Below are 144,179 nucleotides of genomic sequence, written 5' to 3'. Positions count from 1 at the left end.
GCCATATGCTGCTTAGAGCTGAGTAAGGAAGCTTCAAAAACCAGTCTTTCTCTCATCGCAGGACTCATCCCTGTCGTTGTCGGGCTTGGTCCCATGTACCGCTGCAGCGTGCACTTTGCTGGCAGTGTCAGCAGCTGGGATGTCCGAGCGTGATCGTACCCCTTAGGCGAAAGAAAGCGCCACACGACACACTCTCTGATTATCTCCTCTGGGTAGCACGGTCGCTTCTGCCCATAACTGTCTAGTTGATGAAGGAGAAAGATGGCCTTCTTTTCACCCTTTGCAGAATCAGCAACAACTTCTTTGACAGAAGCATGCCTCTTATTTTCCCGATAGAAAGCGTTTGCTTTCCTTGCAGCGTCCAGCTGCTGTTGGAGTTTGCTACACTTCGAACGGTGGTACGCAGCTTGTTTACGAAGCCTGCCGATAAGCGAAACATACGCACTTACTCGCTGGGCGTCTTTATTTGCCGTTTGAGTGCAGACACTATGTTTCTTGTCAGCGAAGTCGTCCTGCGATTCAGGAAGGTCGACCGCACCTTCTGGCTCCGCTTTTCGCTTACTTGGTTTTGGAGCAGGGACAGAACATCTAGATGCGGGCTCCTTACGAGGCTTCTTGGCACTCGGCACGAGGTAACTTGGGTACTCGTCGAACACTGTTGGCACAACACCAGGTAGAAGTTTCCTGATTCGGCACCCAGGCACGTAGTCAGTGGAGAGGAAATGCCTGCTACAAACGGCAGTTGACGCCGACTTGTCGTTGACAACCAAATTTTCCCTTGAAATGTTTTTCAGCCACTTAGCCACCAGTTCTGCATCACTCGGGAATTGATGAAAGGAAACGCCTTTAGTCCTACTTGACTGCGACTTACAGTGCGGTACGCAACAGTACACCATGGTCTCGCTGGCCGGTCCACAGCAACCGATTCACTGCTTCGCATTGCAAGGCATATCTCTTAGAATGCAAAAGCTACGAGTCAAAGGTGCTCAAATCACGACGTATCTGGCTAGCAGCATCCACTCTGTCGAACGATGCAGCACATGACATAAAAAAAGAATGTCAGGACGGCAGTAGCAAGAAGCTCCCAAAACTACAACTACAGCAGGGTCACTGCGCCCTCACGCGGCGAGCCGTGACGTTACCCGCGGAGACGCGCTCCCATTGTGCCCGAAGCGATAGCGAAGGCCGTAAGGAAAGCGCGCGCGCCTCTCCAGTCCGGCCGTGGTGTGGCCTACGTCTCTCGTGGCTGACCTAGCTGGGCGCGCTGCACCACGTGGAGCGCCTCCAGCGGGCGCTGGCACTTTGCTGTCGGTCCTGCGCGCACTCAAAAGCCCTCGTGTGGGGTGCCTCACTGAGCTGTACGACGGCACTGTGGTCGATGACGCGGTTCTGTGCGCACCCCGGCCGCTCCCTACAGATGCACCCCATTCGGGGCCACGGCAAAACTCTACGTGGACCTTGAGGGCAGAATATAGCGTCAACATTTTTACTGTTATCATGATTGTAAATATCGGAACGATCAGAGCGAGAACAATCAAAAGGGCTTGCGGGTAAGGGCAACCAAGACGGGCACAATGACTGCTGGCTCGATAAGGAAAAATACAAATAAAGAACACCACACTTTTGCCAGAAAGGCCAAGCATAGATAGCGGTAGCCATGTATGAGACAACTACATGTACAAAGTAAGCTTCGTTGTTTTATCGGCCGTAAAAAATATAGCAAACATTTGCTCACGAATTAAAAATCAAGCACGGTCTTATGCACAAGCAGGTAAACATGAAAAGATATCACTCGATTACCGCGAACACTCGTCTGCGCAGCGCTGGCGGGGTGGAGAACGCCGGCAGTGGAGAGCTCTTCATGCTGCCTCTCGCATCCCCGCGTCTCCTAAACTTGAACTTACGCAACCTCCAAAACCAAGTGTAATTGTGGGCTCAAGTGTACTTTATTATTCTATTACAGCACCAGCGTTTCTTCTTTTTGAATAAAATAAATGTTTGCTGTCAAGCAACTATTAGGGTGTTAAAAAAAGTTTTTCGTCGTGGCGTTCCTTTAATGTCTCTTCATTTACGTGGCTGCTCTGGAAAAACGAATAAAGATGTACAGCAGTCGCGGCTTCTACCACACCTACCTTTCTCTCATATGTTCCACGTAAATTTTTAAAACCCATATACTGTACATCGCGTACACGTTACCGAATCCAAGGTGGTCGAAATTATTCCGCAGTCATGAAGTACGGCGGGCTTCATAATCAAATCATTGTTTTGGCATGTAAAACCACAGAACGTAGTTTTTTTTTTCATTTTTACTCATATAAGAGACTTGCTAAAACCCCCTGCCGTCTCTCGTAAGTTTCTGGAAAGGCCGTCGCGCCGCAAACCAGCCATAGACCCTTACTTCAACTTTGTTTATGCTTTCTTTTCCTTTCGTGATCTCTCCGCAACCAGGGTTTGCTACGTTTGTTATAATGTAATAATACTGTCCTGTAGTTTCTGATCCTTTCGCTATCTTAATTCGTGTTTGTCATTTTTTTCTCCGGTGTTGTTATTCATCACACAGCCAAATTAATGGCATGCTTCCTCAGATGAGGATACTTTGACGTGCCTGTTTTCGTATTCACAGCGCCGGAGGCTGATGAGAAAAGTTCGCTCGTTGCGTTGGTTGTTTCGTTACTGCCGCAGCTCTCCAGTTACTATAAATATCGCGTCGTTTACAGAAACTTTCATTCTCGCGAGAACACAGCAATTTGTGTTGCTGCCTTCGTGCACGCCATGAAAACAGAGTGCTTCGCTTTCGTTGAATTCATATGGAGAGGCAGTGCGAAAAGCTGTAGCTAAATAGAGCGAAAGGATGCAATCTTGTCTTATCTAGTGAAATTAGAAGCTTCAAGTATCTTTAATACAAAATATTGGACGAAGTGAGCAGTGCCAGGCATAGTTTGGCGAGAAAGGTTTAAACGAGATGTCTATGCTCTAAACAACCTTACACTGATAATATCGGCCATTGTTATCGCTTCTAAGACATAGCCAAACACATCAAGCGCACAGAATATGACATCCTGAATTAATACCTTATTAGTTCTTTTTTTTTTTCAAGCCCGTGGATCTATAAAATGCAGCTGCAATGCGAAAGTCAATACTGTTTCCACTGTTGTGCTAACTGCGTACTATTGCTGACGAAGTTCAGAACGCGGAAGATCGTAGAAATTGTCTTAATCGCGGAAGCATGTAGGCAAGACGCAGTTGCATGTGACACTCGCGAAAGACGACATCAGAGGAGCAACGTCGGTTCCAGTGTCTCATGCGAAAGGCCTGTCGCAAGACTTGGCCCGCAACTGACACCGTGTATTAAGGCGTCAACGCAAGCTGCCGTTGTTTTCCACCTCTGCACTCGCGTCCTACTAGCTACCCTTTTCTTTGTCTTGTGATACTGCCTTGTTTGTGTAGTGCTTGTTTGTTCCAACAGTTGGCGTTTTCTGACAAAACGGGAACCAAGCGGGTCGGATAATGCCGCTGCACTAAGAACCCAAGGCACCGTTGCACCGGTGTGACGTACAGTACGACATGCTGCCGCCTCATAGATTCCGGGTGTCCTTTGAAGTTGTTTTTCTTCTTTTTTTATTTCTATAGGCAGCTTGATTACTCGCTGTTTATTCCTTGGTGTTGTGTGCACTCCGGTGTGCCATGAGCGTCTGTTTTCTTCAGTCCCTTCGAATCTCCAGTTTCCTGATTTTGTTGTTGTTGTACTCACTTAGCTGAATACGGGGCGGCGTCGGATGAGGTGGATCGATGTTTAGGGCACTTGGGACAAGTTCTGGAGTTCACGTCGAGTGCCTGCTTGAAAGACACGAGACGAAAGCAAGTAAGCCATAACACGTCAAAGTGTTACGCAGTAAAGGGAGAAGCAAATAAGGGGGGAAGGGGACGGGTGGGGAGTTCCTCCTCTAATTTAGCTTTGATTTAAATTTCCCAGCGGAAGAAACTTTAGTTTATTAAAAGTTTAATAGAATAAAAAGAGCAGGCGCTATAGTGACAAGGGCGTTGTCTGGAATCGCTGTTTCCTTGAAATGTCCTCTGATTTCGAAGGAAAACACGCGAGTGTTCATTTGTTGTTATCTTATACTCATATTACTTTACCAATACTGCGACCGAAATCACCTGTGGAATACGGGAGAACAGATTAAGCGCAAGCCAATCACCAGTGTCAATTTAATGGCGAAACGGTGGTGTAAATGTCAAGAGCCGCCATTCTTTGGAGCGCTCAAGTACACTCCGCCGACATGGTAGATCCTATTGGGGAGGGTAAGGCCTTGTTCTTGTGGGGCACTGGAAATAAGTTAACTTAGTTTGGTTGCTGGTGCTACTTCAGCTGTTGCTGCTCTCACAACTACCCGACGACAGGAAGTTTAATAGTATCATTGTTATTCCAAAGACTTAAAATATAATAAAGACTTGTAAATATGTTATATGAAGAGGTTTATATTGTGTATCATAAAAATTGTAACGCAAACAGACAAGCTGATTTAAAGGCCGTACTAGCGATCATGGAAACTTGGTGCACAAAGTGCCAAATTACAATTAATGAAAAGAAGAGTGTAGCGATGACTATAACATACAAAAAAATTTAAAAGGCATATTCAGTCAATAGTTATGCTTCGTCTTCGGTTAGTAAGTGTAGGTTTTCGTGCATCTTCGTAACATCATACTTAAACTGATACGAGCATACTTCCGATGTCGAAAACAAATTAACGCGTAAGTTGGGTTGCTACAAAGAAACACTGCAAAATTTGAGGCGAGAAATAATAACATTAGATAATAAAACTTTCATGTCGTCTGGTCTTAGAATATGCATCAATACTTTGGGATCCCTATGCCGAAGGTAATAGTAAAGTGATTGAAATGAGGCACTGAAAGGAAATAAGATTCATCTACAGCTCTTATAGTAGTGATATATGCACCACTCCAAACTTAGCCATTACGTTAGAAACAGGAGACGCTCAAAGTATGGCGCCATCCTTGAAGATGACGTTTTTTAAAGTTAATTAATATTTTTAATATTTTAATAATCTTCACACGTTCAGGGTTGTGGCACAGTAAAAATTACTTTTCTATCCGGTTCCGTGCAAAGTTATAATATTTTTTTAAACTGACCATAAACGTCCTTCAAAACTAAACTAACATTTTCTGAAAACAAAACCTACATCTCTATTATTAAAAGAAGTTAACAGTTGTGCTGAAACGCGCGCTATACCTTCAGATTAGTTTTTTATTGGCTATTTTATTATGTAGTAAAATTGAGCAAGGGTGATCGTGAGTATTCTTTAATTCAAAGTGCAGATATTGCCACATGCGAGTAAACGACATGGCGTCGTACGGTTACTTACTCTGTTCCCGTGTATTGGTCCGCCGTTGTGAAAGTTATGTTTTCGTCACTTTGGGTGTCCTTGCCATTAAAATCTCTACAAAAAGCGTAGATAAACAGAATATAAGAAGTCATGGCTAAATTCCGAATGAAACAAAGGCCAAAACGCAAGTTCTTCAGCAATCGGCACACGACAAACAATTCGACCGAAGGCAGCGTGGACATGGCTGTTTCGACAAGTAATGTGATACTGGGCCTGTTGGAGGAATGCTGCGAAGTGCCAGTGGAGAATTCTGTGCTACAGGGGAGCAGGATCATAGATAATGAGATTCTTACCTCGGTTTTTCTGTCGCTGCCGTGCCCGAAATGTAAAAACATTTCACTGAAGCTAAAGGAGCGTTCACACTGGGGAGTTCGCTCCGTTTTTCATACGGGATCGTTTGTAGCACTTGTGCCTATGAACACTTGTTTTGCTCATTAAAAAAAAACAGGATGCGCATCTGAAAACACCGTTTCGCTTGTCTACGCTATACGCCAGGGAGGCACAGGACATACAGGTGTTGTGACATTTTCGAAGGCTATGAACATTCCCCTGCCTCTTTGGCATTCTGTCTTCGACAAGATATCTTCAAGCCCTGTGAGGTCGGCAAAAATGTCGCATCAAAATTAATGATGGTCACTGCTGCTGAAGTGCGCCAGGTTGCTAGCAGTAACGAGTGTGGTGTGTCAGGAGACGGCACGTGGCACAAACATGGGCACAAATGTTGTGTTTGTGATTTCTGTGGACAAAGGAAAAGTTATTGATGCAGAAGCAATGTCAACCAAGGGCCGGGCATGTGAAATAGGAATAAGTACTCCAAACGCATTGACTTACAAGACTGGAAGACGAACCATACCTAGTGCCAAGCCTAGCACATAAGTAGCGCTGGCTGTATGGAGGCGGTAGGACTGTAGCATATGTTCGAGCGGTGCGAAACGACGCGTGACTTGAAGTACGTTGCTTTTTATGAACATGGCGACTCGAAAAGCCATCCGGCTGTTAAGAGCAAGTATAGAACGAGCAGAGTGCGCCAGCTTGAGTCCATTGGGCACGTACAAATGCGTGTCATATGTCGTTTGAGGGAATTGAAAAAGACAACCCATGGACTCGGAGGGAAAGGAAAGCTGACGGACGTCTTGGTCAATCGACTGTAAAATTACTACGGCATGCCGATCAATGCAAACTTGGGAATCCTATAAACTATAAAGCAGGCCACACTAACGAGTCTGTTTCACTGGGGTTCAATAAAAGAAACTCCTAATCACGGCCTTTGCCCTTCAGGTGTCAAGAGTTGATGCGAATTCAACCGATCAGGAACTCTGGGCACAGGACCGTACAAGCACAGAGGAAGTCTTTCAAATGACATCCAGAACAAAGTCAAGCAAGTGTACAAAGACGAACGTTTGCCGAAGCGTATGCATGGCAAAACGGAAAGTGCGAATGAGTGTTTAAATGGGCTGTTTGGAAACGTGTCCCGAAAGATGTCTGTGTGACCTTGCACATTGTTTTGTTTCGACCTTAAGATTGTGTTTCGGAGTTAAACAATCGATACAGGGGTACGCTCGATATCTTGAGCCAGGACGGCGTTGCTCCTGGCTGCTATACCACTGTAACTTGTCTCAGCAGGGACCATACACGCGTGAAGAAAGCCGACCGTCAGTCGACAGTTGACGAAAAGAGCACCTGAAAGAAACGACGAGCCACAACATGATCTAAAGGAGAACTCGTGACAGCTAAGGAGGGACCCACCTATAAGCCTGGTGGACTTAGCTTCTCACAACTTTGCGTTCATGTCTCTTAGATGTTTGAATAAGTTGATTATCTTTTTACAGCGCAGCTCTTAGGTGCCCGTTCCTATACGGCGAGTTTCGTCGGAGTCGGCGGCGTAACCCAGCGAACGAGCACAGAGAAAGATGAAAGAGCGAACGCGGGAGTGAGAGATCGAAGACGCGAACCGCGAACGGCGGAGACCAATCAGAGCGGCCCCTTCAGTGACGACCTCGCGGGAAACTGGTTTATGCGGACCCACCCGACCACTCGATGCGTTCTTGTATCTGGTCTCAGCCGGACCACTCGTTTCGTATTATCGTCTGCGCTTGTTTTGTTTGCTTGACTTGGTCTCGTTCGCGCTTGTTTCAATTGTCATGGTTTGCTATGGTTTTTACAATGATGACTCTAAACCAAGACATCCTGGTGGAAATGTTTTTGTAGACAGTCCACCATATCCAATTCTGTTCGGCAAGACGGACCTTGAGTACAAGATTGCGGAGTCGACACCCAGTACCTCATTCTCCTTGACTTTGGAACGCGGCGACGCCGCAACCTACGAGAGCACACCAACATGATTATGATTCGTCGCAACGAAGTCGTTATCTTCATCACACATGACTCGCGTTAAGAACGAAGGACGAAGAACGCAAACAAAGCGCCGACCTGCGAGCAGACGAACGAAAAAGCAGCGACATTTCGCATCTACAAACAGGAGGCGATATTTTCATGCAATCAACGTGACTGCCGCAGTGGCTCGCCGCCAGTTGGCGTGGCCGCTCTGCCGCAGCTGCGTTTTATCGCTAGCGCGTATCGAGCTTTCTGTGGCGACGATCACTCCGAGATAGCACCAGAGTAGCGCGCACCATCTGTTGACAGATAACGCCATCGATAGGGTATGCGGCGAGCCTGTCACAACAAAGCTCTGCATGAGCAGAAGTCTGTCTGAGGCGGCTGCTCTGAATCGCACCGACGCGTCACCCACGCGCCAGATCTCGCGATCTCCCGATTTGTCAGTCAATCGGGCCACACTTTGCTCCGTTTGCAAAATGCCACATGAGCCAGATTGTCTGCGCAAGCCAATATATCGCTAAATGAAAACACGTATAGAGCTGCACTGAAATTTCGCATTAAGGAGGGTCGTAGTCATCGGGGCATTTTTTTCCTCAAAACTTGATTTTCATTTTCTTGTTGCGCAAAAGCTCGTAACTTTCGAATAAACCAATATTTTCAATCATACGTTTCATGCTACGTTTTTAGACATTAAGCAATGCAATAAACTAAGATAATTAAAACAGTCATACCTATTGATGTTATTTGAATTTCGGTTGGACTGCACCACCTGAAACGACATATATTTTAGTTTTTGGATTATAAGGTACTTATTATTGATGATTGTAAAGAGCCTAGTTCATTGCACAGCTACATGTACGCCTACAGTGTTGCGAAGCCATTTTCTCTTCGTGTGGTAGAATCGGTAGTTATGACTGCTGGCGGCACCGGCATATATTGGGTAATTTCGGTAATTATATATACCTTAATTTGTTTTTTTACATAACACACTTGAAGATTTTTTTGACTGCCGTACAGAAGCAACACAAAAATACATTAAGTTAGGGTCAGAACCTAAAAAGCTTTCCGTGAAGGTGGCGACACACCTCATATTTTTTTTTAATTTGGCGTTGAAGCCACCATAACTAACAGCTAACTAACCAACATATAAAATAACATTGAGTGCCACTCACAACATGTTCAATCGATATTTATACCTACTCCATCATCGGCAACTAGAAGCACTAAAATGCAAGCATGTAGAATGGCTTGTTCAACTTCACGCTAGATTAAGCCATTCAAAAAAAAAAAAAAGTTTTTTCTTTTTTTTTTCTGGAGAACTGAGCTATATAAAAGTTCATCTTATTTCGCAATATCGGCCAGTGAAACACGCTACCTGCAAGCGTAGTTGAGTGCACAACCCTACAACTATTAATGTTTGCGATTGCAAAACTGTCGAAGAAACCCGATCACCTTTCTTTGTCGCTATTTTCAGAAGCATGCGAGATTTTTGTACCATCGCCTCAGCCAAATCAGTTTTCGCGGCAGCAGACAGGCGCATGTTTAATGGAAGCATGTGCAAGCAATTACGATGTATATAGCTTTTCAATTTGTGAGACTTCCGCTGTGTCACATTACTGGGATCGCTGTTGTGTCATTTATATGTGGTTAATTAATTCCAGAGCACATTCATTAAAACGCCCCCTGCTGACTTTTCATTGCGTGTTTCCCACCACATTGCGCAAACTGCGCCTTCGACGAGCGTTAATTAACGCACAATGGTTTTATTAAGGGCCCGCTTCGAATCAGTAATCATGCCGGCCCTTTTTCCCAAATTTACGCGCTGCACGCAGCAAGCTTTTCGTGCTTTCCTGCTTGACCATTACAAGACACGGTCACTGTAAAAGACTGTGGTCACGTGGTTTTTAATGTTCGCTTTATCTACGAGAAGAACGCAATTATTCTCAAGCACCTTCTTTAAGCACCTCTTCAATTTTTATTTTTGTTTCGATATTCAGAGAGCCAAACTGAAAGACGCGTGCTTATTCGTATGTGTTTAGTTTGTTTCCTAGTTGTGACGCCGCTTAGTGCCCTTCCTTTTGTCATAATTTTGTTTAAAAGTAAGGTCATTGAAGCATATGAACGAATCAATTACTTTATGAATAAATATTATTGTATGGAAGTACAAGGTAATAATTAATGAAGAAGCGTAAACTTGCATAGTTACAATAAATTATTCAGGAAATGAAGACAAGTCGAAGCAGCAATGTGCCGCATGTATATTTCAGTCATAGTTATTTCGGAGGATGTGATTCCTTTTTATTTGGCGCTAGAACGCGCTGTATAATACCGTTACAGAATGCTGCAGGAGTACTTATCTGCGGTGTAACACAGTAATTTGCACTGCCATGAAAAAAAAATACAAAAATAAAGCTAGAAGGCGATTCAACATCAATGAAAGGCAGACACTGAGCTCGCGTGAGGCCAGTAGGAGCACCGTCGGACTCAATATTTTTAACTGCACTATCTTTCGGATCGGCCAACGTTTTGGCCTACGACGATCTGTTAATGAATTTAAAGTATGTTCCGGGATTCAACACGTCAAAACTACGATCCAATGATGAGGCACGCCATTATGGGAAAAAAGCGTCCCTGACATAATGGTTACAGTATCAGGATTCTGTGCTAGATATCTTCAATTCGAATCCAGTTATTGGACAATTTGATTGATTTATTTATTTAAGAAATCGCAATTTCGCCATAAGGGCGAACAGAAATGGAGAGAACACAGTCGCTGTCTATCAACCGAAAGGGGGAAAAATTTATTATGGGTTTTTATGTGCCAAAACAACGATATGATTTTGAGGCACAGCATAGTGGGGGATTCCATGTAAATTTTGATCACCTGGGGTTCTTTATCGTCCAGCCAATGCATGGTACACGGGTGTTATTGAATTTCGCCCCCACTGAAACAACCAAATGACAGAACAGTAGTATCAGTGAAGTAAGATGCAAAACCTATCCACGCATGCCAATAGGAGGACACTGCTAATGCGTCAGTCATTAGCAGCGGTCTACACTTTTGACAGACATTTGTTCAGAAATATAAATTTTACATTAAGCAAGATAATTCAGGCGTCACGTAGGCACATGCTATTGATTTATTTATTGGCTATTCCGTGAGCACAAGACGCGAGTTTTTTATTCTTCTGTCACTATCTTTGAGTTGAGGAGCACAATTAGAATCGCGACTGCGCATCGAAAGGTCAGACGGCGTGTCACGTCTCACTGTTGCATCAAATTGTGAAGACAAGGTCTGACCTGACTTCAAACGGGTTTGGCGTATTTGGAATCTGGGTACCTTGTAACCACTTCCAGCAACCTTCAAAGTGCCATAGCGAGTCGCAAATGATATCAAAATGTACGTCTTAATGGTTCACAAAAGTAGAATTAGTCGCCGAGTAGGTAAAGTTACTGGTACGGACGTAATTAGTGCAAATATAATAAACAATAACAGATTGCACTATACTCCTGTAAAGAGTGCACCGCCACAGATCAACACAAACCTTGTGGCAAAGCCGCCGTAGGGCAAACTTACCAAATATGGAGCGAGTTCGCCTGGACTATGCAATGCTTGCGCGAGGCAACGGCGGCTGCAAGGTTACTTCGTTGGCGGCAACAAAAAAAAAGTCGCAGTTTCGCCCGAAAGGTGAAACATCGATTGCGATAGCAAATTATTAGAGAGCTATACGAAGTAATGATAGTTTGTTTAATGGGCTGTATAAAGTTGTAAAAATTCGCGTACCAACTAAATAGACAAGCACCGTGTCGCGCGCGCACAGGTAAACATGAACACATCTCGCTCGATGACCGCGGAAACGTGCTGTTAAAATGCCAAGTGAGAAAGCGCGCCAGCAGCAGCTGGCAAATTGACCTTCGCGCTGTTTATCGTCTAGCTTCAGCGGGAACGTCGAATGCACAGCGCGTACGAAGCTACGGGCACTTGGCGCATGCACTACGCCCACATCGGAGATTGCTTTCAAGATATGTCGCCCGCGCAGCCGCGCTGTGAGCAGCAGCCAACGGAGCAGAACGCACCCCCCCCCCCCCTCCGTCTCCCTCTTGGTCGCCTCGCCCCCGTGCCTCGCGCGCGAACGAAGAACGCGTGCTTCCGGCCTGCCTTCCTCCCTCGCGTGCGCTACATTGCCGGCTGACTCGCGTACGCTTTCACTCGCACACACAGCGCACGGCGCGCGGTGACATTATTATTGCAGTTGGACTTTACGCGGAACCTCACGGCGACAGCGATTACCACGATGACGACGACGACGATGGTGATTCCGACGGCAGTAATGTCCATGTAGTGTCCATATAATTCCTATTGCAATAAAAGCTAACACTAGCTGCAGAATGGGAAAAATAATGCTTCGGGCGAAAGTAACGCCAATACAGTCGAAGATTAGGCGCATTGCACCAAAGACTGCACTACCGTGGGGATCGTCCCACCTACGTTATTGGCACCAAACGAAAAGGAAGAAACCAACCACGTGTCGACGGTAATCAAACAATTATAAAAACTAAATACAATATTAGTAAATAGTGAGCGTGAAAGAGAGACAAAAGTGACAAAATGAGATATATTGAACATTTCATCGTAGAATCATGTAACCTACACTCTACATCCACCTTGTCTTCTTTAGCAGGGGCACTTCGTTGAATTTTTTTTAATGCAATAGCAATTATATGAACACTCCAATGCGGATTTCTGCCGCCGCCGTCGCCGTGAGGTTCCGTCTGAAGTCCATCGGTGATGAAATCGTCGCCGCTCGCCGTATGCTTTATGTGAGAGTGAAAGTGCGCGACGCACACGCGCTTTCACGGGGAGCGAACGCACGGCGGAGAGCAAACGCGACTTCATCTGTCGCGTGAAAAGCCGTGTTAGGACGGAAGGGAGGGAGGTAGGGGAGGCAACGGTAATCTGCAGCACCAAATGCGTATTTATATAAAAACGTTGCGAGGCGAGAAGGTGGTAAAGACTTCCGACGCTGCTCAACGAGTGTCCCGTTCTGATCTCGTCGATAACCTTCGAGCCGCCGCCAGAGGCACCGGCAACAGTCACCAACGCCGCGCGTGTTCAGTGCGAACGCGGGCAAAACGCCGACGGCATCGACAACAGTTCTGCGCGTTGCTGGTGCTGCTACGTGTCCAAGTTTATACAGCTGACAAAACTACTATCCTACTCCCTATAGCTCTCTAATTATTTGTTATCGCAATTGATGCTATGCCTTTCGGGTGAAACTGCGACATTTTTTCTTTTGCTTCTTTTTTTTCTGCCCCCAAACGTGCTTATTCAAGCAGAAAGTATAGCTGACAATTTATGAAGTACATTGTTTGCATAAGATTACAAATATTCTGAGAGCATGCAAGGTTAACCGGAACCACTGCCTGATATTTAGCGAAAATCTAACATTTCCCCAAATCACTGTAAATTGCTTTTAATGCTTTCTGTTGACTACCCCCAACCCCCAAGGGGCGTATGGCGGACTCAATCGTGTACTTTGTGCCTTCGCTAGTCGAATGTATTGAAATTGTATGTCATGCTGGCTGCGAACAAATATATGCTCTGAATTTGACTGTTTCGTATAGAAACCGTATAGAATGAAACTATCCTTTGTTTCAGAGATTTCTAAACTTGCTTTGTTCATTTGTATAGGTAGGAAAGTAACAGTTTACTCCTGAACAAAAAAAAGCAAATAGTGGCATGGAAAGGTGTTAGAAATGAACGTGACAATCCCGGCATGACCACTGGGCCACGTGCACGACATGTCATTTTGTGAAAAATATTACGTGGAAAGCATACATTAACATACTAAGCTAATGAATTTCAGGGCTGTTATATGCATCTGATCTGTACAGTATGCAATATATAAAAGGTTAGACTACGTTTAGTAATAACCGACCATAGTGTGCAAAGGATAATTATAACGTACACTGAATATCAGAAAGATACGTGTATCAGGGAAATTTTTCTTTTTGTCTCATAATCCAGAGTGGCTCACCGTGTGAGTCTGCTCTCATCTTCTCATTCTTTTCATCCAAAGACGAGCTTGTTCTATGCGTCGAACGCGATTATTAGTATATGACTTTGTTAATCATAAACTGGATGTTTTGAGTATTACTACGCTGAGCCACGTATCTGTTACTACACGTGCAGCGTTTCTGTGGCATACTTACTGCCAACATTTAGTGTAGGTTTTGCTAATAAACTCGCTTGTGTCCTAGGTTGATTAGGAAGGTATACATTTCTTATGTGTAAGAAGTGTAATTTAGTAAAGACTTAATAGTCAATCAGCGTTTTTATTACCTTTGAATTTTCAACGATATACAACAACTGTTGTTGTGCAATTTATTACGGACAGCACATCATCAAGCTGAAATCAGAAGGGACGAATCAACATCATAGTATATTACTTCAAAGGCGTGAAATGTGGCCACTAGCTGAAGGCGCAGCCTTGGCGTATTGGTTTGTTATTAACTTCGTCTAGGCTGCAAATAGTCCTGTAAACATTTGCGGCGAGAGCTATCACACATAGCGTCGTACAACCAGCACTTCAGCCATCACTGTCCGGTTGCGGCAAGGAGCTCTCGCAGAGCGCGAGAAATTGAGAGAAACATTTTGCTTCCGCCGCAAGGAGGAAGTAATACGAAGAGGAAACAGACCGACTGAAAGAAAAAGGCGTGGACGTATAGAGCGGAATCACGGCAGGAATTAGCAGTAGAAGCCAAGGAGCACAATGGCGATGTGATCTCTGACCGTCGCAGACACTTGGCTCGTCCGTAAGAACCGGAAGCTTGGCTCGTCCGTAAGAGAACCGGAAGCTGTAACTAGCGGAGGGGAAATTAATACCGTTATATCTTACTTATAGATGTGTATGTCGTGTCCCTTCTGTCTGGTTCTGTGTTTCCGTGCTAAGAAGTTTGATCATGGGATATCAACTAGCCGAATCTCTGACATTGCTTCGAATTCGAAATACGTGCTACTCATGATAATATGCGACGAATGCAGAGCAATAGCTCCGTGAATCCTGTGCACTCGAACTTTTGGTAGCGTAAATTATTTATTGCAATTCAAGTCGTTTTCGGCAGCTACCTCGGCTTGAATGTGTTATTTTCCAGAGTAGTAGAAAAATATTCTAATTCTAGTCGGTAATTATAAGTTGTAGCCGGTAACTGTCATATCATTCGACGCACTGAGAGGGCCGACGACTAGTGAGCAGGATGACCAACGCGGTCAACAACCACGTGCTGCATTAAGACGTCCTCCGTGGAAAAATTCCTAGACAGATTATGCAATGAGACAAGCCCTTTTAAAGTGAGACATTCCTAGCTCGGACTTAGCGGACTTTCTTAACCGTGACTGCTGCTTAATAGCCGAGTAGGCGCAAATCTCACGTCGCGCACATGTGCGCACGTGCCAATTTTTATTAGGCCATGGACGCAAGTAAGTCAGAGGTAAAAAATAGTTGACCTTATCGCTGTGCTGTGAGTCAAACCTCGCTCGGCATGCATCTCTCCTGTACATTCTTCCCTAAACCCTCTGTGAGCAGTGGGAGGCCACGCTGTCCAGCTTGCACCCTCGAGACCAGCAGAATCTGGTGTGGCGGGCCCGGCAGGCTGCGAAAGCTGCTGAAGCCCTGTACCCAAGTAGGACAACCAGCAGGCTTACGTTCTTTTATTCTTTTATTAAATTAAAAGTAAATTTATTTCCTTATCTTCCCTCGACAAACCTTACCTTCGTTCTCGTGACATCACTACATTCACGACTCAAGTCGGCGTGGGCTGGAAGTGCTTTTTGCTGTTCAAAACAGATTGTGAACGACGTAGCACATAAGCATAAACATTGCATCACGATAATGTTTGGAGCAGTGTGGTGCTTAAACACGAACACCGCACGAGTTTACGTGTTGTATTGATGACAAAAAAGACAATCGGAGGTATCGCATTTGCACTTATATTGTGTTGCTATTTTCATGAAATTTTGGATTCGCAAGAATTGTGGAATGCGCGTTGCGGGGCACAATTTTTTTATCGGTCGGAGGGTAAACCTGCCCATTCTTTCCAGTATACGCTTGGTCGTATCTACGAACCACATCTGCATTTGTCCGCACGCTCATGCCAATTTTACGACTTCATGTATTTTACAATAATATATAAATTTACTCTCTATTGCTCGAGTAATAAAAATTCATCTGAGATTTGCATGAATACCATGCCTATTAGGCTCGTCAATCTGAAAAAATTCTGCATAGTACAATATCTACTAGTATGTTGTGCACTGCTTATTCAAAGCTGGGCTAATGAATACCTCCTTTAGGCTACCATGGCCGTACACAAACTAAAATGCGTTTATATGGTGGATATGCCTTAGCAGGTGAAACTTTCTAAATACAGGGTTCACACATCAGCACTCAAACACAAGTAGTTTGACTTTTCTAGTTCAAGTACGCGATGAGCGCTTCAACTTTTCTATGGGTGATTCACTGATTCGTTAGAAAAGTTTAATTAAATTGCCACGCACTAAGTATAACTCACCCTGCTCGTTACCTACAAGAACTGCCGGATTGGCCTTTGTAAATGGCTGTGCAAATATCTGCCTTTGCCGCTTTTCCTTTAAGTTTGTATATTAATGCTTTCATATAAGCAATTCTTTCCTTTGTCAGAGATAAGTACGGATGTTTTCGTTAGACATAAAAAACTGTTCATCGAGCATCATTTTTCAAAAACAAGAAGTTTCTAATCCCTGAACGTTCCACATACCTCATTCAATGCTACATTAACTTCGGCGCTGTTTGAGTAAACTGCTATCTAATACATATTTACAGTGGTTTCAGCAAAACTCAGAAGAGAATCACGCCAGTACTTTTTTTTTTTGAGGGGGGGGGGGGGGGGGGGCGTGGAAGCAGGCAAATGGGAGTTGTTGTCAAAACAATGAAACTTGGGGGAATGCGAACAAGAAGGTGAGAGAAAAAGGAAATATATTGTGTTGCCTCAATCACCAATTGATATTCACTAACGCTCCCGCTGTCGCTGCAAACACATTAGGGGCCAAATTGTTGGCGCTTGCCAAACGCACAACAGCTTGCAAACTTTGTTTGGGCACCATAGGTTTGAAACCAAGTAGTCTGTCTAGGGAGCCATTAAGATTTTGATGTACACTATAACTGAGAGAACCCGTGCGCATAGGCTGTAAATGTCTCATTTAAAATAATAACACTGACTGGCTGCCTATTCACCTCGTCCGTGTCTCTTCTTGTGTCGTCTGTTTGGCGCTTTAAATAATTCAGTAACATGCACCAACTAGCCCAACAAAAAGTTCTGCTTGAATACCTTTCTTTTACAGTGGGCCCTTCAATATGTGTTTCCTCCCCTACATAAATTTTGGCCGCCCTCGTCACCAGCATCACATGGTCTGCATGCCGCGCCAGGCACATCTCGTTAAAAGTGCTCGTCCGTGTCTCTTCTTGTGTCTTCTGTCTGGCGCTTTAAATAATTCAGTAACATGCACCAACTAGCCCCACAAAAAGTTCTGCTATTCACCTCTCGGAAGGCGCCCTTACGTCACCCGAGCGAGCAACATTTTCACCACACGCAAGAAGATCCAGTGACATGAAAGTATTCCCTTCTTCGGCGGGCCATCGCAGTGCCTCTTCCGCGTCATGGGTTTGTTGGCTACTTCCCCATGCGTTACCGAGACGTGCAGAACGCGTCACAGCTGTGGGAAGCTTTAGAAAGTTTGTGCAAAGCGAGGACAGGCTAAGGAGCTCGCGTTCAAGACACGGCGTGTGCATTTGCCCGACAGATTCTTTCTTTCATCCCAACGCGTGCAAGCCTCTCGCCCGCAGCATTTAGATCTGTCAGTCCCGCAGAGCGAGCTGTCTGCGCCAGACGTCGCTAATGAGCCGTCGTTGTCTTCGCCGTCACCACGTCCGTGTTTCTACGTTTTTTCGTTTTCTAACTCCGCTCGCTACGTGCGCGCTAATTACGCCAACAGTCAGTGACACTATAGGGTGCTGCCTTGTTCGCTTGTCTTTCTGCCCGAACGGACACAGAAAGCTTCAACACTCCATTCGTGTTAGTTTCTATACGTGTACCTATTTCTCCTTTGTTTGTATTAGCTCTAGAGGATCTGACAGCAGTAAAGAAATATTCGGAACGACGGAGACCCAATGCCGCCTTGGAATGCACTATTTGAGAGGTTAGGCCCACTGCCCTCTTGAATCTGCTCGATCGTCTTTCAAATGGAAACATTAAAGCGATGCGTTTCTTTTTTTGTTGTTCTTTTTTTTCACGCAGGCCAAGGGACCAGACGCAGTTAGGTAGGACGTGCGGGAGCGAGGGTGCCTGATGCCTGCTGTGAAGGGAGGCGAACGTCGAATAATTCCTGCCAATCTGCTGAGGCCAGTGTTTTTCGAGGAGTAAATTTGCGGGTAAATGCTACCAAGGTGAAGCCGAACAGCAAACAGAAGCTCTCTAGGGAAGACGCCCAGTGGTATACCCGTTAAGGACGCTAGTATGGTTTTCTGGGAGGGAGCTGGCCCATTCCGAGTTTAGAGTTCATAGCAGACAATGAAACTAAACTTGAAAATGCCTATTGCGAGGGTTAAGCGCGTATATCAGGGATCACAAGTCAAATTATTAGCTGTTGCGCTGTGAATCTACCTCCCACTCATTAGACAGTAACAGTTAGCGGGTGACATCCATATAAATTTCCATGCAGTCCCACTTCTTTGTTATGTGCTTGGGCCAAGCACAAAAGGGCATTTTACCATCGGCTACAGTTAGTCATAAGATACGTGCTTCCGATGCTCAATGCCAGAAATACATATATTTTGTGAAAGACCACAAATAGAAGAAAATCCTTCCTTTTGTTTAGATTGAGAAAGATGAAGGAGACATTGTGACGGAGCAAGTGGTTACATATCCTCCCTCACGCGGGGATCAAAGCTGGGAACTTTGCATGAAAAGTCACAATCTTCACAACTTGGTCTACATAAAGAACATGTAGTGCTCTCTAATAGTTGGTAGTCGGTAGTTCAATACAGTTTTTAGTGTGGTGTTTAACGTGCTGAAACTGCATATGAGGGTACAAGGAATGTTGCTGTTTCGTGCGCCTCCAAAATAATTTTTGGACCACCTGGAGTTCTCATTGTGAACTCAAAGCGTGATACTTGAGCGATCTTACATTCCGCTTCCTACCGAATGCAGCCGCCGCGACCAGGAAGCGAACCCGTGACCTCCTGCTCGGCAGCAGAGCACCATACCCTTTGAAATGCAGCGGAGGTTTTTCAACTGGAATTTAATGAAAGCTTGTGTTTTGGCTGCCTTATGAATTAGAGCTCGGATCACATTCTGTATACGTCGTCGAGAAAATAACAGAAGTTGGATGTTTTGACCTAGTATGAGTCACAATGTATCCTGCATAAATATGTGGATCGATGTGAAATTCCCCACCTCAATATTTAACTGGACAGCAGATTTAGTTTTACGATAAGGCGAACCTGGCTACGCTAGTTTGATTCGCGCGCTACTCAGGTCTTTTCTAGTGTCATTGCTAATGCAAAAGGCGGGTAAAAAGATAGCGAGAGTTAATTAATCCTGGAGTGGTTTGCCTGGCGTCTCGCCTAGCATGTTGCTCCAGATGGATAGAGTGAAAAATGAAATGGTGTCCGCAGTCTACAACAAATGTAAACAAGAACCACAAAACACAGCACTTTACCCTGAATTAAGGTTTCTCATTGAGGTCAGTGTCTCTAAGAAAATACTAAAGTGCCTTCGTTGCACTAGATGCAAAGTCGCTGCTAGTCCATTGGCCCAGGGCGTGCTTGGTTCAAAGGCGAATGTTGGTGAATGTTGAGTGCAGATATTAGGGCGTTTTTGTGTGTATGTATATAGCCTGCAAGCGCACATTATATGCGTTGTATCTTCCCGCACTTCGCGCGCAGGGCACGGTGGCCACATTATCAGTTTGATTTTAAGTACAAAATACTTTGTGTTTGCTATTTTTATACGAATATACGGTGTAAAAGGTACTTTCGCGCTTGTTAAGGCCACATGGCATACGAAAATCACACAGACGATCATGTGTGCGAGTAGGTGCGTACTGCTTTTTTGAAGAAATCTCGAGCGCCCGCTGCACCCGCCTCACATGACACTACACCGGAGCGCATCCACCTCTGCTAGAGAAAGTTATCGGCAGTATATCTGTAGTGATTGGGGCTGAACTAGCAGAACAGTCTACAGGTACGTTGCCGGGTACACTGCAGTGAGAAGGTAGCCACTGCAGATGAGTGCTCTGGCTGCGTATCTCAGACTTCGGTGTGTAAGCAGTTGACGTTGTAGATGGTCTGGATGTTGGCACCTATCGACTTGAGGTAGAGAAAGACAGCCCATGCGTCTGTAAGGATGACTAGTAGCTCATTGGCTGCTTCAAGATCTAAGTGAAAGGTCCTGGCCGTGTTGCGAACTCCATGGCAGTGGAAGAGGTCCTGTAGTTGAGCTTCGTGGAAAATGTGATGTTTGTTGATGAAACCCACATTGTTATGGCGGATGAATCGGTTGTCACACAGCCCTCAGCGTACATATGGCGATATTGTTCTAGCATCCCTAGATGTGTTCCGACGTGAACTACTTTAAAGGTGGCAAGGGGTTTTACTTGCATATGATGGCTGATATTGGTGTAGTAATAGACTAGGCAGAAAATTTCCAAGGAGACCGTAAAGACGCAGAATAACCCTCAGCCCTCATGGAGTGGCAGAAGTAGGCCGACGACTTCAGAAAGATATGTGCCGACAAGAGGGTGCGCAGTGACTCAACATATCGCACACAAGCGCGATTTTACTCCCGCGTTTGTAAAATTTGTCGAGGAAGGTGTCTGCTTTCTGTTAGAGTGCCCATTGTTGTTCTAATCTTCGGGAGTTAAAGAATATAAACGGATCGAAGGCAGATACGAGTTAATCGATCAGTTTGCTTTTCCGCGTGAGAATTCTAAATTAGGGTGTTGTACATGCGTTGTGCAAAAAATTACATTGCGGTGCATGGGTGCTAATTGGCACACTGAACGGCACGTCCTGCAGTATGTCTTCATAGGCGTAATATTTTCTTGACACTACACGGCACTCTTTCTGGCTCGTCATGGCATCACTGTTCAGTTTGGTGCTTCCATTGTCGATGTGGCTCACTGTGTACAGTAAAGGGTTGGCGACCATGGGCGCAGTTGGGAGTCACTCAGAGAGTTGCTAGCCTACGCCGTCATTGCGTTTAGAACAGGGAAGCAGGCCGTACGCTACCGGAGCGTCACACGAAGGCTAAGTGGGCCTCCGCCATCACTCATTTTATGCCGAGAGTGGTTAGTTGAAGAGAAGTTAGAGGTCGGGAAGGTGGAAATAATAGTGAAGGATTTATTTACATCTTTACAATAAACTAAGGAACACACATATGAGCATAATTAGCGAACAGCAGCGAAGAATGGGCGAATTGGTATGGAAGCATGGCTAATTTAGAGCACGTACTACTAGGGCAAAAGCTAAGGCACGAGGAAAGCACTGTGTCTTGACTCTTCTCGTGCCTTAGCTTTGGCCTAGAAGTGCGCGCTGCAAATTAGCCATAATTAGGGGGACTCATATATAAAATATAAAGGGGAATTCATTGGAACATGCAATATTGGAGCCCATATATACGTGTTTAGTGGAGCACTATCGTAACAAAGAAACTGTTCGCATATAAGAGGCCAAACTTAGCCAAACGGCTATGTATTGCGTGTTTAATGAAATGGCCGGAAGCCTTCATTGACTCCACTTTCGTGGCGAAAGAGTGCAGCAGCTGGCTCTCCTTGGTTTTTGAGGAGAAATTGGTAAGGGAAACAGCGGGAATGCCGTCTTCATTGTCGCAGTGATTGCGACGGAAGAGGTCGCCGTGAAAGCAAGATCACCAAAAGGAGCAGCACTTTAGCCTAAAATCACACCTTGGCTAACAGATTGCCATGGCGTGACGAATTTCGTCCACCCTTTTCCGGCTCCGATAGTTTGCTGGCTCTCTCTTGGGGTCGGCTTAAACTGCTTGGAAATATCCAAGGATCCTGCTTCTGGAACGAACTATAAGGTGCGTAGAGGACCAGAGAATCGTGTATCAGAAAAAATCTAAAAAAGTTGCACTTTCACCCTAAAGGCATAGTATCGATTGCGATTGCAAGTCATTAGACATCTGTGCAAAGTAAGTATAATAGTTTTATCGGCCGTATATACTTAAAAACATTCCCTTGGTATCTAAATTAACAAACATGGTGTCACGCGCGCACAGATAGACTTGAGCACATCTCGTTCGATGGCCGGGGACACTTGCTATCAAAACGCTGGCGTGAGGAAGCGCTGTAGAAAGAGCGAGTGAATTAACCTGCAAGCTAAGAATTTACCTGCAGTTGACCTGCGAACTAAGCGGCGAGAACACAGTGCACACGAAGCTATCAGCCCTCGGGGCACCTCCAATCTGTCCCCATCGCACATCGCTTTGGGGATAAGGAACCACGAGGCCACGCTCCGCAGCGCCATAGACACCGCCGCAATAGTTGAACATCCCTTCACCCCCCCGCCCCCCACCCTGCACGATGCACTCGGCATGATGGAAGACGGCGCGCATCCTCGCCGCTTTCTCCCTTGCGCGCACGCAATCGAGCCACCATCCTCGGCTCACGCTCGCACACTTTCACTTGCACAAACGATGTTATGACTATTGGACTTTATGCGGAACATCATGGTGATGACGACAGAAGAAAAGCGCATGGATTGTCCACATAATTGCGATCTCAATAAATTAACAATTTGAAACCCAGCAGGAAGGAATGGTAGGGGGTATGGCGTTGCAGTTGCGAGGGCTGACGCATTGCTGCGCTACATCCGCAGATGTGTCTTCTTCTGCGATGGTCAATAAGGGATCTCTCCGAAAACTGCGTGCATATGGGTTTGAACGTACATGGGCATGCGCTTACTAGCGCATCATCACGACTTGAGCACGGCCTTGATGAAATTATGCCTACCAGATTTGCGATGAGAGAGAGAGAGAAAGAAAGGGAAGGAAAGACAAGAAGGTTAGCCAGTGTAAATACCGGCTTGCTACCCTGTACTGGGGAAAGGAGTAAAGGGAATGAAAGGTGATAGAAGAAACAAAAAAAAAACAACAACAACAATAATAATAAAAAAATAAGAAATAAAATAAAATAAATAAATAAAATAAAATAAAATTCGCGCAATAACGCGACCCTACGCGCTACAACGTTCAAAGCCGGTCGCACAATTCACAAGTCCTTAAGAACTTCAGCAGAGCCCTTAAGGACTTGAGTGCCGAAGCCCGTCTAGACCAGTGTCCTAAAACTTTTTCCTCTGTGAAGGGGCGATTGTCCAGTTTTTCAAGCGCAGTCGCGAGCGCTTTTCTTGCCACATTGTAGCGGGGACATTCACAGAGGAGGTGCTTGATTGTCTCCTCGCAGTCACAGTTGTTGCAAGCGGGGCTGTCGGCCATTCCAATTCGGAAGGAATAGGCGTTCGTGAATGCCACGCCGAGCCACAGGCGGCACAGAAGTGTTGCTTCCGCTCGTGGTAACCCTGGTGGAAGACGGAGTTGCAGACGTGGATCCAGTCTGTGGAGGCGTGCGTTGCTGAAGTCACTGGTGTTCCACAGAGTCTGCGTAAGCTCGCGTGCGAGGGAACGAAGTTTTGTGGCTGCGTCTGTTCTCGACAGTGGTATCGATAAAATAGGGGCACCATCGTGGGCCGATCGGGCAGCGTCATCCGCACTGTGATTTCCCGAAATTCCGCAGTGACCCGGTATCCACTGGTAGATGATGTTGTGCCCCTTGTCGGTAGCGTGATGGTGAAGTAGTCGGATGTCTGCGACTAATTGTGCGTTAGGTCCGTGGTTGAAAGGGGACAGCAGGCACTGGAGAGCTGCCTTCGAGTCACAAAAGATGGACCATGACTGTGGTGATTTGGGACCAATAAATTCCAGAGCAGCACGGATAGGTGCGAGTTCTGCAGCCGTCGATGATGTAATGTGAGACGTCTTGAATTGCATGGTGACAGATTTCACGGGAATTACCACTGCTCCGGCTGAACTTTTGGAGGAGACAGAACCGTCCGTGTAAACGTGGGTGCGTTCTCTGTGCTTTTCATGCATGAATGAAAGCACGGTTTGTTTGAGGGCGAATGACGACATCTCGGTTTTCTTTTTGATACCGGGAATTACAAGAAGGGCTTGGATTGGATGCAGGCACCACAGAGGTAGAGATGGTCGTGCTGCAGGCGTGAATTTCGATGGTAAAGTTCCATGGCTGGCGGCAATAGTCCTGCTAAACGCTGAACGAGGTCGAGTGGCAGGAAGGGAGGCGAGATGATGCGATGGAAGTCGGGCGAAGTGCCTGATGTGCATCCTTAAAGCGTCTACTTGAATGTACGTATTGATGGGGTGATCATGCGCGATGGCTATTGTTGCTGCCGTTGATGCACACCTGGGAAGGCCAAGGCATATTCTCAGAGCTTGAGCTTGCACAGACTGGAGGGCACGGAGGTTGGTCTTACCGGTCCCACTTAGTACAGGTAAGCTATAGCGTAGGAGACCCAAGAAAAGTGCGTTATAGAGCTGGAGCATCGCCCTCACAGATGCACCCCATGACTTTCCCGCGAGAAAACTGAGAATATGGGTTACCATGGCCAGCTTCTTTTTTAGGTAGCAGATATGAGGACTCCAGGAGAGGTCTCGATCGATTGTCACTCCTAGAAAACGGTGCGTCTTCTCGTAGATGATTGGCTGTCCATTAATTTTGACAACATACGGTCTCATTGCTTTGCGCGTGAAAGCGACCATAGAGCACTTCTCTGATGACACCTCCAGACCTCGTACTCGAAGATAACCTGATGTAATTGTGGCCGCTTTTTGGAGTCTGGCGCGCACCTGGGGACGCGTAACCCCTGATGACCAAATGCATATATCGTCCGCATAGATCGACACATGGACGGATTGCGGAAGGGAATGAACCAGGTCGATGAGCACTAGATTAAATAGAGTGGGGCTCAAGACTCCACCTTGCGGTACGCCACGGTAGGTGTTGTGCTGCGATGTCACACCGTCCTCTGTTTGCACAAAGAACGACCTGTCCTTTAAATAGCTGTGTATCCATCGAAAAACAAGGCCACCTAGGCCGACATCGCCCAAAGCGTCCAGGATGGCTCGATGAGTTATGTTGTCATAAGCGCCTTTGACGTCCAGGAACATCGCCGCTGACAGTCTCTTTAGGGTTTTTTCGTGCTGAACCGACGAGACAAGATCTATGACGTTGTCTATAGAAGAACGTCCACGTCGGAAGCCTGCCATAGCGTCGGGGTATATCTCGTACCGCTCTAGGTACCACTCCAGACGTGTCAGCACCATCCTCTCCATCACCTTTCCTAGACAACTGGCCAGAGCAATGGGACGATAAGACGCCACGTCTAGAGGTGATTTGCCTGGTTTTAGCAAAGGCACAAGGCGGCTGGACTTCCATGCAGCAGGAACCACTCCTTCACGCCACGGATTATTGTAGACGTCCAGAAGAGCATGCCGGGCTGTTTGACCGAGGTTGGCAAGAGCTGCGTACGTCACCCCGTCAGGTCCGGGCGATGAGGAACGTCTGCACGCTGCCAATGCTGCTTGCAACTCCTCGATGGAGAACAGATTGTCCATACGAGAATCCTTCGAGATGGGAACGTCATAGGGATCAGGTGCGGTGAATGAGGATGGTTGGCCGGCAACCCTCAAACAGAAGTCCTCCGCTACGTCGATCTCTCGCCGACCTTGGTAGAGAGCCAGGCATTTGAAGGGGTGGCGTTGTTGCGGCGATGTTCGAAGACCGCGCACCGTCCTCCATATATATGACAGGGGTTTATGTGGGTCAAGGGAATCACAAAAAGTCTTCCACCTTAGAGACTGCAGTAAGTTGATCCGACGCTGGATCTTCTGTATGCGTCTCGACTCCCTTAAGTCGTATATGGACTTCGTGCGCCGGTAGTGTCGTTCAGCGCGACGGCGAATTGCTCGGAGGCGTTCCAATTCCGCTTCGAATTCAGAAAATTTTGGTATAGGCCTAAAAACGCTTGTGGCCTTTTGAGCAGCGTCATTAATTAGCTCTTCGATGTTTCCAGGTATACAGTTCTGAGAATTTTGACACATCTGCTCCATGAGGAGTGTGTATTTCGGCCAGTCGATGCGTTGAACTCTGGTATAGTGTGACTTGCCGATGCCTTCGACCTTAACATATGTTGGAACATGGTCACTACCATGCGTTTCGTTGTCTGGGAACCATTGCACACTGCTACTGAGGGATCTTGAAACAAAAGTTAAGTCCAGGCAGCTGCTGTAAGTCAATCCCCGCAGAAAAGTGGGACTTCCATCATTTAGGCAGCAGAGTTCATGGTTCGACGCGAAAGTTAGTACACGTCGTCCTCGGCAATTCATCTTTAAACTTCCCCATAGCGGATGATGCGCATTGAAATCGCCGGTAACAATCCATGGTCCAGGTGTCGCTTTTAAAATTGCACTTAGTCTTGCGTTGTTAAATCGGCTCGAAGGTGAAATGTAGGCACCTACGAGCGTGAGTGTGACGTTCTTGCATTTTACCGTCAAGCATACGTACTGATTGTCGTCATCAGGTGCCACTGGGTGTAAAACATAAGTGAAATCACATCTGACATAGACGATGACTTTGCTGCGGTCGCTACAGGTGTCAGACATGAAAGCTTCATATCCTGATAAACGGATCGCGCTCTCAATGTTTGGCTCACAAATAACTATGATTGGAAATTTGTTCTTAAAAACAAAGGGACGAAAGTCCGAAATGCGGGATTTAAGGCCACGGGCGTTCCACTGGAAGATAGACGCTTCCTTGACTTGTTTAAGGAACGAGTGCCGAGGAGCAGCCATGGTGCTTCTCAAGACTGGTCAGTACCGGATTCAGCGCATCCAGTATCTGAAGCGCACCTCGAGCCGCCGGAGTGTGTATGGACGTCAGGAGAACACGGAACGTGTTCATAAGGGCCCTCATCATGGTGACAACTTGTTTGTCGTCTTCTTGGCGGCTGTCCGAAGGTGAAGCATGATTCGGCGAGCGTGCGTCATGTAGCTTCTCCGCTGGTTGGTCTAGCCTCGGCAACGGAGGCACTCCTCGCGTGAGGCAATGGCATTCGAAGTTTTCTGCGTAGGATCCTCGCTGCTAGTATTGCTAGTTGTCTGTGGAAGTATGTGGACTGTCGGCGGACGCGGTGCATCCTTAGCAATAGCAGTAGGTTTCCTCGAAGATCTCCGGCGATGTGAACGCCGGCGTCGCACCTTAGCGGCAGCCTCCCTGTGCGACGAACCATCCCTGACCATTTGCTTCAAGACTTTCATCTCCTTTTTCACACGTGGGCAATTCTTGGAAGATGCGTCGTGAGAGCCTTGGCAATTGGCGCACTTTTGGTTTTCTGCACGACAGGCGTCGGAGCTGTGTGACCCAGAGCATCGTGAGCACACGGCTGTCTTTGTGCAAACTGCACTAACGTGCCCTATCCTTTGACACTTCCGGCACTGAAGCGGCTTTGGCACAAAAGGTCGTACTACTTGTCGAAAGTGACCGACCTTGACGTGTGATGGTAGGCTGTCTCCTTTGAAAGTTAGCTTCACGCAGTTCGATTTCCCTAGTCGACGGGCTTGCAATATGGCAATTCCCTCTGTCGCCGGCTTGATGAGTATCGGCAGGTCGGCATCGCTTATGGAATTGTCTACATCATATACAACACCGGCCGTAGAGGTAGGTTCATCTTGTTTGAAGCAGCGTACGTTGATGTTCTCCAGCACATTGACGTTACTCAAAACGTCTAGCGCGCTGCGGTCCGCGACATCTATAGCGAGAATGTTCTTACGGGCGTTGATTCTAACATCTTTGATCTGGCCCGGAGCAAGGGCCTCTAGCGCCACAGATGTAGCCTGACGGTTGAGCCGGTTTATATTGTCGCTCGCATCCACAGGCACGAATAAAATTGTGTGCTCCGATGACTTTCGCGTCGGGATCACAGTAGCCTTACTTGCGGAAGGAGATGTCCTGATGAGTCTTCTCTTTGCTTTGCGCTTTGCTACGGGCACGAAGTCACTGTCATCCGAGGTATCATCACTGGTCGCTGAGTAGATCACAGTGTCCTCGCTGTCAGTGTCACTCGGGTGACTAGACCGCTTCCTGGGCGCGGCCGCTGTTGACGTGGAAGGACCCGGCACCCCTCCAGGTGACTGCACATCCATCACCGTAGTTATGGGAGCGGCGTCTCCCACAAAGTAGCTTGGAATTCGCAGAGACAGAAAAGCAGCGTTCCATACAACAAAACCGATGAAGCGAGGCGATGAAGCGTGCTATGAGAGCAAAGCGTGAGGAGACTGTTAATTACCGATAACGGATGTTGTTATCCTTGGCGCGGTACCTTTTACGGCTGCCATCACGCGTTGCCGCAGGGCCGTTCCTGCCCCCGCTACGTCGTGTCGACAGTGTTTCTGACGTCCGGTTCCTTCAGACCCCTTTCCCTTTCGTCCACTCCAACAAGCTCTTACTATTCCCCATCTTAACATCGTCTTCAATACCATACAACTTATTGAGCGCCATCGATGTTCTTTTATATCCTCTTAGTGATGCGAGGGTTGTACCATTGTTGTCATGCTTGTTGTTTTCTTTCGTAGTTCAAACTCTATTCTTCCTATAACCAACAGTATCTTGCAATGGTCTAGTAAAAATGGCTCCGCCTACCCACAACTCTAGTCTCTCATTCTTCCAGAGAGTTGCCGCCTATTTCGAAAGCATCGCGCCGGGTACTTACGTCACTTGGAAACAGTGAGCCAAGAGAACCGTTTCCGACGTGCAGCCTAGCAGGCCTACCGGCTAGCTCTCACGAATGCTCGTATTGCCTGCAGCCGCCTGTAGTGATTCCTGACATTATCGTGTTTCGTGGGAGAAGCTGAATAGCAAGATTTTCGTATTAGAGTGCGATATTGCAGATCTGTATGCATAAGGAGGCACCCTGTATGTGTTGTGTTGACTTTGCTTTTTTTTTTTTGCTTGCATGCTTTGACTCTGCTTGTTGCCTCCACAGTATCATTTCTGTCTAAGGTGCACTCCATGTGAGGTATCACATAGTGCGTTTATATTATGGCGTATTTCTCACCACATAAATTATACGCATGCGCCCGTTGTAATGCATCCCTTTTCTGAAACTTTCGAGTTTTCCAGCTTACTGTGCCATGGTTACTTATTATAGCACACAGTCAACTGTATTTATTGGATGGCCACTGAGAATCAAACAAATGCAAGGTACACTGATACAGAAGTAGCGAGTGCGCATGACTATGGCAACACGGCACAGATAAAGCCTTTCATAGGCTACCCCCATTGAAACGTCTTTCTTTCAACAATATTTTTAATGTGTTCAATTATTGTGCGCTGATATGAAACAAATTGACAGAAAAATTTTACGCGGGCTGAACCTGTGTATGTCTACAGCAGCTTTGTCAAAACTTGATCAGTTTCACACTAGTCTACGTACATAGACATGTCTCGTTAATATGGACGCCTCCATTCCCCAGAAAAGTCATCTATATTGTGAGTCGTATATAATAACGAATCAGGGTTAAAAACACAAACATTAGGAATAATCGTTTCAAAAAAGAACACGGTTTATTCAGCCAAAAAACGAGGAGATTTGGGTTTGCAGTGATGCCTTCGATCCTACTTTAGTGTCCAGAAAGCGCAACACGTCGGCTGCTTGAAGCTCTTGAATCTGATGCTCGGCGAAGCATGTCGGCTTTTAATCATTTACCATCGAACGTTTTAGCGTTATCACTGGTCGTCACGCCAGTTCCAGAATGCGCTCGATACGCGCGTCGTGCAGGCAATCTGATGAGACAGTTCGACACCATCCCGGAAAGTTCTTGTGCATACAGACTCGGCCTGCGCGAATTCCGGGTACGCACTGGGACCTCTGGGGGCACCAGTCATCTTATTTATTTGTTTGCTTTGTTGACCATGTCCATAACAACGAGACAAAAATGCCTATATTTAGCCATTTTGTCCCCAATATAGCCGCTTATAGTCCGGACAGCGGGTTGGGAGAGACCATTAACATCATTAACCATTGCATCATTAACGGGGCAGAATTGCATGGCGAGAGACCGGTCACCGAAAATTTCGTCCATATTGCGGGGTGTCTTAATTAACGGGGTTCACATTAACGAGACGCGATTGTATTGCAATCCGTTAGGTTTAAGTAGCATGGACAATTTATTATATTATTCATTCATTGTTGCTTTTGTTTCAGCTTCGTTATACTCCAATGTCTAACATGCCGACCTTTTATCTCACACAATCTAAATCTGCTTATTTGCATAATCTGCCATCACTATTCCTCCTTCCATTTGGTACTTTCCTTTTTGCATTATTTTCGTCACTCCTTTAAGTATTTGTTGCTATAGCGTTTCTTCTTCCTGATTCTTCGACTACACAGGGTGTCCCAGCTATCACGCAGCACGATTAAAAAAAAAGAGGAACGGCGTTACGCGAAGCAAACCTAGTGCGTATTGTTTCCAGTACAGTGCAGTAGCCGCCAGTATTTTTTCCGTTACTGAGATTTAATTATTTCATTGTAATTAATTATCTAACTCGAGAAGTGCTGTCCTAATTTTCAAAGTGTCAATGAGAAAGTTGTTGAGCAACATGAAAAACTCCCGATGCAGCTTTCCGTTGCTCAATACGGTCTACATAAAAGTGTTTTTCCGAGCAAGAGAGAAGCCCGCGAATACACGCAAAGTGCCTCGAGCAGCCAGTCGTGCGGCAATTCTGCGTGTATTCGCGGGCTTCTTTCTCACTCGGAAAAACACATTTATGTATAGACCGTATTGAGCAACAGAAAGCTGTATCGGGAGTTTTTCATGTTTCTCTACAACTTTATCACTGACACTTTGATAATTAGGACAGTACTTCTCGAGTTAGATAATTAATTACAATGAATAATTTAACTCTCCGTAACGAAAAAATTACTGGCGGTTACTCCACTGCACTGGAAACAATACGCACTAGGTTGGCTTCGCGTAACGCCGTTCCTCTTTTTTTAATCCTGCTGCGTGATAGCTGGCATACCCTGTATATCGTAGTAGATACGTGGCGTAGTGGAGAACCGACATCATATAATTATTTCGTGTCGCTCTTGGTCACTTCACAAATACATAGTAAAGTAGCAACAGCACGCGCATATTTATTTTAAAACAGTGCAAAAATACTGTTTAAAATATCCCTGAACAGACCCAATTTCAAATTTTAGTTACATATTGGAAGTTGTAGTGCTGTTTAGGGATCAGTTATACGCAATAATTTTTAGGAATAATTATTGGAGAGGATAAATTCAAAGATTGAGTGGCCATGCTGCCAGGAATCGATCTCGTCACTGTCAACGTAGACACACTCTCCTTCTGCCTCGACTTCCTTCAGCAAGCGGCTTTTCCTCCTACAGGGTCCGCATCCCGCTTACATTATCGGGTGCGCCTACTCTTCTATTTCTTCTTTTCTTCCTATTGAAGCCTTGCGCAACACCAGCAGTAGTGTTTCGCGTACTCAATTGGACAAATTAGAGGCATCACGTGCCACAATTGCTGTCGTTGGAGGCAGTGCGTCTTACGCACATATATTTCTTTGAGTAACATTAATTCCCTGGCGTGAAGCGGGGCTCCTCCGAAAGATCGAAGGGCCCGCGGGCTCTCTTTAAAATGTCCGCTGTTTTCGAGTCGTGACTGGTTGGTGGATCGCAGACGTGGTCGCCACCGCGGGGTCCAAGGGCAGCGCTTCTGTGTTTGCAATTGCCAAACAAGCTATAATGAAGCGCGCATTCGCCGAAAGTAGCTTGTTAGCTTCATATATACATATTGCAACAACGACGACCCTAACACGCTTTACCACATCGCAAACTTCATGCCCACTCTATCAAACGTACTTGCCTAAGAGTAATGTTGAGCTCCATTTATGGAAAGGCTGTAAAAGGGAATTTCAGAGTCCTCTGGTGACACCTAGAACATCCTTAACTGCATAGACTCGCGCAAGCTACAGTGACAATGCCACCATGACGATCACAGCACAAACAACGGCGACATAATGCTATTTGACTTCTCATATGTGAGAGAAGCGCGAGAGAGCATCCCGGCGACTCCACGTTCCTCATCGAGCTCTTTAATAAACTCTCTACATTAGCAAAATTTAAGCAATCGTTCTGTCTCGTTAAGATCAATACAATTATAACAGCTAGTGATTGTTTTATAATTCCCATCACGTATAAAACCTCATGATGAATTACACACCCGTCTTAAGTATTGCTAATCGCATTTACGTCTCCAATCGTCTCCACAGGATCAACTTCTTGTTTATCACAAATAGTGCATGAGTCTTGCTCTCTATTAGGTCACGATTGATTTAGAGGTTACTTTTGTAATTGTAATCAATGGTAAGACTTGGTTATACTTTTGACCCTCTGCGTATAATTGTGACCTCCAATGCACGGTACACAGGCGTTCTTGCATTTCGCCCCCATGGAAACGCGGCGGCCGCAGCCTGGCTTTGACGCCGTGCCCTCTGGCTTTGCAGCGCAAGGCCAAAGCCACTGATTCTTTGCAAGGAGCGGGTTATATTTTGTACCTCACGGCGCGATCTATCCCTTGGCATCCTTCAACGTTACAAACCAGGCGAGCCGATTGTGCAAAATCTCGCTTCTCGTTATACACACAAAAAAAGCAAGGTGCTTTTGGAGGGAACGATCACACAAATAGGATCAAAAGAACTCAATGAACTTCTTATGTCTCGAGAGTGGTCTCAAATTATTCGGGCTAGTGTCGTGAGGGCACCGCTTGTAGAGGAGCGGATATATTGAAAGCGCTGTTATAGACGTGCTACCACTTGTCCCAATTTACAAATTATAATTACCCTCTTCTTGTAAGTTTCTCTCAAACAAGCAAATAATAGTTCTTCTCCCACTGCGTACATGGAGAATGAAGACTACGATGACCACGACGAAGACAATAACAACACACTACTGCAAACGTGGATAGAATAGTGCGGATAATATTGCTGCCTTGGACTGGAGAGGAAAAGAACAAAATGCTGTTAAGAAGAACAAATGAAATGAATAAAGTAGCAAAGGCTCATTTCTTATTTCTAATTGCGCCTTTAAGTAGCCAGGCACGGGCGAATTCACTAGCACGGGGATGTGCTAGGGCAGCAATATTACTTCACTTATATACTTCATATATACGATATACTTCACTTATATCAAATGGTGCTATGAGCTTAGGACTGTATGTATTTTATTTTATTTTATTGAACGTTTTTTTTTTTTCATTTTTGTGAAAGCACGTTCATCAAAGATGAGCAAGAAGAGGCTCCCACGACCACCCGAACAAGGTTATTCGTCTACTTCATCGCTCAGTTTATGACGACGTACGTTTGGAACCTCAGCATGAGCTAAAATACTGTGTTTCCGCTGGTACTTTCTCCTAGGCAAACTCCAGTGTTTCCCCTGGGCAAAGCAATAAAACAAGGATGAACGCTCAAAAAACGTTCTTAGGGTAGATGAAAAAAATGCAGCTTTACAGAGAACGGTGAAGTTTATCTGATATTTATTATAATTGGAGGATCGCCAGGTGGCGTCGAGGAGTGCAGATGTGTTCCCATCGGCTCCATCAATTATCGTGCCTAGCGAATTACAAATTTGCAGCAGCTGTACAGGAAGACACCAGGATCACGCTGATACCGCATTTTTGGGGCAAGCGGACCCGGTTTCCTCTAACAATTATAAGACCACCACCGCATCATGCCGGCTCGCCACGCTAAGCCTAACGGCGGAGCGGAGTGCGGAATGCCGGCAGCCAGCTCCCGGCCCAAGCGTAACGCCGCGACGGCACAAATCCCGACGGACAACGACTTCGAACTAGCCCAGGACACCATGGACATGGATGACCAATCCATCGAAATACAAGTGCGATCTGCGGCGGATGCTGAAGAAGAGTTCCTCTCACCTGACGAGGTGCTACAGGGGGAATCGACCAGCGACGACGACGCGGAGGGAATCTCACCAAAGGAAGACGACGAAGCCAAGAACGGTACGTCAGTGGCAATTTGCAATATCGTTGCGAGAGCGAAAACGTTTACGAAAACAAGTGCGAGCAGCCTCTGATGAGAGCGGAGCTCGAGATGGCGGCGACGGCAACAGTTGCTACGCCAGAACGCCTGCAGGAGAGCGAGCTAAACGCGGGTGAGCGTCTGCAAGGAACCGACTGCGAACGCGCGCTGCGCCGCTACCCAGAAACGACATACAAATTATCATGCAGCGCAAGCCAGGGCTAGTTGTGAAAGAACTTAAAACCTACGAAGTTGCACGAGTGATTGAACGTGCAAGCGGCGACCCGGAGACCTGCAAGAGTGATAAATTTCTGCTTCGCCTCCACAATAGGTCAAACATAATCGTTGCAAGTACCCCCCACGAACAAGCGGCGGAGAAGATCCTGAAGATCAAAACGCTGGATCTCAACGGCACTAAACATCCTATCAACACCTACATGACCACCCCTGAAGGATACCTTAAAGGAGTGATACATGGAGTGGAACGCGAAACCCCAGAAGATGAACTCCTAAGTAATCTCCTAGTGCGCACGCAAGGAGTGACAATCGTCCAACTCCGGATGCTCGGCACGTCTGAAACCGCAGTGATCACGTTCGATGGACCGATAGTGCCACGCTTCGTTTACTATTACGGTGGTGCAATTCCATGGTGCCTTATCGCCGCACCCGACAATACTGCAAATTGTGCAAAAGCCATGGAAATAGAACGGACGTTTGCCCAATGCCAACTGCAAAGGCGTACAGCAACTGTCGGCTAAGGGATCCTCCTGAGGACCACACATGTGAATCAGAACGTGCCCTGTGCGGGGAGGCTCATCCAACGGCGGCATCGGAATGCACCAAGAAACTTAAATGGGTCCCCCAATGGGACAGGCCACAACTGTTGCAACGTCGAAGCCGACCAGAAACCAACGGGATCCTCAAGAGACGCTGGTTCAGCCGCGACTGCGAGGACTCTGCATCACCAGACGGGGCCCATTCCAGGTCCAGCTCCCGAGACCGCTCCAGGGACAGTGACCAAGAGAGGGGACAAACAACAAAACAACAGCGGCAAAAAAGCAAGAGAAGCATAACAAGGAAGCCATAAACAAGGTGAGCTGGGCAGTAATCGCCTCCCAGCCTCCACACCAAACAACACCACAACTCACGCGCCTAGAACGCGAACTAGATCTAATGCGTGGGCGAATAGGAGACCTAGAAAGACAAAATAGGCAATTTAAAAAGCAACAAACGCAGCAACCACAACAAGGACCTAAACCAGCCCAGACAGGACAGAAAGGGCAAAAACTGCCGAACTTAGAAGGCGACACCGTAATTACCCTGTCGATACTGAAAGAAACAATAAAGGAAGTTATACCCACAATCATAGAGCAGGTGATGATACAGGTAGATCGAAAACTAGATGTTCTGGTCAAGAAAATCCAGGCACAACAATTATAATTCACGAAAGCGTTGCGAAAGCATGCCACAGGCAGTAACATAAGAGAAAGAGTAGAGAAAGTTTACAACAGGCCAGGCCAGTCGGCCATGACCCAGGTGACAAACAATGCCTAAACTTTAAAAGCACGCTTCAAAAGAGTGCGAAATATGGCAGTGGAACTGCCGCGGGTTCCGGCGTAAAATTGGACAACTGTCACAGCTGGTGATGACACAACAAAGGCTGCCAGCTATCACAGCATTACAAGAAGCCGGAACAAACCCAAAATTGCGGGGATACGAGACCTTCTGTACCGAAGATGAAAACTGGAATGTCGCAACATTGGTCGACAAAAAAGTTGCAGCAATATGTCACAAACCCATGGAAGGAACGGACATTCCGCGTATAATAACAGAAATCGCATATAAAGGCGCCAGAGGAAAGAGTTCCTTCATAATTAATATCTACAGCTCCCCTAGTCATAAAAGAGCAACGTTCGACAAATTATTTCAAGAGGCAGCAAAAATTGCCAAGGGGAGCCCTCTAGTGATAGTTGGGGATTTTAACGCCAGGCACACAAGCTGGGGGTATTCAACCCAGGACAATAAAGGCAAGAATATCGCAGGACAAATAGAAGCACTTGGCATGACACTTCTAACAGACCCTGCTATCCCAACAAGAACAGGAAATAGTATCTCCTCGGACAAACGTCTGGTCCTAACCATAACCAAACATTGTCCAAATGCGGAGTGGTGCAACACACTCGAAAATCTATGAAGTGATCATTGCATTAGAAGCACCACAATCCGTACGGGCGTAATCCGCAAAGAAATAGGTACAGCTAAAGTAACAGACTGGCGGGCATATAGAGAATCGCTTAAAGAAATAACCACTGACATAAATTATTTAGATAAGTGGTGCGAAGTCATGTGGAATCTCAAGCAGAAACATACAAAAGCCGTCACCAGGACGGAAAGAACACCTGAAGTGGACCCTCACCTACTGCACCTGTGGGATGCAAAATGAAGCCTGACCAAAAGATGGAAGCGACAGAAACGCAACAGGAAGTTTAAAATGAAAATCAAAGAAATAACAAAGCAGGCCGAGAAATACGCTAACCAACTTGCAACAGTCAACTTGGAACGCTTCTGCGGATCACTAAGTGGAACCCTAGGGACAGCAAAAACGTAGAACATCCTCAGAGGAATGATTGACCCACTGAAAACCAGACGCGAAGGACAAAAGAACTTGGAGAGATTGCTACACTCGTACCCAGGCACAAAAGAACTCCTTCAGGCGGTCCATAACAAATGGTTCGGTGACAATGACCCGATACCCCCCTACCAAGCTGACTAGAGCGGACACCCGCACCCAGGAATGGATGAACTCTTCACGGAAACAAAAGTTAGAACCGCATTTGCCAGTGCAAAACGGAACACAGCGGGACGAAGACCTCTCCCTATGATCTCCAAACCTCTGTCTTGCGCTAGCTGATTTCAACTTGCACCTGCGAATTTCCTAACTTCATCACCCCACCTAGTTTTCTGCTGTCCTCGACTGCGCTTACCTTCTCTTGGTATCCATTCTGTAACTTTAATGGTCCACCGGTTATCCATCTTACGCATTACATGTCCTGCCCAGCTCCATTTTTTCTGCTTAGCAAAGATCCGGAGACCACTCAACACATCCTATTTGAATGTGAAGGGATTCACCCAGTGAGAACAGTAGGTAAGGTACACCCTCCAGAAGCGCTTGGGTTTAAAGTGGACGGAAGCATCAACCGATCAGCAATTGAGATAAACAAGAGACGTTTAGATTATTGGTGGGAAAAAAAGCAAGGAAGAGATTGACACCACCTGATTTGTTCTCTTAGTCATAGGTAGAGGTACAAGGTAGATATTGAGAAAAAACAAATGTTAATGAAATGTATACAAAATGCTAGATACAGAACATGTATAGCATACCTGAATAAATCAAGCAGGCTAGGTGACTATTTTTCACCCCCCCGTTTAAAAGGGTAGGCATAAATCATCATGATCATCACCACCCGAGAGCTTGTTGGCGCAATCTAACACCCCGTTCGAAAGAGAACGCTCCTAGCTTCCATCCATTCATCCGGGGTGGTGCCACCGCGGCTGCGTTTCACATTTAGTGTGCACGTTACGTTCTGTGCTTGTTTTCTATGCAACAAAAATTCAAGGGCTGCGCTGTGGAGGTCGCGTGATGGGCTGTGATATTGTAAACATTACAATCGCCCATAGCCTGAAGCGAGCGCTTGGAGCTGGCGTGTCAACAGCCTGCTGGCTACGTGTGTAAAAGGAGCACGTAAACGCGCCTCACCAAAATGGCTCGAAAGCGAGCACTCAGCGTCGGGGACACCTAGGCCTGAAATAAGCGTCGAGCGGACCAGGAGCGTCTTCGCTACGCAGCGAAACATGGTGCAGACCGCGAATGTATGCATAGAATGTATACACGAAATTAAAATAAATAATTGAATTACGCATAGCCCCATAATTCAATTCAAGTTTAACACGTCTGCCACGATGGGATGTGCCATGTGCGGAAAGGATAATGCTAAACCCTCTCACAGTTTATGGACAATGACGCGCAACAACGCCTGAAGCAAACACGTCTCCCTGTGTGTTCTGTGGACTACGCCGACAAACGGCAGTGCTGCACGCAAGGTAACGTTTAACATCAACTCACCACTCTCGTATTGGACTAAACGCTGTAGCAGTTACACCTTTACCGCTAATTACCGGCAAACACAGCAAGGAGAATACACAACTTCGCTTATATATCGATTCGCACAGCGCGTGGGGTCCGCATATTTCTTTCTTTCCTTTTTTTTTTTTTTTTGAAGACCGGCATTATTTCAAAATTTATCTGCAACCTACTACAGTTGTCATTTTTGTAAAGTGTAGTTTTTGTTTACGCATCTGGCTTTCTAGTCACGGCATTCATTGATATTAATTTCTAGTTATGGCCTGACTGTCCCAACGTGGGAGCGACCCGCTTCGTGCTAAGTCGCGTACCTCAGGACTTTCATTAAAGTTTTACATACATCCATCCATATGGAATGCAGCCACTTAGCTACTGTGATCCGATATCACGGCCGGCTCTCCAAAACGCAGCTAGCTACATACGTGGGTACCACAGGAATGTTGCCAATGCTGCCATTGTCCACCCTAGCTGTGTATTCCTTTCATTGCCGTGTTGTGCTAATCGATGCGCCTCTCTGCGAACAATGCTGCGTAAAAGACTGCGTGCACATATGCCTTGCGGCAACGTACACGCCCAGTGCTTATGCGGTGAATGATAGCACTTTTCATTATGCTCCGGAGGCACTGAATACCCTGCGCACACATTCTTATTTCAGTTCTGCCTCGTTCGTGGGTAACATTCTCCGGTCTCGTCCGCCCCCTTCCCACTCCTTTTATAAACACGTTACCAGTTACACCAGCTAAATTGCTTCTGTTTTCTCAGCTATTGAACCACTGCAAGAGCCTTTTCATTTCCTTTTTTTTCTATCATCAAGAACATCATCACGAACGTGGCCAACCTATAACAAACTTGCATAAATAAGTTGCATGGAGTCTTGGTCTTTTACGGTAAATTTCATTTTAATCCTATGTTTGCGGTTGCAATTCTTCTTATCTCTATTTAGATAGCTTCAGCCCTAGAAAGTCATTTACGTCGTTCGCACATTGTTAATTCCGCGAGAAACAATATCGCCTTCAACGTAAGCCTATCTAGGGTAATATTCTTACAATACCACGTGCTTCTTTGCTTATCTGATCATTTTCGCGAACTTTCTCCTCTAAACGTTCTCTCTTTTTATATTGCTCTTTCTTCAATGCCACACAAACATGTTTTCAGGGGCGAATACGTACGCGTATAGAAGTTCATGCCAGGTGTATACGTCAGCACGCGCGCACGATGCTGACGTTTCACTATGGTCCCCAGAGAGTTTTTCTTAAGAAATTATTTACAGATCTCCTGCCTTGTTCCCCCTTGGAGAAATACCAAGTGTATATGATAGATAAATCATGAATGCTAACAACAAAACACATTAAATTGTATAGGAACACACACACAAAATTACACTACCTTTCTTGAGACTTGTATGAATATTGTTTACACATGTTTTTCCTGGACAATAGAGACCGTTATACGGTGCTGTTTTTGATGCTTATGAGAATGATGAATGCATCAGAACCTGCACAATTCAGATGTGTGTTACGTGTGCTTGTGCGCACGCATAATACGGAGTATGCCTATTTGCAGCTGGTTCGAAACCTCACGTGTTGCCAATGTTCTATACCTTCTTATTATAGCACCTGAAACTAAAGGTCACATTTTATACTTGGATAGATTCAGACACCAATATTTTCGCCAGCTGACACTAAACCCGATGCCTCCTCTTACCGGTGTAACCACAAAACAAAGGCATGATTACAACTAAAGTAAATATAAGGCAATACTAGCAAAACTGGATACATTTTTTGAGAACACAATGTGGCCATTATGTTAAAATAGGTCTGTTGAAGAGAACTAGCTATTGCTTAAAAAAACATTGCACGCATTAGTTGACGTGTAAGCTTCACTCGTTACAATAACGAAGGATAAGTTAAACTCTTGCTTTGCAAAAATTCTCTAGCGCATGAGGAATAAGAAGAAACGCCTGTACAGTAAAGATAAGTGAATTCGCTCAAGTTCGGCATTGCACAATTTGAAGACTTATCTTAAAACTTATTGCTTTGATTTTAGGCGAAATTAGGAACAACTATTTTTTTAATACCTTCTTCAAGTTCTCAAAAACAAAGCAGCCAAGCTTTGGAAATTAATGAAACCTAGTACTGAACTAAACACGTCCCTTTTCGCAACAGCAGTAATGTCTTCTTTCAGATAGCGAGTGTTAATTTGCTTTTAATTCATTTTTAGTTCTGTTTTGACACAACAGGACAATTCAAGCATAACTTGCGTTTCTTATCTCAACTACCAGTACACGGAACTTATTTAAATCACACAAGAAGGCATTGTTTCTTTCGTAAAGAACCTTAATCTGCTTCCTTCATGTGGCGTAGATGTTATATATTCAAAGGTTTTAAGGGATGCTGTAACGTTATCAAGAAAAAATTCTGCTTCACATACTCAGGTAGTCACTGGTAATTTGTCTTGTTCCCACATAGTAGAAAATTGTAAAATTTATACAGGTATTTAAAAATGGCAACAAATACTCATGGGAAAATTGCTGTCCTGTCTCCTTGACATGCATTTGCTGAATGTTGGAACATATCATCGCTTGGAACATTTACAGACATCTCGAGACTAACAAACTCTTTTTTTCACATTCAGCATGGTTTTAGGAAGGGTATTTCGTGAGAAACCCAGTTATTTGAATTCACGACAGATCTGCTCGCCAACATGTAGAATTACCTACAAAGAGACTGTATTTTCCTTCACTTTTCCAGGGCGTTTTACCACGTTGCCTACTGTCGCATAACATCAAAACTCTCGGCTTTTAAGTAGGAATGTCTTACTTTGTCATGGCTCTGCAACTTTCTTTGCAATCATCAGCTGTTTACTGTCGTAAATAACTCATCTTCCTCCTTAACTGACGAATCCTCTGGCGTGCCACATGGTAGCGTCTCTGTTGCTTACTATTTGTAGTCTTTATTAACGACTTATTAACGACCTTTATTAACGACCACTGTAAGAATATTTGCCGACGGCTGCATATTTTATCACTCAATTGTACGCACGGATGATTATCTGGTGCTTCAACGAGACCTCGAACATGTCATTAGTTGGAGGCAATATTTAATTACTGATGGCATTAAATATTTCTAAATGTAATGTCGTTTAGCCGAAAACCTACTAATTCGCAGTAATTCTTATCGCATCAATAATCGTATTGTTTCAGTGGCCACACAATATAAGTATTTAGGCGTTTTTTTTTCGCGCCAAAACTTCCTTGACACAATCCCATCATTTCCATTTGAGTCAACGTTTCGCAATCACTAGATTACTTACGATGTAACTTAATAAAATGCACTACCATTTCTCTGAAGCTGGATTATCAAAGTCTCGTTCGTCCTTAGCTTGAGCTTGCTTATTTTATTTTATTTTTATTTATTTATTGAATATACATTGCAGAGGGAAGGTTGAAAGGTAGATACAGAGGCAAATAACAAATACTTGGTTATAGATATAAAATACAAATATGCAAAAAAATTTCATTGAAAAGGTCAGAGGCAAAGACGCGGAAGTCAAAAATTTATAAATGAACAATAATTGTCCCGGAAGTGCTAGATAAGTAGCTCATACAATACATTGAAATAAGAAGCCAAACACGACAAGTGAAATGCTAAGAATGGTAAACAAAAACATAGGCAAGCATAACAAAAATACATGACATAACATTTAAGCAAAACATACGCGTATACGATGCAAAATACCAAGCATACCATAAAAATATGACATAGGAGCAGTTATTACGCAGAACAGTCTGTCAATCGCAACATAAATTTATAAAAAAAACGTTGTAGTGTGGTTTTAATGTTTCCGTGGCAGTTATGGCAGTTATGCTTGCAAGTGATGCGGGGTAAGTTATTCCAAGCTTTGCTCGTTTGGGGAAGAAATGCACATGAAAAGCTGACGGTGTTACAGCGCGGTATGTTTAACTTTTGGCGGTGCTTAATGCATGATGAAATCTATGATGGCCGTTGAACACAGAACGTAAATATAAGTTGTGATAGTAGAACATCTGAAAAATACATAGGCGATAACAGCGGGTAGTGTAGGAGACCATTCATGTTAGTAATACTCGTAGTTCTTTGGTAGTTGTTTAGGATGAAACTACCTGCGCGATTTTGTATAGCCTCTATAGGACTCCATGATGATGTCATTTGCAGAGTCCCATACTGATGATGCGTTCTCAAGCTGTGGACGAATGCAAGTTATATACAACCAAAATTTTAGCGATGATGGCACTAGGGAAAATTTCCGGCGAAAGTTAGCAAGTGTACGAGTGCCCTTAGAAGTTATGTGGCGAATATGAGTTTTCCAGGATAGGTTACTGGCAAGGTGAACCCCCAAGTAACGGTATGATGTTACACATTCTAGTGGGAAGATGTTAGGCGTACAGGTGGGGCAGATCACGTTAGTACGGGAAATCCTCGTTGGCTTTAACATTTTAATGTTTAGTTCCATGCAACCACTAATTATTGCTATTGAGATCCTACTTAATAGGCTAGAATACATGAAGGGTTAGTTTTTTTATGATATCAGACGCAGTCATCCGCAAAAAGATAAATGTTCGATGAAACATGAGTTGGCAAGCCATTAACATAAATTGGGAATAATAAAGGACCGAGCATGGACCTTGCGGGATGGCGGAGTCAACTGCAGGTATGGGTGAGTTAGCGTTATTAGTGGTTTCACCTTGTGCCAGAAAGGCGCGAATTCCATTTATTACGGCAGAGTCGACGTTTAGAACGCTTAATTTGTGAAAACGGAACCAATATGTTTGGCCCCTCATCAAAAATACCTAAATCAAATGCTAGAATGGATACAGAATAGGGCAGGCTGCTTCATTTAACGACAACTACAGGTAATAGTATAGTATAACACAAATCAACCTGAAGCTATCATTGCAGTATTTTGGCACTTTCCGTGAAGTTTCCCTGTTGTTAGTGTTTCAGAAATTCATTACATTGCACTTAAACAACACTAGCCTTGCTAAAATGAGCCTGCTCAACGTCACATAGGCTACACAATCATTTCAGCTATGCCGCATTTACGGATCAACAAGTGCATTAGATTACTCTGCACTTCCACGTGCTGTCCGGTTATGTAATTCTCTCCCGGAGAGCATCGCATGCCAATTCGAACTATGACACAGTCCATGACGCCCTGGCCAGTTATCCTGCTGATAAAACGAGAAGATACCCTACTAAGATACTAAGGTGGCGTTATTGCACAATTGGTGATTTTTTCTTGCATTGATTCCAAATGCCGTGTTTCTTTCTTTTCATTGTTCTTTTTAATAATTTTCCCCTTCTATGATGAAACCATAACATTGTATAATATTCTAGTTTTATTTCGTTGAATACGCATGTAGAAGAAGATATTTAGTGCAATTATTAACATTTATCTATTTAAATGTTTATTATTTACCAGTGTTGCGTGTACTTGTGAGCTCTTTTCTATTTTAGTTTTTGTTGCCGTTGCTTCTTTTTGATGCATGTCCGACATGCCATGTATATTAGGCACGCTCTTTGTGTGTAGCCTCTCTTATTTAATGCCTCTTCCGAGGCGTGCAAGCCATTTTACCTGACTAAAATAAATAACATAATAATGTAGGAGCACCGCTGAAAGTCACCACCCGTGTTAGATTGTTTTAAATTATTTTGAAAAATTTTTTATACTCTCCGTGGCGGTTTAGTGGCCATTGCGTTGGGCTGCGAAGCACGAGGTCACATATGAAATCCCGGCCATGGTGGCTACATTTTCATTCGTGGCGTAAATGTGAATGCACCCGTCTACCATGCATTGGGTGCACGTTGAAGAATCCTAGGTGGTCAAAATTGATCTGCAGTACCTCACTACGACATACCTCATAATTAAATTGATATTTTGGCACGTAAAACACCCAAATAATATTGTTTAAAAGTTTTGTGCTATCAACCAGGTTTGTATCATCAGGAGGCTCGAAATCAGTGAGGTGGAATGAGTGCGGCCGGAGAATTTGTGTGTGGCCCTGCAATATTTCGTGCTTGCTTACGAAAAAAGCACTGCTGAAAAATGCATTGAAAGGAAATACGGGCTCTGCGTACGAGACATTGCCACCTCCAAAGAACAAGAGCCACGGGCTCGTGTGTGTTCACTATGTAACTGAGCCGAGCTCTCGAAAAATCATCCTGGCAACCGCCTCTTCATCCGTTCCGCCAACCATCTTCGCTAGCTTTTTGTTTCCTCTTTGTTCACTGTGCCACCCTCTACGCAAAAGAAACTAGCATAGCAGTATACCACCACTTGATAAGCTAGCAGATTGCTTTCTGATTGGGAAATGATTCATCACTAATAGCAAACAATATTATCAAGCAGTAACAGCCGATGCCTTTGACCTAAATGAAAGGTAACCAGAGATCTTTCGCAACGCAGTTTGAACTCGGGATGCCAACATTGTTCTCCTCAGACCCGGTTCCCACTATAGGGGACATCAGATTTTATTGTTTTCAACGTTAAACCGCAAAAAAAATTCTCGCAGAATTCATCTAACGATGAATGCCGACTAATGCCATTAACATTGAAGCAACATAGTGACGTAACGTATTGCAACGGTTAAAACACGTCATAGATAAGGCGTGCACTTTCGCCGGCTCCTCTCTATCTAGCGACCCCACCGCGAAGTCCGTGTGTGACGCCTGAATGAATATATAAGATCGCATGTATGATAATCGCCTTACCAGTCATCGTGAGATGAGTTCTTCCGGAATTTTTGTTCACATAGGACTGTGTGAGTATATATTACGCCGATTGAATTCCACCCATCGCCAGGAAAACTTTAAAGCATTGTTTTTGTGATTAAAGGCAAACACATGCCCAGTAAGCCAAGTTGGCGTGAAAGATGTTCGTTGAAGATAGGCACATACCCAGTTTCACGCACACACTAAGTGACCCAAGTTGGTCATATGGTTGGTTTCTTCAAGCGCGGTTGCCTCAACACAGCAACCTGGTGCCCTAACCATCCGAGTGCCCACATTGGCGGGAACATGGTTAGAGACCAACTGATTTGGAGTTTGGCGTTCGTTATAGCTGGAGAACTATGAAGCGCGTAAACATAAAAATTGCAGGACCAATAAATTTCCCGAGGATCCTGCTCACGATGAATGCCGACGTTAGTGCGATTAGCATAGCAATAATATAGCGACACCCCACAATGCCACCACTGAAACGCGCGCTGCATGAGGCGTTTTTACAGCCGCGTTCACCCTTCGCCTCCCACCGGACACGCTGCGCCACCTAACGGTGCCTCAGAATTCCAGGGTTTCAGCAACAAAATTGCGATGTCGGAAAATATACTTTTGTAGGGTTTATTGGCGCAGAACGCTAAGCCGTCCAAACATGGCGAATGCTACGTCCCAAGCCTAACGTCAGCATTCTGCTGGTCGCGAGCCAATCTTCACTTCATCGTCCTCGATGCGTCAGCATGATTTCCAGGTAGTACGTGTGTGAATGCTCATTAAGACTAGATTGCCTTAATATGTATGTCGCATGTGTGATTCCGCGAAGCATGAGAGAAATCTTAAAGCATTCTTTTGTCATGGTAGAGTGCCCATCATCATCATCATCATCATCATCATCATCATCATCATCATCATCACCATCATCATCATCATCATCATCATCAGCCTATTTTGATGTCCTGCGGATGATGATGATGATGTGGCACTCTGCCCAAATGGTCCAAAAGATGAGAGTGTCACATAGCCAAATGAATAAATTTCGCATGCCACATTGGCATCAATACGTTCATTGAAGGCCTGTACATATCCACTGGCACACGCTCAATGATCCAAGCTGGCGTAAACTGAATTGATTGATGAACGGCACGCACCCAGCGGAAGATACCCAGTGACCCAAGTTTGTGCGAAGGAGGTTTTTTGAAAAGGAACAGATACCCATTGACACATACCAAATGACCCAAGTTAGCGGGACAATGGTTAGAGACATAGATGGTCTCCTAAAAGTTCGTGTAGTTCCCAAAGAATGGTAATCGCATTAAATGTTGTGATCTTTCTGATGAACTCAACGTGGAATCTCATAGAATGCTTACATTTGTCAGCATTCCATGAGATTCCACGTTGAGTTAGGTGAAAGTAAAAAAAAAAAATGTGCGCGTCAGCGTTAGCCGCAGAGCATTTAATCGACCGATTTACTTAAGCTTCGCTTCCCATTTATTCCAGCATGTGTGTTGGAGCTGAATGTTGCATTTTGTTAATCTGAAATCTAAAAAGTAGCCTCCTAAAAATGTCAAATGAAAGCGTCGAGTTCCTCGCCTAATTCCATCTAAATAAATCAAGCAAAGTGAGTAAGCTCCCACGGGTATAATTCCCCGTGGAACAAGGCTTTGTCATACGCTTTGCTTAACTTTTTTTTAGTTTTGGCGATTATGTTATATTTAATCCCTCTTCACAGCAAAGTTTTCAGCAACAGCACACTGTACGGGCAAGGCGAGTGAAAACTGAACTTGATACGCAATGTTGGAGACGTCAGTTTAACGTCCCCAATTCCATTTCTCGCAGAAATTAATCTAGCGGAAAGTGAATGAGCCTTCGGCCGGCACCAAATACGGGAAGCGACCCAACAGCTGCCGACAGCTGAGTGAAAGACCGCTCTATAGTTTTTGCTATTGCTCTTGAGAATTTCTATGTGCTTACAAAATATGTCGCCAATGTCCGCCAGCAGAACGTGATGTACGGAGTTTGTGAGTGAGCATGCAGAATTCAGCGGAGGGACCAGTGGCGACCTAACATAATGTCGGCACAAGGTGAACTGCGACGTCACCATCTTGATGTTTTCTTTAAATGTGGTGATAAATGAATCAGACGCGAAACAGTTGGATGCGTGCTGCGCGTCCATTAAATTTGACTCGCGTGACAATACGTCATTGCCGTTCAATCTTTGCACTGGCTCGCCAAACAGCTAAAAGCGAAAACCGCATCGTAAACGATGCCTCTTCTATCAGCGGATTAGTACTCGTCCGCACGTTTTACGTAGCCTTGTGCGGCTAAGTAAGAACTTTGCCCTTTTAAGCATGTTGATGTTTATTCAAACCTATGGCCTGATTGTTCATACAGTGAGCTAGAAAGCGTATTTTTTAAGCTGTTTCTATTCTTATCAGTTTCTTTATTGATCGCCTTTACAGGAAAGCTTGGTACTGATCGCTTTCCTTACTTTTCTTTTTTTTTTACCAGTGAGCGTACGCATACCCGAACCTACATCGCTTTTTACATTCAGTGGCCAGTATTCCAGTTGTCTTTATCTGTAATATGATTTATTTCTTTACAAGTTTTGTAAACGGGTAACCACGACTACAGCGAATGTCATTTCATTTTTCATTATAACCACCTCGAGTTTCATGTTAGGCATGTGGCCTGACAAACCTTTCCGAAATTTCTCTCTCGGCACAGCGTATGGTTATCATTTTTAGACCAGAAAGAGGTAACACTTGTTAAAAGCGAAATAATGTTAAGCACTTTCTTTTGCACATCCATCTGCGTAGCCGCGAAGCGTGAGTTGGTAACTCTCTATGTTGCGATGTCACTGACAAAAGAAAGCACGAAAGGAGGTTCAAGAGAAAGTCGTCGTCACAAACAGCAGGTTTAGCTTCACAATACAAGCACTTCAACAAGTACTTGGTTTCATTTACAGTGCCTTGAGTAACCTCATACTTCCCGTGCAATTCTGAACGGCGGACGTGCTCTGTAACCGCGTTCATTGGACTCAATTATTCGTAAACGCAAGCAAGAATAGCTCCTGGCTCCATTCAGCTAGTTCTCACTCCTCCTGCGTCTTAGTCCTTGGCGATTGTGGTGCTTGATTGTAGACCGCACCCTGACAAGCGACGCCTTTACCGTGGTCATTTATCTGGAAATAGCGAATAGTATTTAAGCTCACGTTTTAATAAAGTCAAAGCCATCGCAGCACTCTTTTGCCATTTTTTTTTTTTTGCTCAGCTATCCATGCACTTTAAAATCTTCAACTTCAACTGATGATAAGGAATGTCTTCGACGAGTCACTCGGTCCCTGCGTGGGGTACTATTACAGTATTAATATTACCATTTCTAGCGGCTTGATTTCACCGTTTTGGCAACTCCATGAGAAAAAAGTGCCTAATATGCAAGCCGACCCATTTTATTCATTACAAACAAAAGAATATAAACGACTCAGTGCCTACATACTATAACGGCCCATTGCCTACATACACGACTACTATCAATAAAGAAGAGAATATCATACAGAAGAAATATGACGCCCTCGCATGTGACAACAGGGTAGTAAATGCATAGAGAGTGAGTAGTCGTGTTTTCATTGCTTTCGCCCTGCGGTGTACTACGTGTTCGGCTGAACAAAGACCCTTGCGCGGAATGCATACACTTGAAATGCGTCTTCCCGTGTTTATGCCACGACCTTTAATAATTTCCCCAAACGTGTCCCATGGAGCGCAAGTCCCGTCTTTCAGTATTTTGCGCTGGATTAGGATACCCTCTAAACATTTTTTTACTTTATTGCGTTTTATTGTCTAATAATATTTAGTTACAAATTATATACCGTGCCACCTTTCTGTAAGGATATGCCCTGCGTATTGCTCAGATTCAACATCAAGGCCTTGTTGACAGGATGTTTTTCCTACTTTTTTTGCTGTAACTGCAGTTAAGTGCTCGAAACTGGGCTGGCGTTGTCCAAGCGTGCGTCTGTCCGCTCGTCTATTACGTTACGCGGACGAACAGCGTTGTCGTCATCGACATAATTTGTCTCACGTCGGCTCGCATTCTCCAGCTTCATCATTGCCACAGGGCGAAGAACCGCCACCATTGAAATTCGAATTCATGTGACTGCAGCAATGTGCATTTAGGAGTTCGGCGTTGACTACGAAGCTATTTAGCAAGAACAATAATGAGCAATTATTGCAAGGCTTTATTATCCATGCAGGCTTTGAGGGTGGTGGCGCGCATTGATATGCATCGGAGGCCAGAACAAGCAATACTGTACCGGTTGGAGAGGACACAAATACACAATTTTCATGTATATCGAATTACACCATATGGATTACAATGTCATACAGAAAGCAATTGCGCACGTCATCAATCATAAATAACTCACAACTTTGTGAAAAGAAATTCTTTTATTCTGCTTTCATAGATTGTGTAGCTATCCTAATTATATTGAATAGAATAAGTACGTAGCTCGTTTTGAAGTTTTGTTTTAAATGATGCAATATTCTAGCCCCGCATTCATTGGGAGCCCTGTAAGCACTGAAAGCTTGTTACCCCCGTAGTAGGTAAGCTGAATTAGGAGAGTGTAATCAGCAAACATATACAAGGTGATGGGTTTTGCAGTGGGAGAAAGCTGCTGTTGCGTTGACTTCAGAGACGAATGGAGTCGATTTGAGAATCTCTAAGGCATTGAGTAAGCAGTGTTTTCCTCCGTTGTCACAATCAACTATTAATCTGCATTCTGTCATCAAAAGTTACAGAGGCACTTAAGCCTGCTTAAGAACATTGAATATAAAACCATTCTGGACGTGTCGACTATATCGACGTTCGACGTGCATGTCAAGTGACATTGTCACATGACATCATTCCTTGGTCATGCGACCTTTTGCAACTTGACCTTCTCACTTGGTCACGTGCAATGTAACATAACGTGATCACTTGGTCATGTGCTCGAAATGTGCAATGTAAATTTAGAGGTTGGGCCACCCAAATTTTGGGGAAAGGCCCAGTCATTTGTGGGAGTAGACCAGGTGCGTTTTGAACGTGGGTCAACTCAATTTTCGAATTGGACAATGTAAATGTTTTTAGCGGCGAGCCACCAAAACTTTGGGGGTGGATAAAGTAAATTCTGCGAGTGGGCCAGGTCGGTCTTTAACGGGGTCAACGCAGGTTTCGAACTGGGCAAATACAATTTCGGGGGTGGGCCAGGTCTGTTTTCAACGTGGGTCAACTCAGTTTTCGAATTGGGCAAAGTTGATTTTTTGGGTGTGGGCCAGGCTGGTTTTAATTCATATTGAAACGCGACAACACTTGGTCACATGGGCTTTCGTACGATTGTATGGTAACACCAGACGCCGGATTTTCCGCTTCATGGAGCATGTAATGCATTCAATTAAAAATGAAATGTTGTTGGCACAGAGAGTTTCCTTCTGCCTTTTATGTTACGTGTTGCCGTGCTGATTTTACTTTTTGTGTAAGTTTTATACATCTCAAAATTATGCAGCCTCATTGGTTCTTTCCTGGTTGCACATTTACAATACGGTAGCAGACAGCTTCTCCGGAGGCAAATTAAGTCAAAATGGTCGACTTCTGCACTGCTTTATTCGTTTATTACTCTCGCAACACATATTTGCTCTATATATGCATAAAAATGGTTCATGGCATTATAAGATCAATTACACAATTATTCAGCAAAAAAGCAACTAAGACAGCTGGAAAGGCGTAAATGACAGCTCGCTACACCGCAACACATTCGTTAAAAAAAGAAGCATTGCTCTCAATATGTATTCGTTATATTTATTTTCTATGTCACTCGAAAAAGTGAATTTTTTTCTCCCTACTAGATTTTCCGACTGATTAAAGCAAACGTTCTAGTTCTAAGAACTAGATATTCAAGGCGGAGTTTCCAGGTGACACACGAGCAGCAGATGTTCTCGACGCTTTATCTCATGTTACCCTGTTATTTATGAAACGCATTCAACTTTCGCGATGTGTGAAGCTTTGTAGGCCGCAAAGGGCTGCATGTCTACTTGTATGTGCCCATCGACAGATTCAGTTCAGGCTGCAGGCGAAACTACTCAAAATTCAATTTTCTCTGAGAGCGAGATACCGTCCAGAATACAGGCTTCAAGTATGAGGACACCGAATAATAGAGTTCATGCTGTGAACTGGATATAATAGAGAATGCATTCACGACACTATTCACTCTTCGTCGCAATCTCTATTTTCCTCTCGCCCAGTAGGTACAATAGCACAATAGTCATACACTCTCTTGAGTGGGCAAGACAAGTGGGGCGAAAGAAAATTGAAGAAATAAGATCTAAATACGAGCGGGTCTTCAGAAACCTTCTATCTGCTGGTATTATGCAGGTTCCAGTGCTTGTCGCAAGTACGATAGATGAAAAGAATAAAGGCACGCTCTGGAGCGGTACTCTTTTATTACCAAAAGTTATAACTAGAGAAAAATTTTCAATTGTGCTTTGGCACTGGAGAATGTGTTGAATTATTTATTCGGTGATAGTACCGAGCTCAAGTCAACGGCCTGAAACTGTGCGGTGTCGTCTAATAGCGAATTCCAATAGCACATTGGGAGTTCTTCCGGAGCAACATTTTCCGCTCTATTTGAGCAAGAATATTCCAATGGGAGATTGGCAGCACTCGCGGAAGCGAGGTCACTCCACGGAGCAACCAAAACAAATCTGCCCAAATCGGCGGAGCTGACCGTAATTCCTGGTTGATGTATTTTTTTGTTTCTTGCTCCCTACACGCTTTGCGGCCTCTGTTTATGCCAATATCTATGGATGCGATGGACGCCGCTATATAGCGTAGATGCGGTTTTTCTAGCGTTGCTTGAGAGTGACAGCTCTGAATGTGACCGTTGAAGGTAGAATAGTGTACGCATGAATCTGACCGCGACGCTGAAGCCACCGCTTTTGAGCAAGCTTTCGAAGTCATGTTTCGCCTTCCTGCCAAGAGACTAAAAGTAGTCGGCAACGTCGTTCGCCTACTCGCTGAGCGTCTGCGTGTGATTTGTAATGACATAGTTTTCGGTGAGAGCGGACTGTAAGTACTAGCACAGCATGCTAGGAGGCTACGATAAATTTACTCGCCGTGATGTCAAATAACTGGCACATACGAGGACCAAACATTACTCACGGGAATTGGCATGACCCGCCTCGCTTACTATCGACGATACCAGAAGGCTCACTGGTAGTGTCGGTCACTCCTTTTTTGACTGGCGTTCCCTTCTGTTGAAATCCATTATGTGACTTTAACGGAGCAGTGTTTATCAGCTTGATTGCATTTTAACTGCTACCTATTACTTTAACTTCTCTCACTGTTATTTATAAGCTACGAAATAATTGCAGCCAGATTTAAATTGACCAAGGACTCCTCGTCACACCCAATTTAAGAGAGAACCACCGCAAGCAGTACTGGCACTCGTGTCTATAACTTGTCTAAAATTGCCCAGAGATGGATAGAAAATGGTACCACTGGAAGGAGAAAAAGAAATTTCAGAGCCCTTCCACTACTGAGAAGATGAAAGCCAGCGAAGCTGTGACTATGGTGGGTCTGCTGTAGTGAATATTGCCCCCACGATGAGAGTGGGCGTATCGTCGTTGGGTATCACCCAACCGAATAAGTCTATCATGAACGTTCCAGTTGAGAAACTCGCGCTGAAACGTGTCCATCGTACCGGGGAAGTTGGCCCTAGCGTTGCCAAGGCGTGCACCACCGTTGTCGGGTTTTTGGAGGGGAAGACGACGCTGACGTTTCGGCCTCAACATCGCGGTTCCGCAACTTGGGGTCGGCGGCTCTTCGCTCTACACATACATCTAAAGAACACGCATCTACACGCTGTACTACGTCATTGTTACAATGTGTACGTGCCCCTAGATTTTGATGACAATAGCACCAGACCACAGTTTGTGCTTGAATTACGAAAACTTTCGAGTGGAAACGTCACTACAAATGTAGTGTAAATTGCAGTTTCGGCATTTAAAACCAAGTGATAACGCATGTTTTGAATAATATATTTTTCTGCCGATTCTTGTGTACTCGTACGTTGTTATTTCTAGCATGAAAACGAGTTACCTTGCAAATTTGAAACTGCTTTTCCATTCAGAAACAAAATCCAGGTGAGAAAACCAGAGCGAGAGAGTCGCTGCATGCTGATGCCTGCAGAACAGTTAATTTAGGTTGGAATAATGAAACACTGACACAAAAAACAGATGGCGCACGGAAAGAAAGCCAGTGTCATATGAAAGAACTTTTACTTCTACTGCAACAGCAGTTAAGTGCTCGAAATTGGGTTTTCCATGTCTACGCGTCTCGACTGTCCGACCACTCTGTTGGCGCTGAGGATGGTCACCGTCGTGATCGACTACACACAACTGATGAATTTTGTACTTGTCAGATCACCGTAGTCAATAAAAATTTATACCTTTAGCACGACCACCTTTACTATTTTTGGAACTTATGCCAATGAAGTACAGTTTACTAGGGTGTCGAGTGCACTATCCACTAATTTATCACGTAGAAACAGTGCTACGAAACCATTGCAAGACTTTGCACTTCACACAGATGAATGAACGCGCGGATGCCTCTGAGAGCAGTGGCATCTTTGCATGCATTTCGGAGGTAAGAACGAGCAATACTGCATTCGAGGAGGAGTAAGTTTCTTACACTATTTTTAAATACATTTTTTTGTGTTGGGGAATATTTAAGCGGAAAGTGAGGTGGCAGTTGCTGTGTTGAAGGCTTTGGTTTTCAGGCTCTATGACTCATTTTGAATTTCCTACCTGTGGATTATTCAACTCAGAGGCTAAAAAGGCTACCGCAGTGGATGTAAGCAGCGAAATGACAGATTTGCAAGCAACGAAATTTGATCCATTTAATTTTTTCAATACATTTTCACTGCTACTGTATAGGGCACTTGGCAGCTGTGAATCCATTGCGCTAATGCCTAAACTGCCTGTCGCAATTGCATCGTCGTCGCTCTTGACATTAACGTTGTCGATGCTATTGACGTTGCTTTCAACTATCAACCTTATTCTCGGGGCAACCTCTATTGTGGGTATGTGCCATGTTTGAGGCTTATGATGATCATTGTCATGTACGCCTCCTTTGTGCCACCGACGCTGCTTTGACGAGCACGTGAACGAAGATTTATCCCAAACACATCGCCATCATGCTAATTACCTTGCAAATTCGAAACTGCTTCAAAACAAAATCCAGGTGAGAAAACTACAGCGAGAAAGTCGCTGCATGCTGAAATGACCTTCTATGCAATTGAAAACACCTTCTAATGAAATGAAAAGGCCTTCCATGCAATTTCACATAATGTAATCTTCGGCCATTACACTATTGCTCGTTCTGACCTCCGAAGTACACGCACCGATGCCACTGCTCTCAGAGTCTGTGGAAAGCGCAAGGCCTTTGACTAATTCCCAAGCGTTCCTGCAGTGCGATAGCTCATTGCTTAGTGCCCTCGAATCCAAAATTTACATTGCTTCATTGGCATGGGTTCAGGTCTAGTGGAGACGATTGTGGAGAACTCGTATTTTTCTTCATGCTGTCTAAATGGTGAAGCTGGGGATGACGAGGTGGCCTGACGAGGACAAAACATTCACAGTTTTGCCATAAGGCCAAAGCGATAAATGTGATGGCAACCTGTTAGAATATTACACAAAGTGTTAGGCTCCTCGGTGTAGCGGCAATATGAATTAATAAACGTAAGCTGACTAAGTAAACACGCCTGGTGTGATGTGTGTAGACACAGGAACAGAGAAAGCTTGATGATCGCGAGCAGCATCGGTTTGAACACCATAGTTTTGTCTGCGTTGCCGCCATGTGTTGACCTCACATTCCCGTACTGCGGCATGCTCACGGCGTTCACGATGCGTGCGTACGCTTCGCCCTTTTGAACTGCAGGAAATTGGCTACGTTGTCGCTTAGCCTCGGCCTCCTAATCCCGCAGCACCAAGTCTGGGTGGGTCCGGCATTGAGCTGCAGCGTGCGCCGCACACGCAACAGAACATTGTTTTTGCATATGACTAACGGAGTGATCTTTGCGCGTATGTGGGCCCGAATTGCTTCATTGCGATTAGCGTTTCGCGGGAGCTCTCGGCCGGTGTTCGAACAGCACGCGGAGCCATGTTCACCCCATGTGAGGGGCGTGGTGCTTTGCTGCGAAAACCACGTACCGACAGGCACGATCCAAGCTACCGTACGTTGGCTACTGCGCGTTGGAAAACAATTCCAAAGGCAGACAGGGTCTGAATGGTTTGCATAGTCTACGTAGGTCGTTTTACAATTCGTTCCAGCAAGCAAAGTTGTCTAACTTGATGTGTTAGAATAGAGCTTATTTTGTGCACCAGACTGTGTGATTCAAGCATGAGCACGCCTAAGCATATTTTGCCAACCAGCTTTAAAATTCTTACTCAAAGGGAGATCATAGAGCTAGTGTAAGTAATGTTCTTTCGAAAATATACTAAAACTAAAAGAATCAGTATTTGTATATGTAATTATTGATGACCGTGCAAAATCGCGCTTTGTGTTCCTAAAACGCGCCAAGTGTCTCATCGCGGTGGCTTGCATGCGGGAAATACTTAATGATGATATATTCAGTTTATTGAGGCATGAGCGCATGGCCTGTTGGCTAGAGGCTCGAGATATTGTGCTAGGAGTCCTGTGTTTGAATCCTGCCGTCAGACAATTTAATTTATGTTTATTAGGTAAAAATGAATTGAAAAAAAGTTGCAATTTTGCCCGAAAGGCGACGCATCAATTGCGATAGCAAATGAGAGCTATACGGAGTTAGGATAGTAGTTTTATCGGCTGCATAAACTTCGATACATTCGCCTACTAACTGAATTAACAAGCATGGTGTCATCGCGCACACGCAAACATGTATAGATCACACTCGATGTCGGCAGGTAACCACTGTCAGAACGCTGGCGTGAGCAAGCGCCGCGGCAGCAGTGAGCGAGGGTTCGTGCAGTCTATCACTTCAACGGAAACTGAGTGGCGAAAGCACAGCGAATACGAAGGTCAAAGCTGTGTGGACGTCGCTTTCAAGATACGGTGCGCGCGATAGCCCGGGGCCGCGCAAATTACAAATACGCAGTTGCTGGCAGAGTAGAAGCCGTACCCCCTTCCCTCCCGCGCTGCCTTCCTGCTTTCCTCCTTTCCCGTGGGTGATTGAGTCGCCGCACGATGTAAGAATATTTATTGTTCTTACACCGTCGTCGCCAGTTACCCTTGCGCCAGATCGCAAGATACGCATTTTTTGCCGAAGCTAAATGTCGCCTCACCTCCCTCCCTCGCATCCCCCTATGGCCTTTGGCACGACGGAAGATGTCGTGCTTGCTACCCGCCATGCGTTTGCTCTCCGTGAACGTGGGCGTCCCTCGCGCGCTTCCACTCGCACAAACAGCATACGGCGCGCGGTGACGATATTATCGCCCTTGGACTTTATACGGAACCTCAGGGCGACGGCAACAGCAATGACGACGGCAATGACGACGCCGACGGCAGTAATCCGCTTGAAGTGTCCATATAATTGCTAGCGCAATAAAGTTAGCAAAAACAAACGTCTTTCTTAGCGACTTTACCACCAGTTTTGCGTAACGGGTATGTTTCAAACCTCTTTCATGGGTTGATCCCGGAGATTGTGCAGCCTCCCGCGGCGGTACAATTATATTACTTACAGGTTGGGGCCTTGATATTGCGTCGAACTGGTATTTATTAACCTGAAAAGAGTTGTCAGTGTTATGTTTCCTGAAGTATGTTTGGGGGCTGCCAGTCTCAATATTCTGAGGAGTAATGTTGTCAGACGTTTATGACCTGGTATGAGCAACTTTAGTGATAGAATAGCGTGGTAATATAACCCGCATATACAGCGTGTCATTTAGCATGGCATGGCATGCAGTATACTTACACCTGAATTCGCTCGGAGTGTCCGTATAATTGCCGTCTTAATAAAATCACCGTTGTGTGACATCGATGATGACAACGATCGTCTAAGTGCATCTGAATGGCAGGAGAGACGTACAAGATGGGACAAGGTAAACCAAATTTCGAACACTTAACTGCTGTCGCAATAAAACCTGCAGCAGAGAAAAGCCTGTCCTCGTAGACGGATAAAATCCCACGTTTACCCTCTCTCAGTTAAAGAGGAAAAGTGCGTCAGTTGCATTTTGTTTGCGTGGAGCGGGTCCAAATCTTCAAGGGCTTCGAGTTTTCTATAAGGGCATATGTGGCGAACTAGTCTTCACAAAAAAAAAAAAACTGTTCTTTCTTGTTGCTTAACCGACCCTTGTCACAAACACTGAAATAAACTACGACTCCGGGATACGTCGTCGAAGCTTGAAAAGCGCCCTTTTTCGCGTATTGCAGTAGGTACTGGTTATACGAAAAATTACAGTACTTACGACACATCGCATCGAAAGCCGCCATTGGGAACGTTGGGAGCGCGGCCCATAAGAGCTCGCATCTGGAACTGCGGCGGCAAGCACGCAGCCAGGATATATAATAGACCCAGAGGACACATAGCGCCAGCCGTATTACGCTCCCAGCGAGTGTTGAACTTATCGCGCTTTTCAGGTGCATTCTCGTCTTCCGCGATGATGCGGTCACATTCTTGTTGCTTCAACCTTATGCTCGGTGAATTGAGATTTTATATGCTTGACGCTGCAAAAGGAACATGAAAATTCTTACTCCAAACAGAATTTTATGCTGCAGTTTTCCCGTAATAAGTGTCTCGAACATTTTTGGGCGTACTTTGTGCGGTTCCTTCTTAAAGTGCTTGTCGTACAAAATGTTACTAGGAATTTGCTTGCAACTCCCGCTGCGTTTATGCTCAGTAGTGCAGCATTTTTGAATTACTTTCAGTTTTCTTTGCGTTTCCTACCCGATGTTGGTGCCCGCAACACTGCTTGGCTACCCGACACGGATCGTCGCATCTGCCGTCCCCCCCCCCCCCCCCCCCCCCGCGCGCTACTGTCGAAACGAAAGTGGATATCCCATGTGCTTGTTTGTGCACTTGTACAGGAGCGTCAAGCAAGGATGCCTGACGCATTCTATGAAAAAGACGTTAGATTTTCCAAATATTGTAAAGAAAGCAGTTTCAGTTTCTTTCAAGAGATGTACCGCTTCTGGTAATTTTTCGGGATGTTGTTAGACATGTTGCATTTAAAACACGAAACATTGTTCGGGTTGGTTGTGTGGAGCATATCGGCACTTTACCTGCCAGGTTGAATTTCCCCACCACTACACGCATGTACTTCTATTAAAGAGACGTGTATCGCCGGCTCAAAAAGAGAGAAAACGTTGTCATGCCAAATAAGATAGGTGTTCTTCAGTAGCCATTCCTTCCATCTTTCCGACCAAGTGTGACTACATTCAATTTTTGTGTGAGTGTGCTGAAATAAACATTCTCAAAGTAAATGTACAAAATGCTTTCAGCTATGCTTTATTGCATACGTTTAGCCGACCGCTGAATTTCAGGACTGTAGTCTCGAAACTGAAGAGAACGTCGTCCTTAATAACCTTGCCTAAATTCTTCACGAATTTTTTGGAAGCCATATTGATAACGTGGCACCAACAAACACTACAATATCCAGGATAAACGTCGAAATGCCATGCGGTAAATAAAGCGCCTAGGAAATAAAATATCGCAGTTTTTTTCTCAATTTTGTTTCAACCTCCTATTTATCTCACTCCTGATTTGTTGGGTCGTACTTTCGTTCGTTCGTCTATTTCGCAAGTCATTTTGGAGTTACGCATTAAAGAAGTATTAGAGCAGAAGGCTCCAGAGTTTGGAAAAGAAAATTGACGGGAGAACCTCACATAGTTACATAAACGGGTAAATATACAAAAAGAGCAAACAGTAATAAAAGTGCGTACATTTGAGAAGTCTAATTACTAATAATTAGATAAATGGATTATTCCTAAGAAAATCATTAGGTACATATGATAATGGTAATACTGAGGAATCGAACCCCGAGCAAGGGAACAAACAGTATAAAAATACTGCATAACATGAATTGTCAACATCACATAACACACAAAACGTAAATGATTGCCTAAATATCAATTATCTATACAAAAAACAATAAAATCAAAACTGACATGTTGGCAGTCAATTTGGAAATTGCAATGATTACCTCAATTCCCTTAAAAATATTATTTGGTGCTTGCGCCTAATGTATGTGCATTGTGGGACGATTTTTGTTTTTCAAAAGGCAAATAATTCCATGTTGGTATGCACGAAAACAGCGCTGTAGCCTTGCCGTAATTAGTTCTTAGAACAGGCAAAAGCAGGTTATTGCGCTGCGAAAATAGTCTACAATTGTTGTTAGTAAGGTGTTCTGGATGCATACATTAAATTTAAACATTATGTCAATAAGCGTATATCCACTTATAAATAACTACTGTCCGAATGACTGTCGTAGTGGAATAATATTAAGTTTTGGGAACAGACATCTGCAGGACAAATCAAATGGACTGAAAGTCATTAGTATGATGGCTTAGTTCTGAAGACGCTGCAAATCTTCAATGTGAGGAATGTACGTGTGGGCCCAAATTGGCCCAAGATGATTCACAATACGAAAGATGGCCATGAATGTAAGCAAAATACAAAGATCAAATAATGTGAGCTTAGAAACTTTTACGGATAGAGACGGTGGTGCAATGTTGCAACCAAATGACAAAGAAAAGATAACGTGAACACTTGCTGAGAGTTATGTTATCGCGGCTTTTTCCGTTTCAGGTCTTTTCTCCTCGATGACTTCTTTTATCCTCAAAAGATGAGAACCATTTATTTTTACATTCTCCATTAGCGTCATTTTCCTTGCTTTGTGTGACATGAAATAATTTGCTCCACGCGGGCCGGTTGAGATTACAGATCACCTGAACCATAGAATCGGCATCTAGGCCCTTCCAGGCCAATAAAATTATCAACAAGGCTTTTTCGCGGAGATTGAAGTTTTGCAGTAACATTTTTACGCGTGCATATACCCCGCGACCCAAGTGTAATCGCCAAGATACTCATGACAGCTTGCTGACTTGAAGCTAGCTCATGGCGAACTCAAGCGAATATCTGGCAATGTAAGAGAAACGAAGCACCCTTACACTTCCTTCACAGGAATGTGAGCAGCGCTAACAACGAGGAACCGTGGAACATGACATCACCTTCTACTGTTCCTTGCCATTTTTGCTTTTCACTGTCCTGTAAGGATGTACCAATTTGCCAGCTATTTTATTCGACGTTCTTGCACTCCAAGTGAGTAAACACACCTAACAGCAGAAGTCAGCAAGAACAAAAAGGAGGTTTTAAAGAGTGAGATATATGTGAATCAAATTGAAAATAAATGAAAACCGGAAGCGGATTTGAAGAGACACCCTGCAATTGATGAAGGCATCCACGTCATAATTTCTGTTGCAAATGCATTCTTAACAGCGGAGCTGCTTATTTCGGGCGCAATGTGTCAACCGCGAACAGAAAATGTGGGCCGATCCTCGCGGTTATCCAGAAAGGGTCCAAGCGCAATGGCACACACCCATGTGAACTAGCAAAGCTCAGCCTGGATAAGTCAAGCTAAGCATGGTTGGGACTACTTAAGCTTAGTCCGTCATCGATAGCCAATCTATAGCCAATAAATAGCTGATCAATATTCGATCAATAATCAAATAATTCCGGAAATGCTGGGGATGGCTTGGTAGTGCTTAGCTTAATCTAAATACGTGGCCAATACCTTGCGATAGCCAATCGATAATCGACCAATAATTAATAAATTACGGAAAATGCTCGGGATGACTTGGTAGTGCTTAGTCTAGCCCAAGTACGTGGCCAATAGCTTGCAATAGCCAATCGATAACCAATCAATAAATAATCGATAATCAATCAATAATCAATAAATGCCGCAAAAAGCATAACCCGTAAGGCCAGGACCAGGTAGTTCCGGTGAGTTCCGATGTTTCTTTAGCCTTGCGTCACTAGTGCAACCTACGCTAATTTTTATAAGTAAAATTATTTAGTACGCATGGTTATCGTCGTGCTGGTTTTACTTTCATCGGGATAAAAACATTTCAAACGTCACCATTGAAGACGCCCTCTGCAAAGCGTTTGCATCAGTTTACACAGATGCTAAAGATATTTCGGCCTGGCGAACTGAGATGTGGCACGAAGGTACTTATTTGTATTATGCTGCATATATTCGGTTACAACGGGTTTTGTCTTCATACTCTGTTTGGAAACCTCTTTCCAGTAACTCGAAAAACACTACTTTGACGGATCACTGAGCGCTGCACTTCCCTGAGCAAAAGCATATGGTCAGGTATTCCTTTTTAAAGCTATTTTCTTCTCTGCCTGTCAAGGGTACCTTGAAATTGAGATCTGCATCGCAAACTTGGCATAGCAAACTTTCCAGTACGCTCATCAACTTCACCTTGCAAAGAAATTATGTTTCTTGTTCTGCTTTTGATGGTGGGTGTACCTATTCAAGGAGAGAATAGGGTGGTGAGAAGGGTGGGGGCTAAAGTTTTAATGTCTGGTCGTTGCATTTTACTATTTATTACCTGGCTGGCACTGCGAATTTTCCTAGCAAATCCTGCTGAAGCTAGGGAATATTAGTCAGGCTACTTCAATTGCACCGTTAGAAAACAAGACTCCACCTGAGGAAGCGGAACTGCTCTCTGTGATGGAGATGTAACGACACAAATAACACCGGTGGTGATATCGTGAACTTTTACCTGTGATCCACTATCGAATGAAGTGCTTGCGTGCCCTGCATTCCGGTCGAGAACGCGAGAAAATTGGCGGAAAGCACATGCTGGTTCCCAGGTGGGTGATAAATGTCTAATGTCTTACCGAGCTGGCCTTTCTACTCAATGTCGAGTTATTTCTCTCTTTATACTTTCGTTCTTCTTACTATATGTAGCACGAAAGTTGTGGTAGATCGATATATTTAACGGAAATGAACGAGAACACGCAAACGAAACCGCACGCTGGAATCATGTAAGCTGTGGTTCCGACACCCGAAGAGCTTGCACCCACGCAAGTGACAGAACAGAACTAGACGAATAAAAGATTTCGTGGAGCTCGTGAAAAGATAGTGGCGTCTGTTCCAAAATTAGAACCGCCGCTTTCCCGCTGGAGAACGAGAGTTCTCTAGCCCTAAAACAGTTCAATATCAGCTGCTGCTCCTACTTTCGTTAAAGCAAACAGAGATCCCGGCTCGAGCTAATTTACCAACGTTTATGATTTTCTGTATGTGGCTAACCACGTCTTAAGTTTATAAGAGATCTCAAATTACAATGAGTAGTTAGATAACGGAACACAAAAAAGAAATTAAGAGAAATTTGCAATAGCCAAAGTAAATAAAAAAATATATAAAAATAGCTTGAAATAACAAAATACCCGAAATTCTTGCGAGTTGTAGCACACCAGGGACGAAGAGTGCTCGAAGGTACAACGTGAGGCGTTGCCTCTCAAATTAATTTTTATTTGAAAACCACCTAATACATACGGGAACAAAATACTTCTGTCAGAAATACGATGAGAAACGAACAACATTACAACAACTTCATAACCAATCAAAGTACTAAACTTCAGCGTCGTGTCAAATTAATAACATTCTTCCTATACACACGTCTGTATACTCTTTTTTTATGTGCTTTGTCTCAATGGCTAGCGACTCAAGCATATTCATACTGGGGTGCAACATTTTTTTTTACTACAGCCTCTATCAGAAGAATACTTAAAGCCTTCCAGAGGAAGTATTCATCTCGGGACAAGGACGCACCCTATTTCGACCTCTTTTTATTAGCATAAATGAATAAGTCACGAAAGAGTTTAACGGCTGTAACAGAGGCACAAAGTACGGGAGAAGATGCGCGATGCCATTCACGTCGAGATGCTAATGTCAATATGAAACGAACATGGTAATGAAATGACCTCCATTTTTCCTTTCGAGAAGCCAAGTTCGACTCCAGAGTACAGCATGCTGTACGGCCGTCGACCTGAAAGAAAACAGGGCATGATAACTGTCTATAGTACAATTCTGTAATCGAAATTAAAATATGAGAACAAGTGACAAGAGTCGGAAATTTATTAATTGCAAATTGAATTTTGGTAAAAGTGACACTGCCTAGTTAGGTATACACAAGATAATTGTTAACACAACCTATCACTACACGTAATACTCAGGTTAGAATCGTTTTTGTCTCTCATTTGTGGGTTTCAGTTGTTCTTGCTAAAACTTTTGTGCCGCCGACATTGTAGCAGTGTACGGCATCCTGTAGCCACGGGACTGATTTAGCGTTGCCAAGGAGCTAAGAAATAGCAACACTACACAGCTTACATGTTAACGAAAAATGTTAGGCTCAACGTTAAGAGACAGGGAGAGAGCGGTGTAGATCAGAGAACAAACGGGTATAGCCGATATTCTAGTTGACAAGCGGAAGAAATGGAGCTGGGCAGGCCATGTAATGCGTAGGGTGGATAACCGGTGGACCATTAGATTTACAGAAAGGGCAGTCGAGGACGATAGAAAACTAGGTGGGGCGATGAAGTTAGGAAATTTGCAGGCGCAAGTTGGAATCAGCTAGCGCAAGACCGGGGTAATTGGATATCACAGGGCGAGGCCTTCGTCCTGCAGTGGACATAAATATAGGCAGATGATGATGATGACAGCTTACCTGTAACCTTCCAACACCGCTAATTGAATCACGGCGTTCACTATATATTGGCATAGCTAACAAGAACATTTAAATGAGACAATAAGATATTCAAGAAGTTTCACTGAACAAACAAAGCAATTACACATACCCGTTTAGGCTGAACAAATACCTCCTTTAGAGGTCTGAGTCACCTCTGCCGAAAAAAAAAAGCATATCCCCCCACTCCCTTTAACTCTCTAAAAGATGGAATGTAATAGGCGAGCGTAAAGACGGCAATCCGCCCTCGTTACGAATATGTGGGAATATACATATAACGTACCACGTGTTGCCTAGCAACGCCTCGCACAGCTGGTGCGAGGTGTTGCTAGGCGACGCACGCGACGTGACTGCTCGGCGAGGTTACCACCCTCTCCCAGCTTACCCTCGCCACAGCGCGAGGATGCGGCCGACGTACCCGGCGTTCGTCGGCGTGCCCCGGCTGCAGCCGGCGTCGAGGTGCGACATGCTCCATTTCGCGCCGGCCTCGTCACCCAGAATGGACCGCATCCGCGTCTCGTCGAGCAAGATGGGCTGGTGGATTGCTGCACTTTCACTGGCCTGGCGTCCCCGTGCCGAGTGCGCTCCCGCATCAACGCTACATCAGTCTATAAAGTGGCCTTTAGAAGACTGTACGCCAACCCCGAGAATTGTTCCAATACTCGGGGCCGGCAAAGTTTGGCTAAGAACCAGCCAAGCCAAACCAAGTTAAGCAAAGGAAAGCAAAGACGAAGCTAAGAACCAGCCAAGCCAAACCAAGTTAAGCAAAGAAAAGCAAAGTTGAAGTTAAAGCCAGGGAAGGGCCGCCAGCTTCGCTGTTTGCCCAGTCTTCGCAGCTTTACCGTGAAATTGCCCGTTATTTTTTTACATCCCCGTTTAATATTCTTTTTCTTCCTCAAAACGTTTTGGCTACCTTGTACCGCTACCTATGTAACTACCACACTGCGTGCCACCTGGTACTATAACATGCATCTACAATGAAAAGTGCGCCCGTATCGACGCGACACGGCGTGCATCTGACATCGCGTGACTCCTCACTTGCTAGGACGCCTGTGTAGGGCATGTTTACGCAGCAGAAGGCAAGAGCTGCGGAAACATGCTGTTTCTGATGCTGCTGCTGAAGATGATGATGATTATTATGAGGATTTACTGGCTTCCCGTTTGAAACGGGGCGGCGAAAAAAAGTCACCTAGGCTGCTTGATTTAATCAGGTACGGTATCCTCGTCTTTCATTATAGCATTTTTGTATATACTTCCTTATTCTTCTCTTTCTTCCCAAAATCTTCTCTTTCTACCTTGTACCGCTACCTATGCAACTGCTACATGGCGTGCCATCTGGTGCAGTGATATGCAACTGCAGTGAGGCTACGCTGGCGCGCATCTCACATCGCGGGACTCCTCGCGAGCTAGGACACGTGCGCAGGGCATGTTTCCGCAGCAGCTAGAAAGCGCTGGCCTGGCGCAGTGTTAGAGTACCGGAATCCTGCGCAGAATGCCTGGTTTAGATCCTGGCTGCAACTCGGGATATTTATTTTTCATTCCATGCGATAGCTGCGGCGGACACTGGCGGTGGCAGGTGGCGGACAACATCGCCAACACAAATGTCTCTTGGAATGAGCCCATAACAGCTTACGCCGCAAAAACAATTATATCCTTCAGCCATATCAACTGTAATGTTTAGTATTCAGCTCGCAGCCGGTAAATGCTCGGGCCGACGACTGTACTAGTTCCTGAAGTTAGCGTTTCGGACTGCTAATTCTTCGATGCAGCGAAACATTCATATGGCTAGAGGTCGACTGCCTGCCTTAAACACAATCTTGGAAGGACAACTTCATGCTTACAGTACTGTACGCATCGAAATAGATGAGGTAGGAAATAAGTGGATATATTCTGACCCCGGCTGAGCCTGCTGAATACGAGTTCTGCTCAAACTGTTATCATATTTTTAACGTGTTTCATTTCCAACTCCAAAACCTTATGCGGGAATACATTGCAAATCGCGCACAATGTATCCGCTTTTTAGAGAAAATTGTTTGCATTTCTTGACTGGTGACTCCAGTTAAGTTTAGGACAGCTCTATGCAGCATATCGGCGGCCAGTGCTTGCATGGCGAAATGACTTGTGAATGTTCCTTTAGAGGGTGATTTGTCGTTTATACGAAACTATTTAGATGAAGCCAATTTCAAGACATACCTCACTGTAAAAAAAGTGATTGTTCCCTTCATAGAAGATAAAACGCCAATAAATGATTATGAAGTTCGATTGGTGAAAGTGACTAAAACTCATATTTTGAGAGAACACCTATATAAGAAGCGAAAAAGCATATACTGCAAGGCATGTATATGAACGAGGGTAGTATTGATTGGAAAGACGTCTTCCAAACGGAGCTACGGGGTTCCAGCCTTCAAATACCACAATTTTGGAAATCATCTGAGATAATTCACTCTGTTATCACTCTTGCCGCATTCATTGAGTTGAAGAAATATTCACGACTAATTGAATGTATTCTCTTTTTTTTCGAAATGTTCTTTTGCTTCACACCCTAATAACCTCTAAATATTTTATTATACCCGAGACTCGAAGCGTCGCGCTAGGGTTGTGCATTCCCAAAGTCATGCCATCTGGACTATACAAGATATGAAATTTGGTTCAGTTTCCAACTAGCCCCAACACAATTTTCAAGTGAATCAGCGAAGGCACGAAAATTCGAAACTTTGAAAATTAGACCAATCAATAACATAAACAACATTACTCACTGAATTCTTGAACTTGTTTAATAAAAGTGTGAAGATTACCTGACAGCTAGCTCTAAAATAAAAATAAAAGAAACTCATGGTGATGACAATGCATAGCTGATTATATGCCTTTAAATAAATTCAAACATTTACCCTCTTCATGCGCATGTGGTTCCTGGGCAAGCAAAATACCTACATGTATATAAACACACTTCCGCTAAATGTTAATATAAATTGAAGAAATTGGTAAAGAGAACCAAGTTTTGGTCCCAGGACTATATATAGCAACTTATTGAATAAAAAAGTTCACCTTAATTGCACTAAAATAAATATTTTATTTGCGAAAGTTGCAATTATCAGACACTTTCTCATATTATACTTCCCATGCACACGGCACGCTATTCTCCGCAAGTAGCCTTAACGCTGCATCCATAATTTTTTAATACAAGCTTTGATTCTGTTTATTAAATAAAATTCTATTGCTACATTCTACTACTTTAAAGTATGCCCTGTTTCACCTTTAGATACGAGTTCGGGGTCTATGTGAAACAGAATCAGGAAAAGCACACTTTCAGCGTCTGTTTGCATTTTCCAACTAACACCGCGCTCGTCATTTATTATCACAATTTCGGTACAGTTCCTCTAGAAGTAATAGTTTTGCGCGGTTATTGTGGCCTTTTTGGCTGCAGAACATAAAAGATCTGCAGTAGGATGACATTTATTCGAATGTCAATAATTATTCAAGAAAAAAAATTATCATTTTTGGGGACACGACTTGATAGGACTACTTGAATCACGGAATTTCAGCTTACTGGTAATGGAATAAGGAGAAAAGAGTTCATTTTTAGTCCACACAATTTTACACAACTAGTGTAATTATAACAATGATTCTTTTTTCCCTTTCTTTTAAATTTGGAAGCACCCGTTTAAGTATTTATTACTAAGAGGAAGCTTCAGCGATACATCTATTTAAAAAAGTTGAAGCGTATGGAACACCGGACCATTTGGAATGTTGCAACGCACATTGCCATTCTTTATTGTGAAGCATAATGAGAGAAAACAAACCTGCTGTTTACTAGTCGAGCACGTTTTATAAGCGTGGTAATGAGAGAGAGAGAGAGAGAAAGAAAAGAATCTGAAAAGCTGCATCTCTTAACCCGGCATGTCGTGGAGTTCATATCTAAAAAGTACTAAAAAGAAGATAGTGCGACCTTCAATGCCTCGTTGATGGACGTCCTAAGGCTCCTGACACGAGGTTGACGTCAGTTTCTGCGCCTCTCATACCTGTCTTTTAGGACTGCGGGACCTCGGGGTAAAGTGGTAGAGCACGGAAAGCGAAATTCAATGACAGACAGGGAAACGAAAAACAGGCTGCTCCGAAATGGAAAATCCTGCTATTGTCCATGTGACGCAAACGTGAAAAGCCAGAGAGACAAAGAGATGTAGCAGTTCCAAGAAAAAATCAAAGCGGTTAGGCCGTTAGACATCGCTATCGGGGGAAAAAAAATGTGCTTCGATTCAGCCGCCACGAAGAGAGATTCTCACCGAGAAGTCAGGGGCACCGGTTCTTGATGTACTATAGAGTCGAAGCCTCTGACGCATTTTTCAAAAGAAGAAAATGAACGTCGGAAGATGGAAGCTCGTCTTTCTCTGTCAGGTGATGCTCAGAGTTGGAGAAGCTGAAAGTTTGAAATAGAGAAAACAAAAAACAGGAAATGGTTTAGACTTGCTCGTTCCTGACGAGCAAGCTTAGTTCCCGGAAATTCGCCAAATAGGGCGCGCACGTGCACCCGATGCCCTCAGGCGTACCGGCCTCGTCTTACAGATTTTAGTTTGACTGCCTGCAGAATTGCAGGTCTCAGCGGCGGTGTGCTTTGGGAAAGTATACGAGAGATTTTTTCTTTTAATTTAGTTTCTTAACTAAGCAATGAGATGCCTGTATAAGCGGTGCCAGTATATACGGTGCAAGTACACGCCTGTCTACATGCGTCTACTTATATATAGCGAGAATACTCCGGTATGTGCGAGGCGATCGAGGCGGACAGGCCTTCCGCTCACTGTCATATCAATGTGCATGGCGCCGCTCCCGCTTTTTGATGATTCTGCCTGATCACAGCCGGAAAGCCTGGATATGCGCCAGGAGGCGCGAACGGTTCTGTATGAGCACGCGTCCTGGCACGAAAATGAAAGTTGCTATCACGGAATGAAAAACCGCGCGCTCGTGCTCTCTGTCATCAGGCCGAGCCATCAGAAAGAAGGAGCTGTGAAATTGGCGCGGCTATGACCGTGAGTGACGATGCTCTATCCACATAGCAGGGCATACTGAGAAGCCACTATGTCATTCCAGCTTAGTTCGGCAGGAGGCGCCAAGTCGGCAGGCACTGCTCCCGTCCTCCATAGTCATAATGAAGGGTGCTGGAGATCAGATTTCGATGACTGACGACTGTGCTCACCGCTGTCGCTGTGCTTTCAGTGTTACCTGATTGCGGGGCCAAGAGGCCTCCGCCACCGCACACAATGTCAAGTACAAAGCTTTATAACCCACAAATAATGATTCATTCGGCAGTGACTTTTCATACAGCGAAATAAGAAGAAGGGCCACAGTTACCTTATATCGGAATACACTAACTGTACCATGATATTGTCCCGTTGTAGTGACGGTGAACAACCACAGTGGCCCAAAGGAAGTCACGAAACTAACTATTTATTGGGTGAACCTCTGCCCCGGCAAACAAGTGACGATCAGCACAACTGAAAGCGGTGAGCATACACGTCGATCGTCGAATTCTTATCTGCGGATCAGACGCGTCGGCTGTTACATGGCTTCATGAACCTTCCAGCGTAGTTGCTGGCGCTCGCGTAAGTTCTAGAACATGAACGAGTGTTTGCGTCACTCACAGACACTTATTACACAGGGCTCGGCGACAATATAGGATAGAGATAGAACCATCGATAACATTCGAGAAACTTCCAATACAGAAAGGCACGTCTTGCGCTGTGTGATACCCTTTATGATTTCTTAGCCAAACAAAGATAGCCACTGGAAAAGATACGCATGTACTCGTGGCAATATAGTCAGGGGTTCACGAAGAGGAAATAAAAGTGCAGGTAAGCCTATCCATTTGAAGATCTTATTGTTTAGAAAGATGACGTAATTTTCTTGCCAACACGTCATAGGGCAAGTAGCTGTAAAGTCGTAATATATGGGCGTACACTTACATCTGTATGCTCTACTTGACGGCACATAAAATTGTTTCATATGCCCCATCAGTTTTCAGAAGAACAACGTATAGTTAGCAATAGGTAACGGACTGCCTATAGGAAGGGTAACGGTAACATATAAAAACGTTGACGTATAGAAAAATGACTATATATATATATATATATATATATAGGGCGTGGCCAATTCAGCGGTGTGAGAACGCTATTGGCTTACTTCGATGATCGCTTTTGGTGGTTTCTGTATAGCTTTCTTTTTCCTACGCCCTCTCAAAATAAGACCGGAGACCACATGATAAGATGACATAAATTAGGTATGTGTCATAGAAATTGCAGTCACCAATGTTTATTTCTCAAGAAGAGAACTAGGTTGGCCAAGAGCGTTAAGTTGGCAAAACTTGTAATTTTTTTTTGCGTGATTGAAATTAGCGGCAGTCATTTAGACGGCTCAGTAGCGGTTGTTTTCGGACTGTGTTGCCGACGGATAACCAAAGCAACAAATTGAAAAGATTCACAACGGCAATTTGATGGTTTTTATTGTGACGTCGATGTCACTGTCACTGTTTGCATTGACGGACATATCTTCGATTCCAAACTATGCATTTTGTGCAAACCATTACATGTGGACCGAAGACAGACGCAGCATACAGAATTTGAAGTGCCTGCCATGGTGGCGTACTGGCGTTAGTGTTGCGCTGCCATGCACGTGGCGTGTGGGATGAAATTCCGGCGGCGGCGGCAGCGGCCGCATATAAAACGGGGCGGAATGCAAAAATGCCCATGCACCGTGAATTCGGTGCACGTTAAAAAACCGCCGGTGGTTAAAATTATGGCACACTACGACGTGTTTGATAATCATAACGTCGTTTGGCGTGTAAGAACTTGGAATAAAAAAATGAAGTTCAAAAACCAGGCTTCCTGTGAAACGTAAAAAAACATGAGCGAAGCTACGAGTTAAGCGAAATAACTCTATGATTTTTTCAGTTACGACCGGTGAACCAGCTGTCATCAGATTTCCTTTTTCGTTCTTTCTTTCTCAGGGTTGGAGGGGGATAGTTGAAGTGCGTACGAATAAAAACACACAAAAAGACAATTTAAAAGAAAAACGAGTATCTTAATGATTCACAGCTTTAGGTAGAAGGCTGGTTTGAATTTCTCCGCATGCCTCTGAGTTTGTGCGGGTTCAGCGAGAATTATTCTGTATACGTGAGCTTCGGAATAGTGGGTGCTCGTATTGCAGTCATGGGGATTACTATACAAGTGAAGGCACCGCTTATGATCGGTCGGCTTTGTATATAGTGACTTGGAGACATGACTTCCACTCAGACACACCGTGAAGTCTATTGGGAGTGAAAGCTATCTTGGGAGAAAGTGTGCGTGAAGCTAATTGTGACGGCTGTATAAAATGTAAATTAGATATACAGTGCAAGAAGAAGAGTTCAGTGTAACCGCAAACAAGAAATACATCACCGAAGTATCTCCCGTAAAATACTGCATTTAGGAAATAATTTTCAAGGGAAAAAATTTTAGTGACACTAAGAAGGCATTACCACACTAAGTAGCCATCGTCGTTTCATCTGCAGTTTCACCGATTTCATTTGCACATAACTTTTCAATTAAAGATAAATTATGTTTTATTTACCAAAACCAGAATTTCATTATGATGCACATCATAGATGGGACACCGAATTATTTTGGCCACCAGGAATTTTTTAATACACTCAATGCACGGTACATGGTCGTTTTCGCACTTCGCCAACATAAAGACGTGGCCGCCGCAGTCAGGACTTGATCCCACGACCTCATGCTTAGCAGCGCAAATGCCAAAGTCACTCAGCTACCACGGTGGGTCATATAGTGTTTGCTATCCCCTTCTAAGTGGGCATTTTTAACAGCGGAGCTGCTTTAAGTCGGCCGTAAGTCCGTCACGCATCGGAAAAAAATGTGGGCCGATCCTGGCGGTAATGCAGAAAGGGTCCAAGTGCAATGGCACACACCCCTGTGAACTAGCGAAGCTGAGCCCGGCTAAGTTCAGCTAAGCATGGTTGTGACTATCTAAGCTTAGTCAGACATCGATAGCCATCGATAGCCAATAAATATCTAATCGATAATTGATCAATAATCAATAAATTCCGAAAATGCTGTGCTGAGGTAGTGCTTAGCCTAGCCCAAATAAGTGGCCAATACCTTGCGACAGCCAATCGATAGCCGATCAATAGCTAATCCATAATCTACAAATGATCAATACATTCAGGGAAATGCTGGTGATGACTTGGTAGTGCTTAGCCTAGCCCAAAAGCCAGGACTATCTAGGTGCCCATCAGCTCCGCTGTCTCTTTAGCATTGCGCCTCCTGTGCAAGCTACGTCAATTTTTTATTAGTATGTTCAGAAGAGTTCCAAGTGCATATTTATTGAAGTGTGGTTTGGCCTATATGGATACTGTGGAGTCCTTACTCGCGGTATGCGGAATGTTGGTGTACAAAATTGGGATAATAATTGCGACAAAGCAACTCCTGCAGGCATGATAAGCTCTGATGCCTAATGAGGTAAGCGTTTTCTTTTTCTAAGAGGCAGATAAAGCAAGAATGTCTTTAAAAGAATTTCATTTAGCCTCACCTTCTTTACAGTCATCGTTTTATTGTCGAAATGGTAGGTCATCCAGCATTTTTGACTTTGTGAGTTTTTAGTAGTAAGATGGCCTGGGCCAGAGTTTCTTGGTAGCATTATTTTAAATATCGCAGCAGCTATTTCTCCTACCTTGAGCAAAGTGGCCAGGACGTCATTTTATCTCCCTTTGAAGTTTGTAGACAGAATTAAAGGTGCGAAAATGGGCGAGGACGTCATTTTATCTCCCTTTGAAGCTTGTCGAAAGAATTAAAGATATCTGCCTGGTTGGGGACAACTAAATTAAAGAGAAGGAAGAAAACTCCAACCAAAATTTATGTGACATACCCAACGTTTCGGAGCTCGACTGGCTCTTTCTTCAGGGGTGAGATGGCATAAGGCGTAGTAGTGCTCGTATGCGTTTCTGGCGCTTTGACTGGCGCGCATACACTTTTCGTAAACATTGAGAGTAAACAGCGAGAACAGTTCCAGACGAACTATTTATGTTACCCGCCTTCTTCTGGATGTGCCTGGATTGCAAGAGGAGCCGCCGCTAGTTGTTGCGCCGTCGGTGCTAATATGCTGATCGAAAAACGTCGCAGTGTTCTGCATCAGCACAGCGTTCTCTCTATATATGTGGTGAAGGTCATTCTTGGCTTGTCGAACTCTTTCGGGCAGTTTTTCCTCTAGCTAATATAGAACGTGGGGCATCCGGTGCAGGTAATCTTGTACGTAATGCCCTGCGCATTTTCGACAGGAACGTGGTTTTTTGGACGATGGAGGATGCTACCGACCATTGAGAGGGGCTCGTGAGCGATATCAAGCCCTTCGCCTCACAGGGCACGAGCTAATGTGTCTCTGATGCCTCGAACATATGGTGTCGAGACACGGCTTCGTAGCCTGGGTGGTGCGTCGGCCGCCGCCTTCCTTTCATTCTCGTTCCGTCGGCGGAGGGCGCAGTTAATAAATTTCTTTGCATAGCGGTTCATCCTAAAGTCACTGATTACTGTGTTCTCTTCTTTCTGGAGGTGCGGGGGCATCATATTCTTTCGGCTATGTTGACGAGGCTCCGCAGTGGAGAAAACTTGTGGCAGGTGGGTGATTCAAATTGAAGCGAAGAATTAACTGGTTGAGCTCCGAAAAGTCTGGTTCTTAAAGGAAATTTTGGTTGGAGTTTTTTCTTCTCTTCAGTTCTGTCGATTGGATTGCATGAGATCTCTACAAGAAAACTCAAGTTGCTCGATTAACGGGAACCTTCGTTAACGTGGTCGCTCTGATCAAGTGCCACTTTTGTGCACCGGTTTAATAACAATTGCTTATTTGTCCGGCAGGATTCATTAACGGACTTACCAGAACTAAGCCGCCCTCCTTTATCACATACTCACAGGATCAACTCCATCTGGCGATGCAAGCCAAGGCAGCACACAATCGTCATGTGTGCATTGTCAAGTTCATGATGAAATTGACTATTATTTACTAGCGTGTCTTGACTTGGATGCAGAATAAAAAAATGGCCACATAAATGCTTGCTTTGCTGGAAATGACGTCGAAAGATGGTAGTCTTCTGCCACCCCTGATACGTAACACCCTCTCCTCTCTTCCCTCCCACCCCTCACACTCTTCCCCTCCCCTCTCACTCCTCACATGATGGATGCAATGGAGGTGTTGCTGAAATAAATTCAAATTTCCCGCGTTTGCCCTGCTATCGCACCATCTGTTGGGACCTTTTAATACTCTTGGCTTAAAGCCGGACTACAGCGCCGCGGCTTCAGTCGGCTTCTATTTAACGCGTAGGGTTTCTTCGACACCATTTCTAATGCGTTCATTTTTAAATGCGAAGCTTTCTTGGCGAACATTTGCTACTTTGACAGTATCTATCTATCTAGCCGCCTACGTCTTGGTGCTTTCATGGTCGTATCGTTAACTTGGTATTTACCAAAATTGGCATATTATGACAGGAGTGTATGACGAACATAAATGATATGTCATGACAGGAATATCATGGCATGTGTGTCATGTAGGTCATGAAACAGCTTCCTACATCTTGGTGCTCTCATGGTCGTTTCGTTAACTTGGTAGGTACCAAAATTGGCATAGTATGACAACAGTGTATGACGAACATAAACGATAGGTGATCAGATGAATGGCATGGCATGCGTGTGATTTAGGTCATAAAACAGCCGCGTAAAATTACAATGACCCAGCGAAATAACATGAACACTCAAAAACCACTGAAATGAGCTTGGACGTGAGTACTAAGTGAAGGCAACACTAAAGGACGATGCTAGAAGTCATTGTCATGAGCATGACTCAGCAAAAATGACAATGACTCAGCGAAAAAGAGATTAACACTCAAATCCACTCAAATGGGTTTTGATGTGGGTACTAAGTGAAGGAAACACTATAGGATGGGGGTAGAAGTCAGACATGAGCATGACTCAGCAAAAATGACAATTACTCAGCGACAAAATATTAAGACTCAAAAAGCACTCAATTGAATTCTGACGTGGGTACTACGAGAAGGAAACACTAAAGGATAATTGTAGTAGTCATAGTCATGACCATGACTAAGCAAAAATAAAGATGACTCTGCGAAATCAGATTAACACTCAGAAATCGCTGAAATGGGTTCTCACGTGGGTACTAAGTTAAGGAAACATTAAAGGATGGTGGTGGAAGCCATAGTCATGGCCATGACTCAGCGAAAATGGCAATGACTCAGCGAAAAACATTAACACTCAAAAACCAATGGAATGGGTTCAGATGTAGTACTAAGTGAAGGAAAAGGCTAAAGGTCAATGGTTGAAGTCATCATCATGAGAATGGCTAAGGCTTTCGCGGTAAGGTCTCCTAGTCGTTGCTAAAGGGACTCCGGAGGACTCATGACGCGAATGTCATGACATGCGTGTCAGGTAGGTCATGAAAAAGCCGCTTCTGTCTTGGTGTTCTCATGGTCGTTTCGTTAACTTGGTAGGCTCCCCGCACACTGGTTCGCATAACATCCATTCCCACAGGGCGTGGGATCTGCCGGCTTTTTCATTTACTGAAGTAAAAACCAGTCCAATGGGTATTCTTAACCAAATAAACGCTGCGGATTATGGTTATGCACATATATTTTGCCTGAGATAGGCCTGACGTTTCCTTTGCACTGTATAATGTTCACGTCTATGACCCCGTGCCATCAGCTCGGTTGGTTTTGGCCGGGCGGTTGAATCGGTCTTGGCCGGGCGGTTGAATTAAGCGACAGACAGACAGACGGACAGGCAAAGTTTTTCGCGTTTAGGTAGCCTAAGAAAGACTATCGTCATTAACAATGATAGGACTGAAGCGCAAGATGGCCCACACTCAAGTGTAAGTGACTTTTTATTCCCGACAAGGACACTGAATAATTATGAGAGAGGTGCTTTATCTCCTTCTAAAGTTCCTCCGTAATAGGGGGTTGAATTGCGGACAATGAGGCATGTGGGTCGACGTGGTTTGGACAAAGTGAACACATTGCGTTTGGTGTCAAGTTTCTTGTGTTACCAATTGTTGTTACCATATGTACTATGGCAGGCTTCGAGATTTACCGCATTTGATAGGTGGCGTTCTGGTGGAGCAATTGCCGGCATCATTTGCAAGACTTGGTCTGCCTGCCACAAGCAGAATCCCTATTGCGCCTCCTTCTCCTTCACAACACTTCTTGTTCCTCTTTTAAGAGGTTACTGCGAGCGAGCCGGTGCCTCTCAAACTTTTACAACGAAGCTGTTACGGGCGAGCTTCCAGGAGATCACGTTTATATACTCCGGAAGTGGGCAGTAATCTTGTGGTGTCTCGTTTTGTGGCGTCTAGTTCACTAGGTATATACCTAAATTGGCTTGGAAGGGCACGAATGTATGACTAACGTGACTGATAGGCCATGACATCAATAACATCGTGTGCTCGTCAGTTACGTCCCAATTAAAGATGAAATCACGTGTGGCACATACCTGCATAGGATATGCGGGTATGAGCCAGGGACAGGAAAGAAAGAACGAAAGAAAAAGGAAAGAAAGAATGAAGGAAGGAAAGAAAAAGGAAAGAAAGAATGACGGAAGGAAATAAAGAAAGATAGAAAGAACGAAGGAAGGTATGAAAGAAATCACGTGTGGCTTATACCCACGTTGAATATGTGGGTATGAGCCTCCGAGAGCAGGAGCGGGAGAGATCTCGTTGACGTCGCGGGCGGACTTGGCGCAGCAAACGCACTACTTGGCCATCGCGCCGGGCGAGAACAAGACGCCGGTGTCCTTGCTCATTCACGAACATGCCGAAGACGCTCAATATAGTCAATAATAATAATATATAAATTCCCTATAGCAATATTCACTACAGAGGACCCACGATAGTCACAGATTCGCTGGCTTCCATCTCATCTTTCTATTCCCTCTTTCCCGTCCCCCAGAGTAGGGTAGCCAACCAGACGCATTTCTGGTTAACATCCCTGCCTTCTCTTTCTCTCCTCCTCCTCCATCTTAACAGAGTAGTAGAAGGGCTCTGAATTCTTTAACAGCAGTGCTGTTTAAGGCCGAGGTTTAACCGTGCCGAGCATTGATAAATAGTGAAAGCAGAGCATAGGAAGAGAGGAGGTGCAGACAGAGAAAAAAAGAGACAGACCGAGAGCCAGAGAAATAACCATTGCGCTATACACCCACGCTTGCAGAACATGCATTAATGTAAACCATATGGTTGCATTGTACCGACAATTGCAACACAACTTGCTATGCGCGAGAGAAAGAGAAAATGAGAACGAGAGAGAGAGAAAGAAAGAAAGAGAGACGCAGAGAGAAAGAAAAAGAGAGAGAAAGAAGAAGAGTGGGCGAGAAAGAGAGAACGAAAGAGACAGAGAGAGAAAGAGAAAAAAAAAGACAGAGAGAGAGAAAAAAAAGTCACTGGCCTGCGCGGCACACGCAGCACAGTCACAGCGTAAGCTGGTTGAGCGGTAGCAAGAGTAGCTCCAATTTCGGCACCACGCACAACAAGGTCTTCGCGGCAAAGTGTCTTCGCCTCGATTTTGACGAGAACGATCTAAACTGTCCGCGCGCCGTCGGCGTCGATGGCGAGCTGCGGCTTGTAATGCTGTCAGCACAGCAGCCTGCTGAGCCCCATGATGCCTGGTTGTAGCCGCGCACGTAGCTCTACGATTCGCTTCTTCAGCACCTGTTCGTACCTTGCGAGGAGACGCCATAACGTGTACCGAAGCGGTACTCAGAATACGTGGCACACATCTAACATCGGGATAGCGTTGATTGCGCGCCTCGTCTGAATCGCATCGCGTCTGAATCGCATCTCGTCGCACGTGTCGGTTGCAAGCACGTTAACTAGATGGCGCTACCATACTGGCGGAGGCTCGGGTCGTCGGCGCCTGCGCCTGTGGCTATAGGGCGCGTATCAAGAGAATTTTTCTTCGGCCTGATAGCAAGCGCTTGCGTGGCTCAGTGGTAAAGTATCCGACTCCCACGGAGCGGTCTTGGGTGCGATCCCGGCGGAGAGCGGGTACATTTTTTCGCATTTCCGGCGATAGTGGTTACGGGGGCAGCGGCGGCATCATCGCGACCAGAAACGGATATTGGCATGAGCCCGTAACAGCTTACGCTGTAAAAAAACAATAAAAACTTTCTCGGCGAGGCGGGATTTCCACCCGGGTACTCAGGTCCGAAGGCAAGCGTCATACTGACTACGCTATACACCCACGCTTGCAGAGCTCCGCTGTTTTATCAGATTTCGCAAGCGTGGAACTGGCTTAATCTTTTTATAACGCCTTTTTGAATCACGGAAATGTACACGCTCCAGAATTTGTCGCCTTGCTCGCCATTTGTCCATGGTCCAAGGGAGTGATCTACTCTGCACCAGAGCTGTCTAACAAATTTAATGAGCATTTGTTGTTTTGTGCCTTCACAAATAGCTAACCTAAGCTTAAGCAGAGCCCGACTAGATATGTAAAGATTAACGCGGAAGCCAGTGTCTGCCTAAAGTCTACAGATGAATTTGACATCACCAACCTAATTAATTCCCTGATTACACACACTGCTTCGAGACCAGTCAAACTAATAGCAGCGGCGAATAAGGCTGTAAGTTCATCAATAGCTGTTCTATTTAGTCATGTATGTAATTGCATTTCACGTGATGCATATTTCCCTATTGAACTAAAGGTTACACGTGTCGTAGCGGTCTATAAAGGTAGGTGGTGCAAAAGATGTCTAAACGACCATCGTCCAAATTCGGTACTGAGTACATTTGCTGGAATAATTGATCATTTGACTTTATGCGCCGCAAAATGGCTTTTTGCAAAAATTTCCCCTCGTGGTACCACATGAATTCCGATTCGTAAAGGAACAGTCCAGCGAACTAGCTTTGGTTCACGTGAAAGAAAAACTCAACGGAATCTTCGAAAAAAAAAATCTACACACGGCAGGAATCTTTCTTGACTTGCAAAAATATTTCGACTCGGTGAAGCATATTCTGCTAAACAAAATATCTGATGGCATAAAGGGATAGGCTCAAGAACCTGATTAAAAGCTACTGGACTGATCGTAAACAATTTGTTGGAATAAGCGATACTTCGTCATACCTTTACAAAATAACGACAGTAATACCACGTGGATCCATTTTGAGGGCGCTTGTTTTTTGTTTTTTTGCTTTTTGCTCTGTATGAATGACATACCTCACATTCAAAAGTAGTGTTTTTTTTTTTTGACGACACTAGTGTATGCGTTTCTGGTGGTAATCTATGTAAGCTAGAGTCAAAGTAAAATATATGGCTAAAGTGAACTATCACGCTTGCATGTTGCAACTGAATTACAGCTTAAAGCGGACAAAGCCAAGCACATATTCTTTGTAACATGAAATACTTCATTCCCAGTGAATTTTAATCTTTGTTTTAGCATTGAGTTACTACAACCCACAAATGGAAATACATTTTAGGTGGAGCCTTCCATGAGAAATGCTCCTGGAATGCGCACGTCATCATGTCAATCTGAAGGTGTTGAGGGTTATAGGGGCATTGTAGAAGTTACGTAACCAAGTTCCTGTCAGGTTTAGGGACAACCCTGTATTTTGCAGTAATCAATCTCATTTGCAGTAGTATCTCCTGTCTGGGGCGCCACATCTCAGCCAAATCTAAAAAAGTTGTTCTTATTCGAAAAATAGCCAATTAGAGCTTTAGAAGTTCTTAGTTATACCGACAGCATCGGGCAGTATTGGTTTTAATACAGTATAAAAGGAATAGGTCAGCTGTACAAGAGGAAACTTGCCATGTATATTTACGCAAAAACGAAGAAACTCTGTCTGACCTTTCAGCAAACTTAACCGTTTGTGACTGAAAGCGATAGATTCACAATACCTAACTTGAAAACAAGTAAGATCAAAACAAATTATGCATTGCAGTTCTCATTGCACCAAATACCGAGCTTTATAAATAAAAACAAAAGTCGTAACGATAATTTACGCAAATAACCATCGCTATCATTAAATCGAAATTCTTTTTAATTCACTGGTACATTCTTTGTAAGTGCATAAGGCCTACCTAAGTTTGTTATGTGCGGTAAACATACGCTTTTACTAGAGTTTTCTTACCATGATTGATGATTAAGCTCTGATCGAACTAGTTTATGTATTTTTACATATTAGGAAAGTGCTGTAGGCCTTATAACGTTATGTGCTTGTGTGGGTGCGGTGCCCATGTGTTCTAATTATTGCTTTTTGCATTTTTTATCCATGAATAAGCCTTGATTACATTCATTATGCGTTAAACATTATCGCCATAAATTTCTTACTTTGTCTCACGTGTAAACTAATTGAATTCTGAGTTTATCACGTATAACGCATAGGCTAAAACTGTTCTCTGCGTGGGCTGTTTGTTGCTGCTTCCGTCTGTAGAATGCATGAGGTCGTGGACCTACTCAGGTGCAGTGAGCGCCTTTTGTTCATGGCCTTTTAGTTACGTGGAAACAGGAAACTCAGAATCCTGAAATAATCAACAAAAACAAATAAACAAACCCCTGCTCTTTTTTTTTTGTTTCCCCTCCTTTTATCTAAAACAAAGCTTCCTTGACTCTTTCTGGCGTTTGGCGGAATTTGTCTAGCACAATTTTAAACTTCTTCTTGGCAACTAGATGAGCAATGTTGCAGCAATTCTTTACCCGAAGCATAACAAACCCCTGCAAAAGTACTATTAAAGGCTGGTTCCCGTCCTTTAATAGTTTAATAGTCGAAATAAATGTGTTGTCCTTTTTCAACATGTCAGTGAGGGCTTACTCAAAGAAAAAGTAATAAATATATAGCCTTCCAGGTGGTCGAAATTGAATGTCTGTATGTTGCTAGCAGCAAGCTGAAGAACGTTCGGTATTTTTGTATTTCTCCCGTTCTAGGGTTGCGAGAATAATACCAGACTATTTCATTGTAACCCTTACTGCAGTTGAGTTAACACAAGTTTTCAGCACGTTCCGAAACATCTAGTTAAAAACTTCGAAACATCGACTTTGCTGCGTGCATTGGTCTATTTTAGGATATATGTGAAAAGTAATGACTGACTTGTTTTGTGTTTGGTGTTATCACTAGAAGGCCATTTTTCCTTTGAGATCGCAGAAGACTTTCAACTATCGTTTGGACCCCGATCGAATTGTTCTGCATGAACTCTGCTAATCCAACCTGCCACTCTTACATGATACGCCATATGCGAATGGAACGGCGAATATTGGCGTGATGGACTGGGCTCGAGCACAAGGTTCACGGGTGGCTGGTTAACTGGCTGTGGTCGGTAGCTTTGTACATAAGACGCCGCCAATGGTAGGATGTCGCGTTTACGAAGGCTTTGTTCCCATCCACCTCCAACACAAAACGTAGCAGTCTTTCCGTGAGGGGGTTTTATCTCCAAAAGCGGAATAATGTGCTTTGGAATGGGTTAATAAACTAGCTTTGTTGACATATGCTGTCACACATGTTCCGTGATATGCTGCATTTGTTGTTCACATATTGATTTTTTAATGTTCGTGGATAGCTTCACAAATCCCCAAATGCCTCTCACACTTCCGTAGACGCCTTCGATCATGTTTCGACCACGTTCTGTGGCATTGGCTGCATCGCCCTTGGTGTGTTCGGAATATAGACTAACATCTGGCCGCCATGCTTTGACCCCGTCTCTTCGGCGGATACGTCGTCGATTTGCTGCGGCGACAAGCCTCCCATTTTTTGTCGGAATTTGGTTGGACTTTCGTAGCACTGGTGCGGTTCGACCTTCGCTGTGCCACATCTGGTTTTGTGAAATGTTTCCTCAGGCTCCCTTTTCTATACGTTACGAATCGGGCTCATCAGGTTGGTGTTCTCTAACAGTAGCTGAAGGGCGACTAAAAACGATGGCAGTTGGTTGGCTAGCTGGTTGGCTAGCTGGCTGGATAGATGGACGGATTGACGAATGGACACATGCTCCCAGGCATGCAGGCGCACAGACGTATGGATTTTTACTGTGCTAGAATTGGCACTACAGTTACATGTAGCGACATTCCTTCGCCGGATGTTGGTGCACACGACACCTGAGACGCCCAGGGGAGATGCAGAGAACTCCACATATCTCGTCCGATATCTACTCTCCACGTAAGCAATATACTCAATCGCTGTATGATGTGGTGAGAACGTTTGTCGCGGGCGACGCTGCCGAGTGGCGCGAGGCTTCTTGTGCCACAAGTGTGCATAACTAAAATCACTGAGGAGCATACCGGAAGTCATAGTCTACAGGATCATTTAGTATTTCATTCAGCATTGAACTAGCAGATGTATTTTCAGAACATGATTCTGTTATGTCTGCGGCATTTAATGGAAACCTAGGTGCTACGTAAAAAAAAAGGCAGGTGCTAGTAATGACGAGCTTTATCGTCGCGGCACTTTCTCTCTGTTGGGAAACGGTCAAATTAAGTTTTCAGCGAATACTAATTCGAGTACCAGAGAGGAAGCGCACTAACACATGAAATTACTGTGAGCTTTCACCCTGTACATTTGTTGAACTTTCAATTATTTGCACAAGATTTGGGTAATTAATTAAGTAAGCATGTAAACAAAGCAACCGATCGAATGATATCAATGTCGGAGTTCAGTCTCCCTTGTAGCAGCCAACGCCGTTGCAAAGAGACAAGTATGAGCCTTCTTGGTTGAAGTGGCTCTTTTTTTTTAGTTCTACGAAGTATCGCGAAGTCTTACAAATGTCGGTGAATTTCTTTGGGAGTGCAGGATTAAGATCCTAAGGGTGTGGCAACAGTTACAGGTCTGTGATATTATTTTCAAATTAAGCCATAAATCATCGATAATCTGCTGAACAATAAAAGCAAATTCAAATATGAATTATGGCAAAACACAATGAACGCGATTATTTTGCTACAAGCCAGCAAACAAAACGGTGGGAACCCCGCTTTAGGCTTCTCGAAATTGTCTGTTGATCCTTATCGCAATGCCATAAAGGCCTCATTCTTATACACGCAATATATGCAGGCGTCTCATCTGTATGACGTCGTTCTAGTAAAGCATGCTCGTGTTCGCAAGTAGTGTTCTGTAGAAGAAAAAAACAATAAGGCAGAGATTTCTCTTCTTTGTAATCATCCCTATTTCCCTACAGTTATCCCTGTAGCCCTAGCCTCTCTGAAGGCGGCATTGTCAACACGTATGTAATTTAATTACAAAGATCACTCACAAAGAAGTGGCAGACGGAGAAGAGAAGCGACCGTGCCAGCGAACCACAAGAAAAGCCAATTAGCGAGCATATTGACCAAGGGGGGCTGTACATGAAAAAAAAATGTGCATGGCCCACATACTCGTATGTGTGTGTGTACATGCGTGAGACAAAAGCGCAGACTTGACAGCGGGCTGGCCAGCCAGACTAAAGGCAGCGAAGCAAGTAGGAAATGAACATATATAGCCGGCAGCGTAACAATAAGCAGCTCCCGGAAGCGGTAGGTGAGGACAAAGCGTGCCAGATAATAAACGAGAAAGAGCAGTGTTCATGGCTTTCACCTCCCCTCATTACCGAGCAATTCTGTCTGGTTCGATAATCCGATGACACTGAGTGAGTTCGCTCACCTCCAGTGCGCAGTTCCTTCTCAATCAAGCCGAATTGGCCGGCTTGGCGCTGAAACATGCGCTTTCCGTGGTTTCTCGGAGAGTATGACCAGAGTTGAAATACGTAGTCGATCAAAGAAAAGTAAATAGTAAGAGCTGCGTAAAGAGTTCATTGGGGATCTAAGGTTACATGGAAACTGCAGGGATGCTAGGCCTGTGAAATTTGTCATATCGCGGCAACCGGAATGACAGCATCGTGCGTGAGAAAGGACCAAAGATTATGAAAATAAATATAATAAGCTGCTGCAAGTATTAGTGTTAGCGGACGACACTGACCCTGCATATGCCAAAACATTCTGATTTCTATGTATTCACTCAGGAACAGGCGCCATTTCGTTGACACGAACAGGAATCTTCAGCGTACGCATTAAGCTTGATTCTGCAGCTATAATATATCTACAATTGAACAAGATGACTAGGCTTGACCTCAATATCACTGTAGAAAAGGGGTTGGAATGATCACGATGTTTTAGTCAATTTCAGGTAACGCTTAGTGTGTCCATGATTTTTAGTGCTGTGGTTTTTTTTTTCGTCGACAGGTTATTTAAATTGATTACGAACAATTCCTGGCCATTAAGCTGTACGGCGTTATATCCCATTGTTCCGAAAAAAAAAGAATAACACGTTTAGTTAAGCGAGCGATAGGAAAGTTAGAAATAGAGGTCGCAGGAGGGTGGCTATGCTCTTTTTTTATTTTTCGCACCACCAGACAGTGAATATATTACCCCGCAATGCAACCTGGGCCACCAGAATACGTACTAGAAATTCAGGTTAAAAAGAAGGCGAGCGACACGAAAAGGCGCGAGGAGTGGTGAGCGAATGTTGGCCGCCATTGAGAAACTAAGGTTCGCTTGTGGTTTTCGTTGCCCGCCATGTTCAGCCTGATTGATTCCTAAGCTGCCCCATGCTTTGTACCTTTTGTCTTTTCTAGCACAGGAGGCAACGTGCCAAGCGTTTCCCTTGGGGACAAACACAACGGTTCTAACAAGAGAGAGATATGCGAAATGCGATTTATTTGAGGCTGTTTCTCGGTGCACTTACAGAGACGTAATGTACGGAGTGGTGAAGAGCACCACTTTGTGTGCAACGCGAATATAGTGTGCGTTAGTGCGTTGCTCAGCAAGAAACAAGTGACTACAATCTATTGCGTCTGCCGAAGTCAAAATTGGAGAAAGTGACCTAACATTCGTGGAGCGCGCGGACTATGGAGCGACCAAAGTAGCCTTCTTACACATTCACATCCCCTCGGCAACGCACCCCCAGTTATTCCGTATACACGCGCTGCCAAATGAGGGGTGTTCCTGAGTACATCGCCAAGACCAATGTATACCGGTGCAGGAGCTGCTGATCTCTGGGTGTGGTCTAATAGTAGCCTGGTTGACCATGCCTTACTCCCCCTACCTTCATCCTTGTCTTGGCCTTTATGTAGGCCTACCTTGTCCATTTTCAATTCTCATTGAAAACAGCTCCAGCAGGAAGTCTTACAATATACCCTCAACCAGATTCCATCATGATAGCATGTTTCATAATTCTTCGGTCTTTCATTCTGCAGAAAGGCTCGACGACGCCCTCATGTACGGGGCGCCGAGGAATGGAAAAGGTACCGTCAGTAGTAGAGTGGGCGCTTTATTACTTTTTGACTGCGCCGTTTTTAACGACAACGAACTATGGTAACAGGCAGCTATTTTCCTTACCTACATTTTATAACATGCAATAAATATATGCTTTTCCATATGTTTGCAAATGTTGGAACCCATAAGATGTTAATGGCATAGTGCTGGGAGGGCCCTTGGTCCTGAAGCAGCTATAAATATAATGATATAATGGTGATCATGATCATGATTAGTATGATAATATTACAAGTCTTTTGTTCGTGAATGAGCGAAAATTAACCTGCAACTTTTTTTTCCACATCTTCTTAGGATTTTTTATTGCTGTGTGTCCGCGGTTAAAGTCTCTTTTAATCCCTCGCTAATGATACTTAGGCTAGTATAACGCGATGAATATATTTATACCTAATTTAATTCCTTTCTCATTACCCATAATCCGTGATTGTGTTGCCTTGTAATTGCATTTCTTTGTGTAATCACAAATTCAGTTATGTAGGAGTTGCTAGATTCCGTATTTGTCACCTTAAACGTTGGCTACTAATGCCTAGATGGGAAATAAAGGAAGGAAAAAGAGTGACCTTAATCTGAAGTACGAATGCCGAGTGAAAATGTCAGTTCTGCTCTTGCATAGCTAAGTTATACTGATCCATTATGCCTTCACTCTCCACATTTGCAGATGGAGACGTGTGTGCACTTGCGCTAGCCACTTTCTTTGCAAATACTTTGCAGGATGCCTTCATCAGATTTTTCAGAATCGGTCGCGTTCCATTGCATACAGTGTCATCAGATTAAGCAATACAAGAAACAAAAGATTGGCGCAATGAGCAGACAAACTTCTTCTACATACTCGTCTTTCTATTTATCTATATGCCACGTGCTACATTTACCGCACGTCATTAGCAGTTTGCTTCCTCCCTATTATATTCGACATTCATATATGATGAATTTGTCTCTTTTGCCATCCTTTTGCTTTGGAGACTTAAGCTAACGACGCCTAGAGGATTGTGTGTGCGCTAACATAGCTCCAGTATCTGTAGAGGACAGCCAGTTATATTTTTCTTTTCTTCTCTGCTTAATTAAGTCTTCCAGTTTGGTGGGGAAGACTTTCTAATTTTCAGAGCATAATTTGGGCGTAAATAATACTCGGGCACTTAGAAGCTCAAACGGCGTTTTTAATTTTTCTCGACTTGCTTTCTGCTCCAAATCGGCTCGTCTCTAACAGATCCAAAGCAACCTCGCTCCGTGTTTCTTCTAGTTCTTTTCCATGGCCTGGCTAGTTCACAGCGAAAGGAAAGGTTGAGCTTGTCGTCATAACCAAAATTTCGCTTTTCTAATGTAATGTTTCCTCTTCGCTTCGTTACTGGTTTTTATTTGGGATGATCCCATCCTTGCTTTTGATACTGTATTTTATTATGCTCAGTAAGTGGGATGTTGCCAGACGTTGACACTTCTATATAAATGCGTCTTACCAACTCATTCTTGCTAGCGTTGATAGAATTGCACAATTAGGTACAACTTCAAGTAATAATGGCGGAATGTGCTTGCTCACAAAGTATGCATTGCGACACCATCGTGGTTTAAGCCATAAGTACTTCAACAGCTAAGTCCTGTGTTATTGCCGTGGTAGAAAATAAAGCAACAAGAAGCAAGCAAGCACTACCTGTATGGGCCCCAGCGGGCCATAAAATAAACACGTACATTGGAGTGCCACTCAGCAGTTTCCCCAAAAGTGTGCCTCACATTAACTCAATCCCTACTAGAACGACGAGGCTTTCTTAAGCAGATTTGGGGAACAAATATTTAGGAAGTGTTTCTAGTCTAACAATTTCTGCTAGCTAACATGGCCACTATTTCTCGGCGTCAATTTTGCAAGTACATGTGCCCTACATTAGAAATTGGAAAGGTGATTGCCTTACATAAGAGAAATAATAAAATGTTTTAGGACAATTCTTTGCTCATTGTGCCGCCTAGCCCCGAAGCTTATCTGCAAGAACGGAAGGGGCCTAGATATAGAAGTTTTGTTATTATGTTTCGCACACGAAGGAGCACCTGGTATACATCTAGGACTCCTATGCCCCATTTATCAGATTGACATAAAGCCATTATGAGTGGTTAGCCAAGACTAGTCATATAGTCAGCGGCAAACGTGCATTGGCACGGGCCCAGTGGTCCACGAACGGCGTAGGCAAATATGGACAATTTGCTTTAGGAGACACTCTCCATCAGCAAGTTTTCTTTTTTTTCCGTCTCTGGATGTTAGCTGTGTTTAGCAAAGAATACTCATAAATATAAAACAGCACGATACGAGACACGGGGCTAGTACGCGTTATATTTCTTGCTGATGAATAAATAATGCATTTCGCTGAGCCAGTTGGTGCGCTCTGAGCAAGGGCAAGAAAGGCATACCTCGTGTACTTCATTGCTCTTTTTGGGGGTCTGTGTTTGTTTGCGTTGATGCCTTATGTTGCAGTTCCACTAAGACACAGCCTGGTCGGCTATGTTTCGTTTATACCCAGTTTATTATGTTTAGCATTGATGTTGTTACATGTAAGAGTATGCAGGAGGAGGTACCATAGCACACTGCTGCAGGGATACCTCCTGTACAGGAAGGCATTTGATGAAGTCAAAATATTACAGCAAAAGCAACATTAAGCACGTCAGTACAGGAACACAAGCTTCTAAACTCAGAGCAACAAAATAAATTTGCAAATTATTCAAAATATATTAAATGGTAATGGTTGCACAAAATATTTAAAGACAATAATGGAAACGCATTTAGAACCTGTAGGAAAGTTTACATGTAGGTATTAAAACGAAATGCGTTCTACTCTAAAAGCCCTTAACAAATCAGACTGCGTAATTCTGAGTGGTATGCTTTTCCAGGAGCCTCAATTTAGGGGCATTGTTTACGGCAGTTTGTCCGCGTTTTCAGCAAAAGGAAATTATTAGTGCAGGTGAATCTTGTATTCTAACTATTAGAGGGATAAACCGTAGTACGTACGTCAGCGTTTAGAATCTTAGCGACTGCTTTTTATAGGAGCATAGTGAGATTTCATTTAAAATGTTCGCTAACTTCTAATAATCGATGTAGTCGAAGCAACGGGAAAACGCAAGTTCGGAAAGAACTACAGGTTTTAATCTAAATGGCTTTGTTGTGCATATGTTGAATTTCTGAATCCTGCGGCCACTCGTAATATGATCAGCACCAGCACATAGAATTTGTGAAGACTCACCGTGCTACAAGGCCACCTAATTTACCTTGCATACACAACTTATAAAAAAAAAAATGCCAAGCTTAACTGGTGATCACAAATGGCCCCGCATATATGTCTGCCATGTATTGACGTCGGCACAGGGCAACATATGCTTTGCTGCTATGTTTCAAAGAGATAATGATTGAGCTCTCTAAGAATTCTATTCTTGTATTGTCTACCGCTGACGCATTGAATAATGCCGTTCGGTAACTACGTTGTTATTATGTCGATAAAATGTTGCGATGCTGCACATTTTCCGTGGCAAGTATACATTCGGTAGACTATGTCATTGCACACGGTAATGCGCCGTGAGCAAAAATAACGTCTCGTGCAAAGCAGGTAACGACACTTCTATCGGCAGGAAACTGTGATAGAGCATTGCACGGGCCGATTTTTGCAGCCCGGCCCGAGCCCGTTTTTACGTGTGCGCTGCCCGCCCGAGCCCGACCAAAAACTTTATGGCGAGACCCGGGCCCGGCCCGGGCCCGGAAATAATCTACGTTACCCGCCCGGCCCCGCCCACTACCCCTTTACCTTAGGCCCGAGCCCGCCCCGAGCCCGGCTCGAAACCGGCCCGAACCCGGCCCGAGACCAAAAAAGATCACCGACTGGCATTAAAAAATTAAAATAAAGAGGAGAATGAAAGGAATTTATTCTTAAGGCATAAACACGTCATATGCGATTATGAACACCATTTGTGCGGTCTGAACGCAAATACCAGCCCGCGATGTAGTACGAATGACCCTGCCCCGTACTATAGCCAGCAGTTTCCAACGGCGTGCCTTGATGCGACCCAATCCACTTCTATCGCAACGCCGCCACAGTATTTTAGCATCTTATGCTCGGGGCAGTGTCGGTTCTGCGGCGTCCGCCCCCATACTGCGCATGCGCAACTCTCCCTCATTCTCCTCTCCTACGCAAGTGCGCGCTCTCCTCCTCCCATCTCCCCCTCTCCGCCACAGGTGCGGCGCAGCAAATCATTGCATATAACTCTCTCTCTCTCCCTCTCTCTCTAAGGGTACGCCGGTAGGCGGCGCAAGTGTCGCGGCGCAGTATAAAGCGCGCGTTCGCTGTGCTTCCGTCATTCTCTCTGTGCAAGGATGTGCAAAATGCCATGAACAACGTCAACGTCGGCGCTAGTTGCAGCGGCAGCGCCACCGCCGTGGAGCAGAGAATGGCTCGGGAAGCCGAACGTAAACGTCAGTGTCGGCAAGCGGACCCTGAACTTCGGGCCAGGGAAGCCGAACGTAAACGTCAACGTCGGCAGGAAACTTCTACGGAAGCAACACGGGCTCGGCACGCCGAAGTGGAAATAGGTGCGTTATCAAGCCGACCCCGAACTCCGGGCTCGGAAAGTCGAAGCGCAACGGCAGCGTCGAGCGGCAGCTCCCGATCCCGAAGTGACGAGGCAACGCGAGTCTGCGGCCAGAGCAACAACACGTTCGAGGCCATTACAACGTCCGGTCTTCGACGGTGCTGACGCGCGGTTCAAGCGCGACTTCCTCGATCGGAGCTTCGGGCACAGCTGCAACGTGTGCGAACGGCTTTGGTTCGACGACAACCTGAGCAAGGTCGGGGGCGTCCAGAACGAACGTCAGCGTAACGCGGCCGTCGGCGTGCTTCGACTCCAGTTCGCAACAATACAATACATTCTCAATACATTCTCTCACTCTAACTTTCATTGGGTTGGGGTTGCCAAGTGAAACGAAACGGAAACTCGATACGCACCCCCCGCGATGCTTTCGCATCCAACCATGGTTGCCCGTAGGGTGAGATGTGATTTTTTCCACGTCGGGCGCCTGACTGCAAAGCATGCGCCGCCCCAGCCTCTCGTCCCATTCAACCGTATTCTAGTGCACTCTAGCCGAAGCGACACCAGGACAAGTCGTGAGCGCAGCGCATAGATGGAGTAAATGGAGAAAGCTTCTCGTTCCTCCATGGTGCAGCAGAATGCGCTGCTGCTACGCGGCCGGTTGAGAACATGCGTGCAATCATAGATGTACGCAGTGCCATATTTCAGCCACGTGATGAATTATCTTATCTTACCAGTCATCGTTTTATCAATTCGCCTTAGAAAAATCCGCAAGTCGCGAACGCGCTTACACCGCGCTGAAATCGTTAATTACACTGATTTAAATAAGGAATACAATGGCATCCTTGGGTTTGAGGTGACTTCGCTCTTTCTAGACTTTTACATTCTGTTCAAATAGCTCAAAATACGACGGAAGAAGAAACGACAAGTACACAGGAGTAGCACTGCTAGCTTCCAGCTGCGTCGGGGCAACAGGTTTTTCAGAGTCGAGACGCGCGAGGATAATTCGCTGCACGTTACATGCACACCTCTAGAAAGTCCGAGCTTGGCCTGGGCCCGCGTCAATATACCCGAGCCCGGCCCGGGCCCGGGTCAAAAAATACATGCCGTGCATGCCCGAGCCCGGCCCGAGCCCGTGCAGGGCTGTAAACTGTGATACTGGGATCAACGGTAGATAGGAGAAAATATCAAAGGCGTTATTTTTTTATTCAAGCGCACAATAGCCACAGCGTGACAATCTGTATACAGTCTAAGTGAAAAGGTACATTGCTAAAATAAGCCTGCCAAGACGCCGCAGAAAATTTCCTTCTTGGTGTTGTTTCAAATTGAGTAGCATACTATACGTATGTACAAGCTAAGTACTATGGATGTGGGGCATGGGAGGCAATGAGGAACACGACATGCGCTTACACTACCATTTTGGTGCACACATACAGCTTACGATCTGTGCAGGGTTTATGGAAGAGCTTTACTGGAAAAAAATAGGCAGAAACAACGAAAAAAAAGTCAAATTACCGTAATAAGGAGCAGGCTTACGATGCTTCTTGAGTAGTAAGTTAAACATAGCCGTTGGTGGACAAGAAGGATTACGGACAAATAGGATAAGGAAGACGACGTGTCGTCAAGAATATAAACGGGAGAAAGTTATGTAAGGTTTTATGGCGCAAAAGCGACTGAGGCTATGATGCATAAAGTCGCATTCAGCAGGTAAAGCATATGTCATAGGTAAAGCGATCTATAGCGTAAAACTAAGTTGAATGCAAAAAATATGAGGGAGGGGGGGGGCAGCACGGCGAGCAACCGTGTGCGGGTACGCGCACAAGGTACCTGGCGCGTTCGAGATAGCGGTCCGTCTACTGGCAGCCCCAAGCCGAAGGGCAAACGTGACCTGAGAGCTTAAGGTAGCTATGCAGACTTACTTCTTAGTCAAATCGCTGTCTTTTAACTGTAAAAGTGTCCATGCACCAAGTGTTACATGACTGCAGACAGAGAGCCACCTTAAAAGCAAACATAATCACCAAACTTAAACGCTCCGTAAGCATTCCAATAATTCCCCGCGTGTTCGGTATTATTCTTCCGAAAATGACACAAAATTTGTATAAAATCTATATAGATTTCGCAAGGATTAAGCAGAAGGCGTATCGCAAACGCACGGACTTATTGAAATGACCTGCGGGACGTTTCAGTGGTGAATTAGTTATTTTTATATAAAAAAAGAGAAATGGCACAGATGGTAAAAAGTAAATAAAACATGTATTGTGGTTAACAAGAACTACAAAGTGATTGGCGATGCCGTTGAATTGATGTAGAAATAAAATAAGATTACCCTCTTTGTCACAAACTTGAAATTCCACAAGAGAAGAAGGAAAAAGCCAGGAAATCATATTCTGAAATAACGTTCAAGAATTTGCTGTCGGAACCGGCCTACATTTATGAATCTCATTTTAGAAGTAGCAACGCCTTACAAAGCATGCGGATGGTTGGCGTGAAATGCTTTAGAAGAAAGCAGTTTGATATTGTCGGACCCTCAACCAAGATGTTTCAGGGTCCTTCAAGCCACATCTGTGCGGCTTTTTCCTCTAGCTCCTCCATTTATTGTGTAAATGGAAATCAACAGAGAACCAAGAACCAAAGAAAAATATTGTGCAAGAGTGAATAAGACACGCATAGTTTACGGAATACGAATGCAGTGAAGTGATTATGCCCTGCTAATCTACAGCAATCAAACGATGACTGTGCCTTATTAAAAAAAGAAATGAAAGAGGCATACATCCAATTTACTTTGGGCCTATCGCGGATGAGTAGTTATCTTCGTTCACTCTTGCTGCTGCGCACACAAAGGATTATGTAGGCAAAAGAGAAATAATATATGAAGAACGTTTAGGAGTATTTCTTTTTGAACTTGTTGATTATACTTTTTTATTAGAAGAGATACGCAAATTGAAACCCGTACGGTGAGATTCTTTGTTTAGCTTTGGTCATGTTTGCCGTTTGCCTAAGCACCGTAAACAATAAGGTAGCAGTACAATTTTTTGTAATCAGCATGCTCTATGACTAACCGTCTAGAGTTAGTATGGCCTTTAGACGTGGGGCATGGACACACGCAGAAATATCAAGCATTCCGTCCCGTTTCACCGTTGTGTTGACACGCCGCTCAGAGCCATATATACGACTAGTAACCAAAACTTTCAACATTTATTGGGATTGCAGTTGCCTAAAGAGCCCCGTAAGTCACTGTGTTCGACAACTAGCTGAACTTATTTAGCAGTACGGTAAAAAAATAGAGACATTTAGTATAATTGAGAAATGAAGGTCATGTTCATCTTATACAACAAACCAAGCAACTCTGCTGTCGACTGGTATGGCGCCTCTCAACGTAGAACTCTATATTTATGCGAAGGTGTCAGACCGCTCATTGAGCTTTAAAGCCGTCATCGAGCGTCTGTAGCAGCGAGACGGCACCTAAATTCTCGTTGGCTGCGACACCACGGATCAAGCGCACCTCGACGGACCATAGCGGGCAAAAGGAAACACCTGCTGCCGCGCTGCAAATCCTGTGTTATCAGCGCCTTCCTTGTCCGCGAAAGCTCTCGTCTGAGCTCTACCTGCGCCTCGGTAAGGCCAATTCAAAACTCGCCAAGCGTCTCAACGCACTCGCTTGCCCGCGAGGAGTTCGTAAGTCGAAAGACCGCTCAGCGGCCTTTAATTGGTCATTAATGATTTCGCATTCATAACTCACAAGAACTGTTTAGGTGTCCTCGGATTTCGTTTTGACTTTCATGAGATCGTGCACTTAACATACCAGAAATGTGAGTTCGGCTATGTGACTGCGTTCTTCCGATACCGGAAGCTTAAAGGACATAAAGCCTTGTTCATAACATATACATCGCTACATCTAACAGCGGAGCTATTTAAGCCGCCGTAAATCCGTAACGCGTCGTAAAAAAACCTCGCTGAGCGATGAGTCACCTGAGTTGCCTAGCAACCACCTCCCGGAGCGGCGTGTGCTCCATGCCGTGCACATGTTGTCTTGACATGAGACGTTAAGGAAAGGGAAGGAGAGCATGCGCGCGGCGCGCGCTGTGCTTGGGAGAGAGAGAGATAGAAATTGTAGCAGCACCAACGAGGCAACGCGCAGAGCTGCTGCTGACGCCGTCCGCGTTTCCCCGCGTTCGCGATGAACGCGCGCGGTGTCCGTGACTGCAGCCGGTGCCTCTGGCGGCGGCTCGGCAGGTTTCGACCAGCCATGCCCCGGCAAGTGTGGAGGCTCAGCTTGGCCGTGACGTCATCGGGGAGATTAAGCTCGGAGCCGCCGCGACGGCGGCAGAACTCTCGTTGACTCTGTGGCGAGTACATGTACCCTTGACATGGGACGATCAAAGAAGATTCGGACACCCGAAGAAGCCGCCGCTCATCGTGAAGCGCGTCGCGCGGCCAAGCGAGAATCGGCACGTCGCTGCTGGCCAATTCGGAATACCGTGCCTAGCAGCACTTAGCATTTCCTAGCAAAACTTAGCCAAGCCTAGTAAAACCTGGAAGAAGATAGGTCGATCACCAGCTCCGCTGTTTACTGTTGCACCATTGTACCACTAGTGCAAGGTGCCCACATTTTTTAATTCCAGTTTATGTATTGCTTATTTTTTACCGCAAATCACTCCTTAGCCGCCATTGATATATTTCGGAATTACCATACTGTCACAGTCTTAACGAGTCTGAGGGCAGATCCACCCCGTACTAACATGTACCTTAATCCATGTCTTCAAGTGCTCTTCTATTTCTAACTTCCACGTGGTAAACAGGGAGAACAACAAAAAAAAAGAAAGAAAACGGGGATAGGGCTTGGAACTCTGATAGAGGTCGTTCCGAGCAGCGAAGGTTCTCCGCAGTTTTTATTCCTTTTATCCGAGGACCAGGAAGAGTAATGACCAACGCTAGAGAAGCGACATCTTTATCACTGGCTAGCGCCATCGCGTCAGCCTCGCGCTACCGGGATTCTCGATGCGCCGATGCTCTGCGTTGCGTGGTCGAATCTTTCGGTTTGAGCACAGATGACCATCCTTCTGAGTAGTAGCCTTTCTACACTGAAAGATTCACTACCTGTGCTCCCCTGATACTCAACAAAACACGGAAAACAAATAGTCCAAGTCCATTGAATTTACAACGACATGTTTGTTTGATCTGCAATCAAAGCCTGTAGAAATATAATTTCAAGATCAAAGTGCTGAAACCACGAGAAAAAGAGGAACAAAAGATTCTCTGTGGTGAACTATACTGGCGCCAGCAGTTCACATGGCCAGAGTATTGAGCGAGCTTACGGACAGTTATTTAATTAGTATAATATCTTAAAAGAAGAACGCTTAACTATTTTTGTCGCACTTTTTAAGGTTAGTATATCTTTTCAAACGTAAAACGGTGTAAATGCTGTAAGATGAAAGCTAAAGCTTCTCGACTTTCTTGGGCTACGACTGATTTATCCTTCAGCCACTCTCTCGCGATGCACGACAACGAAGCGACTCTTTCCCATGCTATCAAGCAACTGATTCGCATCGCTACTCGTATTCAAAACAACATATTGATTCTGTACGTTCTTGGGAACCAAGAATATTTCCGAAAATAACAACATCTACGCAACGCCCCACTCTAAAACATTTTTTTCGAAGAAACGTTCCGCCATAATTTCGCACCTCATGTAGCACAGTTCGGCTTTCTGAAACCGAAAAACAAATTAATCTCATGCGCCCAGGCACTAAGGAGACAGTGTACGGGAATGCGAGTGGCAACCAGAAGCAAGAGCAAGAATGGCGTGGTAGTAAAGTGGGCCATGATGCAACTTCTGGCAAACGTGTATACCTCTCTTTTTAATGGGTCCTGTGGGTCCATTATATCGAAAGGCCACGGGCTTGCTGCAGCCGTTTCACCGACGAGCAAAATGGGTTCCACCTTCTAATGCTTCCGCCGGATGCGTCTACGATGCAATTGCCGCGCCGAGGCGACGCCTCGAGGCATACATTTATAGTTGCCTAACGACGGCGCGTATGAAACTCCTTTGTCACGCCGAAGTGTTAACCGTTGCTGAGATGCGCTTTTATTTTGATGCTTAGCTTCAAGAGAAAATTCTCTGGTTACAGGGAATAACTCGCAAGTTGAACAGATTTTCCGCCTGCCAGACGGGATGCAAAGCTAATAGCATCATCGTCGCACACCGTAAACAAAATAAAACAAGATAACAATTCCCACAATACATGCGCATTCTGGAGACATGGCTAAGACTTGGGTAAATTTAAAGATATGAGCCTTCCAAGGGAAAAGATCCCGAAAGCGTCCAAGATGTGAATGTACGATGTTCACATCTATGAGAAATTATGAAGAAAAATTGTCATTCACCCGATTGTAGAACAAAGCTAAATATGAACCTATCTATATGGCTTTCATAGATTATGAAAAGGCATTTGATTCAGTAGACATACCAGCAGTCATAGAGGCATTGCGTAATCAAGGAGTACAAGAGGCATACGTGAATATCTTAGCAAATATCTACAAGGATTCCACAGCTACCTTGGTTTCCACAAGAAAAGTATAACGTTACCTACCAAGAAAGGGGTCAGGCAAGGAGACACAATCTCTCCAATGCTATTCGCTGCATGCTTACAAGAAGTATTCAAGCTCTTAGGCTGGGAAGGCTTAGGAGTGAGGATCAACGCCGAATATCTCAGCAACCTTCGGTTTGCAGATGACATTGTCCTATTCAGCAACAATGGAGACGAATTACAGCAAATGATTGAGGACCTTAATCGAGAAAGCGTAAGAATTGGGTTGAAGACGAATATGCAGAAGACAAAGATAATGTTCAATTGCCTGGCAAGGTAACAAGAATTCAGGATCGCCAGTCAGCCTCTAGAGTCTCTAAAGAAGTATGTTTATCTAGGTCAATTACTCACAGGGGACCCTGATCATGAGAAAGAAATTCACAGAAGAATAAAATTGGGTTGGAGTGCATACGGCCGGCATTGCCAAATCCTGACTGGGAGCTTACCACTGTCGTTGCAAAGAAAAGTGTACAATCATTGCATTCTACCGGTGCTAACATAAGGGGCCGAAACTTGGAGGTTAACAAAGAAGCTCGAGAACAAGTTAAGGAGCGCACAAAAAGCAATGGAACGAAAAATCTTAGGACTAACGTTAAGAGACAGGAAGAGAGTGTTGTGGATCAGAGAACAAACGGTGATAGCCGATATTCTAGTTGACATTAAGCGGAAGAAATGGAGCAGGGCAGGACATGTAATGCGTAGGATGGATAACCGATGGACCATTAGGGTTACAAAATGGATACCAAGAGAAGGTAAGCGCAGTCGAGGTCGGCAGAAAACCAGATGGGGTGATGAAGTTAGGAAATTTTCAGGCGCAAGTTGGAATACGCTAGCGCAAGACAGGGGTAATTGGAGATCGCAAGGAGAGGCCTTCATCCTGCAGTGGACATAAAATATAGGCTGATGATGATTATGAAATATGAAATGGTTTCTCAGAAATATATCCCCTTAATTTAAAAAAGATCACAAGCCCTTCCCCTGTCTAGAAATTGGGCATAAGCGAAGCTTGCCATGTGTGTATCTGACCTTCGTGATGATATTCTTTTTTGTTGCTCTCTCTCTTTCTTTCTCTCTCTCTCTCTATTTCTTTCCTTCTCTCTCTTTCTCTCTCTCTCTCTCTTTGGCCCTGGTGTGTGCCGTTGAGCTTGGACCCTTTCTGCACTTTCTCCGGGATCGGCCCAATTTTCAGCGTGACACCGCCGACGCCACAATCACCACCACCGCTGACACTTGTGAGCCTATAAAGCTTCGCTTAAAAAACAATTCGTCCTGGGGCGCTATAACGAGGAATGATTCCAAACTGTTTTGATTCCAATTTCTGCAGTCAGCCTCCACGATTGGTCAAAACATTTTCGGGCCACTCCCAACTTCACCTGTCTGTCACGTGACGTCACGAAAACAGCCATAGCTCCCCATCTGATACAACGTGTACACACTGATTATGCATGATTAAACAGTGCAAAAGAAAAATAATCATTCCTGATTCGACGCCTTTTCACCATTAGCCCTCTGCTATTGGTCCAATGTTTTCTGGCTACCACTTCGCCTCTCTGTGACGCTACCTCACAATAACTCACCACGTCAAAGTTACGTGTGCGCAAAAAAAATGCCTTAATATGCCGAACAAAACTGAACATTTTTGTGAATAGCCACAGACATGCGCCGTTCCGAAAGGAATAAAGATGGCTGCCCACCGATCGTTCAGAGCCCTCGCTACTCGCACCTGCCGGTGAGCATGTATTTATTTGCGCACGATAAACCTTTTTGCGTGGCAGTAAAACGTTATCGAGCCCTTTCGGCATGCATAAGACATCGCTCTGCCAACTCTTCCTTGCTTAGGATCCGTTTTAGCGGCATTCTTATCCTTCCGTTGCACGCCGCCGCGATTTTCGACCAGCCACCGCAAGCTAAGGTGAAGCGGACCAATGGGAGAAGCCAGCACCACCCTCTTCATGCGGTTACCTATTTTCACTGTGCTGGCTCGGCCCCATCGAAACCTTCTCCACTAGAGCGTGCTCCTCGCCTCTTGTCAGACAACTCGATGAGAAATACTGCTGAGTGTAGACAATGGCATTGGTTTTGAAAGCGAACAAAGATGACCTCCTATATAAACGAGGTGAGTGTTTGATTGGTTTGTTCAAACAACGCTACGGGTCACCGCCCGATACTTGCGTAGGTTGTTACGTAAATTAGACGTCAGGAGTTTGGAATCATTTTACGTTATAGCGCCCCAGGCCTAGATGAAATTGTGCAAAGGAGGAACCCCTATGGGTTTCCTTTGTAGCTTTGTGGGCACAGTCAGGTGGATATCAATTATTCCTTTCTATGAGCATACCTCCCGCTTGCGGGCTTCCGCGGAACTGATTTGCCATAGAATAGGTGATTATTACTAAAGTTCGAAGCTATAAATGATGACAATAATAATAATATTAATAATGTTGGTGAAAGGGTACTGAAAGCCATCAAGTCATTTAAAATTAAACGACGAAGCAAAATGACAAATAAAATAAAATTGCTTCCTTCAAGAAAGGAAATTGTACGAAAAGTTGTCAGTGAAAGTAAGTTGGAGACAAGGTGTATTAACTGTGCGAGTTCAACTTGTTTCCGATTGAATAAGTACGCCACTCCATTCTACAACGGAGCACTTATTCTCGAATGAAAAGCGATAATAAATTTTCCATTCAGTCGGCCACTCCAAGGGTCGACGGTAACTATTTGGGAGAACCATTAGAGCTGGTCCACTTAGAACTGGATTGAACCTTCGGATAAGTGTTGGGTGATGGGTCTAACTTCGGCATAGTTAGAAATGCGTGACATTCAATTAGACACGTATTAAAAAGACCAAAATTTCCTAATTGCACTATGGAAAGAGTGCGAAGCAAGGAAAGGCAGGGAGGTTAAGTAGACGGACGTCCAGTTTTCTACCCGCAATGTGGGAGAGGTATAAGCGATTAATAATCACGTACCATTCAACTGCTCTGAAGCTGGATTACCAGCAAAGTTATGAGGACATTTATTTTGATCGGCAGTCTTAGTTATCCGCATACATTCGCGTGGAAGACTACCGCCAACTCGGGGAGGCGGAGGAAAGTAGACACGGGCACGGGACCGCCACCCCGTGAGAGCGGAAAGAAACTAGGCACGCAAGCGCTTGGAACAACGACAAACAGAGGGCGGAGCGAGCGTACACATGGCCTACGTGGGTCGCACATTGGTAAATCTTTGAGAAACCCTTATTATCTACCTAAGAGAGTACGTATTTTGAAAATAGTGCCTATTGATAACTAATTTACTGAAAATGCTTATCCAAGTGATGAGACGTGTAATATAAGCTTCGGCATAGAATGAAGCGATTTTGCATCAAATTCAGGAGCTGAGTTTTTAGACACGAATATTGGTTGACGGAAACGAAAAATCCATGGTACTCTAGCCATAAACAGCTTCGCTGTCAAAAGAATACAGGAGAAAGCAAAGATGAGTCATAGTTTACTAACACATTAGCAGATGCGAGGTGTCTATAAGTGTTTTATCAGGTTAATTGATTTTATAAAAGATTAATGAGAGCCCGCATAGCCTTGTTGGTCGAGATTTTCTATCTGTTTAACGAATGCGCCCTTCCGATTCATTCGTCGTATCAAGGTTAAACTTGTTAGACATGAAATAGACGCAAAAAATCACCGCTGAAATTTTAATGTAATTAGCCTGTAGATGTAGCGTGTATGTGTTGCACGTGAAGAAGTTGCTTAAGCACGAGTAAGCACACATCTACAAACAGAAAATTATTTATGTAGAAACGTTGTCCAGGCGACAAGGTGGCAAAGACTTCCGACGCTGATCGACGAGTGTCCATGGGGGCTATTCTGTAAGAGTCCACCTAGTGGACTGTCCACTTCGTCTGTCGCCATTGGCTGCCGCTTCACGAGCGCGAAGCTGCCCGCCAGTCTCCTTCGCGCTCGTCAAGCGGCTGCCAATGGCGACAGCTGAAGTGGATAGTCCACTAGGTGGACTCTTAAAGAATAGCCCCCCAGTTCTGATCTGGTCGAAAACCTCCGAGGCGCCGCCAGAGGCAACGGCAACACTCACGGACACCGCGCGCGTTCGGTGCGAACGCGGGCAAAGCGCCGACGGCGTCGACAACACTTGAGCAAGATGCTGACGCTGCTACAAGCCTTTTGTGAGCACACAACAAATTGTCAATGTTTTGTTGATTGGTGTTCTTATCGATGCTTCTCGGGAGGGTAAAACGTTGTATACTGCGAACAATACTAAGGGTGTCTAAGTGAAAGATTGCAATTTAGGCGAAGTGTGCATTGAGCGATACCACCAAATTGTTGGTAAAGTTTTGCTCATACAAGTTCAAGATAAAATGACATTTCAGCGTGAAACAATTCACATTTAATTGCTTTGTATTTTTTTTAATTTCATTACACTCTTCGTGTTTTGGAATAATGGAAGCGTTTAAGTCGCAGTGCCTGTCAAGTGAAACCTTTATTTATCGTGGTTCAATTGAACAGGCCTGTGTTCTGAAAACTTCAAAGCCCCTTTTTTAAAGAAGGATGGTGAACGCGAAGTTTCCTACATGCAAACTGGATCAAAGTCAAAGTCCAAAGCCAACGACCACGCAACAAACCCAAGAAATGCTGAGCGACCCGATGCAATGCATGGGCGCTATAACGTAAAATGATTCCAAACTATTTTCATTCCAACTCCTGACGTCAAATTTACGTAAACACCGACGCAAGCATCGGGCGGTGACCCGTAGCGTTGTCTGAACAACCCAATCAAACATTCTCCTTGTTTATAGGAGTTCACCTTTGTTCACTTTCAAAACCAATAACATTGTCTACACTCAGCGGTTTTTCTTTTCTAATTGGTTGACACGAGGCGAGGAGCACGCTCTAGTGGAGAGGGTTTCGATGGGGCTGAGCCAGCACAGTGAAAATAGATAACTGCATGAAGAGGGTGGTGCCGGCTTCTCCGATTGGTCCACTTCACCTTACTTAGCTTGTGGTGGCTGGTCGAAAATCGCGGCGGCGTGCAACGGAATGATAAGGATGCCGCTAAAATAGATCCTCAGCAAGCAAGATTTGGCAGAGCCATGTCGTATGCATGCCGAAAGGGCTCGATAACGTTTTACTGCCACGAAAAAAGGTTTATCATGCGCAAATAAATACATGCGCACCGGCAGGTGCAAGTAGCGAGGGTCTGAGCGATCGGTGGGCAGCCATCTTCTATTCCTTTCGGAACGGCTATTCAGAAAATTTTTATGTATTGTTCGGCATAATAATGCATTTTTTTCACGTACACGTAACTTTGACGTGGTGAGTTTTCGCGGTTCTGTGAGGTCGCGTGACAGACAGGCGAAATATTGCATCTAGCTTTTTATTATTATTAATTTTTATTCCAGTTTCCTTATACAAGAAACCAAAGGGTCCCGGACAAAAGGTGCTTCCTTGAACCTGACTGGCATACAAACTGTACACGGAGGAAACAGCGATATACAAATCAAGCTTATTTCAATATCTACTCACATAGAGAAAGAAAAAAAAAAACAGAATTCAAAACACTGACGGTATCCACGTCTTATCTCGCGACACAGAGGCACAGCGTACATGAGCAACCAGTAATATAATGCCAAAAATTGATCTGTTCGGAGAATTGCTTCGGTTATAAAGGTACTGACGAGTGCCGTGTAAGATCCTTATTCTCGTTCAAAACTTTAGACTTTGTTCATCGTAGTTTGCGCAATTTTGGTAATCTGTAAGTGATCAGAACTCCGGCGTAGACCAGTAAAACATTGAATATATTCATGCGGGCAGGCAATGGGAAGGCGAAGGCACATGACAGGAAGTTCAGCGGCTCGAGCTGTGAGGTTCGCGTGACAGGACAGGCGAAGTGGGCGTAGCCAGAAAACATTGGGCCAATAGCAGAGGCTAATGGTGAAAAGGCGTCGAATCAGGAATGATTATTTTTCTTTTGTGCGGTTTAATCATGCACGATCAGTGTGTACACGTTATATCAGATGGGGAGCTATCGCGGTTTTAGTGACGTCACGTGACAGACAGGCGAAGTTGGGAGTGGCCCGAAAATGTTTTGACCAATCGTGAAGGCTGATTGCAGAAATTGGAATCATTTTACGTTATAGTGCCCCATATGTGATTTGATTGCTTGTTTGTGATGGTATTCTTTTATTGCGATAGCAATTATATGGACGCTCCAAAGCAGATTTCTGCCGTCGGCGTCGCTCGTCCGCGTGAGGTTCCGTATGACGTCAATGGAGATGAAATTGTCGCCGCGCGCCGCCGAACGCTGTATGTGCGAGTGAAAGGGCGCGAGGGACGCGCGCTTTCACGGGGAGTGGACGCACGGCGGAGAACAAACGCGCGTTCTGCGCCTGTGTAGTAGTAGTGATTTTATTGAAGAAGAAAGTGACGCTTACTTCTTCAATAAAATCACTACTACTACACGGCGCAGAACGCGCGTTTGTTCTCCGCCGTACGTTCACTCCCCGTGAAAGCGCGCGTCCCTCGCGCCCTTTCACTCGCACATACAGCGTTCGGCTGCGCCGTGCTCCCTTAAGGGCTGCAGAAGTAGGCGTCTCTTTCCTCCTTTACAATCACCATATATGTAGAGCAAACGCGCCTTATTCCGACGCGCGAAAGGCCGTGGGGGGAGGGGGAGGGAAGGGAGGCGACGTTTAGCTGCGGCACAAAGTGCCTATTTATATCAGAGGCTCTGGCAACAGTCACCAACGCCGCACGCATTTTATTGCGATAGCAATTATATGGACACTCAAAAGCAGATTTCTGCCGTCGGCGTCGCCGTCGCCGTCGCCGTGAGGTTCCATATGACGTCATTTGGAGAAGAAATCGTCGCCGGTGTGGTAAGTGGTTCTTGAGGGAAAGGGAAAGGTTGGCGCTATCTTCTGCAGCCCTTGAGGGAGCACGGCTCAGCGCGCCGCGCGCCGAACGCTGTATGTGCGAGTGAAAGGGCGCGAGGGGCGCGTCTTTCACGGGGAGTGAACGCACAGCGGAGAACAAACGCGCGTTCTGCGCCGTGCTCGCTTAAGGGCTGCAGAAGTAGGCGTCTCTGTTCTCCTTCACAATCACCATGTATGTAGAGCAAACGCGCCTTCTTCCGACGAGCGAGATGCCGTGGGGGAGGGGGAGGGAAGGGAGGCGAGAGAGAGAGAGAGAGAACAACTTTATTTAAAAAAAAAAATAGACCCCAGTCTGGGTACACCAAAAAGAGCGAGGCCTAATCTTCTGACAGGCCCAGAAGTTTAAGGTGTACGAGCAGTGCTTTCATAATGTCTGGGGAGGAGTCCACCAGCCACTCCTCCAGGGTCGCAGGTCTTCTTGTAGTAGGTATTTGACTGAGGCTCCCGCGCGTGGCTGCATGGGCACCCGGACAATCCCACAGAACGTGGGCGTTATCCGGGAAACACCGCATGCCACACAGGTGGGAGGCCCGTCATTGCCTTGTATGTAGTGCTGTATGTGGGGGGTCAGTAGAGAGTGTGTTTGCGCACGCCGCACTAGGGCCGCCTCGCGTCGCGTCATGGAGTGGGGTGGATTCGGATAAACTCTGCAGTTGCTACGCATTTCGTCTAATCTTTCGCGCCGATCGGAACGTGCCAGAGCAAGTAATTCGGTACGGTTCAGTGAATCCGGCCACCACAGGGGAGGGCCCGGGAGACTTGCGCGGGACGTGGCATGTGCCACTTCATTCCCTCTAATCCCCGAGTAACCAGGTATCCACTGTATCCGCACACGTATGGAAGGGTGGGCATCAAAGTGGTTAGCTAATGCGTTGTAATGCGCGTCTGGAATGTCACCTGTCGCGAGGGCTCGACAGGCTGCTTGACTATCTGTCCGTATCAGTATATTACGGGCATGCGGGTTGGGCATGGTAACGGCCTCTACAACGGCCGTGATTTCTGCCAGGCGTTGCGTGCTAATGTTGTAATAGAAGCCCCAGGACAATGGTACTCCTTCGGACGCTATAAGGGAGGCGACGTTTAGCTGTGGCACGCAGTGCCTATTTATATCAGAGGCTCCGGCAACAGTCACCAACGCCGTACGCATTTTGAGCGAACGCGGGCAAAACGCCGATGGCGTCGACAACAGTTCTGCGTGTTGCCGATGCTGCTGCATGTCCAAGTTTATACAGCTGATAAAGCTAATATCATTACTCCGTATAGCTCTCTACAAATTTGCTATCGCAATTGATGCTTCGCCTTTCAGGTGAAACTGCGACAACTTTTTTTAACGTTGAAGTTGAATGAAGACACATTTCGTTCAGTTGCATAGCCTTTATTTTAGATCACGTAGCCATTGATTACAAGCACACATTCACACTTTCACGGACGACTCTACACTTACACAGTATTGCCTTGTGATCGCTGTGGTAGACGGTCAGAAACTATGCCATTGCCAATACACGGGATCGACCTTACGGGCATGATCGCGCTCGCGCTTACGTTCGCGTACGGCAGCCTCTTCTGCCGTGCGCTGCACTTGCGGCCTACCCATGTTGATGGCCGGGAATGCATTGCGTGACGCGCGTAATGCAGTGCAGATATATACAGTTCGTCTGGGTAGCGTGGCATTGCAGTACCCATTGTTCTTGTCGGTACAACTTCGAATGTAAACTGTAGTGTTCTACGATACTTCTGTCGTGCGCCGTTGTTCTATTGTGTGCGCAGATGCGCAGATAGTTCAAGTGTATAAGCAGGCTTTCCTGCAGTGCGTTTTCAGCGCTCACGGCGAATCAGTGAGACACAGAAACCACCGATTAAAAAAAATAGCGCTGGCGCAGTAGCAAATTGTCTAGGACCAGCAATCTCGTATACATGTGCAGGAAGGAATGTCCAACGCACTGATCGCGTGAATATAGTGCTCGTTGTCTCTCTAAATAATGAGTTGTGAATATTGTGAAAAAAGGGCACCTTGTCAAGACAGCTATTACGCTTTAATTGCCAGAGATAGCAGTTGGGTAACCCAATGACGTACTGTGAATCTGTGAGTGTTTTCGAAAGATACGGCTGATACATACATACATACATACATACATACATACATACATACATACATACATGCATGCATGCATACATACATACATATATACATACATACATACATACATACATACATACATACATACATACATACATACATACATACATACATACATACATACATACATACATACATACATACATACATACATACATACATTACGTGAGGGCTTATGACAAATGAACATTGTTCTAAGGTATATTTCGACTTCTATGCCTCAGAATACAAATACTTCCTGACTTCACATTTCTCTAATATTCGCGCGGCCGACAAAAAGTATCGTATTTATCTGCAAAAAACCTGGCATAGATACCTTCTGCAATATGACCTTTTTTTATTTTGATGAGAAATAAACGGCGACATCTGGCTTCACAGTAAATAAAAATGAGCTTTTGCTTTGAAGTAGCCAGAAAGCGATGTGAAGTAAAAAAATACAATTGAAACAAGATAACAAGAACACAGAAGATTAAAATGAAGGCTTCCACTTTCAAGCAACGCATTCTCATGCCTGTTAATAAGCACCTTTCTAGATTTCGTGCTTGATTGTATTCAACGTCTACGACGTACGACTACCTCTTCAATAAGCTCTTCTGTTACTTCCAGCCCTGCACGCTAACGTAATCACAGATTTCCAAGGAACATATATTCAACCACAACGTGAGCATTCACACTAGGAAAAGATGAGAGACAAAAGAAGCGAGGCCAAAAAAATATTCAATGTGCCTTGAGCAGCTGGGAAAATATTTTGCGCGGATGTTTTTTGTGGGTGTGAGGCCATATAATTCAGGCAAAACGGGCATCTGAGAAGTCTCCTTCCGTTTATTTTATTAATTTTTTTGAGCTTAAGCTGCCCTTGTCAGATACAAAGAGCCACTGCCACGGTGAAGTCCGAACAGTAACACGAGGCGTGACTGCGTTCGTACAGAAATGAAGATGGATAATAACACGTAGCAGTGAAAGAAAGAGAGAGGATGTAATAACTTTTCTTTCTTGAGCACTACTTTTCAAGTAATTGGGTGTTTTTTTATGCTTACTTTTCCTATCTCGCTTTCGTTGCCATTATCTGGTTATAGTGAAGGGTACGCGTTTCCTGCTTCTCGTTACCTGCCCACGGGCAAAATGTCTTGATGAAACTCGGGATGCGTAGAAGTCACGGCGTAAAGTGTGAATCACTTCGTTAAAGTAGGAACACCGTGAAGTTGGAACGCTGCTGCCGCTGGCATGTGCGGTGCGGTTTCCTCGAAAATTACTCAAGAATGGAGTGGTAATGAGAAAGTAGTGAGCGCGAGACACGTTTTAATTGGACGAATCGCAGGAACATTGCGAATATTATATGTGTTAGTTTTGTCTAGCCAGCGCCAGCTGGTTTTTAGATCGTGATATTCATAGATTCGTTTGTTTGTTTGAATTTCGTCAAGACTCATTTTCGTCTTAGCCTGCCGCTGTTTTCTTCCGTTCTATACATGCTTTTCCATAAAGTAAATGTCAGATGCCATCTGGCAAGCGAGTACTGGTCGTCCTCATGTGCAGCCATATTTTGTAGGACTTTGGTTGCTATTACAGTATAATCTTTCTTAGAATATTTTTCACAAGCGCTAATTGTGCGACAAGTGTGCCGAATTATAACTAATATTTTGTTTGATCCTTCATCACTTTTTTGATGGGTACAGCACATTGTTGAAAGAGATATCGGAAAGCGTAAATGGTTGTATACGCCAAGTGTTTCTCGTTCTACAGAACACTAAAAGGAAGCTTTAGTTCGAAGGTCAACTCTGATTTCCCAACTCAAATACATGAAAAATGCAGGAATGCTTTTATGAAACACCCGCTTGACTGAGTTGAAAGAAATTGCTAGGATTTGAGAGATAAAGGGAAATTCCAGCAACTCTACTAAGCGAAATTTTGATTTATTTCTTCAGGTGTCTTAGAAAACTAGCCGCAAATTGACGGTTCAAAAATTTTAAAGCACAATGTTTACAAACTAGGAACTTTGCGCCAAGGGCAGGTATGTTAATTCTATAAACCAGCTATGGTAAAGTATCTCAAGCGGACATATACCACCTTATTATAAGCCCTGTTGCAGCAGCAGACCACGCACTACGTGCCGCAGCGAAGTATTCTCAAAGCAGTTTGCGACTCACTAAAAGCACAGAAACCACATAGATAAGAGATTAAGCCCGATAGTTTTATGGAGCGTCCAATGCAGCCAACTTGCGGCTCAGATTTGAGAATACTCATCTGCGCAAGAACCAGTGGACGTCATCGGTCATCGTAGCCATCATCGCCGCGCAGCCCGTCTTGCGTGGCACTACGCTTTTCTTCGAACGCTTTCGTTCCACCAACGACGAGAGCGGCCCTTCGTCGCGGGGAAATCGTGCCACCAGTGTCAGCTGCGACAGCCCCCAAAGAAGCGTCACATCTAGCCTTACTCATAGCCGCTCGCCATCGCTCCTCGTAGGAGCAGTGATCCCCGTCATCCACGCTGGTACCGCGGACTGACCTGAGCAGCTGACACCACGGACGAGCGTAGCCTCCCCCCCTCACGCAACCTTGCCCCCCCCCCCCCCCCCCCTTGAAATCAGCAGATGACATTGCCCATGCGGCGGCAACTCAGGGCATGCGCAGGCCGTCTCCGCTTCGCTCCCCCTCCCCTTTCCGCCTCATGATTTCTTTCATCTCCCGCTGCGCTCCCCATTCGCTTTCACCTTTCGCTGTGCTCGTTCGCTCGGTTATGAAGTAGCCGAGGCACGTCGACGCTGAGCACAGAAACGGGCACCTAAGAGCGGCCCTCTAAAACTTCACCGATGATAACGACACTCCCTAACGCGATATTTGAGCACAGCTCTATATGTGTTTTCACTTTGAGATTGAAGTATTTGAGAGGAACATCTAGTAGAGTCGGCGATTGTCGAAAATCTAATCTGCGGGACAAGCGCGTCGGCTTTTAAAGATGACTCGTCGAAGATTCCAGTGTAATTGCTGGGGCCGCGTGTCTCCAGAACGTACTAAACAATTCGCGTCACGCATACAATCAGATTACAAAACAATCGCAAACCATGACAATCGAAACAAGCGAGAATCACACCAAACCAAGCAAACCACACAAGCGCCAGCGAGAGCTGACGCGAGCAGACGATAGTACGAAATGAGCGGTTCGGCTGAGGCCAGATACGAGTATCCATCGAGTGGTCGGGTGCGTCCGCATGACACCTGTTTCCCGCCCGCGTCCACGCCACTCTAGGGGCCGCTCTAATTGGTCTAATCGGTTCGCGTCCTTCATCTCCCGCTCCGCGTTTGCTCTTTCATCTTTCGCTGTGCTCGTTCGCTCGGTTACGCCGCCGGCGCCGCCGCCACCGACGCGGACGCTCGCCACAGGAACGGGTGCCAAGAGCTGCGCTATAAAAGTGCGGACTCACTAGAGGACACTGGAGCATCAGTAAGCATAGTAAATCAGGAATTGCCCAAGTGAGCAAGGTGTATGAAGGAAGAACAGTTAATGTTCAAAGCTAAGATGAAAAAAAAAAACTAGAACGTTTCAACATTGGACGGAAGTAGAAGTGGAGTTTGGTAGACATCACCTGAAAGTGGATGCCCTTGTCATGCAGGGTGTTCACTTCGTGTTTCTTTTATCTAGACCTGATATCAAGAGATTGAAGATCGATATTTCTTGGAGAGACAAAGGAACCATTCACAAAACACTTAAGCCTAATTGGTGTGAAATTGCACTTTCACACCGAAGAGTTAGCTGCACTGATGAGATACTGGCAAGTTTGCCTCAACGCATTTTTATTGATATTGGAACAGCTATATTGCTGCAAGTATGTGCCAGTGGGGACAAGGTTGAAGACGCGCGGGTATTTAGGTTAAGCGTGGAGACGAAGAAGACGTTGTTGGTTTTTGTTGACGACTGATAAGGTGTCTTTGTTGGTGCTGCTCCGCATCCTCGTCGATCCCACGTCATTACACTGGTGGAGGTGCTGGGTATTCTATATTTCTTCATACTTCATGCATGGCCCCCCTTCGCGGAGCCGATTATCGAGCCCGGAATCGCCATCGCGCATCGAAACACCGGTCCACCGGTTCAGTCGCCGCCTGCTAGGCCTAGCGCAGGAGTCCAGTTCCCTGCAAGAAACCTCAAGAAATTGTTTGCCTCCTGCAACTACCATCGCCACCGCGGCTCCACGCAAGTAACACTGCAGAACTCTATGGTTCCGGAAAGCTTTCATGGTGATGCCTTTGAAGACGTCCAAGATGGGCTAGACCAGTTCGAGCGCATCGCCAAGTACAACCATAAGACCAGCTCGGCGGACGAAATCTCGAGTGTCTATTTCTATCTGAAGGACAATGCTCGTACGTAGTACGTCAACCGGGAGAAGCTTTGCCACCTGGGACGACTTCCGCACACAGCTGCTGGATACACTTTCAAGCATCGACACGAGGGAAAATGCGCAGCGTATCCTTGAAATCCGCATTCAAAAACCCAATGAGAGCGTTGCTATGTTATCAGAAGACATGGCCGTCTTTTCTATAGGGCAGACCCCGACATGCCAGAGGAGAGAAAGCTGCGGTATCTCTTGTGGGGAGTGAAATAACAACTGTTTGCCAGCCTGTGAGAAACCACCGACAACAGTGACGGAGTTCACAAAGGAGGCCACAGCCATTGAACGGGCCCTGCAGCAACGATACAGCCAGCATGACATCAGTAACTCGGTGGCGAACACTTCTGTACTGGCTGCGAGTAACAACAAGCCTCTGCGGGAAGTTATCCGAGAGCTTGTGCGAGAAGAGCTTCGGCAGCTCGGATTTGTTAGTGCGCCTACGGAACCGGCGCCAGCATTATCTTTTCTAGCTGATGTGGTCCGGGAAGAAGTCCGGCAAGCTTTTTCATCGCCAGACTGTGGTAACGTGCCGCGGCGCCTTACTACTGCGGAGGCTGTTCGCCGTCCAGTCAACGCAACTTGGACGCCGTTGACACCCACAACTAGACCATCACCTCCGCTGCAAACAGAGTCGATAGCCCCGTCGACTCTGCCGACCCCGCCGATCACGCCAGCACAAACAATGCCGCATCTTCGACATACGCACGCCAATCCTTGGCGCCATGGAGAGTTGCCACCGAACTACCAGCGTCAGAAAACCGATTTGTGGCGCACTGTCGACCGCCCACCAGTGTGCTACCACAGTGGCGAAGCTGGGCACGTCTATCGAGTTTGCCACAAATGGAATAACCATCGCGCCGCCCAATACCCAAGATTTCCTGCCAACTACGCCTATTCACCGTATGATGGTCGACGCGCCTAGAACGACGCTCCTGTGAACATGCAGCCGCAAAATACGACAACTCCCCGATCACGTTCTCCTTCGCCATCTCCTGCGCGCTACAATTCACCGACTCGTGGCAGTTTTGCCGACGTCAGTGGGGGCAGGTCCCCTATTGCCCGCGACGGAGAAACTATAGACGCAGCGGCCTCCGGGGGTGAGGTTGCAAGTACTCGAAGTTCTTCATATCCCCCATTATCGACGTACGACGATGTAAAGACTCCGACAAATGCAACGACGAATACGGCGAAGAGAGCGAATGCAACGACGAATACGACGGATACAACTACGAAAGACGTAACCGACGTCGTCAGCGCTGACTTCATTGTTCCCATTGACGGCCACCAAGAAGCCGCTGTTGTTGACACTGGCTCCCATTTTTCGCCGGCAAACTAAGCTCGCCGACAAACTAAGGAAGGTGAAGACACCATGGCGTGGACCCAACATAAGAACCGCCGGAGGTCAGTTGATGACACGTGGCGGGAAATGCACAGCCCGACTCTTAATCGCCAGTTCAACGGTGCTGTGATTAACATCCTGTTAACGGCGCTGTGAGTACGGCGCTGTGATCGACATCCGCTCCAAAAGCGTTACGTTTGCCACGAACTCGGATAATGACACCCGTGAGGAGCGCCCACAACGTCGCTTACGTATTGCTGCGGGCAACGTGATACCTTTGCCGCGGAGTTGCTCTCTCGTACCCGTGCACTGTGACCGCCTGCAGAATGGGACTGGAGTCGCTGAACACATCAATGCGCTAGCACTGAATTGCGGCGTCTCCATTGCCAGAGCACTTATCAGTGTAATCGACGGAAGCGCCGAACTCTTGCTGACGATTTTTAATAAGGAGCGTTGACACATCGTGAGAGGCATACTGTCGCTTCGCCTCGCCGAGAAAGTTTAAATTGGTTCGTTTTCTTTGTCTATTTTCCCCCTCTCTCTCCTCATTTATCTCTCTTTCTCTCTCTGTGTGCCTCTCTCTTTCTTTCTCTCTCTCTCGCTCTCATTTTCTCTTTCTCTCGCCCATAGCAAGTTGTGTTACATAGTCTGTACAATGCAACCATATGGTTCCCATGAATGCATGTTCTGCAAGCGTGACTGTATAGCGCAATAGTTATGACGCTTGCCTTCAGACCGTAGGTAACCAGGTTCGAATCCCGCCTCCCCAAGAGAGTTCATTTTGTTTTATCCTTTAATTTATTTCTGTGCCTCTCTTTCTCTCTCACTACTCCTCCTCTCCTCCTATGCTCTGCTTTCCCTCTCTCCCAGCTCACGCTCTTCCAGTCTCGGCGATGCTGCGCACAACGAGACCAACTTAGCCAGGCTTTAACAGCTCCGCTGTAAAAAGATATCTTGGCCTCTCTCGTTCTTGCTAGGCGCCATCTGGCTGGACAAACATTAGAAGCAAGAAAAATTACAGCGATGTTGCTAATAACTAAAATACGATAAATACGCTTTTAAGTACTAACTTCTGGGCAACTGCCGTAACTCCAAAATTGAACCCGGGGAAGTGTCAAGTAATGTTTGCTTAGCAAAAATGTCAAGACTAGCGTCACTTTGCATATATGGGGTCTTAAAATGTACTATGTAGTACATTGTAGCTCTAGTTAACCAAATATGTGGCACTCTCTGTTTGGGGCGACCTTAACTAGAACGCCAAAGAGCTTTTAACAGCGGAGCTGTTTAGGCCGGCCATAATTTGTGTCGTGAGCCGCAGAACATCGCCGAGCTATTACGTCACTGCGTTGCCTAGCAACCCCATACCAGCTGTGCGATAGCTTCGCAAGACTCCGCGCGAAGCCACTAGACACTGCGTGCAGCGCGTCTGCTCCGCTTGCCATAAACGTTCCGTGTAGCAGGTGTGAAGGTGGGGTTGCTAGTGTGCGGGCGGTAGTAGCAGCCCTGGGGAGACCGAGGAAGAACCGCACTCCCGAGGAAGAGGCCGCTTTCCGGGATCACGCCGCTTGGCCAAACAAGAATACAATCGCCGGCGTCGAGCTGATCCTGCACAGAGAGCCGAGAAAGCCTTAGCCAAGCGACGGCGCAGAGTCGAAGATCCCGAATACGCCGATCGAGAAAGGGAGCGAAAACGGATCGGTATGCGGAACATGCACGAAAACCCAGACTAGAGAGAAGCCGAGGCATCACGACACCGAGCTCGTAAGTCCATGGGAAGAGAGTACGGCTGTTTCGACCGAGAACTCCTTAACATAGAGCTTGGACATTCGTGCCGCGTCTGTGACCGGCTTTGGTTTGACGTGAACCTCTCGGCACTGAACTCTGTGCGTGACTCGGAGAAACCTAGCAAAACCGAGCAAAAGCTTAGTAAAAACTACAAGAACTACATGATCGTCGCTCCGCTGTTATTAAACCTTGCGTGTCTTAGAGCAAGCTTTTTCCATTTTTTAGCACATTTTGTGATTGTAGATCTCGAAAGTGCTGATAGTCTTAGGACTGCTGTCAAGGAGACACAAGTTTACTACTCAGATTCAATTAGGTTTGTAATTATTTAGTGAAATATGATATCATATTTGAGCAAAGAAATTATTGTATAATGTTTTTCCTTATAATATCCAATCTTGCCAAGTTGCCTATAAGTAAAACTGGTCATTATATGACAAATATTTTTATGTGTTTCGCATGAAAAGAAAAACGCCTGGCACTTTTATGTATTATACAAGTTTACGTATACATGCATGTAGTGTACAATAAATAGTTTATTACGCCTATGCCTTCGTATCAAGTATAAATTGGGATTTGCGCAAGTCCCTTTACGATATCCTGCCACCCGAACAAGCTTTAAAAATGACAAAAAAGCTTCCTACTGGAATAATCCATATTTCTATTTATATTCTGGACGCCCTATACCAGACGAGCAAGTAAATCAATACCTATGCTTCCTGCTCACAATAATGCATAACTGGGAGTCATGCCACTCAGGTGGCCTATTGGCAAGAAGTTAACTGAACGCCTGCGTCCAGTATGCTTCGAGCAATACGTGCAAGTACAGTGACCTCACTAGTGCAATTTAGTGTGTAGTCGTGAGGGGGCAGTCAAGATTCTAGACTGATGGGTTAACAGAACACCGATGTTCTATTAGCCTACGATACATTTTGCATGCTATTGATGACGAACATGCCCTGATAATTTCCTCATCATTCGTTTTGTGGACGGGACTGCCTTGGGCAATGCTGGCGCCGAATGCCACATGAAGAGCTGCTCGCAAATTTGCCTCTTTGTCATCCTCATCATAATGAGATCACATGTTAAAGATAAACATCCCTTGTTGAAGGCCTTTCTACGTGGACAAGACCAAGCTGAAAAGTCTTGGCCCGGAGGGGTGTAATAAAAGCTGTTAGCTACAACATGTTTGATGGTCGAAGTAGTCTTTATCTGTAGACCTACGTTCAGCTTCCAAGGTAACCACACGTACTCCGAACGAATACTAATGCAAGATTGATGTTGACAACTGTCTCCGCTTATACGAACGTCTCAGCACCAGTCACGGGTGGGATCCGACTATTATGCTTGCCAACGTTCGGAGGCATCGTTCCAGACTCACGAAAAGGAGATCTCTAGCTGGTATCTCTTAAAACATAAGCCCCGCGACCTTTTTGGCAATCCGTTCGGTCGCCAAGTCAACGCCAAGAATACCCTTGCCACACGTGTGCAGACGTCAACCGAGTCCTACGTGTCGTACATTCTCGACGTCTTGGCCCTTTGTGCCAAGGCTGACCCGAACATGTCGGAGGATGATAAGGTTAATCACGTCCTCAAAGGCATTGCTGACGACGCCTTCAATTTACTGGTGTTTACAAACGTCACCAGCGTCGACATAATCCTCAAGGAGTGCCGCCGTCTGGAGCATGCTAAAAGCCGCCGGGAATCTCAGCACATCACGCGACTTCCCAACACAGCTGCTACATCATCCTCTGACGACCTCTTCCACCAGCCTTCGCGATGTGAGAACCTAACCACGCTCTGCTAGCCCGCACCTACACCATAAAATATTACGTGTAGATGATACTCAAGACTATTTATAATTTACTTACAGGGAAGCTAACGGAAGTCAAAATGGCGGCGCTATATCAAGCTGAAACACGTCGTCCCCCTTCTCCTCAGTGCAGCCACACGGTGGCGGCTGTTCCGTATCAATATTAGGACCAGGTGCGAATGTATCAATTAGATGGCGTGACTTCCAAGCCGTCTGGGAAAACTACTCTTGCATGGTACCACGGCAATTTGTTTCACTTAGTGATTATCCTGCTTGCGGGCTCAAGCTTGCTCCAGGTTTATTCGTGTTGAGCTTCGCTTTTTGACTGCTTGTGCTCACGGATCTTAACACTTAGGTTTTATTTTTCCTTTCAAAGGAACGGTTCGGATACCCTTGAGTTGTTTAGACGAATATAGCAAGCCACAAATAACCACAAGATCGAGCTCTCCGCATAAATACAATTCAGTGAACTCTTTAGGGAAGTCGTTTCCGCAGAGAGCGACAAAGCAATTTCCACTCAGCTTTGATTATTCCTGAATATTAAAAACCAGTCAAAAGACGAAGGACAGAGAAGAGACGTGGCACAAACGACGACTGTCGTCGTGTGTGCCACGTCTCTTCTCTGTCCTTCGTTTTTTGACTGGTTTTTAATATTCTGTATGTACCAACTGACCCAGACTGCTACTCTACTGATTATTCCTACTGGTAATGCGGGAATTCCTAAGCATATGTTTGCGACACTCTGACTCAGCCCTATGCGTTTCCTTTCCTCTTGTAGTAGCACTTTGTGCTTCAGTTAGTGGCTTCCTCAAAGCAATTTTTTTGGCAGATTTATAGTTATCTCGTGTAAAAACAACGATTACCCTTTTCAGCAGTTCAGCGATGTGTAACAGGAGTGGGTTCATTGGTTTTCTAGAAAATTCTTGCTATGAATTACATAACTTGCGGGCATGAAATTGTGGTGAACGCGAGTGGCTATTACGTATGCAATTTGTTATTGGAAAATTTTCCTGAAAAAGTTTGATAGCTATGGCAACTTGTGTAAGACGTGACGACGGGACGGAAAAGCTGAAACAATGTTATGGGCAGTACTTGGGTATTTTTTTAAAGATAATGGTCATTCAATTTCAGCACTCGATATATAAACACTTGGTAATTATTCAAATGTAAGGGTAAACTGTGGTCACACAGAAATCAATGTAAGCAATTTCCTGTACAGCTCTATAGAGAATATACCATTTCTGTGACGACAAGCCTTTTCAATATCCGCTCTTGATAAATTGCTACCACATGGAAATAATAAAACTTATTCTGAATAGAGAGCACACGCGGAGAAATAGAGAAATTTAGCTACTGGTTGATATTCAAGAGCATGCCTAATGTCCTTCTATGGTCGTCTTTGCATTTTACAGTTCTCAATCAGTAAAAGGAATGCCAGAAATTATAAAGTAATGCTTTCAAGAACCTCTCCTCCGATGTTGTTACCTTAAATGTGCGTTCTGTTCACAGAACGTTGCTTATACACTCATGCAAGCATTTTCATTCTGTAAGAAACTTATGCATTCAAAATGAGAGATACGGTAAAATTGAATGCCAAAAGGACCTTTATTATGTATGTACTCCGCTGCACCAAGACTTCTGCGCCAGCTTTTTCGAGCGAGGGAGTCGGGAGCACCCGCAGCACTCGGGTTAATTTAATTCCCAGTACCCCCATTCTCCGACTCATTTGAAATTCGTGGTTCGACCCGAACAAAGGAGAACGTACCTCTTCGTTGTAGATAAGGCGCTATAGCTTCCGAGTGTCGCTGCAATGTTAAATAATGCATGAAAATAGGAGTAAGCATCCAGAACACCAGCTGTGGATATTCGTAATGTTGTTGTGCTTAGTCCGAACCTCCCGTGAGAAGAAAGACGCAGGAAGAGGGAACCAACTGGCACAGTCCCTTGAATGCTAGGGAAGTCACACTGCAATTTATGTTCTGCATGTCTCGTTTCAAACAACGCATAGTGATGCGTACCGTCTTTACTAATTTGATATATGGATTGCACGCACTAGTGCCCCCTCTCATGTATTTCGTGGCTTTTTTAATTCTCTTTGACACTTCAAATCACGCCTGACACCTCTCTCCGGCATCTATTCACGCAGTCTTCCTTATTCATTAACTCTAAATCCCCAATCTACTCGTTCAGTGAATCCCCATTTTCTATCTTCACTAAGAATGGTGAAGTCGTGGAGTGGCTATGTATTCATTCTAAAAAAAAAGAAGGACGGGTAACACAACGGACAAGGTGCGAAGGAAGACGGTACACGGACGCAGACCACAATTGTGGTCGTCGCACATGTCCTGTCACTCTCCTTCACTTTACGCTCTGTTTTAGGGATGAATCATTGCACCTCAGACGCCTGCTTATACACACTCTTTTGCTCAATCGCCAACTTGCCTATCCTGATCATCACTCCTTATAACCCTATTTTTATACTCTTCGCCTGCATTCTGAACCGAGTAGCAGGCTAGAGGATGTAACCTCAGTCAACCTCTCGTCGTTATTTTTTTTTCAATATATTCTCCTCTTTCTCTCTATCTCTCAAACTTGCCTAATAATTACTAGTGCACTTGCAGATTCACTCGAATATTTATTATTTTACTCTTAATTTCATTGCTGACCCATTCAGTCAATGGCCGCAGCGGTATTGGTTTTCTTTTATACGTAAGATTATTTTGCCCTCACTTATTTGCCCAATCGCGAATGAATTGACTTTTACTCTTTATTTGTCTGCATTGGACAATAAATGAATGACGAAGTCATTTCCTCCATTCCATATCCTATATATTTCACGCAATATTTTCATTCTGTGCTCCCCTCCTTCTAAACATAGGAGCGCTTTCGAACAAACGAGGAACAGCCGACGACTCGTTGACAGATAACAGTGTTAATTTTGGACCGCCCTATGATGATTGGATTTCACGGTAATTAGCGAGGACAGTTATGCGCTGGCGACGATAGCTGTCTGTGTCGGACGGGAGCGGCTGCTGCGCTGTCTCTCACCAAGTTCTGACGGCTCTATAAATAAACTTCCATCTCTCTGTAGCACTTGTAGCCCCTATAGAATAAAAGTGGAGCGCCTTACTGAGATGTTCTTGCTGTCAGGGCGCTCAACATATCTCACATAGCGCAAATTATCGCCGCAGCGTTTGCGAGAAAGAAAAACCGTGCACGCAGATCCACATTGATGCTGGTGTGCGGTTTTGTAGATTTCATTTTTCTTTTTCCTGGGTGATGCGTACGCAACCATTACGTGTCATACATATCCGGATAGTCGAAGCAAGGGCCAGTTTGAATCGTGACCGAGTGCCCATGGTTGGTTTCGGCGATTGTCTGCAATTTGGATAGCATGGTCGCACACGGCCAGTATAACGCTTTGTCAGCCCAAGCGTGTGTGGAGGCAAGTGCGCTGACCTATGAGTGGCCTACTGATGCTGCAAATTGGCATGTGCGAGCAACTTATGCCTACCAAGTATTTGGCATGAGAGGGTGGCTTGTTGCTGGAGGGTTTGTTACGCCGATTTACGGGGATTCAACGCGCAGACTGCTGGCCCTACTGAGAATAACCTTCATCTTCTAAGGAGGAAGAAGTTGAATACTATAATGAGTCTTCCAAGTTGCCCTGTGCACGGCCGCGTTATGTGATAGCTTCACACAACTGTTTCGGTTCCAACTCAAATTCTATGCAAGAAATGTATTCGGATTTCTTCCAATATTTAGATGAAAGCATGTTTTTGAAAGCACGTTAAGAGACAGGAAGAGAGCGGTGTGCATCAGAGAGCAAACGGGGATAGCCGATATTCTAGTTGACATTAAGAGGGAAAAATTGAGCTGGGCAGGCCATGTAATGCGTAGGATGGATAACCGGTGAACCATTAGAGTTACAGAATGGATACCAAGATAAGGGAGGCACAGTCGAGGATGGCCGGAAACTAGGTGGGATGATGAAGTTAGGACATTGCCAGGCGCGGATTGGGATCAGCTAGCGCAAGGCAGGGGTAATTGGAGGTCGCAGGGAGAGGCCTTCGTCCTGCAGTGGAAATAAGTATAGGCTGATGATGATGATCATGTTGTTTTTGGTGCTTGTTCTGTGCAACAAAAGTTATGAGCATGTGCCACTCTGGTTTCCCTGAAGGCATTCATACTCTTAGAAAGCAGAAAGAATAGTACAACTTAGAGCACTTGCCTGTGATGGCTTACAGAATAATATAAGGTGCCCAGTAAGTTCAGTAAAAACTTTAGCTTTGCACCTATTGTGTACACGTCAGAAATCTGATTTAAAGTCTCATCTTCAAGAAAAGAAATTTCCAGTGAACCTCAGCATTTACATCATAACACAATATAATACAATATTTATACTGTTTCCTTAAGTTGCTTAAGTTATCCTTTTCCAATGTTCGATTATTATGAACATTTCACACTGCCAACTACGAATTCACTGTTTCGTTGGTCTTTCATTATTGTCTAGTGAATCACACCGCCATACATAAAATGATCAAGTTCAAGACAAACAAGCTGCATCCTGTTTACGCGTAGTTTGGTGCTCGAAGGGCCGCATGTGTCATTCCCTTGATTGAGGTGATTATTACGGTGTTTTCACTTGCAACTAGGTTACGTTTCTTTGTCATCATTCGCGCAGTGGCCTTGGTGCACTGTTTACATTTTATTTGCACTATTCATTTCTCTTTCAATTGCCTTCCTTAATTAAAGATAGTCTCGGGGAACCGTTGACACAGCGAGTCAAGGCAAGGACAACTGCTTTGGAACATCGAGGTCAAGAGTTTGATTCCCGGCCATTGCATACGCATTCCGATGGGAGAGGGTCGAGGAAAATGAAAGTTAACGCTTGTTAAGTGTGTTTTCAGCAGGCAATAAAGGACCATAGGTGGTAGAAATGTTTTCTCAGTCTTACCCCCTGGCGTCTTACATAGAATGTCTGTTGACTCTGCGGAGCCCCTAATTTATGTATCTTTTACAACATTCAGCCTAACATCACCATTTGACTTGCAATACGAGGGCACATTCTTGCACAGGAGCACTTTATTCTCAGAAGCCATAAATAAAAAAAAAGGAGAAAAAGGAAAAAAAAATTGGAAAAAACCTCTTACGGGTAAATTTCCGTTTCAACGCTACATTTAGATTCAAATTTAAAGTTAGGTTATACCAATACCAAATAAAAACTAGGCAAATAAAGACGCGACTAGAGAAGTAAAAAAAAAATGTCTGGACAGGAATGTGGAATCCCGTCTTCATTTCTGAGGGCCGGTGTCATGCTTGTTTTGCACGTCAGCGAGTAAAGCAGTTCGCGCGGCGCTTCCCTCTGATGACATTAAATGAATAAATAAATTTCAAAACCGCAGGAAGAATGCATGCGAAGTTTGAAACGAGGGAGAATCTTGCTCCCGTACGGGCAGCAGCTCGGTTCGCGAAATAGGAACGCGGCGAGCAGCCTTAAAGGCTCAAAACGAAAAGATTGGCTTACTTATGCTCGGCACGGAACACAGCGGAGAAGCTCCACACTGTGCGACCACAGTGGACCACCACGAGTGTGCGGAAACCATTTAGGGACGTGATCGGAACAGAACAGCACACTTCTCGGGTTTTAGCATGCAATGCAGCTTTCGTTTTTGTGGAGTGGCGGTTTGCCACTCCGCATACTGAGAGAGGGAGAACGGGAACGTAAAACATAAACGATGGGAGTATAACACTACCATGGACCATCGGTTGGGTCGAAGGAAACAGGAATGTAAATGAACAGATGTTAGAGGGCCTCACGTTTGTATCTTTCTTCTCATAGGAACTGGACGTCAACCCTGTTGTGTTTGTGTTTTCGCACAAGGGAACGAAGAAAAGCTTGCCGCACGTACGGACGTATTTTTTCCTCTAGGCAATGGTATCCGATACATTTTAGGGTCGCTGAATCATGGGGTTGCACGTATGTTCTAACTTGTATGCAACAAAAACAAATCATCTAGATTTAGGAACTACTGAAGATACTCGGAAATATTTCTAACATGCTTCGCGTTAGCTGCAACTCTGCGGTTTCCATAGGGTGCCCCTTGTAACTTGAGCCAAACCTTATAAATATGCAAATACCACGTAGCTGGACAGACCCAAGATAATATTGTTTTCCGTTACTTGGAGATACTCAGACCACTTTTTTGCATTCCGCCTAATTACATAATTAGTCTAAATTAATTAATCGACTTCTGAAATATAATAATTAGATGAAAAGTTTCAATGAGTAAGTAATAGAGTAACGTGAAAAAAACTTCGGATACAGCTTTCTGTTGCTTAATACGGGCTACATAAATGTGTTTTTCTATGCGTGAAAGAACGCCGCGGATGTACTCAAAGTTCCTCGAGCGGCGAGTCGCGCGGGCTGCTCTGTGACGGTGTAGCTTGTAAGGGTCTTCGATTGGCCTTCGTGGTCGTTACCTGCTTCCACAGAAAGTAGCGGTTGCTGTCGCCGTCGAAGTGAAGTTCTTTGTTTGCGCGTCACAGTCGGTGTCAGGCCACGTCACCATCTTGGTGGGCGCTGATGAAGGGGCGGCTTCGTGGGGGGCACTTAAAGAATGCGGACGGCCGATTTTGGGGGCAACAATGCACATGACCATATAAAAAACCTCAGTATGCATGTCACCTTAAAGATCATTATACCCAAGTGCATGTACGGACGGACGGTTTCTCCATCTTCACCGGGATGTTGCAGAATAAATCGCCAGAAACAGCGTTCACCTTAGGTCTCTGACGAACAATTAATTCCGCATTTAAAAATTGGTAAATATATTAAAGACGAATTTTGGATGACCTCATCTCTGTGAAAGGCTTGTGCGGGGGTCGAGACTCATGTGTATACTCTACGCCACAGAAAATTTTCCCCTTTATTTTGCGCATGCAGGTTTTGGTACTGCTTGATAGTTGTGTTCGGAAGCTTGCTTCACCACAGTGGGCACCATGTTGCCTACACAGACGGGTAATGAACACACACCTTTCTAAATACTGTGCATTGCACTGCTTGTGGTGCACGTGATCTTATATGTATGCCGCCGTTTTATTTCGGCATTCTTTTCTCACCCGCGCTTATTTTCAAGTTGCGTCCTTCTCCAAGGATGATATCAACGCTTGTGACGGTAATATGCAGCTGCTTTAAATAGCCTTGTGCAAATATTGTAGGCGGATGGTTGGATGGGAGATAGGGCCAAGGGGTCGAATTCCACGAAGAGCGGCAGTGACGGGAAATATGGCCGATACGGCCACAAGTGAAGCATATAGGCCTGTCATGTAGAGTGTGCCATTCAGCCGGTTTGCGATATCGCGGAGGGGCATTCACGTTTCGGGGCGCATGGCAGAGGTGGACGGAGTGTAGTCATGCCGATTAATGGAGCAGACGTTGGTCAAGCCAACGTTGGCCAATTCCTTGCGTACGATGGTCTGGATCAGGGAAACGGTGGCCTAGCAATTGTCGAAGCCATGGGTTGGGGTTCGGATAGGAGATGCGGCTTCGATTTCACGTCGGATGATGTGGACGATGTAATCAGAGCGATTGGGCGTGGGCAGACTGCGGAGGTCTTCGCAGGTGGACGTAGCAGCCGTGTTGGGGAGGCGGGGAAATGGGTGGACAATGTGGCGGCTCTTGGCTTCTTCAAACCGCCGGCATTCGGTAATGATGGTTTGTACAGTAGAAGAATTCTAAACACAACGAGGTGAAAGGCGGCATCTGCTACGCCCTTAATGACACGCGCGACTTTATCCGCTTCGGACATTCTCGGATCTACTTTGCGGCACAGAGCGAGCACGTCCTCGGATGTATGTGAGGTAGGACTCGGTGCACGTCTGGACACGCGAAGCGAGGTCTTTTTGAGCGGTGCGCTGACGTCCAACAGGCTTGCGAAACAAATCCGTGAGCTTCTGTTTACAAATGTCCCAGGTGGTAAGTTCCTCCTCGTGGGTCTGAAACCAGACGCGTGCCGTTCACGCGAGATAGAATATCAAATTAGCCAGCATGGCAGTCTGGTTCCAGTGGTTGCTCGTGCTCACCCGCTCATAAAGTTGAAGCCAATGTTCAACATCAGTGTTGTCGGTGCCGGAAAAGGTGCCGGGGTCACGCGGTTGTGCCAGAATGACGGTTGGCGTGGGGGCCGACGAGCCCGAAGCATCTTCGCCTTGAGCTGGCATGGTAGATGCAGCCAAGGAGCGCCCGCTGCGTAATTCCGTCTTGCGCTTGAGCCCTAAAACTCCACCAAAAATGTTACGGTGAAAAGAAGTAAGAAATATATTTACACTGTATTTACAAGAATGGCAGCGGCTGACAAGATCATAGTTAGCTCACGAAGTCCAGAGCATTGTCTTCTTCAAGTCATCTCAAAACGTCTTCATCGCTCTGTAACAATATTATGAAGCTCTTTATGTACCAAGCTCCATTCTCTCTAAGGACAACAGTTTTCATAACTAAAAGGCACTCGCATACCAGTTGTCTCATGCAAAATACTCCCCAAACATTTCCGTGTGGCGTACGTCGTGTCCTGAGTAACTTCAAATTTTCAGAGTACAGCTGCTAAAGTCACGATCCTAAGTTTGCTGAACACGAATTTAAACGCAAATTTTTTAGGTTTATTCTTCCCAACACAAATGCAAGGATTGAACCCAATCTAACGTATTCACTACAATTAAGCATCCGTCGGAGTGCTTGCTGACACTCGAAGTCGTTGTTTTGGTGAACGTCACCTTTTCATCACATTCTTTTCGTCAAGACGCGTTCACGAAGACCGAAAAAAGTGACGGAACTGCGCCTAGAACCAGCGTATATTTCCCGCCAGGAATGTTATTGTTTTCAACAATAAGATGCTAGCAGGAATTCAAAATAAATTCGTACTTTAGATGACATTCACACATTATGAACTTCTTCTGTGAGCCGCTTACCTCTTCGACATTGCATGTTTCCCCATTTTAAATCATGTAAAAACGGTGACCACCATCTTCACCATGCGCCTAGCCGCTGGAGCAACCGAGAGCAACGCAGGAACCCATAGAAAACTTGCCGGCTGCTATGACATACAGACACGGTTCTTCTCGAAGGTTTTTATCGGTAAAATCCACCACGCATCACACAACATCAACAACATGACTACGGTTGCTTCAGACGAAACATCACAACCGAAATGTAATTCAGAAGTGAAAGCACAAGCGAAACCGGAAGCCCCAGAAGTGAAGAAAGACGCGATCGCAGCGCTACTAGTGCGCGGGACAGTGCCTTCGGCCACCTCTTGACCACAGGTGTAAAACTGAAGTAAGTCTAAGAACGTTGGTAAAGATAGCAGCTGCAACAGATTGTGGGGCTTGGACATTATGAGGCAACCATTTGAAGTGGAATGGGAGGCAGAACACTTCTTCAAAATAAAAGAAACCCTACAGCACTCACTATACGCGGAAGCATTCAAGTGCCACTTATACACTTGTAAACGCACACACTTTATACTTTAAATTAGCACATCATCACTCCAATTTCACGGAGCACTTCGTGATCGTGTTGGATGGTTTTGTTTTGTGGTTCTTTTCTACCTTGTTTAACCGTTATTCTCATAGTATTCTACAAACTGACAACTTCAAGCCGACCTACGCTCCACCAGCTGTAAACTGTGGAATCACGAGCAGACTCTCAATAAAGTTTTATTGACAGTGCGAACAATGACACTTCTTTTGTTGTAACTTCATAATTGCGAACACGGTTTTAAATGCAATGACGTCCATGGTTTAAAAAGAGTGGAAAAATGAAACTTCTTCTGAAAAAAAAAAAGTCCCTTGAAATACAACTCGCTGAACACCAAACAGATGTGCAGCTCATGGCAAGCTCGCCCAAAGGGCTAAGTGAATTATCATTTCTCAGAGGTCGAAATGTAAATTACAAAAAAAACGTCATAATATTAGAAGAAACAAATATTGATAAATCCTTCCAGCGCACGAAAGAAAAAGCATTTTTTTTCAGTTTGAATTAGTTTCAAGACTTCATCGAGGAATATTAAGGTCGTAGGCTCTTACCAGGCTATGTACATGCCTCTAAAAATATGGCCCAAGTAACATAAAGAGAGAATAGTCTTTTTGTGATGTAAATTTAATACACCAGCTCGCAAATCAGATTCGTGAAGGAACTGAACAAAAGGAATTGGAAATGTGGAATGCCAAGCAGTTTCAACTGCTCAAACAAAAAGGAGAATGAGCAGAATGAGCGGTACAATTCAGTTGTACTTCTCCCCTCCCCCCTCTCCCCCCCCCAAAAAATAAACTAATAAAGACTACACACCTAAAAAGGGTTAAACAAAAAAAAAGATATGAATTTCACATTATTACAACTTTCATACTAATTCGGCTCTCAGCGAAGTCTCGCACTTCTCAATTCAAATTTTTCACGGGTTTAAAACATTTGTCTCAATATGAAATGTCTACAGAACCCTGGAAAAATTTATACGGTGAGGGAAAGCATTCCTAGGAAGATGTCATTATTGCAATTTCTTTAAGAAACCAAATGTTCCTTCCAAGAAACATCTAAATACAGCACGACGACTCTAACACACGGCAATTTTTCGATATTTCAACATGTGAGTGCATAACAATTAAGGTGCACCACTTTTGCCAAGTGTTACTGTGCGTGCCCTCCGAAGACCGGAAATTCAGGAAAGTGCTCTGGAGGCATTTCCACGTGTAAGTATCGTAAAACGCTGTACGTTACGCAACTCAACACAATTTTATTAGATGTTTTTAACTATACGCAGTCGGTTGCATGGGGTTACCATAACCAGGAGCACTGCAGTGCAATAAAAGTTATTCAACGGATGCCTGATCGCGGACACATGCATCCACCAAATATAACAGAGACTGCAATGGCGTAGTTCATATAGGTATGTTGTATAAATAGCGTCAAATTTTCGACTGCACTTCATTATGTCTGACAAGGGTGGTGGACCACCTATACGGAAAGTGACAATGCAGACATTATACAAACGCACAAACGTGACATCAAACTTCCGCGAGGAATATTTCCCGCTAACGTTGAAAGGACTGGTGGCACTGAAAACAGATGGCTAAAATGTTTTTACTTTGGCAATTAGCCACCACGGAGATCACTTGTTAGGCCCGCGAGTGCTTATTTGTATGCCCTCTGGGAGTTTGCTGGTCTCACGTTACACATATGCTGTCGCTAAAATTTTGTTATCAGGCCTAGCTATTTAATAAGACTGTGAATATCAGGAGGCCTTTTGCTAGGAGCCCTGTATGACTTTGACGTATCTGTAAAATGTCCTGATTTGGTATTTGTTTTGCGAAGAACAGATATGCGCCCACTCGCACTTTCTTGTTGTTCAAGAAGTGCGTTAACAGGGAGGGGGGGGGGGGGTATCTATGCCTGTAGCGAAAATATTCTGTTTGTTTTGCTTTAAGTGGGTCTGTGCTCAATTCTCCGGAATCAGGATATTCAGTGCGGTGTTCACTTGATGTCCGCACTCAGCGCAGTGTTATAAGACTCACTTTGTTCCTCGGTCACGTTCGCTCACCCGCATATGTAATTGCAGCGTACAAACAGCGTTGCATGTAGGCTCTCTAGTATAGCCTAGTGGTTACGACGCTCGCCTTGAGACCGGGGGTACGCGGGTTCGAATCGCGCCTCGGCAAGAACGTTTATTTTCTTTTCCTTCTTGGTAGTGTCTTGCTACACACCACAAATTGGCTGGCTTGAACAGCTTCGCTGTTGAAATACGGCAGCATGGATGACATTGTCGGATGTGCCGAATTCCTTCTTATTGAGCTTGCGAGAAAATGGCGCAATATGCAAATTCCATTGATGCCGTTTTATTACATGTCCTCCGGTCGCCTCGGTTGCTTTGCGCAGTGGTGTAAAGTATACAAATGGGCTCCAAGCTTGTCGCTGCAGTCGTCACCACTAGCGGGTGTTATAGAAACCCCGTAATAAACACGTGAAGTTCACAGCGATAAAAGTCAGCAATCTTAGAAGTATCTCCAACTGGCGGTATCACAAATGAAAGGGAGCTCGCACGTAGTAATAAATGAATTGTTAGTTCTGCGCACAATTTTTCCTTTTAGTCACGTCTTCCTAAAATTTGATCGAAAAAGGCAGCGGCGAATAATATGATTTCCCGGTGGAAATAATAAGCTACTTAAAGTAAGAACAATTGGAAGACATAGCCCATCGACGGTCTGGAAGGTTGGAGAAAGAATCCATAGAGTACGACTCATTATCAAAAAAAAAAAGAAGAGAGAGGATGGTTTGCATCACAAAATATATTTGCGCACAATGAACGATACCGCAGGAAAATTGAAGTTGACGCAAGAAGGAAAGCTCAATGAGTTTGAAATTACGTGTCACGGAGCAAGCTCCTGAGCGAATTACGTGTACTTGTGACGCTCTTTGGTCGTTAGTGGTTGTTACACCTTATCTCGCTTCACGTCTTCCTCGCATGCGCTCAGCAGTGGAGCGATTAGTTCATCTGAGCGCTACCTCCAGCCTTCTGGTAGTACACTCATCCCTTCAGCACTGTACAAATCGCGTTGTAAGAAAACATGCTATTGGGACCAATGTATGCGGGTGAGAAACACTCGCGCTTCCATCCTGCATGTACTTTCAATGACGTACTCACGTGCGCTCACATCATTCCGGTGGTCATCGCGACAAAAGCCACCTACATCAGAAAAAAAATGCTGATACCTTTGCAAAGAAGCAAAGGAGCAGACAGCTGATGTAGGTCCACCACAGATGAGGAGAAAGAGACTAGCAAAATTTCTTTGATAAGTGCACTAACAACTGAACAGGCACTTGCCTCCTTGATTTATAGCGAGCAAATTGAAGTTCTTTAGCCATTTATTTTGAAAGAAAGGCTGCCTTCGCCCAATGCCTTTTGCTGAGATATGCGCTTGCACAAGACATCTTTATTCACGTGCAAGCACGATTGCCATATATCATGCGCTATATTATGGCAGCCGTGGGCAAGCGACCGTCGTGCTTTTCAATGCCCCCAGGAAAGCATTATTAAGAAGAGCAAAGAGAAAGCACTATTTAGAAAGGTCTATTTCACTCCAAAAATATAAATTATTGTTTTTTAAAACTCACCTGTAGAGCACACGTTTTCTCAGAAAGATATATGATAAGCAGCATGTTCTTCGTCGCAATGGGCAGACGCTAATATAACCAAGGGTTGTTTAGACAGCATACTTCAGAGCACGCTGCAGTGCAAAATCTCAACAAAGTGCGTCTTCATTTCCAAAGGATGGCGTGCCCAGTTATAAACGTGTCTGTATTATGCAATGGTTGTAGTGATCGTGCGATACACATCATCGCCAAAAAAAGAACTCTGCAGTAATGAAATAATAAAGCAGTAATGGAATAAGCTCGGCGGTAATGCCGTTCCACTCAACGTGAAAGCTGGAGAAGTGCGAAGCAGTGATTCGCCGGTACTTGCCTTGTGTTTTCCGTGTGTTTCTGCTGTTTACACTGTGCTTGTCTTGTGTTTAGCAATCCATCATTTGTTTTGACACCTGTGCTAAGGCAAAAGTGGTGGGAAACAGCCAAACCAACACGCACATGGAGCCAAAACTTTACTGATGATAGAATCAATTTTAAGAAATTTCTGTTATTTATTCGCTTAATGTTTGATTACTCCTGTCTTTTTAATTATTCTGAATCATGTTAGTTTATCTTAAACCGGTATTGATCAATTCTGCAATTGTTTTGACTCTGTTTTGAGCACTTGTTTTTGAGCGTGATAATGCTACAGACGCCGACGCCGACAGCCCGGGCCCCTAAAATGCTTCGCACTTAGTAGTAAAGGAAAAAATGTTGCAGTGGCTTAGCTCGGCTATGCCAGGATATACGTAGCGTTAGCAAAGGTTCAGCTGATTATTCTTAGCTTTCCTGGTTGTCTAGATTGTCAAGGATTAGATTGATTGTCATGCTTACTGCTGCTCCAATGACACACACAAACGCCAGTCAGAAGCGCAGCGGCTCCAGCGCAGTGTCAGACGGCGACTGCACAGCGAGCGCGCCGGCGACAGCGCGTCTACCACGGCTACGACGTCACTCCTCTGGAATGCGCAGACCGGCGGCGGTGAGTCGCGCGCGGCGGCGGCGGAGTGCGCGAGAGGTGCCGGTTCCGGTGGCTCCGGTGCGCAAGCCGTGTGACATCACTGATCCTTGCGCATGCGCAGCACGGCTCTTGATGTGCCGCGCGAAACGGGCTTGGCTAGGCCAGTGTAGCTAACGCTACAAAATTGGCAGCCGATCCACGAAGTGAATGTTGAGGATGGAGCGAAGCTGCTTGGACGATTACGGCTGCTGCTCGAGCTTTCGCTTCGGAGTCTTGCTGCCGTTGCCGGCGTGCTGCTGCTTCTCCGTGCTCGTAGCTCGGGGTTAGATTCGCGGCGTTGCCGTTGGGCTGCCGCGTCTCGTTCTTGAAGTGTAGAGTCACGACGTTTGCGCTTACGTTCGCGCTCCTTCATACTGCAGTGCTAAGTGTAGCGACAGCGGCGTGGCGCCGGCGCCTGCGCGCGGTCGGTATGCGCGCTGCGTGTGCTCTGCGAACGGTTCTGCGCATGTCGTCGTGCGCTTGCTCGGAGAGGGGTTTCAGAGCGGCGACGGCGCAGCGCAACAGCTGTGCGAGGTGGGTATGCGCGCTCCGTGCGCGACGGGGAGCTACGGGGACGACGGCAACAACGGACATCGTGAGAGCCTAAGGGGCTTTGCTCCAAAAAAGAAACTCGCCTTGTAGCAGTCATTAAAGCTCACCATGGACACGAATGCGTTGTCTAAGTTATCTTACTTTACGTTGTCATGAAACTCCTAATACCTTAATTTTACTGATTGCTCTCGTTCTTCGTTATGGTCACTTCCATTTTTAATTTGGTTAGGCAAAATAAGAATGCGAAAACTCGAAATGTTAGTTTACGAGCAAAGCATGATCCAGCCTACATTGTCGCAATCAAGGCGTTTATTTGAAGAGCCCCAGGAATTATCCCGAGAATTTGTTTCCTTCCACCGCGAAGAGCATGATATTGAAGACCAAAATCTGACAAACAAAATAAACTGACATTGATAGCAGAAGTTAACTAAAATATTAAGCAATAAAAAAAGCCGAAGGACTTGAACGAATTGTAGGATGATTTTAGGGTGGAATTACCTGGCAGTGGTTTGCTATTTGCAAGTAGCCTGCCATAAAACAAGAACGGATATTGCCCCAGGGTAACTGAGTGTAGTAACGAGCTGAATATTCAGAAGACAACGAGCGAAGAAAAGCAGACACGAAGGTGAAATTATGTAGATTGTCCCGTGGCGTTTCCTGTCCGTTACTGCCGCGAAAATCTCCTTGAATGTTTGATTATGCAAACACAAAAAATTACAAAGGTTCTCTCGTATAGCACTTTCAGAACAATGTGGCAATGCACAGGAGCTATACTGCCTACAAAAATGCAATAAAAAGAGAGGGAATAATAATTTAGCGTACCTGCATTTCCTATTCAAATATTTAAGTTTAATATCGGAATAACCAGTAAAAATGAAAGGAGATACACGGAACGGGCACATATATACACAAAAGATTGACTGATGCAAGTAACAGCACACATGCTGTACTTCGTCAAGGCAAGAAACAAGGGCAGTGACAGAGCGCAGAAAATAGGGAGCTTGAGAGCAGCGCGCGTTCGCGTTGAAACAAAAAAAAGCCCCGACAAATTTAGCGTAAGTTGCCGCGAAGCAGAGTTCCACTGCCACCAGCACAGCTCCTGCATGGCATTCCTTCTAGAGCAGCGCGAAACCTACGAGGGAAGCGTGGAGCATGAAGAAAGAAGCATAGACGTTCTTGATTAGGATGCACAGCTCTTGAGCGCTGAGCACCGGCTTCACATGTTTTCGCGAACCCTGAGGGCAAGAAATAGGCAATACAGCCTCTCACCTCGTTGAAGCAGCACTTCGGATGCAAAATACACGAGAAGAACAGCGAAATAACATGCTTCATAGGAAATGGCGCCTAACGCCCGCATTATATAGAATCGGATGTAAGGTGCATGAGTGATTGTCGATATTAGGATGGGGAGCATAAAGTTAAAAATAATTATTGATGCAGATGGTTTTACGAAGCATGCCTCGCCAGGATAGCCTTTTTAGGCTGAAAAAAGATTTCGCATCTTAAATGGTTGAAATAAGATAAATTATGCTTCTTTGGCATTATAAAAAGGTTTTTCAACGCAGGAAATGCATGTGTGTTTCCATTTGCATTTGTTTTTATACGCAGGATTGTGATTCTTTTGTTTTTAGACAAGCATTCAATCATTATGCGGCATCACAGGAAGAACAGCAGTGCATTCGCCCCTCGTCTCCTGAGTTCCTGCCTAAGAGCCCTTTTTATCAAGCCAACAAAAAAAAAAAAGAAAAACAATTTGCGGCGTTATACCGGGAGTTCAAGATTAAGCAGTACGGAGTGGAGGAACCATGCATTCTTACTGGGCGCCAATGGGCGCCAAAGAAAGAAATCACGTGTGGCTCCTACCGGAGGCGAACATTTCAGCTTCGCTGGTTTACCATCTGTACGGGTGCATGAGCGGTGAAATTTTTTTAGTGCGAAGCATTTCTTCAGAAACATTTACTACTTTGACAGTGTCTATCTATCTATCTATCTATCTATCTATCTATCTATCTATCTATCTATCTATCTATCTATCTATCTATCTATCTATCTATCTGTCTATCTATCTACCTATTTATCTATCTATATTTCTAGCCGCCTACATCTTTGGGCTCTCATGGTCGTTTTGCTAACTTGGTATGTACCAAAATTGGCGTACTATGACAAGAGTATAAGACGACGATAAATGATATGTCATGAAATAAATGTCACGACATGCGTGTCAGGTATGTAATGACAATGAATCAGCGAAAAAGATTTAAAACACTGAAAAAACCACTAAAATGGGTTCGGACGCGGGTGCTAAGTGAAGGAAACACTTAATGATGCTAATAGAAGTCATAGTCATGAGCATGACTCAACAAAAAATGACAATGACTTAGCAAAAAAAGATTAGCACTCAAAAACCACTGGAATGGGTTCGGACGTGGGCACCAAGTGAAGCAAACACTGAAGAATGATGGTAGAAGTCATAGTCATGACCACGACTGAGCAAAAATGACAATGACTCAGCGAAAAAATATTAACACTAAAGAAACCACTGAAACGGGTTCTGAAGTTGGTACTAAGTGAAGGAAACCAAAAAGGAGGGTGGTATAAGTCATGGTCATGAGCATGACTCAGCAAAAACGCCAATGACTCAGCGAAAAAAAGAATAACACTTAAAGACCACTTAAATTGGTTCGGACGTGGGCACTCAGTGAAGGAAACACTACAGGATTGTGGTCAATTTTATAGTCATGACCATGACTCAGCAAAATGAGAATGACTCAGCGAAAAAAGACCAACACTTGAAAGCCAAAGAAATGGGTTTGGATCTGGTACTAAGTGAAGGAAAAGGCTAAAGGTCAGTCAAAATTTTTGTCATGAGCATGACTAAGGCCTTCACTTTAAGGTCTCTTAGGTGTAGCTAAAGGGACTCCTGAACACTCATGAGATGATGCCATGACATGCGTGTCATGTCGGTTATGAAAGAGACGCCAACGTTTTGGAGCTCTCATGGTCGTTTCGTTAACTCGGTAAGCTCCCCGCACACTGCTTCGCATAAAATCGGTTTCCACAGGGAGTGGCATCTGACGACTTTTTTGGAAAGCTTTTATTCACTGCCCGACTGAACTTCGGTCGCGAACTCGTGCCAAAGAACGAATGCTGGAAAACACAGCCCTCAATAGATTAACAGGTATTACGGCGTTCGCTCCACTTCAAAGCTTGCATCAGGCCCCCTCGATTTGGCGCATTCAAAGTTGCAGAGCCTCGTTTATTGTCGGTTTAAAACGGTGCAAATAACACACCGGTGTAACGTCTTCGCGTCCAAGATGATTGAGCAGGATAAGTAGTGGAACGCATTCACCGTCGTGAAGTGCGCACTCGAATGCGGCATCAGTCTACCTTCATTTACAAAGTTTACGTGCGCCGTGAAGTCATGAGAGCGCGTCTGCGCTCGCCGCCCGTAAACTGTGCATAGCTTTCGCCCGATTAGCGGCGCGCCAAACGTAGACATGGGAAGAACAAGGAAGAAGGTTCGAACTGCCGAGTAAGAAGCCGCTTACCAAAAATCGCTGCGCAGTGCTAAGCGACACTGCCAGCATCGATGCTGTTGGACCTAGCACGGTTAGCCGAAGAAGCCTCTGCAAAACGACGACGGCGAGCCGGAGACCCCGAGTACGTACAGCCAGAGAATGCTAGGGAACAAGAGAGAAAGCGTCGGCTCCGAGAAGATCCCGACGTGAGAGAAGCCGAGAACGAACGGTACCGATCAGATCGGCTATGGGTTCAGCCTTGCGCCACTAGTGCAAGCTACCCTGAATTCGTTTTTTTTATTGCGATAGCAATTATATGGACACTTCAACCCGATTTCTGCCGTCGGCGTCGCCGTCGCCGTGAGGTTCCGTATAGATAAAATCTTCGCCGCGCGCCGTATGCCCCAGCGGAAGCGTGCGGGGACGCGCGCTATCACGGAGAGCGAACGCACTCAATCTCCCACGCGCAAGCAAGGAAGCGGAAAGCCAGCGCCTGAAGGAGCAGGGGGGGGGGCACTTCTGTGCTGCCAACAACCGCGCTCGTCGTTCGTTCGACCGCACCGTCTCTTATCTCCACACGGCTCTGACCTTTATGCGCCGTGCATTCGCCGCTCAGTTTCCGTTGAAGCGATAGACCGCACGTACCTTCGCCCTCTGCGCGGCGTATGCGCTCGCTGCCAGCGTTTTGACAGTCGTTGGCTGCAGTCATTCAGTGTGATCTATTCATGTTTCTTTGTGCGCGCTCACACCACGCTTGTTCATTCAGTTAGTTATAGTCGGGCCACATTTTCCAACGCACGCTACACATGCAATGCTGCCCAGATCGGCAGTGCAGCACTACAGGTGTGTCCCTTCGCACGCGCTGCCCACGGTAAGCGCTTCTCATCAACACCACCGTTTCACACGCGCCTTCTCGTGGTCATCGAGTCTCTCTTCATGTCGGTCTACTTACGCCGCAGCACATCTGCTTACTTAATCAGCTCATGTTTACTACAATTCATATTGCTACCAAGGCCGCTCACCTTACTTCGTATGACATTGCTGTGTTGCTATCGCATTCATTGCTTCGCCCTTAGGGCGAAACTGTGACATTTTTTTTAATAGCTAGGCAAACGTTAGTTGGACACACGGTATTCAGCACTGCAGCAGCATTGGTAGTTCGCGAAGGCAGCGAAGACACTTTTGTGCATCTTAAGATGTACTGACTCTTGTAAACGTCATTTGGCTACACTACACCGTACGTGTGCGTGAACGCATTCACCGCGTCCACGCTGGAGTAGGCAAAAGATCCTTCGCTTTAAAATGCAATATTTGGACTCGATTACGTGACTGCCAGCATTTCCACAGTCATTCCCCCGCAATGCTTAAAATGGTACGAAAAGGGCACATTTTCTACAAAAAAAATTACGATAACAGTCACTGACTCTGGCTTTCCGGTGTATGCTAAAAAAATAGCTTTTTCTTAAATTAGAGAGGACTGTTTTCCAAACGGGGTTGAATTCTGCTCTAGTCACCGCCAATTCTGTGGAAACTGAATGCTTCCCCGCTTATCTTGCCGGAATCGTTTTTTTTTTAATTTGGGCGGAAATAATTTCCTCTTCAATAGCTGCCTGCAGCGTCCGGTTCCCTTCGGCATCGATGGGAATTGACCTGCCGAGAGTGTGCTGCACTATCAGATCACCTCTCCATTGTGCCCCTTGGCTTCCGCTGATAAGTTCTACTCCCCTTACTTCCTGCCTAGGATTTTATGCCCCTATTTCTTGTCTATCTCACTCAACTCCCTTTTACATCCTTGTTGCGGCGGCAGCAAAATCTTTCTTTCCCGAGCACAACTGCCCTTTGAAAGAGCGCTTTGCAGCAACCGGGAGGGGACGTCTGCACTGGTGGTTTTAAAAACTATATGATGCTAGCTCTCGCTGGAAATGTTTACGCAATATTTACAGCAGTGACGTCTGTAATCCTATAGAATTTGTTATTTTGATAGAATTTGTTATTTTGATAGACAGTGCCCCAAAACATTTATCAGACCTGAAAGGTTGGATACTTAGGAGATATTGCGGAACTGCTTTACGTTTCTTCAGAGCTTGAGATGCCACCGTTGTAAGTTTAATTGCGAGTAAATCCATTGTTTTACGATAATACTGAAGTCGAGCTAAATTTGAAACTTCACCCCTTGATTAGGAGCAATAGGAGATTAGGCTGCACAACTCAGGTTAGGAGCTCAGCATAATTAGGAAAAGTTGCCGCTAGCTGCACAATACTATCGGCACGTGTTATAGCTGCAGTGGTTTTTGTTGCTTATTTTTGGGAAGCCACGAAAAAAATAGGCATTTGCAACAGGATATTTTGTTGCATCGACGACTAGAAGAGTAATTATTCCTAACCCATTTTATTTGTTAATAATCGCCTTCATTCTTTCCACTTTCCCCAAGCAACTACAGCTCACACAACTCGAGTGCAGCCTATCTTGTGTGTCGAGCGTTGCCACAAAATGGCAACTTTTGACGATGGCGTTTTCGTTCGCCTCAAATACATCACTGTTTGGCGCAGCATTACCCTATGCTTCCACACTTTGTATGCCCCTTTAGTCACAAGTAAAATAATATGAACTGATATGACAACTGTATTAGCAATATGCTCACTTGCGTGTCTTCCTTCAAAATTCACTGCGGTTATTCAGACAACTACAGCAAACAGCTATCCCAGGCTCGAGTGCCACTGTCTATGGTATCTTGTTCATTTCATTGCGATAGCAATGATAGGGACACTCCAAGCGCATTTCTGCGGTCGCTGTCGCCGTGGTCGTGGACGTCGCTGTGAGGTTCCGTATAGGGAGATGTGTTCATGTTTACCTGTCCACGCGGAACACCATGTTTGTTAATTTAGTTAGTAAGCGAATTTTTAGAAGTTTATAAGGCCGATGAACCTACTATCCTTACTTCGTATAGTTGTCTACTAATTTTCTATCGCAATCGATGCTTCGCCTTTAGAGCGAAACTGCGACATTAATTTTTTCACATATTCATTGGTACTAAACTTTCTGCACTCAGAGTGTTAATTTAAAGTACATGGGAGCAGCACAGAGGGTCGTCTCCCTCTCGCTCTTCTACGTAGTACTGTGATGTATCCCGGCTTACCAGCTCTCAACCCTTGGCTTTCAAGCCGGCACTCGACGCGAACTCTCGAGCTTGTCGCAAGTGCCCTCGACATTGATCCGGCTCATCTGACGCCGCCCCGTATTCAATTAGGCGACGACAAAATCAGACAAAATACCACCTCCAAGGGGGAACAGAAAAGAGGCGCTCAAGATACACTAGGTTGTGCACGACACAACGCTATAAGGAGTGAGTAAGCATGCTAGCTCTAAAAAAACACACACACACACACACACACCTAGAAGCACGCGCAATCTATGAGGCGGCTGCATGTCGGGCCGCACGTCACGTTGGCACAACGGTGCCTTGGATCCTTAGTTTTGTGGTATTACATTTTGTGCTTGGCTCCTGTTACCCTATAGAAAACGTCAAATCCTGGAACAAACAAGCATTATACAATGCCGTATCACACGATAGAGAAGAGTTTCACGGCAGCATCATCGGTGGGAGGCAGCGGTGAAAAAAGCTGAAGCAATGGAAGTTTGCGTTGACGCCTTGTTACCCGGAGCTACTCGTGAATCAGCACATGCGACGAGCCCTTCGCTTGAGACACTCGAGACCGAGGGTGTTCTTCGGGCTTCATGCTTCGTGTGTTTCAGAAGTGAATACGTCTGCACAATGTCTTTCTGGGATTTAAGAAAGTCTGCGCTTTACTCTTGCAGCCCTCTTCCACTTTCGAACTTTCTAGTCAGCAAGAGCACCCAGTTAGAAGAAGTCTAACTTCAAAAGTAGAGACTGCAATCGTTTTCCAGTAAAACTATTTGTCTATATAAGCAGGCGCATTACAAAACATTACTGTGATGTCAACACGACAGTAATTGCTTATCGGACGTATGGAAATGATACATATTGTTGCGTCCAAGTGCTTAAAAGGGACGTGCGAATCAAAAGGGGAAAAGAAGAGAAGGACGACGAGTGTGCAGCGGCCATTCCTGCTGTTCGTAGCCTGCTGTTCCTGCTGTTCCTGCATTTACCGTCGCACACCCGGCATCACTGGTGCGTACTCACCACACGAGATGAGCAACACGGCCGTTTCGACCGCTTGGCAACCGACGGCTCACGCAGCGACCATTGAGTATAGGTCTACCCCACAAACGAGAGGGACCATGAGCTATCACGATCATGACTACGACCAACGCCCTCGTCGTCCGCACGTCCCTTTTAAGCACTTGGACGCAACAATATATAATTGTTTATTTATTAGCAAACTGACAATTCTGCACCTTTATAGCCAGAGCAGCTTACCACAGCTGATTTTGTGCAGCATTGCCTGTCACAGGAAACTCCTAAATTTACAAATAGGGGAAAATTTCGTGTGTTCATTCTTATCTTTTTTGCATCTAATATCTAATATTTCATTCTGTTCGGGTCAATTAAACGATGACGACGCCCTGTTTCTCCGGTACCTCTCTAAAAGTAAAAAACAAACGGTTTTCTCAAGTTAAAATTAATGTTTTGTGAACTTCAAGGTATTCATTAAAGCTGAGGAACTTCGGTGGTATGAAAACAAGCTTGCTAGTGTTGTGGCTTGGGCTAGTTGGCTCAAGGCACCAAGAAAACAAGGGACTGAAATACCAGTCGAATCGAATCGAGTGCAATGTAGAAAATTTTTCGAATGCTTTTCGAATAATGAATAGCCATTATCACAATTATTATGAAATGATGCTAACTTCCCAGTTGTGTCAAAGTTAGCAAGTTTCGGTCGTTGCATTGTACGTTAGGAAATTTTGTTTATTAGAAGCACAAATGGAGCATTAATAACGCACAATACTTTCTTTGCATGCGCAGGGCTCTTTAGAGAGTGCGAATGGTCGCCGTACAACCTGTAAAGTATGACTACATAAGTGACATATATAGCGTACTCCACTATGCAAGTTCTCATAATTTATGTATATACTTTGCCCACGGGGGAGAACATTTACCATAATTTTACTCAAATTTTATGTTTATTTGCCTGCACTTGAAGTCATGAAATACTTGAAAAGTATTTGAAAAATATTCGCATTTGGGAATAGTGACAATTCGATTCGATATTCGAAAGTTTCAAATATTCGCGCACCCCTAGTCGGAACTTTTATCATCACCCTTTGCCACTGTGTCTATCAAAACAGGCACGTCAAAGTATCCGCATCCGAGGCAGACAAGCTAGTATTTTGGCTATATGTGATGAATAACAACACTAAAAAGAACAGATGTTAATTACGACAAGCAGCATATAAATTATTCGAAACTGCACCAAAAGACTATTCCCTGCAATGGAATGTAGAAAAGGCATGTCTTGTGAAAAATATAAAGTTAAAGGTGTGTTTAATATAAACAGAAAGTACGTTTTAAAATATGTTGTTACTGAAACTTACCAGAGGCTAAGGGAATGGTCCGGAAAGCTCTTTCAAATTTACAAGGAAAATGCGTGAAGTTAGTGGCCGTTAAAGAGGCCATTAGAGCTGTATACAACTGTTAGCTTTTCAATAACAGCCGTCTACGGGATTGAAGTCTGAAGGAATGCATTGATGAAAAGTGTTTTGGGAAATACGAGCACGCAGCTAGTCGTTGGGCTGCAAGGCTTGAAAGCGATAACGAACGCTGCTTCTGTGATTAGGATAAAATTGAAATTGGGGCCAGAATGCCGGGTGATAACCAGCGCAGCTAGCCTATTAGTATTGGCTCTCAGACTGAGGATTTCGCGCAAATTCCGTTGTAAATATTTGCAGTAATGTGCTGTCTTAATCTTTATTTAGCGCGCATGTCGCAGTGGATAATTCAATTTCTTGTCGGAGTTGTCATTTTGCGTTGTTCCTCTATTGCCGCACCTCTCGTGTGTCCATAAACACTATTAAGCTCACATTTCTCACTTTGTGAAGACGACGCGTGCAGACTTCTCTTTGCAGTCTACACATTCTGACCAGGGATGCCATGTAATGTTGCACTAATTTTCAGACTACCTGGAGGCCATTAAATTCCGTGCTGTCATGCTCGTGATGTAAATTTACGTCTCTTTTTTTTCTCTATTCGTCCTATTTGGCTTGTATTATTCTTTCTTTTTCCTAATTATATCTGTTTGTTGTGTCCTTTTTTTTTCTAGAGCATGTAGTATTGTTGCTTTTGTTGGGAGTTGCCAGATTGCTCCTTTTCTTTCAAATAACTATATATGATAAGTGTTACGTGTATGAATCCATATATAGCAATAATGAGAATAATACTCGCGCGCACCTGGCCTTTGCGTTTTGGTTGCGCCTTCTGCGGCAAGTGCCGCGGATTGGCTGGCTTGGTGCACTTGGTTGTCTGCTTAAGTATGCTCTAGATAAATGATGGGTAATGGTATATTTCTTATCTCGAATAGTTGTGAATAAAATACCATTTAGAGTTATTTGTATGTGACCTTCTATTGGCACTTGTAAACTTTTTTTTTTTTTACTCTATTGTACATCGCTGTTATCCGCTGTATTCCGTGTGTTGTGAACTTATCTAGGGATGTTGTGGGCCAGTCGGGCAAGCTCTTTTCTTTAGCAGCATTTCCTTAGCGTAGTTTATGTAACTATATTGTCTGTATCAAAACGCCAGGTAACTATAAAAATAAGTATAACAGTGCCACCTTCAAAGCGTCGCCTTCTGTAAGCCCATGAATGTGTGATGGTTTCCACGCTTTGGAATAGTCATTGTGTGCATCAAAGTCTTTTTTTTTTTGCTATCTCCACATTACACAGATCTTTCTGAGTGTAAAAGCTTAAAGAACTCAATTATGTCTGCGAACAACAAATAAATTCACCACGCCAATATTTTTCATTTATATTAGCCAGCGAATAGGATATACGCACGTATGCGAACTTACAGTCATCATTAAAAATAACGCTTATGTATTGTACTCTTTGAAGACAGAACATAAATTATTTTCTCGCGTCAAACTGCGTAACATGCATGCCACATGCTCAACGTTGATCATATTAACGGCACTACTGGGGTAGGGTGTGTCAATTCGAGCGTATCAGATAAATTGGTTGTGTAATGAAAAGAAGTGGTATACTCTGCCAACGAGTCCAATGATTTTTGAAAATATTGACGCGAAGTAAGCTGCCCACTACAGGCACCGATCGTCACAAGCCAGCTGCCCACTACAGGCACAAGATCGCCAGAGAGAAGACGACGAAGGGCGCAGGTGTGCGTGCGTTCTCTTGCGTTTCGACCATCATTAAAGAAGGCTGTTCTCTTTCGGCGAGTTCGTATTAATTATCTTCGTGACATTTTACTGGTGGAGGTGCGGGGTATATGATACCATTGCCGGAGACGCAGCGTACCCCTGACTCATCCCCAGTGAGTAGTCCGGGAGAGATTACTCCTGTGCACGTACGCACCAGCCGCCGTCTTCAAGGGCTCCAACCTGAGCACGGTCTGTTGCCCGAGCGTATCCGGACGGTGAACCTGAGCCCTCAGCCTCCTGCTGCTGCGGCTGTTTCGCCGGCGCAGATAATCTTCAACCAGCCACAGACGCCGATTGCATTCCACGGAGATGCTACTGAAGACGTGGAAGATTGGCTAGGCCATTTCGAGCGGGTCGCCGAATGCAACGGACGGAACGAAGACCGCAAGTTGCGCAACGTGTACTTCGCGCTCCAAGACTCCGCGAGGACGTGGTTCCATAACCATGAAACGACATTGACTTCGTGGCACGAATTTCGACAGCAGCTGGTCGCCACATATTCCAACATGGACAGGAAGGAGCGAGCGGAGCTGGCAAAGAGGCAAGATTCCAAGCCCCGAACGAGAGCGTCACCACGTATACTGAAGACATGGCTTGTCTGTTCAGACGTGCGGATGCCTCAATGGCCGAAGACAAGAAGGTGCGACATTTGATGTGAGGTGTGAAGCAAGAGATCTTTGCTGGACTTATTCGGAATCCACCCACAACACTTGCAGACTTCCTTGCTGAAGCGACAGCAATGGAAAGGGCCCTTCGAGAGCGTGCCAGACAATACAACCGCAACGTGATGGAACTTTCACACAGCCCCTCTATCATGACCTCGGAAAACCACCTCGAGGACTTACACGAATTGATCAGGGCTGTGGTAAGAGAAGAGCTCCACAATATGCAGGTAATTGACGCGCTGACAGCCCGAATTTTTGTGGCAGAGATAGTGCGCGACGAGATTAGGCAAGCCATCCAAGCTCCTGAACGCTACGAGGTACCACAACAGCGGGAGCCAGTCCGAATGACTTATGCGGACGCCGTACGACGACCGTCGCTGTACGGCCCCGCAAACGTCATGCGCCCCTCCGAACAGACTGAAGTAGTGTTCAGGCGTCACAGGCCACCCTCCATCGAGGAGTCGAGGCCCAGAAAAAGCGACGTTTGGCGGGTTCCTGACCTCAGGCCCCTATGTTTCCATTGCAGAGAGGCTGGCCACGTCTACAGGATGTGGCCCTATCGATGCGTGGGCCTCCGCGCGTTCCCTCCAGGTGTACCTCGTCCACAACGTGGTCAGCGCCCGATGGAGATAGAGAACTTCATCGCGAGTCGCGACAGTTCATTCGAGCAGCGAAGGCACGAGCCCCGTTCTGCATCGCCTGCTCGATACCGATCGCCAAGTCCTTTCCCTCATTTCATCGAGACGCTCGTAGACGTCGTTCACCGAGCCCTGCAAACCCGGAAAACTGAGTCCAGCGACCTCCGGGGGTGAGGCCGCTGACGCCGAGCGCATCGAATATCCTCCATCACGACGACAACGACGACGAAGCACCGATGTTCAGTCACACTCCAGTGCCCAAAGGCAAGTTGTAACGTCAGACATACTGGTTACCATAGACGACGAAGAAGTTATCGCTTTAATTGACACTGGTGCAGACAGCTCGATTACGAGCAGAGAGCTTGCGTCAAAGTTAAAGTTTTTACGCAGTGGACTGGGTCGCATGTCTGTACTGCTGGAGGGCATCTATTAATTTCCGTGGGCAGATGCACCGCTCGGGTAAATATTCGTGGATTTACGTACGTCGGGGTCTTCATTATTCTGCCCAGCTGCTCGAGGGACTTGATACTCGGCATGGACTTTCTACAGGCGAATGGAGCCATAATTAACCTGGACAAATCGAGCGTTACGTTCTCTACGGCAAAAGCCATAGCAAGCGACGCTGGCGGCGAGAATCCCACCGAAAACGCCTTGCGCATCGTCGAAGACAGCATAACGGTACCGCCGAGAAGCAGCCTACTGACCCTGGTAACGTGCGATGCATTCGACGGCTATGAGGGCATCGCCGAGGCAAACATTCCGTTAATGCTTGAGCGGAACATCTGCATTGCACGGGGCCTCCTTCAGCTTCAGCACAGACGCTCATTAGTCCTGCTGACAAACTTCAGCAACGAGTATCAGCCCTTACCGCAAGGCACAGCTGTCGCCTTCCTCCATGAAATTGCTGCCTTCACTGATGTCGCCTCGCTAGAAACTGCTTCCCCTAATTCATCGAAAGAGGCCAACCTGAGCGATCGCATTCAGATTAACCCGGGCTTATCAGAACGACAGAAACAGCAGCTACTGGACCTTGTCAATGACTTCTCTGGTTGTTTCTCTACCGAGTGTAAAGTACGGCGCACCTCGGTTACGAAGCATCGCATTCCTATACGGACGAGTCAGCACGTCCCGTTCGTCAGCATCCTTACCGCGTTGCGCCTACGGAAAGGGAGGTGATAAAGCGCCAGGTTCAAGAAATGTTAGATGATGACGTGATTGAGCCGTCCATGGGCGTCACTCATCGTATTAGTTAAAAAGAAGGACAACACACTACGCTTCTGCGTAGACTACAGACGGCTTAATAGTGTCATCAAACGCGACGTTTATCCTCGGCCACGGATCGATGACGCTCTGGACCATCTACGCCACGCGCACTTTTTCACCTCGTTGGATCTTAAGTCTGGGTACTGGCAGATCGAAGTACATGAGCATTACCGCGAAAAACGGCATTTGCGACTCCTGATGGATTATATGAATTTAAAGTCCTCCCATTTGGCCTGTGTTCCGCACCTGCCACATTTCAGCGGATGATGGACACTGTTCTCTCTGGACTGAAATGGCAGACGTGCTTAGTCTACTTAGACGACATTGTGGTGCTTTCCAGAACGTTTGATGAACATCTCGAATGACTCAGGAATGTACTCCTCGCAATCAGCAAAGAAAATCTGACTATCAAGCCTGAGAAATGTCATTTTGGCTTTCAGGAGCTAAAGTTTCTCGGACACGTAGTCAACCCCCGCGGTGTTCGGCCAGACCCCGAGAAGCTAGCTGCCGTCGCTGAGTTCCCGCGTCCAACAGACAAGAAGGTAGTTCAGCGATTCTTAGGTCTCTGCGCCTACTACCGTCATTTTGTCGAAGGATTTCCAAGAATCGCCGAACCATTAACGAGACTAACACGCCAAGGTGTACCCTTCGAGTGGACGGAAGAGCAACAGGAAGCCTTTACAGAATTGCGGAAGCGACTGCAAACAGCCCCCGAGCTCGCGCATTTTGACGACAAGGCTGACACCGAAATCCACACAGACGCCAGCAACGTGGGGCTCGGTGCTATACTCGTTCAGTGGCAAGACGGCGCCGAACGAGTACTAGCCTACGGGAGCCGCAGTCTCACAAAGGCGGAGGTCAACTATTCCACGACTGAAAAGGAGTGTCTAGCTGTCGTTTGAGCCATCGGCAAGTTCCGCCCCTACCTTTACGGCCGCCCTTTTCGCGTAGTAAGTGACCACCACTCACTGTGTTGGCTTGCGAGTCTCAGGGACCCTTCAGGCCGCCTCGCTCGTTGGAGCCTCCGCCTTCAGGAGTACGACGTCACAGTGGTATATCGATCCGGACAGAAGCACGGAGACGCTGACTGCCTCTCACGTGCACCTATACCTTGGAAGCCCTGTGACGTAGAGCAAGATTTCCCGTTTCTTGGTGTAGTGGACACTGTCGAGATGGCTGACCTCCAACGTGCAGACAGTACATTGCTACCCCTCATCAGATACCTTCAGGGAGCGGACGTTGTTGTCCCACGACCGATGTCACGAGGTCTGACTTCTTACTGCCTCCGGAAGGACGTGCTGTACAAAAAGAACTCCGAAAACAGCCAAAAACGTTCCTTCTTGTCATCCCAGTTTCGCTGCGCGAAGAAGTACTGCAGGCATGTCATGATGACCCGTGTGCCGGACACTGAGGCTTCGCCAGGACGTTAGCGCGCATACGCCAGAAGTATTATTGGCCATAACTATTCTCGTCCGTTCAGCGCTACGTGAGAAGCTGCTGTGACTGTCAACGGCGCAAGGTTCCACCTTTGAAACCTGCTGGTCTTCTTCAGCCCCTGGACCCTCCTC

Source organism: Dermacentor silvarum, chromosome 4 (genome assembly GCF_013339745.2).
Source record: "Dermacentor silvarum isolate Dsil-2018 chromosome 4, BIME_Dsil_1.4, whole genome shotgun sequence".
In the NCBI taxonomy this organism is placed as follows: domain Eukaryota; kingdom Metazoa; phylum Arthropoda; class Arachnida; order Ixodida; family Ixodidae; genus Dermacentor; species Dermacentor silvarum.
This window is presented reverse-complemented; position numbering follows the sequence as displayed.